At 41.9% G+C, this 108,876-nt stretch overlaps 1 protein-coding gene across 1 annotated transcript; it reads right to left on the bottom strand.

Annotated features, from left to right (window-relative positions):
* Positions 1–31,965: 31,965 nt before the first annotated feature.
* RHEB (Ras homolog, mTORC1 binding) lies at positions 31,966–107,468 on the bottom strand. Its single transcript, XM_049861886.1, has 8 exons — positions 107,062–107,468; positions 66,701–66,772; positions 51,484–51,551; positions 46,230–46,312; positions 42,316–42,372; positions 42,153–42,200; positions 41,298–41,379; positions 31,966–33,170 (listed from the first exon to the last, which is right to left on the bottom strand). Exons 1-8 carry the CDS (start codon positions 107,111–107,113, stop codon positions 33,078–33,080), a joined length of 555 nt encoding a protein of 184 aa, XP_049717843.1. The 5' UTR covers positions 107,114–107,468; the 3' UTR covers positions 31,966–33,077.
* Between the last annotated feature and the right edge of the window lie 1,408 nt (positions 107,469–108,876).

The following is a 108,876-nucleotide window of genomic DNA, read 5'->3' as shown; positions in this document are numbered from 1 at the left end:
AATGGAAAATAGAATGAGCACAGGGATGGGTGGGGGTGGGGTGGGGGGTAGGTTACAAGGTCACAGGAGAGAGAGCTCTTAAGCTGGCTGAACTGAAGTGGCTTCCCAGGGACCAGTGGATGGAAAGAGGAAGGAATAGTTAGGCTGGTCTTCTACTTTCAGGAATGTAGAGCCTATTTTCGTCACTGTTTCCCAGATGAGGCACTAAAGGCCCAGAAAGAGGAGGTCCTTCTTGGGGCAGGGGTGACCCAAACTGTGATTCTTGCCCTTGCCCTGCCCTGGGAACATGGACTGAAATCAGCATGCCATCCTAGCACCCAAGGAGCAACCACAAATCATATACCTTGGAGTGAGGTCCTTCCAGGCTGCCTCAGGTTACAGCTTCATGCCTCCAGAACCGGCCACCCCACGGCTCCCACCAGGATCTGCACCCCCAGTTTGCACATTCCAGTATGTGGCTGTGGATATAGGAGCCAGACCCAGAGCCTTCGTTGCCAGGCAACGAAGTGGGCAGAATTCAAGACAGAAGCAGCAATTTGGGGGTGTTTTCTGAAACGTATGCATGAAAATTGACCAGCCTTTTCCTCTGAATGAAAATCAGTAAAAGAGTCTCAAAATACCAGAGTCAAACTTCTGTAACTTTAACCTCCATTCCACATTTCCAATCCAGCGTCTCAATTCTCATCCAGGATTTTCATTAGCAGGGTTGTCTGCCAAGATTCATATCATTTGAGTGGTGCTTAAGAGGAACCCCTACCCCAAATAGCTACACACACTTGCAAACATCAGGTTCCCCAAGCCCTACGCTGGAGATTCGCGTCTTTGTGAAGTAATACTCGCTTAAAATGTACCCTGCCATACATAAGATCTTAAGCCACCTATGACAGCTAGTTCAGGACCAAATGCTGGGGGAATAGAATCCAGATAAAATCTTCCATCTATTTTATTTAGTAATTTCATATTAGGAAAGTCCAGTGCTTATTAAAACCATGCAAAAATGCTATGTGTTTATAGGTGAAACCATGGGACATTCTTCACTGTGCAGTGCCATCCTGCATTTTGCAGGGTATCAAAAACCCCTGAGCTCTGCTGACTACAGGGCTGCCCCTCTCTTATCACTGTGACAAAGGGAACACCCTGCCAATCTCCAAATACTCCCCCAGGGGGCGACAGTGCCCCCTTTGAGGTCCGTTAGTTGTGGGTGAACACCGAGGAGTGAAATTGCTGGGTCAAATTGTGAGCTCACGTTCAGCATCACTGGATGCAGCCCTGGCTCTCCAAAGCGGTTCTCCTGACTCACAGACCCGCCCAGCGCTCACCATCTTACATACATACACGTCTATTTGCTTTTTTTCTTCTGTAAGCTGCTTGTTCATATCCTTTGCCTGTTTTCTGTGAGTCTTTGGTGTGTGTGTGTGTGCGCGCGCGCGCGTGTGTTTTAGCCTGTTATCTACTCCTTTGCTGTTTGGGTACATTGTGGAGATCCTTTCCCAGTTTGCAACCTGGATCATTGGCCTGGGATCCATTTTTGTTAGTTTCTTGGATTGGGAGTTTCCGGAGCATTTGAAGAATATAAATTCAAACTCCAAACCTCCATTGATTCAATAGAAAATCACTTGAGTGAGTTAAATGCAGTCTTTATCAGGGAACTCTAGACGTGGATGTCAAGCTTGGGAAGAGGCCCTTTCCTGGTGGTCCTACACCTCGAGTGCCATCCTGGTGCTCTTGGGGGAGCCAGAAAAGGTCTAGGGGTGTGGGAGTGGCCATTGTTTTTAGAAGTCAAAAAAAAAAAAATTTTTTTTTTTTTCTTGGCTAAATTGAGGCTGGCTATTTCTGGCTTCTGAAAACTTGGAGTTTCCAAGTACCCTCTTCCTGGAGTGCAGCCTACTGGCCAAACATGGAATGACACTGAAATCCTGGCCCAGCTCACATGTGTCTGTTTATCAAGCAACAAGTCTTGATGGACAATAGAAGGTACTGTGGAAGTGGCCAAGATTCCTACCCTAGGGAACTTACCATCTAGCTGTGAGAACAGTTGGGAAATAATGCAAGGCCATATAGAATGAGGGTTAAGATGGAAGGTACAAGCAATAAATGCTACCCCAAATCAGACAACAGGCCTGTTTGTGAAGGCTGGACCCCTCTGAAAAGGAGATGTTTGAGCTGTAGTCTGGTGCAAGGTCAGAATTTGGGTCAGGTGTGTCAGAGGAGGAGGCAGTCACCAGAGCAGGGGGTGGGGACATGGGAAGGTGTCGCGGAGTACAGAAGGCCCTTTCATGAAGTCCTGGCAGCTTGTGGTCACTCCCACACTCTTAAAATCCCTAACTTCCACAACATCGCACTCTTGCCTTTCCTCAACCCCCCTGGCTGTTCTGTTCAGTCTTGGTCTCTTCCTCAGGCTCCTCTTTTTTGTTCATGCCATCAATGTTGAAGCTCCTAGACTTTGCCCTCTGCCCTCTCCCCACATCCTATCCACCCCATGGCTTCAGGTACCATCTGTGTGCTTGTGACACCCATGTGTCCCTCCTGACCTGCAGACCCACACAGCCCACAACACAGGCACCTCCATCTCCAACCCAACAGCTCTGAAAGGGGACTTTCCATCCTTTCCTCAAGTCTGCTCTCCCTCCTGGTCACCATCATCCTTCTCTGGCTACCTGGCTACCATCTTTGCCCACAGCCCCACCATGCAGTCACCAAGTCCTCAGTTTCCCCAGTCCTCATATTCACCCCCACCTTGAGTTCCAGCCACCATCAGCTCTCACCTGGACTGTGGCAGTGGCTACTGGCAGGTTCCCCACCAGCCCATTCTCCACTCAATGGCCAGAGTGATCTCTCTCTCTCTCTCCATTATGAGTTATTTCAGGCATACAAAAGTCAAGACCTATAAATCTACATCCCAGCTTAAGAAAGAAAACTTTACCAACAGTTGGGGCTTCTGGGTGGACTCCCTAATCATAATAATCTTTTCAATCTGATCCTGCCGCCTTCTTCCCTAAAATCCCTCAGGGGCGTCCCATGCCCTTAGGCTAAAGTAGTGCTGGCCTTGCACCCCCAGATGGAGGCCTCTGCCTCCTCACATTTTGCACCTTAAGCACCCGTTCACCTCACTGCATCATCCTGGTCCTGCAGGGTTCTCCCTCTTGCGGGGCTGCCTCTTCTCTCACCACGGTCCTCTGCAGTGGCGAGGGTCTCCAGTCCAGCCTGGAATACTCCACCATCAGCTGCCCACCACCGCAGGCCTGCAGCCCATGTATTCCCCTGGCCTCAGCGTAGGTGCCACTCCTCCGGCCACCTGGGGTCCCGCCAGTCCTTTGCACCTCTGGTCCTGTACCCAGGCTCCAAGGGCAGGGGGCATCAGCCGCTCAGCACCCAGCAGGGTGGAGCTGCTGGCTCCTAGGAGGTACTCGATGAAGTTTCAAGTGAACATGAAGGTGGAAACAGTTTGTGTACAAAAGGCCAAAGGTGGGAGCAGGCCTGACATAGGGCTGGACAGGACCTCTCCCCCTGCCCCCACCCGGCTGTTGCAGGGGTGGCTAGTTTTGCCTGATCTGTGAGTTAACTGAGGTCCTGCAGAAAAGCATGATGTGAGCACCTTTTGCTTAATGTACTGTTAGTAGCACGGAAAACTCGTGCTCTCCCAGCCCACCTTCACTCCTTAGGGAAGACCACCCAGCTCGCTCAGAGCCAAACTTTGTGCCCTCCCTGCGGCGGTCAAACAGGGAGAACACTTAGAGGTTATGCGCTTCCGCACTGGACTGGGCTCTTCCCAGGAAGGACCCACTTCCTTGTCTCAATCTGGTAGGGACTGTCTCGGCCAGCACTGGAAGGGAACTTGCTGAATGAATGAAGGCTAGCACATAAAAGGCTTCACGTTGGCCACATGCTCTTCCCTGGCGTGCAGCATCCAGGAGGCTCACTGGACCCTTGAGACAGAGCCCAAGCCCTCTGTGAGCCCTTGCCACTGGGGGACAGAGAGGAAGGGGCTACAGAAAGAGCCTCTCTGGCCAGAATCTGCAAGCTTCTAAGGAGCCAGTGTCAGCCCCACTCTGAATCAGTCCTCTTTCACGCCTGCTGTTAGGAGGTAAGAATGTGTCTCCCTCCCTACAAGAGGAATCTGAGGTCTCCAAGGGAGAAATCAAATTAGGGTGAGGAAGGAAAGAGTGGGAGGCAAAGGCTGGATGTCTGGTCCCCAGCTACCACCCTCAAATAAGTGTCAAACCAGAACAATAACAATAAGCCAGCTGGGGTCAAGTCAATTCTGACTTATGGCAACCCCATGTGTGTCAGAGTAGAACTGTGTTCCAAAAGGCTTCCAATGGCTGATTTTTCAGAAGCAGATCGCCAGTCCTTTCTTCTGAGGAAACCACCAAGCTTATGGTGTGTAGCAGAGTGCTTAACTGTTTGTGCCACCCCGAAAACCAAACCGCCTGCGATTGAGTGTGTTCCAACACGTAGTTGAGTGAAACTCTGCTAACAACCATATAGGATAGAGTAGAACTGCCCCACAGGGTTTCCAAGGCTGTACATCTTTACAGAAGGAGACTGCCACTACAGAGCAGTGGTGAATTCGAACCACAGATCTTTTGGTTAGCAGCCAAGCTCTTTAACCACTGCACCACCAGGGCCCCTTTGTGCCACCCAGAGAGCTTCAAATACAGAACAGTTTGGGTAAATCAAGGGTGCTAAGTCTGTCCCCTAGTGGTGGTTGCAATGACTGTATCTCTTGCCGCCTGCTGGGAGGACTCAGAGAGGACTTAGAATTATATTAACTCAATAACGGGGACAATAATAATAACAACCTGGACACGGAAGCTCCATAGACACATCCAAACTCCCTGAGGTACCACATTGCTGGGCTGAGGGCTGTGTGGACCATGGTCCTGGGGAACATCTAGCTCAACTGATGTAACAGAGTTTATAAAGAAAATATTCTATATTCTACTTGGTGAGTGGCGCCTGGGGACTTAAAAGCCTGTGAGTGGCCATCTAGGATACTCCACTGGTCTCACCCCTTCGGGAGGAAGGAAGAATGAAGAAAACTAAAGATACAAGGGAAAGATTAGTCCAAAAAAATAATGGGCTATATCTACCTCAGTCTCCACCAGACTGAGTCCAGCACAACTAGATGGTGCCCGGCTACCACCACTGACTGCTCTGACAGGGATCACAATAGAGGGTCCTGGGCAGAGCTGGAGAAAAATGTAGAACAAAATTCTAACTCAAAAGGAAAGAAATCTCTGGCCTGCCAGAGACTGGAGAAACCCTGAGAGTATGGCCCCCGGACACCCTTTCAGCTCAGTAATGAAGTCACTCCTGAGGTTCACCTTTCAGCCAAAGCTTGGACAGGCCCATAAAATAAAACGAGACTAAAGGGGCACACCAACCCAGGGCAAGGACTAGAAAGCAGAAGGGGACAGGAAAGCTGGTAATAAGGAACTCAAGGTTGAGAAGGGAGAGTGTTGACCTGTTGCTGGGTTGTTAACCAATGTCATAAAACAATATGTGTACTAACTGTTTAACGAGAACCTAGTTTGTTCCGTAAACCTTCATCTAAAGTACAATTAAAAAAAAAAAAAAAAAAACTAATGCCCTGGAGTCCCTTGGTGGCACAAAATGTTAAGTGATTCTACACAAAAGTGCCTCAGAAAACAGGCCTGACAATCTGCTTCTGAAAGGTAAAGGCCTTGAAAACCCTGTGGAGCAGTTCTATTTTGCACACATGGGGTTGTCATGAGTTGGAATCAACTGGATGGTTACCAACAACAACAATAATAAGGGCACTCATATAGCATTTTCTATGGCCAGGTACCATAGTAAGACAACAAATACAAAGTCATTTAATTCTCTAAACCAATCTTATGAGGTAGGTACTTTTATTATCCTCATTTTAGAGATATGGAAAGTGAGGCACAGAGTGACTAAGTAACTTGCCCAAGATCACATTGCAAGTAAGCAGGTGAGCTGGGGTTAACTCTTTAACACTGCAGTTCTAAGCTTGTCTGTTTGCATTCTTGTTTTGGACTGTGTCCATCAGTTCCCCCTCTGTCACCTAAGTCTTCAACATATCCTGACCTAATGACTCAAACTCTGAAAATACATCCGTACTTTAAAAATTCCTCAAGATGCAATTTAAAAGCACAAGGAGCCATCACCACAAATCCATCAGGATGGCAAAAATGAGAAAGACTGACAATAACAAGTGCTGGTGAGGATGTGGAGCAACTGGAAATCTCAGGCACTGCTGGTGGGAACGTAAAATGGTACAGCCACTTCAGGCAACAGCTTTTTTTATATAGTTAAAATACACTTACTATGTTGTTGTTGTTGTGTGACGCTGAGTGGATTCAGACTCATAGCGACCTTACAGGACAGAGTAGGACTGTCCCATAGGCTTTCCTAGGCTGTAAACCTTTATGGGAGAAGATCACCAGGTCTTTTCTCTTGCAGAGCTGCTGGTGAGTTCTAACCACGGATCTTTCAGTTAGCAGCTGAGCGCTATTGTGCCACCAGGGCTCCTCACCATACAATCTGGCAGTTCTACTCCTTGTTATTCAACCAAGAGAAATAAAAACATACACCCAAATGAAGACTTCTACATGAGGCTCATAGCTGTATTCGTAATAACCCCAAACTGGAAACAGCCCAGGTGCCCATCAACAGTTGAATGAGCAGTAAATTGTAGCTTATCCACACTATTCCAGCAGTAAAAAGGAACAACCTACTACCGTACACAACGACATAGATGAATCTCAAAAACATGACACGAGCAAAAGAAGCCAGACACAAAAGACTACTTATTGGATGACTCTACTTCTGTGAAACTCTAGAAAAGACATAATGAATCGTTAGTGAGAGAAAGCAGATCCATGGTGGCCTGAGTTCAAGGTGGAGCTGGCAGTGATGGGGACTGTCTAAGAAGTAGCACCAGGGAACTTTGTGGGGTAATAAAAATGTTCTATATTTTTTATTGTGATAGTGGATACATTGGTGTATAAACTTGTCAAAAGTTATCAAAATTTACACTTAAAATGGGTGCATTTTATTGTGTGTAAATTAACCAAAAAAAATGACAACAACAATATTTTTAAGGCTCCCCTCCAGCTCAACCCTGTGACGCCTTCTGGTCATCACTCTGCTTCTTGCTTGCTTTCCCCTCATGAAGGAATTGCCATTGTTAGGTACTGATTTTCGACTCATCCCGACCTCATGTAACACAGTAGAACTGCTCCATAGGGGTTCCTAGGCTGTAATCTTTATGGAAGCAGATCGCAGAGCTGCCGGGTAGGTTCAAACTGCCAGACTTTCAGTTAGCCGCCGAACGCTTAACCTTTGTGCAGCCAGGGCTCTGTGGAGGAGTGCTCTTTTTATATGTATTTTTCATATTTTCATTCCTCACCTGCCACATTAACAGTCCACTCCCTTTATCCTCAGTAATGCCTATGCCAAGGACACTGTCCTTTCCAAGGACACACCCCCGAGGGGCAGGTCCTCAACTTTCCCCTCTCCTTGCCTCGAGGGACACTCCTGACCCCATCTGCCTCTCACTGTCCTCCCTTTTCACAACCAAGTCCTTTCGGGCCCCTCTCCAGCCTCCTCTTGGCCCACCCTCAGATGTGGATGGGGCCCAGTTATCTCCTCCCTCTACAGCCTCTCCTACACAGGACAGCTGGGGCTCCGTGGCCCCCAGACGGTGGTCTGCAGTCCAGATCACTGCCTCCTGCCCCCCTCTCCACCCAGGCGGCCGTTGGCCCCTCGAAGTCAGCATGTCCAAAACGCCACCCACCTTCTCCCCTCTGAAAGCTGCTCTCCACAGCAGGGTACTTTAGTAGCGCCATGCCCCACCTGTGTTCCCAGTCACCCCAACTTCCCTTCTTCCCCATCAGCCTCACTCACTCACTGAGACCTATTGATCCTGCCTCCTCAAGGTCCCTGGTTATCCCTCCTTTCTCTGATCCCATGGTCACTGCCATGACAGACCTTCAGCCTCCTACCCTGCTGGCCTCCCTCCTCTCCAAGCACTCCCCACGCTGGCCAGAATGAGCTGCACCGGCTCCTCCTGGCCTTGCAGGTGAATCCCAGGCTATTCTAGAGCCCGGCATAGAGCAGAGGTCTGATAAGCCTAAGTTGAAAGGAACAGCCTCCCTCGGTCTGTTCTCTTGACCACAAAATGGGGCAACAGTAAAACAGGCCTCTCAAAAACATGACGATGAAATAAGGTCAAGTGTGTCCAGGGCTGTGAGTCCACAGTGGGAGAAGGGAGGGGCATGAATGTGGCGGCACGGACTCCAAATCCAACCCATGACATCCCCTGAGCTGATACAAGGACAAGAAAGGAAACAGGGCGCCTAGGATGTGGGGTTTTTTGCAAAGTGCTTTATCATCATATGTTCTCCTTAGCCCTCAGATTCCTGCATGGCAATTACATCATTTAGCCTCTCACTTCCACTTCCAGTAGCCATGTGAATTGGTTATTATTTTCATTGTAGAAATGAAGAAATGAGTTCAGAGAGGTTATGTGGCTTGATCACTCATTGCACTACCAGCAAATGGTAAAATTGTTGTCACTATCTTTCACTCTTTGGTATTAAAACACATTTTTTTCTACCCCAAGGGCAGAACTCATAACGGATGTATTGACAGATTAGACTACACAAAAATGCCAGGAAGAACATTTTAAAGGCAAACAATAAACTAAGAAAAATATCTGCGTCATGTAGGTAGTCAAACAGAGCCCTGGTGGTGCAGTGGTTAAGCGCTTGACTGCTAACTGAAAGGTTGGCAGTTAAAAGCCACCCAGTGGCTCCATGGGAGAAAAGACTTGGTGATCTGCTCCTGTAAAGATCAGAGCCTAGGAAACTCTAGGGGGCAGCTCTACTCTGCCATATAGGGTTGCTATGAGTTGGAATGAACTCAACGGCACACAACTACAGGGTAGCCAAATGTCAGAGACTTACTATATAAGAGACTTATTATATATAAAGAGAAGCCCTGGTGGTACAGTGGTTAAGAGCTAGGCTGCTAACCAAAAGGCTGGCAGTTTGAATCCACCAGCTGCTCCTTGGAAACCCTATGGGGCAGTTCTACTCTGTCCTGTAGGGTCTCTATGAGTTGGAATCAACTCGACAGTAATGGGTTAATATATAGTTTTTTCAAATAAATATTTCAAAAGATGAATATGACATGGGGAAAAATGATTTAGAGACATGACTACATAATCCACAAAATAAATAGTCAAAAACAGGAAAAAATGTTTAACTTCACCAAACAAATGCAAGCTAAAATAATGAATTATCAGTTTTCACCTGTCAAATTGGTGATTAAAAAAAAACTCATTCATTGCTAGTGAGCACGTGCATTGCGATCTTTCTGGCTGCGTCCTCCCAAACCATCTTCTTTGCCTAATTATGCCTGCATGCATACACTTAAAAAAAACAAAACCAGGATCCCATTAGTCATTAGTCATACTGCTATATAATCCCCTTTTGCATCTAACAATATATTATGAACATCTCAACACACTAATAAATAAATGCAGCTCCATTGCCTCCCCTTTTAATGGTGCACTGCAGTTAACGTAATTGCTCCCCTACTGACAGGCATTTCGCTCCAGCACAGCAGTGAAGACCACAGCCATCAAACGCTGCCCAAATTGGTAGCAAATTCTTTCACACAGCCTACGCTCTCAATGTGTCCTTTTAGGATAAATTTGCAGGAGTGGATTTTGTAGTCAATCCGCAGGCACGTTTTTAAGTTTATTGAGGTTTATCAACTTTATTGATCTTTTGGTTTCATTGGTTTTCTCCGTTTCCTGTCTTCGATTTCATTGATTTTTCTCCAATTTTTATTGTTTCTTTTCTTCTGTTTGTTTCAGGCTTATGTTGCCCTTCTTTCTCTAATTCCCTAAGATAGAAGCTTAGATTATTGGTTTTAGATTTTTCTTCATCTTTAATACATGAATTAAATGCTATAAATTTCTCCCTGAGGACTGCTTTGCTGCATCCCACAAAATTTGGTAAATTGTATTTTCGTTTCATTCAAAATATTAAAAAATTTCTCTTGAGACTCCTTCTTTGACTCATATGTTATTTAAAAATGTGTTGTTTAATACCCCAATATTTTTGGATTTTCCAGTTACCTTTCTAGTTGAATTCCGTAGTGGTCTGTAAGCATGCTTTGTAAAATTTCTACTTTTAAAAATTTTTTATGGGTTTTATGGCCCAGAATGTGGTGTGTCTTGGTGAATGTTCCATGTGTGCTTGAGAAAAATGTGTATTCTGCTGTTGTTGGATGAACTATTCTATAAATGTCAATTAGATACAGTTGATTGATGGTTATGTTCAGTGCAATTATATCTGTACTGATTTTCTGCCTGCTGGGTGTGCTCATTACTGATAGAGGTGTGTTGAAGTCTTCAAGTCTGATAGTGGATTTGTCCCTTTCTCCTTGTAGTTCTATCTATTTTTGCCTTACATATTTTGATATATTGTTAGATGGAAACACAGTGTGGCTTCTTGGAGAAGTGATCCCTTTATCATTATATAATGCTCCTTTTCCTTGTTCTGAAGTCGGCTTTGTCTAAAATTAATATAACTACTCCAGCTTTCAATTGAGTAGGGTTAGTATGGTATATCTTTCTCCATTCCTTTACTTTTAATTTATCTGTATCTTTATATTTAAAGTGAATTTCTTGTAGTCAATGTGGAGTTGGCTCTTGTTCTTCTATCTACTCTGAGAGTCTCTGTCTCTTGGTTGATAAATTTAGAGCATTAATATTTAGAGTTATTACTTTTTATGATATTTTATTGTGTTTTTGGTGAAAGTTTACACAGCAAATTATGTTCCCGTTTGACAATTTCTATACATACTGTTGAGTGACATTGGTTACATTTTTCACAGTGTGTCAACATTCTCAATATTTCTGTTGTGGTTGTTCTGTTTCCATTAATCTAGTTTCCCTGCCTCCCCTTATCTTCTTATCTTTGCTTTAGGGTAACTGTTGACTGTTTGGTCTCACAGAGATGATTTTTTTTTTTTTTTAAGAAACACTGTACTCATGGGTAATATTGTTTATTTTATGAGCCAGTCTGTTATTTAGCTGAAAGATGACCACTGGGAGTGGTTTCAGTTCGAAGTTTAAAGGGTATCTCAGAGCAATAGTCTCAATTTCCAGAAAGTCTGACCTTTTGAAGAATTTGAGTTTTTTTCTACATTTTTCTCCTATTCTATCTGGGACCATCTATTGTGTCCCTGATCAGAGTGGTAGGTAGTGGTAGCCAGGCATCATCTAGTTCTTCTGATCTCAGGGTAGATGAGGTTGTGTTGAGTGACTATTTGGTGTACACCCACTCCTCACTTATCGACATGGTTGGGTTTCAAAAGCCAGGTTGTCATGTAAAAATTGTGGTTATAGGAGCGGGGCCAAGATGGCGGACTAGGTGGACACTACCGCGGATCCCTCTTGCAACAAAGACTCGGAAAAACAAGGGAATCGATCACATACATAACAATCTATGAACTCTGAACAACAAGCACAGACTTAGAGACGGAAAACGAACAAATACGGGCAGACAGCGACCGTTTTCAGAACCAGGAGCCAGCGTACCAGCTGACTACCTGGAAAATCTAGTTTCCCAGTGATGGCTCGGAGACAGCAGTCCATATCAAACCACATAAAGAAACAGACCATGACAACTTCTCCAACCCCCCAAACAAAAGAACCAAAACCTTTCCCAAATGAAGATACAATCCTGGAATTATCAGATACAGAATATAAAAAACTAATATACAGAATGCTTAAAGATATCACAAATGAAATTAGGATAACTGCAGAAAAAGCCAAGGAACACACTGATAAAACTGTTGAAGAACTCAAAAAGATTATTCAAGAACATAGTGGAAAAATTAACAAGTTGCAAGAATCCATAGAGAGACAGCATGTAGAAACCCAAAAGATTAACAACAAAATTACAGAATTTGACAACGCAATAGAAAGTCAGAGGAGCAGACTCGAGCAATTAGAATGTAGACTGGGACTTCTGGAGGACCAGGGAAACAACACCAACATAGCTGAAAAAAAATCAGATAAAAGAATTTAAAAAAATGAAGAAACCCTAAGAATCATGTGGGACTCTATCAAGAAGGATAACTTGCGAGTGATTGGAGTCCCAGAACAGGGAGGGGGGACAGAAAACACAGAGAAAATAGTTGAAGAAATCCTGACACAAAACTTCCCTGACATCATGAAAGACGAAAGGATATCTATCCAAGATGCTCATCGAACCCCATTTAAGATTGATCCAAAAAGAAAAACACCAAGACATATTATCATCAAACTTGCCAAAACCAAAGACAAACAGAAAATTTTAAAAGCAGCCAGGGAGAAAAGAAAGGTTTCCTTCAAGGGAGAATCAATAAGAATAAGTTCAGACTACTCAGCAGAAACCATGCAGGCAAGAAGGGAATGGGACGACGTATACAGAGCACTGAACGAGAAAAACTGCCAACCAAGGATCACATATCCAGCAAAACTCTCTCTGAAATATGAAGGAGAAATTAAGATATTTACAGATAAACACAAGTTTAGAGAATTTGCAAAAACTAAACCAAGACTGCAAGAAATGCTAAAGGAGATTGTTTGGCCGGATGACCAATAATATCAGGTACCAGTACAATACAAGGTCACAAAACAGAACGTCCTGATATCAACGCAACTCAAATAGGGAAAGCACAAAAACAAACAAATTAAGACTAATTCTAAAAAATAAATAAATAAACAAAATAATACACATAACAGGAAATCATGGAAATCAATAGATAAATGATCACAATAATCAAAAAGAGGGACTAAATATAGGAGGCATTGAACTGCCAGATGGAGAGTGATACAAGGCGATATAGAAGGATACAAGTTAGGTTTTTACTTAGAAAAATAGGGGTAAATAAAAAGGTAACCACAAAAAGGAATATCAATTCCATAACTCAAGAAAAAAGCCAAGAAAAACTTAACGACTCAATAAACACAGAGTTAAACATTATGAAAATGAGTATCTCACAAGCTACTAAGAAAAACGACTCAGCACAAAAAAGCATGTGGAAAGATGAAATGGCCAACAACATACATGAAAAGGCATCAAAATGACAGCACTAAAAACTTATTTATCTATAATTACGCTGAATGTAAATGGACTAAATGCACCAATAAAGAGACAGAGAGTCACGGACTGGATAAAGAAACACGATCCATCTATATGCTGCCTACAAGAGACACACCTTAGACTTAGAGACACAAACAAACTAAAACTCAAAGGATGGAAAAAAATATATCAAGCAAATAATAAGCAAAAAAGAAGAGGAGTAGCAATATTAATTTCTGACAAAATAGACTTTAGACTTAAATCCACCACAAAGGATAAAGAAGGACACTATATAATGATAAAAGGGGCAATTGATCAGAAAGACATAACCATATTAAATATTTATGCACCCAATGACAGGGCTGCAAGATACATAAATCAAATTTTAACAGAATTGAAAAGTGAGATAGACACCTCCGCATTTATAGTAGGAGACTTCAACACACCACTTTCGGAGAAGGACAGGACATCCAGTAAGAAGCTCAACAGAGACACGGAAGACCTACTTACAACAATCAACCAACTTGACCTCATTGACTTATCCAGAACTCTCCACCCAACTGCTGCAAAATATACTTTTTTTTCTAGTGCACATGGAACATTCTCTAGAATAGACCACATATTAGGACATAAAACAAATCTTTCCAGAATCCAAAACATCGAAATATTACAAAGCATCTTCTCAGACCACAAGGCAATGAAGCTAGAAATCAATAACAGAAAAACTAGGGAAAAGAAATCAAATACTTGGAAACTGAACAATACCCTCCTGAAAAAAGACTGGGTTATAGAAGACATCAAGGAGGGAATAAGGAAATTCTTAGAAAGCAACGAGAATGAAAATACTTCCTATCAAAACCTCTGGGACACAGCGAAAGCAGTGCTCAGAGGCCAATTTATATCGATAAATGCACACATACAAAAAGAAGAGCCAATATCAGAGAACTGTCCCGACAACTTGAACAAATAGAAAGTGAGCAACAAAAGAACCCATCAGGCACCAGAAGAAAACAAATAATAAAAATTAGAGCTGAACTAAATGAATTAGACAACAGAAAAACAATTGAAAGAATTAACAAAGCCAAAAGCTGGTTCTTTGAAAAAATTAACAAAATTGATAAACCATTGGCTAGACTGACTAAAGAAAAACAGGAAAGGAAACAAATAACCCGAATAAGAAACGAGAAGGACCACATCACAACAGAACCAAATGAAATCAAAAGAATCATATCAGATTACTACATAAAATTGTACTCTAACAAATTTGAAAACCTAGAAGAAATGGATAAATTCTTGGAACAATACTACCTACCTAAACTAACACATTCAGAAGTAGAACAACTAAACAGACCCATAACAAAAAAAGAGATTGAAACGGTAATCAAAAAACTTCCAACAAAAAAAAGTCCTGGCCCAGACGGCTTCACTGCAGAGTTCTACCAAACCTTCAGAGAAGACTTAACACCATTACTATTGAAGGTATTTCAAAGCATAGAAAAAGACGGAATACTACCCAACTCATTCTATGAAGCTACCATCTCCCTGATACCAAAACCAGGTAAAGACATTACAAAAAAAGAAAATTTTAGACCTATATCCCTCATGAACATAGATGCAAAAATCCTCAACAAAATTCTAGCCAATAGAATCCAACAACACATCAAAAAAATAATACACCCTGATCAAGTGGGATTTATACCAGGTATGCAAGGCTGGTTTAATATCAGAAAAACCATTAATGTAATCCATCACATAAATAAAACAAAAGATAAAAACCACATGATCTTATCAATTGATGCAGAAAAGGCATTTGACAAAGTTCAACACCCATTTATGATAAAAACTCTTACCAAAATAGGAATTGAAGGAAAATTCCTCAACATAATAAAGGGCATCTATGCAAAGCCAACAGCCAATATCACTCTAAATGGAGAGAACCTGAAAGCATTTCCCTTGAGAACGGGAACCAGACAAGGATGCCCTTTATCACCGCTCTTATTCAACATCGTACTTGAAGTCCTAGCCAGGGCAGTTAGGCTAGACAAAGAAAGAAAGGGTATCCAGATTGGTAAGGAGGAAGTAAAGCTATCACTATTTGCAGATGACATGATCGTATACATGGAAAACCCTAAGGAATCCTCCAGAAAACTACTGAAACTAATAGAAGAGTTTGGAAGAGTCTCAGGATATAAAATAAACATACAACAATCACTTGGATTCCTCTACATCAACAAAAAGAACACCGAAGAGGAATTAACCAAATCAATACCATTCACAGTAGCCCCCAAGAAGATAAAATACTTAGGAATAAATCTTACCAAGGATGTAAAAGACCTATACAAAGAAAACTATAAAACTCTGCTACAAGAAATTCAAAAGGACATACTTAAGTGGAAAAACATACCCTGCTCATGGATAGGAAGACTTAACATAGTAAAAATGTCTATTCTACCAAAAGCCATTTATACATATAATGCACTTCCAATCCAAATACCAATGTCATACTTTAAGGGGATAGAGAAACAAATCACTAATTTCATATGGAAAGGAAAGAACCCCCGGATAAGCAAAACATTACTGAAAAAGAAGAAGAAAGTGGGAGGCCTCACCCTACCTGATTTCAGAACCTATTATATAGCTACAGTAGTCAAAACAGCCTGGTACTGGTACAACAACAGACACATAGACCAATGGAACAGAATTGAGAACCCAGATATAAATCCATCCAGGTATGAGCAGCTGATATTTGACAAAGGACCAGTGTCAGTCAATTGGGGAAATAATAGTCTTTTTAACAAATGGTGCTGGCATACCTGGATATCCATTTGCAAAAGAATGAAACAGGACCCATACCTCACACCATGCACAAAAACTAACTCCAAGTGGATCAAAGACCTAAACATAAAGACTAAAACGATAAAGATCATGGAAGAAAAAATAGGATCTACACTAGGAGCCCTAATACAGGGCATAAACAGAATACAAAACACTACCAAAAATGATGAAGAGAAACCAGATAACTGGGAGCTCCTAAAAATCAAACACCTATGCTCATCTAAAGACTTCACCAAAAGAGTAAAAAGACCACCTACAGACTGGGAAAGAATATTCAGCTATGACATCTCAGACCAGCGCCTGATCTCTAAAATCTACATGATTCTGTCAAAACTCAACCACAAAAAGACAAACAACCCAATCAAGAAGTGGGCAAAGGATATGAACACACATTTCACTAAGGAAGATATTCAGGCAGCCAACAGATACATGAGAAAATGCTCTCGATCATTAGCCATTAGAGAAATGCAAATTAAAACTACGATGAGATTCCATCTCACACCAACTAGACTGGCATTAATTCAAAAAACACAAAATAATAAATGTTGGAGAGGCTGCGGAGAGATTGGAACTCTCATACACTGCTGGTGGGAATGTAAAATGGTACAACCACTTTGGAAATCCATCTGGCGTTATCTTAAACAGTTAGAAATAGAACTACCATACAACCCAGAAATCCCACTCCTCGGAATATACCCTAAAGATACAAGAGCCTTCACACAAACAGATATATGCACACCCATGTTAACTGCAGCTCTGTTTACAATAGCAAAAAGCTGGAAGCAACGAAGATGTCCGTCAACGGACGAATGGGTAAATAAATTGTGGTATATTCACACAATGGAATACTACGCATCGATAAAGAACAGTGACGAATCTCTGAAACATTTCATAACATGGAGGAATCTGGAAGGCATTATGCTGAGCGAAATGAGTCAGTTGCAAAAGGACAAATATTGTATAAGGCCACTATTATAAGATCTTGAGAAATAGAAAAAATGGAGAAGAACACAGACTTATGTGGTTACAAAGGGGGGAGGGAGGGAGGGAGGGAGAGGGCTTTTTATTGATCAATCTGTAGATAAGAACTGCTTTGGGTGAAGGGAAAGACAACACTCAATACAAGGAAGGTCAGCCTAATTGGACTGGATTAAAACCAAAGAGGTTTCCGGGATAAAATGAAAGCTTCAAAGGTCAGCGGAGCAGGGGGCTGGGGTCTGGGGAACTTGGTTTGAGGGGACTTCTAAGTCAACGGGCAAAATAATTCTATTATGAAAATACTTTGCATCCCACTTTGAATTGTGGCGCCTGGGGTCCTAAATGCCAACAAGCGGCCATCTAAGATACATCAATTGGTCTCAACCCACCTGGAGCAAAGGCAAAGGAAGAACACCAAGGTCACACGACAACTAAGAACCCAAGAGACAGAAAGGGCCACATGAACCAGAGACCTACATTATCCTGAGACCAGAAGAACTAGTTGGTGCCCGGCCACAATCGATGTCTGCCCTGTCAGGGAGCACAACAGACAACTCCTGAGGGAGCAGGAGACCAATGGGATACAGACCCCAAATTCTCATTAAAAGACCACACCTAATGGTATGATTGCGACTAGAGGAATCCCAGAGACAATGCTCCCCAGAACTTCTGATGGCACAGGACAGGAACCATCCCCGAAGACAAATCATCAGGCATGAAAAGGACTGGTCAGTGGGGGGGAGAGAGACGCTGATAAAGAGTGAGCTAATTAAATCAGCTGGACACGGGAGAGTGTGTTGGCAACTCTTAACTGGAGGGGGATGGGAAGATAGAGAGGGAAGATGGCAAAATTGGCACGAAACGAGAGACTGTGGGGGCTGACTCAATAGAGGGAGAGCAAGTGGGAGAAGAGAGTAAGATGTATGTAAACCTACATGTGACAGAATGATTGGAATGGTAAATGTTCACTTGAAGCTTAATAAAAATTTAAAAAAAAAAATTGTGGTTATACAAAAATGGAGGATGATTACATCATTACGTAAGTGCCAAATTATCCCATTACATGACTGCCAAACCATTGAGAATCATGGCCCAGCCAAGTTGACACATAACCTTAACCATCACAGCCAGCATTACTCTTGCCTTACACCTTAATGTTTGTTACTGCCAGATGCATATCGTTAATACACAAGATAGCCAGTAGATTTTTTACTATTGTCATAAATGTGAAATGTCAGATAGTTGATAAGCGAGGAGTAGGTGCTGTTAAACAGTTTGTAACTGTTTTCTATTCATTGCACTTGTTTTTTTGTTTTAGTTTTTATCTTTGCTCTTTTGTTCTGCCTTCTCTGGTTTCAATGGAGCGTTTTGTATAATTCCATTTTCTCTCCTCTGTTAGCATTTGCTTCTTTAAAAAAATATTTAGTGGTTACCCCAGAGTTTGCAATATGCATTTACAACTAATGTAAGCCTACTTTCAAGTAACTATACCACTTCATGGGTAGTGCAGTTACCTTATGAAAGAGTATCTTCAATTCCTTGCTATTGTTCCTTATAATATTACTGTCATTCATTTTACTCATCCATAAGCTATAAACCGAAAAAAACAAACCCATTGCTGTTGAGTCGATTTCGACTCATAGCGACCCTATAGGACAGAGTAGAACTGCCCATAGAGTTTCCAAGGAGCGCCTGGTAGATTTAAACTGCAAACTTTTTGGTTAGCAGCTGAAGCACTTAACCACTATACCACCATAAGCTATCATCACCCATATATTGCTGCTATTATTACTTTGAACAGTTATCTATTAGATCAATTAATAAGAAAAATAAAAGATTTTATTTTACCTTCATTTTATTGCTTCCCTGATCTTTTTATTTCTTTACGCAGATCCAAGTTTCTGACCTATATCATTTTCCTTTTCTGAAGAACTTTTTTTTTTTTTTTCAGTATTTCTTGCAAGGCAGATCTACTGGCAATAAATTCTTTCATTTTTCGTCTGTCTGACCTTCACGTTTGAAGGATAATTTCACTGGGTACATAACTCTAGGTTGATGGAGTTTTTTCTTTCAACACTTTAAATACTTCACCAAAGACAAGTCCAATGAATTCTTATTACCTCTGCATGCATGGATTTTTTAAATGTAACTTGATATGTTGCTGCTAGGCACCTCCAGGGTGAGTATCAGGGCCTTCCATAACCCAGGACATGATGGGAATTTCAGGGTGCATTAATACTTCTGAGCCCTGAGTGAGGCACTCTCTCTCCAACACCCAAATCAATAGCTGCCTCTCAAAAAGAGTATATCTGGTAGCTGCACATGGCAGCCTTTTTGTCCAGAAGCTTAGTGGTCACCAGATTCCTGCTGATGCCTCCAATTGCCACAAAGTCCAGTCAGCATAAGTCCTGGTAGCAGATGCCTGTAACTCAAAAGGAGATTGTGGCTCCAAAGACCCTGTCTTGGTCATCCAGTGTTGCTACAACAGAAATACCACAAGTGGATGGCTTTAACAAGGAGGTATTTATTCTCTCACAGTCTAGTAGGCTAAAAGTCCAAACTCAGGGCATCAGTTCCAGGGGAAGTCTTTCTGTCTCTGGCAGGTCTGGAGGAAGGTCCTTGTAATCAATCTTCCCCTGGTCGGGGAGCTTCTCCGTGTAGGAACCTCGGGCCCAAAGGACACTCTCTGCTCCTCACACTGCTTTCTTGGTGGTATAAGGTCCCCCCTCTCTCTACTCACACTATCTCATCTTGTAGATCTCATCAATACAATTGCCACTAATCCATCTCATTACATCATAGTGATAGGATTTACAACACACAGGGAAATCACATCAGATGACAAAACGGTAGACAACTATACAATACTGGGAATCATGACCCAGCCAAGCTGACAGATATTTTGGAAGGACACAATTCAATCCATGACAGGCCCCAAGAGGTGGACCATGGAGACTGCCTCCTTTACTTCCTGGAGAGCCTGTTCTTGTCCTGGCCCCCATTGGACTGTCCTGCTTTCGTGGTGACCTGGTATAAAGGGGCCAGTAGGATACCTAAATCGAGTATGCGCTGCCACCAGTAGGCAAAAAGTCCAATAAGTTGTTGTGTCTCCTTTTTGTGGTAGAAGGCTTCAGGACTAGCAGCTTTTCCCTGACCAGTTGAGAAATTTGTAGCTGTGACTCTGCCCAGGTGCTTCCTAGGAAAGTTACTTGCTGGGTGGGGCCTTGAACTTTATCTTCACTTATGGCCCACACTGCACCATTTAGGATAGCAAAGGTGTTCTGAAGTGCTGCCAGTCCCACTCTCTGTCTTTCCCACTATCATGATGTCATCGGGATAGTGGAAGTAGCGTACTCCCTCTGGCCAGGTGATAGCAGCCAAATCCCATCCAACCCACCGATGGCACACAGTGGGGGAATTTAAGAGCCGTTTTTTTTTTTAGAGAGAGCACAATAAATGTATATTCGAGGTCTCCCCATGTGAAGGCAGAATAATTTTCATCCCTCTAAAAAAAAAAAAAAAAATTTTTTTTTTTTTCCAGAGCGGTATGGAGAAAACTGCCTCAGCCAAGTCAATCACCTCACACTACTCCCCTTCAGAAGTCATTGTGTTTTCAGTCAGTCACAGTTTCAGGAATCAAATCTGATCAGGAGGGCACAGCTTTCTGTCCTCCGGGTGGGTGTTCAATATTGCTTCTGTTGGACAGTTCTCTGGGGCTTAGGTAGCTCAGTGGGCATCTGTTCCAGACTCACCCTACCACAATCTCCAGAATGTTTCCAGCATGAAGAGAGTAACCCTGTAGTTGCTGATGCTCCCCAAAGGTGCACTGGTGCAACGGGTCTACGTCCACACGCACTCAGCAAAAGGAAACATGGCTACTAGTGCACGGGGCCCGACGGTCCTACCCACGAGTGAGCACTTACCGCCTCCCCCACATCTCCTGGCTTAAAGCCACACTTTGGAACCCTCCTCCCTCTCTCATCTAAATTACCTGGAAGAACAGCAACTTGAGTCCCAGTGTCTAACAAAGCCAAAAAGCTCTGTGCGGCTCCCCCATATTCCACCCTTAAAGGTGTGTAATGGGAGGACTTGGACCCACCCCTACGCCTGTTTAAGCTTGGACAGATATGGGTACAGGGATGGGAGACATCAGCATCAGAGTCCCCAGAACCCCACATAGGGGCTGAGGGGTGGACCAGCAGGCAAGGCTCCTCCTCACCCTCCATCAGCATGCAAGTATGTCTCAGACTGGTCTGGGAGGTGACACACGTTCCCAGTAACAGCGTGCTTCCCTCTCACCCACCTCCCAAACCTGCACATTTACCCACCATGTCAGCTCCGTGGGGTTAATGCGGATTGTTTCTGCAACGTCACTATATTCACAAGTTCTTAGTGAAGGATCATTTTGAGCAGAACACAGACCAGACCCTCGTAATGGCGTGATCAAATGGCGTTTATTATTCACAGAACAAACAGGACAGGGATGAATGGGACAGCACACCGTCATCATCAGCCGAGGTCCCCTGAAGTCAGGCTCCCATCCACAGGGTTAGATGGCATCCCAGCACACCCCAGTTAAAGTCTTGGGAGGAAAACGCCTATATTCCTCACTCCTGGGATTAAATACAGCGGTTAAGCATTGGCTGCTAACCAAAAGCTCAGATCCACCAGCCACTCCTTGGAAACCCTATGGGGCAGTTCTACTCTATCCCACAGGGTCTCTATGGCAACTTTTTTTTTTTTTTTTTTGTAACTAGAAAAGCAAATTTCCAGAAAATTTGAAGCCACGGGGTAAAGTGTATTGGCATTTACTATCTCTTCTTTCCAAATACAGATGGGAGGGGATGTGGGCTGGGGGTGGGGGGATGAAAATGGTGCTAACAATTTCTGACACCGTCTGCGCCGGGACCCCACCGGCTGGGGTGGAAACTGGCCCTGGCTTTCACCAACTGGCTACGTGCAGGAAGGTGGGAACCTTGGCTCTGCCCCTAGTGATTGGATTTCTTGATAGAATTACTATGTTTGGTTTGTTAAACAAAAAACGGTTTATTTAAACAATTACACATTAGTTCACTGAGTGTGCTTTTACATATTTTTTATTTCAATTGCGGTTAAAAGTTGAAGTTTAAGAAATCCAGGAGCTCAGCTTTTGCCCGTTTAGGAGCAACAGGCAGACACGTTAGAGCAGCAGGAACCATGATCGCCACAGTGAAACCAAGAAGCGATTGCGCCTGACCTCAGCAGCCGCTGGCGCGTGGGGCTCGGAGAGCGCGCTCACCACGCGCAGAGGAACCACCCACCGGGGCCGAGGACCGCAGTGTAACCGCCTCAGTTCTGGCGGCACCAGCGATGGCTTCCTGCCTTGCATGTTGGACTCCTCCAAGCGGAAAGAAAACTAAGACCGCTGCCATGAGGAGTACTGCTCTCGGTACTGTTTCTTCTTTATTAGGTAGATGTCACCGCGTTTCACGAAGTGCAGCCTAGAGGTTGGATGGCCTGCCCCAGGCCACGCAGACGGATCCCAGGCGGGTGGAGCAGGGAGCCTGCTGGCCTCGCCCCAGATGCGTGGTCCCCTGCATGGCTGGGGCTGTGCATTTCTCCAGCCCCAGTCCCTGGTGGAGGAGACGCTTTGTCTTACTTTCAAACACTGCTTATTTGGGACTGGATGGCCCGTTTTCAAACACAGTCTGCTCACAGGCTGCAAACAGTGAAAAGGTTAACTCCGACTGCTCAGCCACCCAGTGATGCAGGAGGAAGGCGCTGCCTGCCCGTGGATGCCTGCTGCCTGGGTGGCTTTGCAGCTTCCCTTCGGAGCCCCGGGGCGAGGCTCGCCCTCCAGGACACCTTGGTGAGCTCTGCCACCAATGCCCCCTCCCAGGCCTGTAATTTTGCGTAGGCTGCATGGTTAAATGAGCTGCACTCGCAAACCTTCCAACCAAAAGGTTGGAGGTTCGAAACCACCCAGAGGCGCCTTACAAGAAAAGTCCTGGGGATCTACTTCTGAAAAACCAGCCATTGCACCTCATGCATAGCCACTGCTCATCTGCCAGTGGAAGCTTGTGTGTTGCTGTTATGCTGAACAGGTCTCAGTGGAGCTTCCAGACCAAGACTGACTAGGAAGAAAGGCCTGGCAATCTACTTCTGAAAATCAACCAGTGAAAACCATGTGGATCACAAAGGTCTGATCCACAATCAATCATGAGGATGGTGCAGGACTGGGCAGCATTTTATTGTATTGTGCATGGGGTCACCATGAGTTGGGGCCTACTTGATGGCAGCTAACAACAACAACAAAGTCTGGGGTGGGGCCCAGGCATGTAGAAGTATCTTTTTTCAGGGGTGAAAGGATCTATCCCACCAGCACTCAGGGTTGGGCTCCTCAGTGAGTGAGCTTCAGGAGTGAGCTCCTCAGTAAGGAAGCCTTGGGACCCTAGCCTCAGACTCATGTTTGTAACCACCTCATCTGTCCATACTGGCAACCTTTGTGTTTCTCAAGGCTGTTCCCAAATCCCACCTTCCTTCAAGGCCAGATTTCCACCCCCCCACCCCCATCCCAGTAACTGAGTTCCGTGAGCCCAGCTTAATGGGCTTCTGGGAACCTGAAAACCCTAGTGCCCGACATTCCACCCCACACCCAGGTGCTTGGTGAAGCCCAGTATGGGGCAAATATGTCAGGGAGGTGGACACTAGGCCCTGGAAACAGGGCCGAGCAGGAGACACAGGATGAGCTGGAGCCAGAGTGTTCTCTTTAAACGGAGGGGTGTGAGCCCACTGGCCAGGTGCTAACGCCTCAGGAAGAAACATGGGGAGCTGCTGGTGGCCAGTCTCCCATCTGGGCTGGGGCTGGAGAGAAGGCTCTGAAGGGGCATGGAAGGCATAGGGCTAGCGCAGAGCAGTGCGCTGACTGCCTGAGGGCCCCACTCACCCTGGGCTCTGTGGAAACAGAAGGCAACGCATGGCATCAGGGCTCCAATCTCGGGTGGGGCTCCATTTCCAGGAGCCATGGGCCATGCTTGGATGCGGCTGCAGACCTCTGGTTGGCTGGGCAGCCTTAGCTGTCGTCCTGTCTTCTGTCCTACCTCCCCTGTGGTGTGGGGTAACACAACATTCCTTACAGAGAGCATCAGACTGAGCAGCAACCCCATGTCAGGTTCTCTTACCTTTTCTTGGAGGCCCTATGCCTTCAGATCTGTCTTTACCCTGAAACTGAAGAACCTGGGGAGGAAGCTAGGAAGGTGAGGGGAGAGGGAAAACCAGGTAAAACCCTTTAACAGTATAAGGAATGCAAATGGCAGCAACAGCCAGCAACTAGTGAGTGGCCTCTGAGGGCTACTATGCCATTAGGCCTGCAGCTTCATGTGCACCGACCAGGCGGAGAATGGGCGTCAGGAACCGACGTGGCCAATGGAAGCTGTAGGCAGTCAAGAAATGACAGAACAGAAATTGGCAGATACTTATGCCTTTCTCCGACTCTAGGTGGCGACAGAGAAACCCCAGACCAGTCAAAGTGGCAATGCCTTGCAATTCTTATCCCAGTTGTGGAGCAATCGCCATGCTCCTTGCAGAACAACACAAAACACTGATATAGCACTTAAAATGAGCACATCATTTTGGGTTAAGTCAGAGTGACAAGGGGCTGCAAGTGCTACCTGTCCTGGTCTTAAAATGCAAAGTCCCACATCCTCCTTCCCCTCAGGGTGAACAGGGCAGATGGTCAGCCTACTACATTCTGAAGTTCTGCAGTCATATAAAGCCCACCTGTGCTTCCTCCGTTAATTCTTAGGTGTCACTGCCCAGGGGGTTCTCCAAGTGTGGTCCTTGAACCAGCAGCATCGGCGTCCCTGGAACCTGCTAGAAATGCAAACTTGTTGAGACCTAAGGAATCAGAACACTGGGGGTAGGACCTGCCAGTCGGTTTTAAGGAGTCCTTTTTCCAGGAGCCTACTTTGCATGCCAAAGCAGGAGACCCACTGGGCAGAGGCAGCACCCTTCGGGGCCTCCTGGGGAACCCTGGAGCCGCACTGGGCAGAGGCAGCACCCTTCAGGGCCCCCTGGGGAACCCTGGACCTGCAGCAGGACTTAAAACTGTCACGATGACCTGTTAACCTCACTAATGATGCCACATCTAAAAACCAGAGCTTACTGTGTTGATTTACTTGAATTCTTTGCTAATCTGATAAGGATGGGGGCAGGAGGTGGGAATAAAATGAAGCAAAACGCTAGGAAGTCAGTGACGGATCCCTGCTGCGCGAGGCAAGCCACGCTGGGCTACGGTCTTCAACAAATCATGCAGCACAACAGCTGTCTGTGCCTTTCTTGGGCAGCAAGAACTGGGTGAAAGGTCTTGATAACTGAAGTCATATGATTTCCAGAATCCCGTGCCACTTCTTGTGAAACCACATACCTTAACAGATAAAACAAAGACTGTTTCCTACCTGGGACGGAATGTTGGAGCTGGAGCAAGCTCCGGAGCCAGGCTCTCATCCAGCACTGCACTTAGCTGTTTCGTGAGGTCACACAACCCAGGCAAGAACTTCCCCACCCAGTGCACACTCCACGGCGTGGCAGTAGAGGTTCACTGCGCAGGTGGGACCGAGCTTTTAGGATGCAGGCAGTGACTCAGGACAACAAACCCTCAGTCTATCAGATGCGCCCTCAACAGTAGACCTGCTCTGCCTTTACCACCCTGACAGTAGAGGGTATTTTTCTTGATGTATTGGCCAGGCAGTAATGAAATATTTTATTTCCAGGTTTGGTAAACTTGCTTGTAGAGGTAATTTGTGATTCTCCCAATTGCCTATTTGGTCGTGTAGCCTGGGAGTAACAGTCAACCGCCCTACAGCTGCTACTGGAGATACACATGCGTGGTACCTCAGGAAGCTTCAGAGTAAAAGACACCCTAATGAGACAGAGTCCCCACAGTGCTGTATTCTTTACCTGGTTTCCTCCCCTACAGTGTTGCATTGAAAAATCATTTCCTTTGCTGGGCTCCCCACACTCCAGCTTTGCATTTGAATCCTGCTTTTGCTTGGAGGTTATCTGGAAACCCCATTGTGCCTGTAGCATGATTAAGAATGTTGCTAATGTAACTTGTATGAACTCCCTACTTGTAAACCCCTTTAAAGATAACTTGCCTGCCTGCCCTTGGCAAGCAGTCTTGGTAGCGCAGCTCCAACCAACTCCACTTCCTTGTACAAGGAAATACAGGTGCCCTTCCTGTTCTCCCACCTCGGTCTCTCATTTATTGGCCACTAAGTCATGCTGAAAGAACCTGGGGTTTCCACCTGGTAACACTAACATCCTGGGAAAAGACCCAAAGGTGTTGTCTGTGGTCAACCTAGGTTATCCTCAGGACTATGACTTTGTATTTAAGGCTTTGTAAACACACAAGGTTTTCATACTTCTGGCCATCACAACCATCGCTGGCAAAGGGAGGTTTTATAAATGAGACCAGAGGGTATAAGGGATTTACCAAAGATACACATATTTTTTGAGCACTTCCATACCATGGACTAGTATGTCCTGAGTCTTAGCCCAGTGCTCTGTTTAACTGGGGTTCCCAAAACAGTTCTGTGTGTACCAAGGGCGTCAGGCTCAGATCTCCTTGTGTTCAAATGTTGTACAGCAGAAAGAACAATGGACTAAGAGTTGGGAGGCACAGATGCTAGTTGCCACTTGACCCCTCTGGGCTTCAGTTCTCCCCTTTGAAAACAGGATGATATATTAGATCTCGGATTCTTTCCAGTTAGGAAAGATAATCAGGATGGGTTACACAAAATTTTGCTTAATATAAACTTTTTTTCTTAAATTTTATTGTGCTTTAAGTGAAAGTTTATGTATCAAGCCAGTCTCTCATACAAAACCTTATATATACCTTGCTATATAATCCTAGTTGCTGTCCCCCTAGTGAGACAGCACATTCCTTCTCTCCACCCTGTGTTCCCGTGTCCACTCAGCCAACATCTGTCCCCTCGGCCCTCACATCTCTCCCCCTCCCCCAGACAGGAGCTGCACACATAGTCTCATGTGTCTGCTTGATCAAAGAAGCCCACTCCTCACCAGTATCATTTTCTGTCTTGTAGTACAGTCCAATCCCTGTCTGATGAGTTGGCTTCGAGAATGATTCCTGTCTTGGGTCCCTCTGGTCTCAGTTAGACCATTAAGTCCGGTATTTCTACTAAAATTTGGGGTCTGCATCTCACTGATCTGCTCCTTCAGGGATACTCTGTTGTGCTCCCTGTCATGGCGGTCATTGGTTGTAGCCGGGCAGCATCTAGTTCTTCTAGTCTCAGGCAGATGTAGTCTTGGATTTACGTGGCCCACTTTTGTTTGCTTTTTATAAACTTTTTTGTTTTTGTTTTTTAACTTAATATAAAACTTCTACCTCTTGGGGGGAGGGGAAAGGAAATAAAACGGTTGAATTTTTCTGAGAAATGCTTCAGCAGACAGCCTGGTTTCCGGGCTGGTACCAGCCTGCTGTTGCTGGTCCTTCCAGAGGTCGCACCCGTTCAGTATGCACAACAGTCCGGTCAGCGGGAGTAAGATGGCAGCTCGAGTCCTTCTGCAAGCATGCCAGCTCAGGCTGTGTCTCAGGCTGTGCTGGAGGCTCTGGGCATCGGGAGCAACGCAGCTGAGCACACACTTGTCAGACTTGGGGCTGCAGCACTCTCGCACCACAGCTTCTTGGAAGTCCAGTCCCCTACAAGAATTTTAAGACTGTTCCCATTTTGATGATAATTTAAAAATAAGCATATTCTGGGTCATCTAAAAATGACTTCCTGAAAACTGAGTTCCAGCATGTCTGCATTCACAATTGTAGAGGACTCCACTGTAGCGCTTCTTCATTGTTATAAGCCAATAAGAGAAGGCCCAAGAGGCAAAAGGCCACAAATGCACCCAGAGTGCTGTACACAGGGTGGGGATTTCATCACATAGCAACAGACACAAACCAAATGCAAAAGAACCTGTTTAGAAGGCAGTGCCATAGGAAGGTTCAGTGAACAGATGAATATTAAGTGTCAGGTCCTAGGCGCTAGAATGATGCCATCCGGGACAGAGTAGTAGGGACCTCTTAAGATTCCCTCTTCCAAAAACCTAATGAGAATACTGGCAACAATGTCAAAACCAACTATGCCACAACACGAAATGAAAGCTTACAACAATTTGGGAAACATTTAAGAAAACTGGCTGAATCTTGGTAAGAACACAAGCTTTGCAGTGTTTTAACTTGTCCTATTCCCATCCGTTGCCTCAAAACCAACAGCCTAGCAGTCACTGGAGCAGGCAGAACAGGGCAGGAGCTCCTTCAGAGTCTACGTCCCCGAGAACCGCCCTTGTCTGACCTGACTCAGAGCCCACTCACTGTGTGCAGCCTCTCCCCCCAGGGCGTCTGCCAAAAACAACGAGCAGCAGTTGTTTAACACTGCACCTGCCTGAGGCAGTGGGGCAAACAAGATAACCAAAAACTTAAAAAGCTGGGGAATAAGACATCCACAGGGAACTCTGAAAACTCCCACAGATTCCTAGGAATTCAGCACACCCAGGGCTGTGTGTCAGCTCATGAAAAATCTGGGAAGCCCTGAGTTCTCACCGCTCACTGACCTTGATACTCACTGACCTTGATGCATCGTCTGGAGAGCTGTGAACTGCCTAGCTGACTGTTGAAGGCATGCCTCAATATGTACAGCACAGAGCCCCTGGGCAGACTGGTGGACTCAGTGGTTCGAACCACTTCATGAAATCACTAACTGACCAATCCTTAACTGACCACTACGCTAAGTGAGAGGGACTTCAGTCACCACACATGGAATGATTTCTGGAAAGTCACTGAACAAAAACAACAAACAGCAACAAACAACCAAGGAGAAGCTGTGGAGAGGGGTGAAAACGTGATTTCCAGAGTTGCCACAGAGTTTAAAACATCCAGTTTTCAGCAAAAAAAATTACACGATATGTAAAAACTGGCTCACACACAGGAGAAAAAAGTCAATAAAAACTGACTCTAAGAAACCCCAGACACTGGACTTACTAGACAAAGATCTTACATCAGCTATTTTAAATATGCTCAAAGAACTAAAGTATAAGAACAATGTCTCACCAAATATAGAATATCAATGAGAAGGAAATTACAAGAACAATATAGAAAACCAACCTACCATAACCGAAGTCCTAGAGAAGGAGAGGAAAAGGGCAGAAGAGTATTTGATGAAAGGATGGCCAAAAAACTTCTTAAATTTGATGAAAAACATCAATCTACACCTAGCCATATCATAATAAAATCAATGAAAGACAAAGACAGGGATTCTGGAAAGCAGCAAGAGAAAGGTAACTCATTATGTACAAAGGATCCCTAGTAAGATTAACAGCTGATTTCTCATCAGAGACCATGGAAGCCAAAAGGCTGTGGAATGACATATTCAAAGCTCTGAAAGAAAAAAAAATGTCAAAAAAGAACTCTATCCCGCAAAACTGTTCTTCAAAATTGGAGTAATCGAGATATTCCCAGATAAAGAAACTGAGAGAATCTGTTGCCAGTAGATCTGCATTACGAGAAATGCTGAAAGGAGTCCTCTGGGTTGAAACAAAAGAACACTAGGCAGTAATTTATATCTACATGAAGAAATAAAGATCACTGATAACAACTACAAAGGTAAATACAAAAGGCAGTGCAAATGCATTTTTTGTTTGTTATCTTTTTTCTATTCGAAAGACAACTACATAAAGCAGTAATTATAAATCTGTATTGATGAGCGTACACTGTATAAAAATGTAATTTGTATGACAATAACAGCACAAAGGAGAGGGTAGGGAATGGAGCTATGTAAGAACAAAGTTTGTATAAACTCTTGAAATTAGGTTGGTATTAATCCGAATTAGGATTGTTACAAATTAAGTGCAACCACTAAGAAAATAACATTAAAAGAACTGACAAAGAAATTAAAATAGTATACTAAAAAACATGTACAACAGGCCCTGTGCTAGGAGGAGCTGCGGAATCAAAAGTGTCTAGAATGCTGTCTCAGATCTTGTCAAATTTAGTTTAGTAATATACAATATAATCCCATTGCCAGGGAGTCGACTCCAACTCATACTGGCTCTAATATACATGATAGAAGGAAAAATGATAAATTATGACATTTGCTGACTATGTGAGAAAACATGAGGGCTCTGACCAGACAGAGGACACTCCAGGTGATCTTAGAATGCCCTTGTGAGATGTGTAACTGAGGCCTCCAGGCTGAGAAGTCATGGGAAGAGATATTCTAGGCAGAGGGAAGAGCAATCACAGAGGGGTCAAGGAAGGAGAAGGCTTATTGGTTCTAGGAAAAGAGTGACTGGAGAATAATCAGGGCAGCAGATGAGGTTAAGTACTGCGAGATCATGCCAGGCCTTTAGGGTAGAAGCCTGGATTTTGGTATGACTGCTATTGAAGGATTTTAAGCAAGGGAGTGACATGATACACATTATGTCTTAAAAAAGTTTACTCTGGCTGCAGTGTAAATGGTTTGGAGGGCACATTATCGTAGTGGTCCAACAGGCACTGTGGGTGGAGCTAAGTGGGTAAGATACAGATACATACCCAAAGGCAGGGCCCTTAGAGTTTGCTGATGGATTGGATGAGGGATCCGAAGGGAAGAGCTAAGGATAGCTCTCAAATTTTTAGCTTTAGTATCTAGCGTATAATGGTGTCACTTCCTAAAACAGGAAGTCTAGAGGAGAGCCAGGTTTTTGAAGAAAATCAAGAATGCAGTTTCTGACATAATTAACACTGGAGATGCCTGAGACATCCACGTAGGGATGCCTGTCAACTATAAGCCTGGAGGCTGGAGGTCAAAGCGGGAGGCAGAAATTTTGGACTCTTGGAAACTTGGTAGTTAAACCCACGTGACCAGATAAAATCAAGGACAACGGCACAGACAGGAAAAAGGGCTGAGAGGTCTGGCAGAGGAGCCACAGAAGGAGTCTGATGCATCCACGGTGAGCAGGGAGGAAAACCAGAAGGATGTGGCGCTATGGGAAGAGAGGGGACTTGCAGAGCGATGGCCAACGCCCTGACGCTGAGAGGCTGAGTAAGAAGCCAGGAAATGGCTGTTGGATCTGGTGATGCAGAGCTGCAGGCAGTTTAGATAGGAACATTTTCAGTGAAAAGACGGTGAGACGTCAGGTGACAGTGAGTTGAGTAGATGGGCAATTAGTGCCAGGAAAATATCCACCACATTCATTTCAATCTGTAATGTAACGGCTTCCTCAGACAATCAGCTAGCACGCCTAACACTGTTTCTGCAAGTGTAAAATAGGGTACACCCATTTCACATGGTAAGTGTGAAGCAAACCAGAACACTAGCAGGGAACAGATACCGTTTACTGGCCACCTAGTATCATCATCAGGAGGTTAACGGACTCGCCAGTCACTGAAAGTCTCGAGCCTTAACAAGATGTCTGGAATGTAACAGATGTTTAACCCATCAAATAAATTAATCAAATGGCTTGTAGATGGGGTCACTGCACTGGGAAGCAGGAGTGGACTGACCCTGTGGTGTTGCTAAGGTTAACTGTGTGATGGACGTTCTACAAGGGTAGAGATTTCTCTATTGTGTCCACTGCTGTGCCCTTAGAACAGCATCTGGTACATAGTAGGTGCTCAGTTACTATTTGCATGACTGGATGAACCACAACATGCAAAGGAATGACACAATCTTACCTCCAATCAGGAGAAGTCTATGTGATCCAGTCCCTAAAGGGCCACCTGATGATGATCAGAGTTTCACCTGCATTTCTAGTATAAATATGCTGTCGAAAGTTCCTCTTTAACAGAAATAACTTTTCAGATGAAAAGGTTGACTGAATGAACTAGGCACAGACTTAATGTTGTCTGATACATTTTTAGGCCTAAGAATAAACCCTATTAACAAGTAACAATACTGTGTTCTCAAATTTCATTGAACATACTTTTTCATTAAAAATCAGTTGCAAAAGCAAAATTATATTTTATTAATAAAGCCAATGATAACATGTGCTTAAATGTTAGAAACAGACCTGTGAAATTTCAACTGGAAAGGATAGGAAAGGGTACTACTTAGAAAATATTGTTCAACTCAAAGTCTGACCTACAGATAAGGTGGTGAACAACATACAAATCAAATCCACTCTCCCTCAATGCTGTGTGTAGTCTGTCTTATGAAGCCCCAACACTGAACACTTATTGGTAACATCCCCCCTCCTTTAAACACCTGGAGGTTATCGGAAAGTAACAGGCAACTCACAGAAAGTGCCTCTTACCATTTTCTTCAAATAGCATGACAGACAAGCAAACAAATAAAAAGGATACTGTGCTCAGCAAACCACCATAGCCCTGCCTGTTGCTAAATATGGTAATCAAATTTAGGGATATGTAGGGTGAAAGGAAAGAATACAGTAATTGCTGGGCTAGTAAGCTTTAGTCCACTTGAATCCATCCCAATTCTGACACTTTTTACAAATTCTCTACTCGCCGCCGAAGTCCAGCTCCTTGCCTGTTGTCCGTTGGGGCTTACCAAGCAGCTGCGCAGCTCTTCCATCAGCAGGCGCCTATGAGGGTTTCGCAAGCCACCTTCTTCGGTCACACCCTCCACCAGTTCCTGGAGTCCAATTAGGGCCTTCCTAAAGGCCAAGGGAACTCTCAGGAGAATAAGGATTTTCATCTGTACACAAGCCATATTAAGTAGCACAAAGGATCAAGGTTTGCGGCTATTTTATTTACAAGTATACATTTAACACAATGAAATAAAACACTGATGTATCAAGCTTAGTTCAGAGTAGTGTAACAATAGGTATTTTTGATGATTACATTATTTTAAACAACAAACTACACTGAAAAATTAATGCCGGTAAAATTCTTGGTCATAATATTATTAAGAAATACAATATATAAATTGAAAATATGATTGCTTAAAATTTGAAAATGGAAGTGAAGTCATTTGGACAGAGTCAGAGTTTGACATAATCTGAAGGTGGGGGGGAGCTCTGACCCAAATGATATCTCTCAGGTTAACAGAAGAAAAATGAAACATAGTTTATCTTAGAGGAAAATGGACAGTCTGCTTCTTCAGGTAGAGTATATTCCCAGTGTCCTCAGGTTTTGCAGTAGAATTACATCACTGAGCATGAAGACTTTCCTTGTGAAGCTGCCCCGTCAATTTTTTCTGCCTCCAAAATTATCCTTCTAAAAACATCCACAGCAGTCTAAAAAGAGAAAACCAATCACAGTGTTTATCAGTTTTAAAGTGTTCTTGTTGGGTGCCGTCCAGTAAATTCCGACTCCTGGTAGCCCTATGTGTGCAGAGTAGAACTACTCCATAGGGTTTTCCAATCTGGGACCTTTTGGACACAGATCGCCAGGCCTTTATTCTGAGGTCCTCTGGGCAGGTTCGAATTGCCGGCATTTAGGTTAGTAGTCAACTGCTTATCTGTTTGTGCCACCCAGGGATTCCAAAGTAGACCCTGATAACTACTACTCCCACCAGAGGAAATGAAGAAGGCTTGCGGCTGCCCAGTCCTACAAGTGCAGGTGTGGAGGCTGAGGAGGTCACCTGGGCTCAGCAGGCTTCAGGTTAGCCCCAGGAGCCTCAGACTCACCACTCCCTCATCAGCATCTGACTTGAGACCACTAGCATTAACCTCACAGCATGCTTCTGATCCGTTTCCATCGGTCACAAGAAGCCCAAGATTCCTCATCCCCAGATTCTAACCACCACCTAACTACCTACACCCTTTCTTCCCCACTACTCCCTTCCAGACACAGCCAGCCACACAGCCTACTCACACCTCCAGAACCAGAGAACAGTGCTCTCAGCAAAAGCTAAGTACTTGCACATATTTTACTGCCCCCCGCCCCCCCAACCCCAAGCCAGCTTCAGTGGCTGTTGATTTCTCTGGGCCTGAGATAGGCCCTGTTGAGCGCCTAGAGCCATCCTCCTGGCACTGGAGAAGGAATAAACTCGCAATTGGGGGAAAAGATAATTTGCCAGCTCCACTAACCTGAGGAGCTCAGGAGAGAAGTGGCTCCTGTCCAGGTGGAAATGGTCCATGGACTTTGAATACCTTTCCCTCTGCATGGACCTGTGTGGGCCTATTTCAGGAGAATAGGCCCTTGTTGGCAGACTACAACTGTTTCAGCTGTGTGGTAGAGAGGTGGATGTTTGATGTTTGACACCGCTTTGCCTATTAAACAAGGCCCTCACCTACCCACATCAGAGACCTAAGGACTGGTAGCTCCACTCAGGTCACCCAGCCACCCACGACAGGTGTCCAAGGCTAACTGGCATCTCCCAGTCCTTACAACCAAAAACACTGGGTGCCCATGGTCTGTCTGCAGAACCCACCCACCTGTATGCTCTAGGGAAGAAGGACATGCTTTCCTCAGAGACACTTGTGGGACGATTCTCAGCTCCCTACCTTGTTCAGAGCGTGATCCCCTGCTGCAACTGGATACTGGTACCTACCAATCACCAATCACCCCTGCCCCTCTAAGACTGTAGGACAGAGCCTGTACCACACACTTGATGATCAGATACCTGGACACCTGAGCTGAATTCATACAAGAAAAGTGAATGGACTCCTAGACTGATATACCTGATAACAGCTCTAGCCATTTGGGGACAGGATGTCAGAGCTCCAAAGGCAAAAATAATCAACCTAGCTCACTGAAGTAACCCATTTGGGCATATCAAAACAAAACAAAGCAAGAAGCTACAATACAGTTAGCAAGCATAAACTAATACAATAACTTATAGATGGCTCGGAGACAACAGTCAATATCAAGTCACATAAAGAAACAGACCATGATTGCCTCAACCAACTCTCAAAACAAAGAATCAAGGGATCTTCTAGACAAAAGTGCCTTCCTGGAATTACCAGAGGCAGAATACAAAAGATGAATATACAGAACCCTTCAAGACATCAGGAAGGAAATGTGGCAATACAAAGAACAAGCCAAGGAACACACAGATAAACCAGTTGAAGAAATTAAAAAGGTTATTCAGGAACATAATGAAAAATTAAATAAGCTGGAAAAATCCATAGACAGACAGCAATCAGAAATTCATAAGATTAACAGTAAAATTACAGAAGTAGACAACTCAATAGAAAGTCAGGGGAGCAGAACCGAGCAAGTGGAAGGCAGAATTTCGGAACCTGAAGATAAAAGACTTGGCACCAACAATATTTGAAGAAAAATCAGATAAAAGAATTTTAAAAAATGAAGAAACCTTAAGAATCATGTAGGACTCTATCAAGAGAAATAATTTACGAGTGATTGGAGTACCAGAACAAGGAGGGATTAACAGAAAATACAGAGAGAATTGTTGAAGATTTGTTGGCAGAAAACTTCCCTGACACCATGAAAGATGAGAAAATATCTATCCAACATGCTCGTCGAACTCTACATAAGGTAGATTTTAAAAGAAAGTCACAAGGACATAATCAAATTTGCCAAAACCAAAGATAAAGAGAATTTTAAGAGCAGCTAGGGATAAACAAAAAGTCACCTACAAAGGAGAGTCAGTAAGAATAAGCCTGGACTACTCAGCAAAAACCATGCAGGCAAGAAGGCAACGGGATGACTTATATAAAGCATTGATGGAAAAAAATTGCCAGCCTAGCATCATATATCCAGCAAAACCGTCTCTCAAATATGAAGGTGAAATTAGGACATTTCCAGATAAACAGAACTTTAGGGAATTTGTAAAAACCAAACCCACTGTTCCCTTCCACTGTGTCCTCTGAAATTTCAAGGCTAAGGATCAAGAAAATCCTTCTTCACTGTTTTGCTCTAATGTCCCCTGAAGACACTGCTTTCCCTACAGCCCATTCAAGAGGGAACTATTTCCTTTCTTTTATTCCTGATATTATAAGACCCAAGGTATGGTCTGGGCTCTCCCTCTGACCCCTTCCAACCTCCTCCCTAAAACTCAGCTTGAATCTTATGCCAGGAGACCACATAGCTCACCCCTAGCCCTCTTCATTAGAGGCACATGCAAACTTGGGCTGCTTCCCCTCATTCCTCCTAGCGAGCCATCAGGTCTCTACCATCACTCCAGGGGTACTTCTTGGTAATTGTAATCCACAAACCATCCTTCCAATATCCTGGCCTCTCAGATGTTTGACCTCTTCTCCGAAGATCTGTCTCTGACTCTCACAGTCAAGCCCTACTAGTCCTTCACAACAAGGAGCTGTTGTCATCTGGGGCAGGAAATCCTCTCTGACACTGAAGTACGTTTAGTATTGTCAGTCTCTGCCCTTTAAATGCCAAAATCACCTGCAGTCATTGTGAGCATAAAAAAAAAATCCTCATTTGCAAAATCCCCATGGAGAAGGCAGGCAGTGCCTAGGTATCGTCACTACCAATACCCACACCTCCTCCATTATCTAAGCCTCGAGTACTCTACCGTACCTACGTTCCTCCTCCATCATCTAAACCTCGAGTGTTCTACCGTACCTAACTTCTTCCTCCATCACCTAAACCTCGAGTGTTCTACCGTACCTACCTTCTTCCTCCATCACCTAAACCTCGAGTACTCTACTGTACCTACCTTCCTCCTCCGTCATCTAAACCTCGAGTACTCTACCGTACCTACCTTCCTCCTCCGTCATCTAAACCTCGAGTACTCTACCGTACCTACCTTCCTCCTCCGTCATCTAAACCTCAAGTACTCTACTGTACCTACCTTATTTTCTCCGGATATCCTGAACTCAACAATTCTCAACCCCACAGGGACCTACCGTCCGTTGATCCTCCTACATTTTCCCTGTTCCTAAACCACTTCCTGTTCACCTTGGCCCGCTTAGATTCCACAGTCCACCATTAGAGTCATTGTACTTCAACTCCCTTCTCAGCCGACTGTCTGTTACACGGTGCCCACAACCTTATGGCAAACACAGCTGAGGAAAACTCACAATGCCAACTCTCTCCCTTTTTAAATCCCTGACCATGCATCTAAAGGGGGCCCCCTGCGCTGCCAACAAGGAAACGGGCACACTTCCCTAGTCTATTCACTCTCCAAGATGAATATTTCATGCCTTCTCCTTTCTCCTCAAGTTTCTAGCCCCCTCCCCATCATTCTCACACTCGGCTGATAACCCTGTTTTCCACCTCACTGGGAAAACAGAAGCGGCATTCTTTAGAGAACTCCACCTACTCCCTTCACCCAGCCACTCAGCCCGGGCTCAAATACTCAGGCTTCTTTCCTGTGGGATGAATGAGGTGCCTGTCTCCCTAATTAATCTAGAGCTACCCCCAAGTCCCATTCTCTCTTGCCTATCAATGTCACTGGCTTCGGCAATTCTCTCTCCTCCTTTCTGCATTATCAATTTCCTCCCTCTTTTCCACAATTATACAAACAAGTTATTTATTCTATTCTAAAAAAATGCACAGAAAAGTGCTTGGATACACAGCAAACTCTTACCAAAAAAAATAAATAAAGTATCCCTGGTATCTGATTCTTCTATATAAATCTTAGAACTAGCCTTGATTATCTGTTATCTCACTCTGTCAAATATATTCGCTTTCATCAAACTGCTCAAAGTAAACTAAAGGCTTTCCACCAGTAAATAAAGCAGAACTGAAAATACACCCCGAGTTCACTGATAGGCAAAGAGCAGGATTCTCATCAACTTCTTGACAATTCTGACTACTGTGTATTTCGTTATCAATAAAGCTGACTGAATTCTGCTTAAGATGGTTTATTTTAAAATACTGTGTTTTTGGTTAAGTAATACAAACTATAAACAGGCTACACCTGACACCTTTTTTCAATTAAAAAAGAATTGAGAATTCCAAACAAACTGATATAATCACAGGATGACGCATACATATATTTTTGTGTATCTCCCTATTAAAATGATCACTAATTTGTCTACTTAATAACTAAGGTGAATGTGATAGGCTAAAAATTAAGGGATTACAATCACTTATGTCTCTTAGGTAAGGGGTACTTATGTAAGGGATCAGAATCGCTTGATGGGGAGAAAAATTCCCTAGGATTAGGATCAGCCAATTATTGACAGTACTTTCAAAGACAAAGCGAGAAGGAGTACAAGAGACAGTAACAGGTATCTGAGAAATATCCAGACAGGCCCTTCAGGTGTTTGATCAGAACATTCCAAGGATATCACCCAATGACACCACTGTATTTCTGTAATTTGGGTACAAGACTCTTTTTGCCTTAAAGAATCCATTTCATGTCTAATAAGGTACTTATTGGTATGGTAATAATGCTAGAGCAAATAAATAGCATTTGTTTGGCTTAAGATGTTGGAGGCTGCCATACAGGATTCCTGCTTTCTTTGCTAAATCTATGAATCATAGGATCTAAGCTGGCTAAAAAAGAAAGTGAGAACAAAAAGTGCTTTTGCTAATAAATCTGCTACATCTATCAAAACCTAAAAGAATGATGAGATTTTTTTCATTTGAACTTTTAAAGTGTTCAGCACAATCCATCTTTTATCTGGGTATTCAAAAAGCAGTATACTATCTTCTAATAAAATCAAAAGATCAAAGAGTCAACCTACCTAGAGCCATATTAAAAATTGTTAAGTTACAGTGAAGTACAACATAATCTAAACAGAGAAATGGCCTGCACTCAGAGATCAAATATTTTAATAACATATTTTAAACAAACCACCACATCTCAGAAAGATTAAGTTTACCCAAGGCAATATGCCTCATTAAAAAATTCTTCTTAATTACACTGGGTAGAGCCCATACGGTACCTGTGCCTTTGAGACTGCTGGGAGGGATAACAGCTGCCAGGCAAGCACAGCAGCTCACACATTTTCTCTCTCTGACACACACACATGCACACACACGAGTTACATGAAATCTACATGATTAGTGAAACATTACTGATGATGACTATTTCGTCACGTCATCAAACAGAATAATTTGTTTTAGGACTCTCAGATTTTCATCAAAGAGAAACAAACAGGGTGAAGTTAGCAAAACAGAATCCAAAGATAGTAAGATAGTTAGAGACCACTCAACCACACTCTTCTATCCCAATTTTTTATTATGAAAATTTTCAAGAATACAGAAATATGGAAAGAACTGAACAATAAGCACATACACCCTGTAGCTGGACTCAACAACTATTAACATCTTTGCCATGCTTGTTCACCCTGTCTATCTATCATCTACCCATCTCTTTATCTATGAATTTACTATCCATCCACCCCATTTGAAAAGTAAACTGCAGAGATTTTGAGACCTGGCTCCTAAATACTTTGGTTTGTACTAAGAGTAAGGATAAACCAAAAACCATACCCATTGCCATCAAGTTGATTCTGACGCACAGCTATTCTCTTTGTAATTCCAATACCACCAGTGCACCTAAGAAAATTAATACTATTTTTCCCTAGCATATCCAGAACATATTCACAATTGTTCAAAAATATCTTTTACGCTAGTATTTTTAGAACCAGGTTCCAATTAAAGTTCACACATAGCATCTGCTATGTTTCACAGACTTTAATCCTGCAGCCTCTATCTCCTACATAGCTCCTGTTGCCCCTAAGAACAAACATTTTAGTCTCTATTACACTTCGGTTGTGCACAGGGCCCCCTTTCTCCATCAATCAGAAAAGCATGGTGTAGAGGAAAGAAAACTAGATTTGGGCTACACTTAAAGCTGAGTTCTAAAATCCTAGTTCTTATTACCATCCAAGTATAAAGTGATCTCAGAAAAGTCATTTAACCTCCTTGGGTCTTACTTTCCTCACCTCTAAAATAAGACAGTTTGACTAGATGATCTTAAGGACAGAGTACGGACCCAATAAATGTTTTATTTAATTCAATTAAAAATTATAGATATCTCTTATTTACTATATCTGAACTCTTGTTATCTGAATTCTCATTATCTACACTCAGGAACTGAACTGGTTCAGATAAATCCTTCAGCTATCTGAAACTTGAGAACCAGTTACACAGATTTAATATTCCTCACTATCTGAACAGAGGAACCCAACAGGTACGAGTTAACAAGGGCTACTTGCGTTGTTGGAGAACCTATTAACATGTTTTTGGAAATATAAAGGTAAATGATACGACCCTCGATCTCAGAATGAATTAAGGGGCATAAGTGAAGAAACTATTCTTAATTTTAGCTGATGAATCAAGAAGTCAACGAGAAGGTGACATCTTAGCTGAACCTTGAGAGCTACTGATTTCGGTAATGGGAAGAGTGGGCGAGCATAAAGAGAAGAGTACTAGGCCAACTGTTTGCTAACTCTCTGTACCGAGAATAAGGCAGTTACTTTCACTGAACTGCAGTGTCTTCACAGAAATGGGAACCAGCTCATCTTACTTAAGGATCAAACAAGATAAACATGTTGAAAACACTCTAAAAACTATAAAGCGGTGTATCAATGTAACTAGTTGATTGGAGAAAGGATTTTCATTTAGGCCAGAGAAGAGCAAGAGTAAAGGTGAGGCACTTTGAAAGTACCCACGGTGTATGCGGAAGTGGCTCTGTGTGACTGAGAAGTACAGCGGTGGCGTAAGAGAAAAAATGAGTGAAGTATAAATTATATCCTGCCCTCGATATCATGCTAAGGGTTTGGGGCCTGGTTGTACAGACAGTGGGAAAGTCACTAATAGTTTTTGATTAGAGGATGACAATCTGGTAGCTTTAGACAGCTAAGAGAAGGGTTTACTGGTGAAACAATGGAGGCAAGAGACAAGCTTGGATAATATAAGGTCTGGGTGAGAGAACACAAGTCTACATTAAAGCAATGGGAGGAAAAGGAAAACGAGCCCTGCAAACCCTTCTGAAACAGAATTTACGTCCTTTCCAAGACACGTCTCTTAAGGAACATCTACGGGGCTTAAACTGGTAATAAATGCCTGCAGGATCATTCTAAATACTTTCTACGTTAAAAACACTACACAAAACTCAGTTTTATCCTACAGAAAGGGGGGAAGAGGTGTGATTACAAAATGATTGCCAAATGATTTGAGATAATTATTTCCTATGTCTGTAGTTGTGTATCAGCCATTACTATAAAATGAAAGTAATAAAATATGTTTATGAAAAGTAGTATTTCCTCTCCATTTACTTTCTGTGTGTTCTACACATCCTATTACTTTCTGCGTGTTCTACACGTTAAGTAAGATCCTGGCAGAATTTATAAAAATACAAAGAATTTATAAAAAATAAAAATACCTTGCCAAAGGAACCCCTACAATTGGTATTACAACTGGTGGGAGGTTAGAAACGAACCAGGGGAGAGAGAGAGGGAGGTGAGACGCTGGGTGAGAGGAACACGTGATTGCGGCCGCCAGGAATGCAGTGGTAAGTTCATTTTAAAAATACATACCTGATTTTCTTTAGCAGAAGATTCCAAAAAAGCAGCATTCCAAGATTCTGCTAAAGCTTTCCCTTCTTCATAACTGATCACCCTAGAAGAAAGGAAAGTCTAATTAAAGTAACTCGTCCTTCATTATATAAAACAGGATGAAACAGGCAACACTTTTATCATTTTTTTCTTACGAAGCAGACAAGTTCTCAATATTATCATCAAATATGTAACAGAGAGGAACGTTTTAATTACGCTAGAGTAGAGGAACAGAACAGACACTGTCTTATACGGTTAACCAAGCTCCAGCAAGCACTTAGAATTCAGAGAACATGACTTTATTTTCCAATACTCCAGTATTTGTAACAATCCACTATTTTATAGCAAGGCTTTAAACACCTGGGGCCAGGGGAAATTCTGAAAGGGCTCACAGCTCAATTCTGCTGTACGAAGATGGCAGGGAATTCAGCCAGCAAATGTCTCTTCCTCTCTAGACATTAAGCTCCATGGGGATGGGGCCCTTGCCCTCCTTCATCTCAGGGACCCTAACCCCTGCTACTAAAAAAACTGGCTGAAAAAATTAATGCTACCTTTGTCTTTTCAGATTTTGCTTTATGCAAAATGGAAGAATAACCTAAAGACAATTGTTTATAAAGTCTGCTTCTTTTCTAAAGAGGAAACACTTTCAAGGCATGTGAGATTTACACCGTAGCTGCACTTCTGCTACGCAAATCGCAGCCACACCTCACACGGACAGAAACAGGTATGCTAGAACCAAAGATATCCCTACCCTTAGAACTAAAAACAGAACTTCAGTGACTAAATCATTTGACACACTTAATTTCAAAAATCACTAAGTATTTAAAAACTACATACCTTTCCATATGTAGGTCTTTCTTATTTCCCACCAACATAATAGGTATTCTGTTAATATAACGGAAAAAAAGCCAGAGTACACTAGTCAGTACCCGATTGTACTATTCAGAAGATACTACTACAGTGAGTTTATCTAACAAAACAGATGAAGACGACTACTTACTGAACTTTCCCCACCATATCCAACAATTTGCCGTGGATAACTTTAATCACTTCAAAACTATAAAACAAAAAGTATGAAATCAGACATCCCTTTTAGTCTTCAAGCACTCATGAAAATTTTTTACAAGTATACGTTATGCAGTGTTTATAGTGAGAAAATATAAAACATCCCACTCACCATTTTAATGTAAAATAAACTGAACACAAGGAACTCCTTTACTTCTCTCCTACCGATCTCTCGCTCGCCCCCCCCCGCCACACACATACATAGGATACTGAGTAACCCTCATTAAGGTAGTTCCTGGGTGGCACAAACAGTTAAGTCGCTCGCTTGGCTTCTAACAGAAAGGCTGGAGGTTAGAGTCTACCCAGAGGTGCCCAGGAAGAAAGGCCTAGAGATCTACATCCAAAAAACTCAGCCACTGAAAACCCTACATAGCACAGTTGTACTCTGACTCATACGGGGTTACCGTGAGCAAGGCCAACTTGACAGTAACTTTTTTCCCCTCCTATATTTTTTTATATCAACATATCTAATTTATAACAGGTAAAACCGAAGCACTGCTAAGTGACGTGACTTGTCCGGAATTGTAAATTGTTAGTACGGATGAACAAGAACCCGAACCATCTCTCAAATCTGAGTTCTTTTTCCATTTCTAGAAATTATGAAATTGGATGTAACTTTTGTTTTGTTTAGTCAGAAGGAACAACTCTACAGGGGCTTTATGATACAAAGGAATAATCCGAGACTTCTTTTTTTTTTTTTCTGTTTAATTTCACAAAACAATGAACAATGGTTATAATTCAACCAAAGAGCGTACACAGTTTTGATCAACAAGTTAACTTAATCAGAAAGTTTCACGAACATACAGGCAGTCGCAGGATTATGAATGAGATCTGTTCCTGTGTCTGTAAGTCGAACTTGCAGGTGAGCTGGTACAGGTGCATACGGTTCTTTATTAGCCTTACTTTAGTGCAAAAAAGGGGCCCTGGTGGCGCAGTGGTTAAGAACTCAGGCTGCTAACCAGCAGGTTGGCAGTCTGAATCCACCAGCCATCCTTGGAAAACCTATGGGGCAGTTCTATCCTGTCCTCTGAGTCGGAACTGACCACACAGCAACTTTTTTTTTTTTTAGTGTACCAAGTGAAGGTGATTGTCATGAAGGATGTCATGGATTGGTTCCACGGTTTCCAACTAATTCTACTCGCTGCCACTGAGGGCAAATTTACATAACATTAAAGGGCAAGCTGGAGTCGTCTGTAAGTCGAAAGTTAGCAGCCTGGGGACTGCCTGGATTTCTTGGTTACTCATAAATATGTGCTCAACATGTCCGTTGCTAACAAAACACCATTCTTTCCTTATTCCCTCATGTTCAAGATTTACTGAGAATGCTTGCTAAACTATGAGTGAAAGGCATCCTTAAAAAAAAAAAACAACACACTGTTTTAGTAAGGACAGACAGACAGGCTCAGAGACTGCCTGAGGTACCACACTGAGATGACACAGTAAACTGTCTCTCTGCTGTGCCATTAGGCAACAGCTTCTCAAACACGTGAAGTACTTGGTAAGCAGGTTTTCATTTTAAAATATCTTAATATATTTTACAATTTCCCCAGTGACAAACACTATCTTTTCAACTTGATTCTTGAATGTCATCATCAAGTTTGTGTGCACCAAAAAAGGGAGATGAAAAGCAATCAATGGATGCATTAAGAAAATTTTCTACCAACTATTTTAATTCCTCAGACTAACAATTTATAAAATAACCAATATTAATAATTTTCTAAAAATCACAGAATAAAATATACAATGAAACTACCTCTGAATAAGCTGTTTGTCAAGTAAATTAGTGACATAGTGCAAATTCATAAACTCATCTGACACTGCAGTATTCACCAGATTACTGGTATATTAAATTGGTCTGAACAAGGCATTACATGGCAGGCACTTAAATAGAAAAGCATGGAATTTAGTGAGCAAGTGAGGGTTAAACATGAATTATGTTGCGATAAATAAAATTTAAAAATATATAATCAAAATTAAGAAAATATTTGTAACTGACAAGAAGGACTAGTAGTTGTACAACTTTAAGGTGTTCTTGTCATGAAGAAAACTACCAAGTCCCAAAAAAATAAACAGGCAGTGGTTTTATGCATAAAATTCAAGTATTATTTTTAGTGATAAAATAGAAACACATTAGATAGGCATCCTTCTATTCTTGAACACAGAATATTAATACATCCAACTTATTGCTTTCAAAGAGTAGGTAATATAGAAAATGTATTTATATGGTAAATAAAAACAGAAAACAGCATTCTGAGAGAAAATTTAAATATGTTAAAACAATTCATGCAAAATTAAAAAGGAGACTAGAAAGAACACACCAAGATATTAACACTCATGAGACTGAGGGTGATTTCTCCTTTCTTTTCTATTTTTTACCATTCAGGTGTAAGCATTCTCAGGGGCTGGCAGTACAGTGTTTATTTGAAGACTGGCCAACAGTACTTAAACATTTTATAAAAAAAAAAAAAACATTTTATATCAAGGCTTTAAAACTGAAAAGTATGCTTCCCTGTCCTGGGGAAAAAGATTAAAGAAAACATTAACGGTGAGCGCACAGCAATTTTCACTTGCGGCACAGCCCACAGTGGAGAGCACTACGCTGTCCAGGGTGGCAGCCGCTGGCCACAATGGCTAATGAGCACCTGAAATGTGGCCAGTGTGACCAAGGAATGGAATTTTAAATTTTATTTAACTGACATTAGCTTAACCTTAAACAGCCACATGTGGCTTGTAGCCGCCATATTGTGACTGCTGACACAGAACACTTTCATCATCTCAGTTAAGTTCTGCTCAATCGCGCTGGCTTTGGCCGACATCAGAGGCCTGGATATAAATCTCAGCACTGCTGCATACTATCTATACAGCCGGACAAGTTACTGAACCCTGTGTCCCGCAGTTCCTTTCTATGTTAAGTAGGAAACAAGAATATCTCTGGCAAAGGACTGCTTAAGTTAATGATTAGATGAAATAACATATTTTATTAAAATGTAAGTAAACTGGGAAGTCCTTCGGAGCCCTGGTGGCGCAATGGTTAAGAGCTTGGCTGCTAACCAAAAGGTCGGCAGTTCAAATCCTCCAGGCTCTCCTTGGAAATCCTATGTGGGCAGTTCTACTCTGTCCTATAGGGTTGCTATGAGTTGGAATTGACTTGATGGCACCTAACAACACGACTGCAATGTAAGTAAAGAGCATAGTAAACCCGTTGACATGTCACAAACACTCAATAGAAGGTAGATATCCACAAAGCTCCCTTCCATTGGCACTGAATTTTCACGAATTCTTCCAAGATAATAAGTGTTTGCTCAGCGCTCAGAGCTCCGCTACTGCACGTGGACGGCTCTGCTGAGCCCCAGTCAGGGGCTGCGCTCTCAACTCCTCCTTGTTACAACACATGCCACGCTCTGAGAACAGCGTGAAAAGTGTGTGGTCAGAGGAACCAAAACCTATCATTACTAAAAAAACAGTAGCCCCATTTTTATGTAGTTAAGTGAGGCTGTTACCAAGGTCTTATTTCATAAATTCGAAGCATAAAATATTCAACTAACCCAAATCCCAAAATTGTATTATACAGTAAAAACACACAAAAACTAAAAGCAATTTATATACTTACCATTTCAGTTAGAAAAGTTTAAGTCAATGCAGATTTTTATTCTATCCATACACCAGAATGTCTACCCAGACAATATTTTTTTCTTAACTCACTTGCTCTACAAGACAATCACTAAAAAGTATTCGGCCTAATAAATTAAGTTCAATTGTCACTACTACATGCAGCGTAATCCCTTAAAAGAATTAACGCTGTCTCTGTGTAGCAAATAAACTCAAGCAAACATGAGGAGTAATGATTACCTTTTGATTGATGTAACAGAGTACACAAGGATATAACCATTAATATCTATAGAGTATGTCTGAGGGAAGATGGAATATTCATCCTGTGGAAGAAAAAAGAATTATATTTAGCAAACACGATATAAATATACTTAGTAAATATAGCATAAAAAGCAATCTCTACCCCAGCTTCTTCACGCATTATCTGACCAAAGAAGTCAAAGTAAACATGAAGTAGACTGCAGGCAGTTCCTGACACGCGTTGTACTGGGCTTGACAAGCCACACTCAGGACTGCCTGTTTTCTGTGTGCACCTTGGCATTAACAGGTACTACATACAACGCTGCAGCATGTAATCTGCTGCTGTTATCATTCTTAGACGTTCATTCACAGATGTTCAATGTTAGGATTCACTGTTCAAAACCTGCCCTATTAAAAAAAAAAAAAACCCCGCTACTGTAGAGTTGATTTCGACTCATAGTGATCCTATAGGACAGAGTAGAACTGCCCGACAGGGTTTCCAAGAAGCAGCTGGTGGATTCGAACTGCTGACCTCATGGCTGGCAGCCATAGCTCTCTTAACCACTATGCTACAGGTGCTCCAATTCTTCTGCACCGCTGGAATAAATTTTTATGATTTCTTTATTTTTGTACGTATGTATGTCGCAAAAAAACCTGTAAGTTTATATGTAATATTTCCAACCCCCAAAGACAAATAAAGATCAAATTTATAAAGATACTGATAATACAAGGCAGTAATAATGAAAACTTAAAAAAAAAAAAGTCTTTCGACTTACGTCAGAACCGACATAAGACAGAGGTGTCAGAACAGAACCCCCGCTGTAAGCCAGGGGCTACCTACACAATATTATTTCAGAAACACAGCAAACACTGAAGATTTTTTTAAGACAAGTTTTGGGTGATAATGTGCTTTTAAGCAAATATTCAGAAGTGACTCTAGCTGACCCAGGACTTCAGTAGGAGGTAACTTTTATAATTCCTAGGAGAAAAGAAGTCAAGGAAGGAAAAGATGACTGGGTCAGTGATCTTATATCAAGGGGAAAACATTATTAGTATGTTTCTTTCACGGATGAGAAGTTCAGAATTCCCTACATCTTGCAGAAAATTTCCAAGTTCCACTGGTTTATTCCATAAATCTGTATTTTCATGTTTGAAACTGTCATATCATCACTTAACCTACTTTACAAGCTGCACCATTTCTGTGCGTGTTAGTTCCCCCGGCCTGAGTACACGTGCCTACAATAGTGCTGGGTGCAAGCCGTATATGAGAGAGGAAGAGGAGGAGAGGGGAGAATCAGAGCACTAGACTAAATCAGTGTACTCGGACTTCTGAAATTTATGTAAAATTCCAGAACATTTTGGGGATCAAAAAATTATTTACTGAGCTACTTTAGAAATTAAAAAGAAAGATACACACCACGCAACTGTATTATTGGTCCCCAGTTTTATAAAGCAGCTTTAAGAAGGTTTGCTTTAGATAGAGAATTATTAAAGCATGTCGAAAGGTTCTGGTGTCAATGGAATCTCCATTAGTGTGTGCCACTGTCTAAATACAAACATTTCATTTGCAGGTGAAACAAAACTGTAAGCGTATCACATTTCCCAAACACCACTACAGAAAAATCAAGCCAAGCCTGACTTTGCAATTCCATAGTATGGTTACAACTAATGTTCATAAAGATCATGAATTATTGTAATATGGTAAATTCTCTTTTAAAAAGGAAAATTAAAAACAAAATTAGGCTTTGCTAACAATTATTTGATATCCTAAATAAACCCCACTGCCACTGAGTTAATTCCAACTCATAGTGACCCTGAAGGACAGAGCAGAACTGCCCCATAGGGTTTTCAAGGAGCGCCTGGTGGATTCAAACTGCTGACCTTTTGGTCAGCAGCCATAGCTCTTAATCACTACACCACCAGCGTTTCCCATATCCTGAATAGTAGCCATTAATAAGAAAACAACATTTCTACATCAGAGAGCTTACTACACATGCAAAACTTTCTTTGCCTTTATTAGTAGCACAACTTTCATTAAGTTGAATTCATTTTAGTGTTAACTTTCAAAAACAAATATTTGGAAATTCAATGAGACAGATTAAAACCCAAATCCCAAATGATTATAGTCACCAGCACAGCCAGAGTAGGTCCAAAGCCCAAATGATCTTTTCCCTGAAGGCAAGGTATGGAAATAAAACGGGAATCACATCTAAGAAGCAGTGTGCCAACAATCAGCTAGGAGGTACAGTAGAGGTGAGGCGGAGAAGACCCCCAGCTACAACTGCAGCCAAGAGAGAAAACTGCTAGGAATAAAATTAAGAAAATAAAAGCGTATGATCCAGATGAAGAAAATCTTAAACCATTTCCAAGAGTAAAGAAGATGTAAATAAATGGAACTGTGTGCGGTAATCTTCAGTAAGAGTATAGAGAATCATTAGAATACTCTTTGAGTAATCCTCAATTAATACACAAATGTAACATGATCCTCGTAGAAGTATTCTTCCCAGGAAAGATCAGCGTTGCTCTTCTACAGCGATTTCTAGGCTATATCATCACCTAAATGAAGGCTTCTATTGGTCCTCTTCAATCTTTTGAAGACTGAATAAAGACCGAAGTTGTCAGGGTTTCATTTTACTTGGATCCACAATCAACACCCATGGAAGCAGCAGTCAAGAAATCAAATGACGCACTGCATTGGGCAAATTTGCTGCAAAAGATCTCTTTAACGTGTTAAAAAGCAAAGATGTCACCTTGAAGACTAAGGTACACCTGACCCAAGCCATTGTGTTTTCAATCGTCTCATATGCATTCGAAAGCTGGACAATGAATACAGAAGACTGAAGAATTATTGACGCCTATGAATTATGGTGTTGGCAAAGAATACTGAACATACCACAGACTGCCACAAGAATGAAAAAATCTGTCTTGGAAGAAGTACAGCCAGAATGCTCCTTAGAAGCAAGAATGGTAAGACTACGTCTCACATACTTTGTACGTTTTATCAGGGGGCATCAGTCCCTGGAGAAGGATATCATGCTTGGTCAGCGAAAAAAGAGGAAGACCCTGAACGAGATGGACTGACACAGTGGCTACAACAACGGGCTTAAGCATAATGACTGTGAGCATGGCACTGCACTAGGCGGTGTTTCATTCTATTGTACACAGAGTCACTATGAGTCGGAACCAATTCAACGGCACCTAACAACAACAATTGCTCCCCTTCCTCCAAAAAGCCTAAAGTTCATATCGCCAAAGATACAGGTAAGCTTCAGAGTGAAGAGTCTAGAATTGCTCTGCTCTAACAAATAGGCCAAGGTGCCTGATGACTAATGGTATCACGTCCACGCCAGGCAGAAGTGTGTAAGATGAATGAGGACCCCGCTATACAAGCCCAAAGAGTTTAATGTCCCTCAAAGCTTCCAGAACTGAAACTTCAGGGCTCTGAAATGTTTTCTCCAGTGTTAATGCCACTCAATACAACCATTTTCTTGCTACATTGGGGCTTACACTTTCTTCCTACATTCACCTCAAAACATAAATTTCAGGAAACTCGTTCCAAACCAGTAAGACAGGTTACATTACTCTAGGTCTACCCCAACCTCCTCAGGTTTCAGGAAAAAAATCTCCATTTAACATGCCAGACCAGATTATACTACACTCAGCCTCCTGCTAGTCTGGCCCTTTGCTAATTTTAAGATGCAAGGGCAAGAAGACTTCAGGTGAGGAGTTGGAAAAACAATTCCCAGCTTCTCTGCATCCCCCATGCCCTGACGCCCCACTGAACAGCAATGCATTCAGTCTAACGGAAAGGCTTCCAGTAACAGCTACGATTGGGTATCATGTCATCATGGATTGAACTATGTCCTCCCAAAATGTGTGATAACCTGGCTAGGCCATGATTCCAGTATTGTGTGGCTGTCCTCCATTTTGTGATCCAAGTAATTTTCCTTTGTGTTGTAAATCCTCATCTTTGCCTGTGGTTAATGAGACAAGATTAGATTATGTTCAAGATCATTAGGGTGGAATGTAACACCCTTACTCAGGTCACATCCCTGGGGTGTGACCTGCATCACCTTTTATCTTACAAGAGATAAAAGGAAAGAGAAGCGAGCAGAGAAGGGGGGACCTCATACCACCAAGAAACAAGTGCTAGGAGAATAACGCGTCCTTTGGACCCGGGGTCCCTGCACTGAGAAGCTCCTTGACTGGGGAAGATTGATGACAAGGACCTTTCCCCAGAGCTGACTGACAGAGAAAGACTTCCCCTGGAGCTGGCACCCTGAATTTGGACTTCTAGCCTCCTAGGCTGTGAGAAAATAAATTTCTCTTTGTGAAAGCCATCCACTTGTGGTATTTCTGTTACAGCAGCACTAGGTAACTAAGACAATGGTAGTAGGGAAACAAAACTGTCAAAAAAGGTTTTCTTTATTACCTTCGAGTACTCTTAATTTCTTGCATCTATGCTTCCAACCAATTCTGCTGATAATCCATTCCACACATAATTTTTATAATAACCTATGACCCTATTTTGTGTCACTTCTAAACCAGCTGCTGTCAAGTCAATGCCTACTCATGGTGACTCCATGGGTTACAGGACAGAACTGTGCTCCACAGGGTTTTCAATGGCTGATTATTTGGAAGCTTTCTTCCAATTCATCTGTGGGTGGATTCGAACCTCCAAGCTTTTGGTCTGCAGCCAAGAATCTGCAGCAATTATCTGGCATCTAGCAAATCAAAGAGACACTTCTTGATCACTATCAATTTTGTCCATCACCTAATCCAATCATATACACTAAAGGCTGGATCTTCTACTCCAATCAGACTGATCTTTTTATGGCTCAAGCTCTACAAGATAAAACCAGCTCATTTTTGCCCTGTACCTTTGCTCGTGCTGTTTCCCTAGCAAAGACTTTTGCACTTCATGGAGGAAAGTATGCGTCACAAAGGGAGGAAGGCACTCTAACATGATTTTCTAACAGAAATCCAGAAGTTTACAAAATAGGAAACCACCATTCTGTAATAAACACTCACAAAGTTGTAAATATATTTAAAGCAATTCTAAAGAAGTAGAAAAACAAGTATTTAAAAAACTGCCACAAAAACACCTTAGAAAAGACAAAGTGGACAACATTTTAATATTCAACTAAACACGAGGGTTTCTGGCGTAGCTGCTGGATTTAACAGTCAATGCTCAGCTGATGTCAGGACTATCAGATTCAGTGTACAAGGTTTTGAGATGCTACAGATCACTTACCTGCCCAGCTGTGTCTACAAGTTGAAGATGATATTCTTGTCCATTTACTGTGATCAACTTTGTAAAAGCTACGGAGAAAAAGAAAATTAAGTATTAGTTAAAAATAAAAACATCTAGATTCCTTAAAGCTTGAACAAAGATAACAAATTAGGCTGAAGTCCTAATAATCTCATAAAAAGATCCCACAGAACAAAAAAGAACCACCTTTGAGTTGTTCAGATTCTCCCCTACTTCCATTATATAATGAAGAAACACTCTGGTGAACTAATTAAAAACAAGCTTGGGTAAATCTTGAAACTTTTTAAAAGAAACTGAAATTAGGGATCAATTCATATCCTAAACAAGTACCCTGGATGCACTATCTGTGGACAGTCCTTCTTGTGGAGAAAGTGAAACACATCACAAGGTTTGAGATCTAGAATGAATCAAAGCACAAACCCTCGCGTTTCATTTATAGAAGGTCTGGCATCAGAGCACAAAGAACTAACATTAACTAAAGTGCTAAGAACTTTCAGTAAGTTAAAAAATTAACAAATTTATTGAAAGATAAAATGGCAATGGAACAGATGGTCTGTGTTAAAGCAATCATGCCCACTCAGCTTATAGGTTCTACCAACTTGCCACAAGTTCTTTTCTCTATCAAAACCCAAACTCATCGCCGTTGAGTCGATTCCAACTCACCGCTGCCCACAACCCTGGACTTGGAGCCAGGGACAAGCAGAATGACTTGGAAGTCATTTCTTACCTCTAGCCTGACGAGCAGGTGTCTGACAGACAGCCATGGGCCTAGCCCATTGGCATCAAGTCGATTGCCAACTCATAGCGACCCTATAGGATAGAGCAGAAGCGCTCCACAGGGTTTCCCAGGAGAGGCTAGTGGATTTGAACTCTTGTCGATCTTTTGGTTAGCAGCTGTAGCTCTTAACCACTGCGCCAGCAGGGCTTTCTCTGTTGGGGCGGGTGAGGGAGCAGGCTCAAATAACTTCCGGAAAAGTCCATTTAGAATTCTAAGGAGACAGACTTCAAACAAACAGGCTTAAGAGTAGAGACTATTAACAGCAACGGAATACCAAAAAGTGACCATCTGAGGTCTGACAGCTAAAGGGAACACGCGGCTTCTGTACCATCATCACTCACGAAGAATCTTCAAACCTCCTGGCTGCCCGTTCCCCTTGACGACAGCCCAGCAGGAGAATCTACCCTTGTACAGTGTGAGAGAACTCTCTTTTGCCCACTTTATCCCACAGTCAAAAAGCAAAGCACAAACAGAGACATGGAAATTATGCTAAGAGAAAGAGGACAAATAGATCTCATTTGAATTACACGAGTTCTACAGGGACAGAAAGAATGAGAGAAAAGCAGTAATCAAACAGAATCAAATTAACATCATACTTTTCTGATCCAAGTAGGGGTGCTCTAAGTCAACTGAGTGAAGGTTACAGACCAGTCTACTTAAATAAAAGGAGTTGTTGTTAGGTGCTGATTCAGTGACCCTCCGCACAAACAACCCACACCACATCATCCTGAACCATGCTCGTAATCATTGCTATGTTTGAGCCCAGTGTTGCAGCCACAGTGTCAACCCATTTTGTCAAGGGGGTCTTCCTCTTTTTCTCTGACCCTCTACCTTATCAAAAGCATGATGTCCTTCTCCAGGGACTGGTTGCTCCTAATAACACGTCCAAAGTACAAGAGATGAAGTCTCACCATCCTTGCTTCCAAGGAGCACTCTGGCTATACTTCTAAGACAGACTTGTTTGTTCTTCTGGCAGTATTTGTCATGGATTGAACTGTGTTCCCCCCAAAAATATGGGTCAACTTCGTTAGACCATAATTCCCAGTATTGTGTGGTTGTCCTCCATTTTCTGACTATAATTTTATACTAAGAGGATTAGGGTGAGATTGTAACACCACCCTTACTCAGGTTACCTCCCTGGTCCAGTGTAAAGGGAGTTTCCCTGGGGTGTGGCCTGTGCCACCTTTTATCTCTCAAGAGAAGCAGGCAGAGTTGGGAACCTCTTACCACCAAGAAAGCAGCATTGGGAGCAGAGCGCGTCCTTTGGACCCGGGGTCCCTGAGCCTGAGGAACTCTTCGACCATGGCAAGATTGAGGATAAGGACCTCCTCCAGAGCCAACACAGAGAGAAAGCTTTCCTCTGGAGCTGACGCCTTGAATTTGGACTTTCAGCCTACTGTGAGGAAATAAATTTCTCTTTTGCTAAAGCCATCCACTTGTGGTATTTCTGTTACAGCAGCACTAGATAACTAAGACAGTATTCTTCACCAAAATCATAATTCGAAGGCGTCAACTCTTCTTCCATCTCCCTTATTCACTGTCCAGCTTTCATGTGCACATGAGATGACCGAAAATACCATGGCTTGGGTCAGGCGTACCTTAGTCCTCAGGTGACATGTTTGCTTTTCAGCACTTTGAGGTCTTTTGCAGATTTCCCCAATACCATACATTGTCTGATTTCCTGATTGCTGCTTCCGAGGGTGTTGATTGTGGATCCAAGTAAAATGAAATCCTTGACAGCTTCAATATTTTCTTTGTTTATCATGATGTTGCTTATTAGTTCAACTGTGAGAATTTTTGTTTTCTTTATGTTGAGTGGTAATCCACACCGAAGGCTGCAGTCTTTGATTTTCATTATTAAGTGCTTCAAGTCCTCTCCTCTTTCAGTAAGCAAGGTTGTATTATCTGCATAACGCAGGTTGTTAATGAGTCTTCCTCCAGTCCTAATGCTGAGTTCTTCTTCATACAGTCCAGCTTCTTGGATTATTTGCTCAGCATGCAGACTAAGTATGGTGAAAGGATACAACCCTGACGAACACCTTTCCTGATTTAAACCACACATTATCCCCTTGTTCTGTTCCAATGACTGCTTCTTGGTCTATGTACAGGTTTTACATGAGCACAATTAAGTGTTCTGGAATTCCCATTCTTCGCAATATTTTCCATAATTTGCTACGTTTCACATAGTCCAATGCCTTTGCACAGTCAAAAAAACACAGGCAAACATCTTTATGGTATTCTCTGCTTTCAGCCAAGATCCATCTGACACCAGAAATGGTACCTCTCATTCCACATCCTCTTCTGAATCCAGCTTGAATTTCTAGCAGTTCCCTGTCTATGAACTGTTGCAATCTTTTTTTAATTATCTTCAGCAAAATTTTACTTGCATGCAATATTAATGATATTGTTCCATAATTTCAACATTCTCCTGGATTACCTTTCTTTGGGATGGGCACAAATACAGATCTCTTCCAGTCAGCTGGCTAGGTAGGTAGTTGTATTCCAAACTTCTTGGCATAGATGAGTGAACACTTCCAGCACTGTATCCGTTTGTTTTAATATCTCAACTGGTATTCCGTCAATTCCTGAAGGCTTGTTTTTCACCGTCTTCAGTGCAGCTTGGACTTGTTCCTTCAATAATTCTTGATGATATGCTACCTCCCGAAATGTTTCAACGGCGACCAATTCCTCTTGGTACAGTGACTCTGTATTCCTGTCATCTTCTTTTCATGCTTCCTGTGTTGTTCAATATTTTGCCCACAGAATCCTTCAAAATTGCAACTCGAGGCTTGAATTTTTTCCTCAGTTCTTTTAGCTTGAGAAATGCCAAGCACGTTCTTCCTTTTGGTGTTCTAACTCCATGTCTTTGCACACTTCATTATAATACTTTGTCTTCTCGCGCTGCCCTTTGAAATCTTCTGTGCAGCTCTTTTACTTCATCATTTCTTCCATTCACTTTAGCCACTCTCTGTTCAAGTGCAAGTTTCAGAATCTCTTCTGACATCCATTCTGGTCTTTTCTCTCTTTCCTATCTTTTTAATGACCTTTTGCTTTCTCTATGTATGCTGTCCTCCTCACAGTTTGGTCTTCAGTCATTAGTGTCCACTGTGTTACATCTGTTCTCAAGAAGGTCTCCAAATTCAGGTGGGATATATCCAAGGTCATATTTTGGTTCTCATGGATTTGTTTTAGTTTTCTTCACCATGAACTTGAACTTGCAAATGAGCAATTGATGGTCTGTTCCACAGTCAGCCCCTAGCCTTGTTCTGACTGATGATATTGAGCTTTCCCACAATGCAGTCAATTTGGTTCCTGTGTTCTCCATCCGGTGAGGTCCACATGTATAGTCACTATTTATGCTATTGAAAAAAGGTATTTGCAGTGAATACGTTATTGGTCTTACAAAATTCTATCAGGCAATCTCCTGTGTTGTTTCTATCACCAAGGCCATATTTTCCTACTGATCATGGTTGCACAGTGGTTAAGAGCTATGGCTGCTAACCAAAAAGTTGGCAGTTTGAATGCACCAGGCACTTCTTGGACACCCTAGGAGGCAGCTCAACTTTTGCATTCCAATCACCAGTAATTATCAATGCATCTTGACTGCAGGGTGGATCAATTTCAGACCACAGAAGCTGGTAAAAACCCTCAATATCTTCCTCTTTGGCATTTGTGGTGAGTGAGTAAACTTGACCAACAGTCGTATTAACTGGTCTTCCTTGTAGGGGTGTGGATATTACCCTATCAATGACAATGTTGCACCTCAGGATAAATCTTTAAGTGTTCTTTTTGACAATGACTGTGACACCATTCCCCTTTGGTTTGTTATTGCCAGTATAGTAAACCATATGATTGTCTGATTCAAAATGGCCAACACCAGTCCATTTCAGCTCACTAATGCCTAAGAGATCAACTTTTACACGTTCCATTTCATTTTTGACGACTTCCAACTTTCGTAGATTCATACTTCGTATATTCCATGTTCCAATTATTAAAGGATGTTTGCAGCTGTTTCTTATTTTCAGTTGTGCCATATCAGCAAATGAAGGTCCTGGAAGCTTTATTCCATTTATGTCATTAAGGCCAACTCTACTTTGAGAAGGCGGCTCTTCATATTTTGAGTGCCTTCCAACCTGAGGGGCTCATCTTCCAGCACTACATCAGATAATGTTCTGTGGCTGTTTATAAGGTTTTCACGGGCTCACTTTTTCAGATGTAGACCACCAGGTCCTTCTTCCCAGTCTGTTTAGTCTGGAAGCTCTGCTGAAACCTGTCCACCATGGGAGACCCTGCTGGTATTTGAAACACCAGCAGCATAGATTCCAGCGTCACAGCAACACGCAAGCCCTCACGGTACGACAAACTGACAGCTGTGTTGTGGCACAAAAGGTATGTGATCCTAGAATTGTGTATACTACCCAAGTTTTTTTTTTTTAACATTTTTGTTCCCTTTCTAGAAATTATTACTTTAAGGAAATAGTTAAACCAGTTGAAAAGAGAATTAGAGTCCAAGGAAGGTGCTGGGGGTATACATTTGTGAGTCGCTAGCAAACTAATGATATTTCAAGTCAGAGGAGTGGAAGGGATGATAATGACAGAGGAGCAAATGTAGAGAAAAGTCCTGAGACTTGCAGTCTTGGGGCACCCTATATTGACAGGTCAGAAAAAAGAAGAGGATCCAGTAAAGCAGATGTGAAGTACTAGGCAGTGAGGTAAAAAAAAGGTAGGAGATATAACTGTACATAACATCTAAAGGAAATAAAATATTAAGAGACCTTTTAGCATATCTTTGTACATAAAAATAAGATGCGAATCTTTCTACACAAAGCAGTTTAACGAAACAGCAGAATTTCCATCTGTCATAGGAAAGCTGCCCCTTCTTGTTACTACAGAAAAAATGAAATGCAGTAAGAGATAGCTATATAAAATCCTCAATTCTATAGACCAGGAACAAATTCTGCTATGTCCTCTACTTTCCACCTTGTGTATAAATGGAAAACTGAGTTTATCCTGATATCAGTATTATTTTCCTTGAAATCCTCTATTTTTTTCAATGCCTGGAGAAATTAATCCATTTCCAATCTAAAACTCTGAAACTCCCCTAAGTAGACTTGAGCTACTTAATAGTAAAATCTACCAAGCAAGTTAATAGAGGTTTCTAAACTTTGTTATTCACAGACTAAGGTTTGTGTTACTAAAGTTTGTTAAGGACTCTAAATCCAGTATCCTGAGAAGTCTACCCACATGCAATGTTTGATAATGATGTAAAGCTCCTAATTAGAATTCCACAATTTTCTGAGAGTAGCTTTATCAATTAATCAACTGTATTACATTAAGATGGCATGAGTTTTAAACTGCTGCTATTCTTGCTTTTAAATTATAAACCATTAGTTTAATTTCGTCGTATCACTTTAGTTTATACTGAGTAGTTAAATTAACACCACAGTAGACGATAAACCACATTTGCATATGGGGTATTTTTTGATATGAAGAGGTTCCCCAAATTAGAAAATACGTACTTGTATTGATGTTATTCTCCTATACCCCTAAGGTTAAAGATGATACAGTCCCAGAATTTTTTTTTACAATGACGCTTTATGGAAATTATTGCCAGTGAATGTTTGCTAGAAACAATCTGTTCTACATTATAAAGGTAAACGGAAAAAAATTACAGGACTGTATCTCTTTTAAAACCATAAAGCCATCTGTTCATTTGCATTTTTAGCAACTAGTTTATGATAACCTTTACTCATTTCTGCTCTTGCCTAAAAATTTTAATAGACATACTTCGAATTCATTTTGGAGATAACAAAAATCTTTATGAAAATGTTATTTTAAAATTAAGTTAGATTACTTTCATAATCAATGCATTTTATAACTTCCTGGTTTCACAGGGATATATGGGACAATATCAACATACCAGCAGCCTTCAAGGTATTCAGTCAAAGGAAAAATGATAACACAGAAAAAAACTACAAATGAGCTGTCTTAACCATTAACTACTTATATCCAGGATATTTTCCTTACCTATTAATTAAAAACACATCCACAAAATATTTGCCTTGATATAAGTAACTGACATGAGTCGTACTTGTTTTTTTCAGCTAAAGTTTTAAAAAAAAAAAAAAAATTTTTTTTTTTGGCTCTATTTATTCTTTTGTGAACAAACAGCACTCTGTAATATTGCCCTGAGGGTAGAACTGGGAGGATATTCACTTCTCATTGGAGGCTGCTGTTGTTGTTAGATGCCACTGAGTTGCTTCCGACTCATAGCGACCCTACGTACGACACAACGGAACACTGTTTGGTCCTGCACCATCCTCACAATCGTTGCTACGTTTGAGCCCATTGCTGCAGTCACTGTGCCAATTCATCTCATTGAGGTCTTCCTCTTTTTCACTGACCCTCTACTTTACCAAGCATGGTGTCCTTCTCTAGGGACTGATCCCTCCTGATAACATGTCACCGTCCTTGCTTCTAAGGTGCATTCTGGCTGTACTTCTTCCAAGACAAATTTTTTTCGTTCTTCTGGCAGCCCACGGTATGCTCAGCATTTGTCAACACCATAATTCAAAGGTTATTAATTCTTTGGTCTTCCTGATTCATTGGCCAGCTTCTCCATGCATATGGGGTGACTGAAAATACCATGGCTTGAGTCAGGCTCACTTTAGTCCTCAAAGTGACATGTTCGTTTTTTAACACTTTAAATTGGTCTTCTGCAGTGGATTTGCCCAAAGCAATATATGTCGTTTGATTTCCTGACTGCTGCTTCCATGGGTGCTGATTGTGGATCCAAATAAAATGAAATCCTTGACAACTGCGATCTTTTCTCTGTTTATCATCATGGTGCTTATTTGTCCAGTTGTGAGGATTTCGTTTCCCTTATGCTGAGGTGTAATCCATACTGAAGGCCGCAGTTTTTGATCTCACTGCTCTTTGCTTTCAGTAAGCAAGGTGGTGTCATCTGCACACTGGAAGCTCTATGGAAAGGAATGAAGCACACTGAGCTTGTCTCAGGAGAATCACAATCAGAGGAGTTCCAGTGCCCTCGAGCTGCTCATGATGAGCCCACTCTGATTGGGCTGAGGCAGCTGGACAGGCCCTGTCAGCAGATGAGGCTAAAGCATATAATGCCTTGCTTTAAAAACAAAACAAAACTTCCGACTGCCCCTCCTGTGAGGTAAGGGACCTAGCTTTACCCTAAGTAAGGTGGCCTTTGTCCTTGACTCCAGAGAAAAATTCCTTGGAGTAATCTGGGTATCTTGGTCTGGGACTTCCAGGCCACACCTGAGAAACTATACTGGCAAGAAGGGGCTGCCAGACCAGAAAAGACTCACCTGGAAGGCCAATATCAACTAGTGTCAGGAGGCATGGTTTAGCCTATCACGCAGGACTGGGCAACAAACAGCCCTGACACTAAGGCTCAGGTAGCTTCCTGGCTGATGAGAACATCTGCTCTTGGGAGGGCAGAGCATTCCCTGGGACATGGAAGCTCTGTGTTGGGAACTCTCCCAAACCTCGCCCATGGCATCTCTTCGATTGTATCCTTTTTAGTTATAATAAATCTGTACTTTAAAGTCTGGTATATTGAGTTCTACGAGCTGCTCCAACAAATCATCAAGCCCAAAGAGGCAAAGGGAGGCAGTAGGTCAGAAACTAAGGGTGTCTCGTGGACTCCCGAGCTTGTGGCTGACATCCTGAAGAGGCAGTGGAAAACCAGGCCCTACTTGTGTCCAGCAGGTCAGAAGGTTGGGGTGTCATGTGGACTCCCCAAACTAGTGGCTGGCATCTGCCTATCTGGCAGTCTGAAGGACAGTGTCATTTTAACTTGTGAGCTCTGACCTAGATCCAGGAGGCTAGGGTCAGAGAGAGTGCCGCAGGGGGTGGTTGGTCACATGGATGGAGAGGTGGGAATGTGATGACTGGACCAATTTCCACTTCTTGAGAATGGATTCATGCTGATCTATACCACGTACTTACTCCCTGAACCCCACACCCCCCAGTAACCACTATCTTTTTTTAAGGTAAAAGCTTACAGCTCAAGTTAATTTCTCACACAAAAATTTACACACATATTATTTTGTGACATTAGTTGCAATCTCCACAATGTGACAGCACACCCCCGCCTTTCCACCCTGGGTTCCCTGTGTCCATTCGATCAGTTCCTGTCCCTTCCTGCCTTCTCATCCTGTTTTTTTTTTTTTTTTTTTTAATTATTGTACTTTACATGAAGGTTTCCTGAGCAAACTAGCTTCTCGTTAAATAACACACGTTATTGTTTTCTGACACTGGCTGCCAACCCCACAACGTGTCAACACAATCCCCTTCTTGACCTTAGGTTCCCCACTGCCAGCTTTCCTGTCCCCTCCTGTCTTCTCGTCCTTGCCCCTGGGCTGGTGTGCCCATTTAGTCTCGCTCTGTTTTATGGGCCTGTCTAATCTTTGCCTGAAGGGGGAACCGCGGAGTGACTACATTATGAGCTAAACGGGTGCCTGGGGACCATACTCTTGGGGTAATCTTCTGTCTTGACAGATTTGTCTATTCTATATATTTCATCTAAGTTGGACCATACAATATTTGCCCTTTTGCGACTGACTTTTTTCACTTAGCACAGTGTTTTCATGGTTCGTCCATTTTGTAGCATGTATCAGAACTTTATTTTTCCTTATGGTTAAGTAATATTCCATTGTATGGATATATCACATTTTGTTTATCCATTTATCTGCTGATAGACACTTGCGTTGTTTCTACCTTTTGGCTGTTGGAATTCTGCAGTGACCACTGGTGTGCACATATCTGAGTTGCTGCTGTCAAGTCTTTTCGGTATACACCTAGGAGTGGAATTGCTGGGGATCATACCCTAGCTATGTTTAGCTTTTTGAGGAACCGCCAAACTGCATAGCTGTACCATCTTACATTCCCACCAGTAATGTAAGAGTGTTGATATTTCTCCTCATCAACATTTATTTTCTTTGGTAAGAGCCATCCTAGCAAGTGCAAAGTGGTATTTCATTCTGGTTTTGATTTGTACTTCCCTCATGACTAGTGGTGCAAGTCTCTGGGTGATGCTAACGGTTAACACCTCAACTATTAAATGAAAGGTTAGATGTTCAAGTCTACTCAGAGGTGCCTTGGAAGAAAGGCCTGGCAACCCTTTCTGGTAAACCCTACGGAGCACAGTCCTCTGACGTGTACGGGGTCATCCTGAGTTGGAGGACACGTGACAGCAACTGGTTTGAATGACTAGTGACACTGAGCGTTTTCCCATGTGCTTACTGGGCATTTATGTATCTTCTCTGGAGAAATGTCTATTCACTTCCTTTGTCCATTTTTTAATTGGGCTGTTTGTCTTTTTGTTGCTGAGTTTTTGGAGTTCTTTATTTAACCCTTGTCTGATAGTTTCCAAAAACTGTTACCACATAGTTTCTCATTCTGTAGGCTGTCTTCATTTTCTTGATAATGTCTCGTTACGCAGTTTTTTAATTTTGATGAAATCTAGTTTTTTTTTCTCTTGTTGCTCACGCTTTTGGCTTCATATCTAAGAATCCATTGCCTAAGAAAAGGTCCTGAAGCTTCACTCGTATGTTTTCTTCTAATAATTTAATGGTTTTAGTGCTTATATTTAGTTCACTGATCCATCTGGAATTAATTTTTGTATGTGGTGTGAGGTATGAGTCCAACTTCATTCTTTCACATGTGGAGATCCAGCTGTCTCAGCACCATTTGTTGAAGATGGATGGACTTATTTCTGGTTTCTCAATTCCATTCCATTGGTCTGTATGTCTATCCTTACACCAGCACTACAGTTTTGATTAGTAGCCTTGTAACACATGTTAAAATCAGGAAGTGAGTCATTCTACTTTGTTCTTTTTTTTTTCTCTCAAGATTGTTTTGGCTATTTGAGACCCTCTGCAATTCCATATGAATTTGAGGATCACCTTTCCCATTTTTGATAAAAAGGCTGTTGGAGTTTTAATAGGAATTGCACTGTATCTATACACTGCTTTGAGTAGAACTGACATAATACTACTAAGTCTTCCAATTGATGAACATAAGACGTCTTTCCCATTTACTTACATCTTTAATTTCTTTCAATAGTGTTTTATAGTTTTCAAGGTAAAGTTCTGATATAAAAAAAAGTTCTGATACACGCTACAAAATGGACGAACCATGAAAACATTGTGCTAAGTGAAAAAAGTCAGTCACAAAAGGGCAAATACTGTATGGCCCAACTTAGATGAAATATATAGAATAGATAAATCCATCAAGACAGAAGATTACCCCAAGAGTATGGCCCCCAGACACCTCTTTGGTTAAATTTACTCTCAGGTATTCAACTTTTTTAGATATTATTGTAAATGAAATGCTTTTCTTAATTTCCTTTTCAGATTATTCACTGCTGATGTACAGAAACAGAACTGATTTCTGTGTGCTGACTTTGTGGCCTGCAACTTTGCTGAATTTATTTACTAGCTATAGTAGCTGCCTGTAGATTCTTTGGGATTTTCCAAATATAGCATATCATCATCTGTGAATATAGTTTTACTTCTTTTCCAATTCAGATGCCTTTTATTTCTTTTTCTTGCCTACACTGCCCCGGCTAGGGCTTCCAGTACTATGTTGAATAGGAGTGTTTAAAGTGGGTATCCTTGTCTTGTTCCTGATCTTAAAGGGAGAGCTTTCAGTCTTTCTCCACTGAGTACGAGGTTTTGCTGTGGGTTTTTCATGTTGTTGTTGTTAGGTGCCACTGAGTCAGTTTTGACTCATAGGGACCCTATGTACTAAAGAATGAAACACTGCCAAGTCCTGCGCCATCCTCAATATCGTTATGCTTAAGCCCATTGTTGCAGCCACTGTGTCAATCCATCTTATTAAGGATCGTCCTCTTTTTTGCTGACCCTGTACTTTGCCAAGCATGATGTCCTTCTCCAGGGACCCATCCCTCCTGACAACATGTCCAAAGTATGTGAGACTTAGAAGCTATCCTTGCTTCTAAGGAGCACTGTGGTTGTACTTCTTCCAAGACAAGGTTTTTCATAGACATCCTTAATCATATTGAGGAACTTCCCTTCTATTCCTAGTGTGGGGTTTAGTCAAAGGCCTTTTCTGCATCAGCTGAGATGATCACATGGGTTTTTTCCTTTGTTCTATTAATGTAATCTATTACATTGACTCATTTTTTTATGTCGACGCGCTTTTGTACTCTTGGGATAAATCCCACTTGATCATGATGCTAATGAACTTGGATAGCTAGCATTTTGTTGAGAATTTTTATATCTACATTCATAAGGAATATCAGTCTATAGTTTTCTCTTCTTGTGGTACCGTTATCAGATTTTGGTATTAGGGTAATGCTGGGCTCATAGAATGAGAAAGGAAGTGTTCCTTTTTTTTTTTTTGAGGATTATGGGAAGAATTGGTACTAATTATTTAAATGTTTGGCAGAATTCATCAGTGAAGACATCAGGTCCTGGACTTTTCTCTGTTGGGAGGTTTTTAATTACTGTTTCAATCTCCTAACTTGTTATAGGTCTGAATTTTTTTTTCTTGAGCCAATTTAAGTAGTGCGAAAGGGTAGTGGCAGCATCAGAACTTGTCTAGCTTCATGGGGGACAATGAGAATCAGTATCAGCCGAAAGCTAATTCCTATGAGGTGCAGGTCAGACATATCACCATTCTCCAACTTTTTTAACCAATTCTGACACCGTCTGTCCGTCCCTCCCATGGCACTCTCTACTTCTCTTCCGGGTGCGATAATCTGTTGCAATGGCCACAGAGAGCTCACAGATCAAACGTACAGTTAAGTGGTTTATTAAGGAAGCAACAAGGTACAACTCAGGATCAGGATCAAGAAGCATGCAGGCAAGTCTGGAAGGGTCCCCCGAAGAAGAGAGCATATCCCTTCCTTCTTCAGTGCAGGATAGCTTTCTCAGCTCCTTTCAGCTGTGCAAGCAAGTTAGCTCTTCTCTTTGTGTGCACGCCCCCTCTCAGCCATGCAGACCTCCTCTTGGCCCCCGGAGACAGGCCTCTGCATTCGGTATCCAAGCTGTCACCACCAACTGCTGCAGGGCCCCTTCTGGGCCTGTCGCTGCTGGCTCTGCAGCAGGTACCCTTTCAGGCCTCTTGCTGTCTTCAATGTTACAGCCGTTGACCTGTGTTACACTTTTAGATGGTTCCTCCCCTCTTATCTCTGCTTCTCTGTTTTTGCCTTTTCTCCTTTCTGCTTCTTTCTTTTTTCTGTCTACTAACCTCTGTGGGGTTGGCTAAATACATATAAGCAAACTCCTTGTTAATTTCAAGGCATGGCCCTCCCATGAGGGCCATGAACTGACCGATCCCTCCTCAGCAGGCCACAGACACTTCATTTGCATAGAAGGCTACAGTTACTTCATTTGTATAAACCCGTTACCGTGGAGTCAATTCCGACTCGTAGTGACCCTACAGGACAGAGCAGAACTGCCTTATCGGGTGGGTGTCCAAGGCTGTAATCTTCACAGGAGCAGACTGCCACATCTATCTTCTGCAGAGCGGCTCGTACATCCAGACCACTGACCTTTCAGTTAGCAGCTGACCATTTAACCGCTGCACCACCACCGCTCCTTCATTTGCACAGTGTATTGACCAACCCCTGCAACACGCACACCAATCACAGGGCAGGCTACAGCCCAGCGCCAAACAGAAAGTATCAAACCATCAGGCTGTTTACAACTTACCCAGGAAATGTCAAATCAACCTGGCCAGGAAGTAACAGACCCGCTGCGGTTAAAAATCAGGGCAAAGGTAATTCTCAGGGCTTAGGGAAAAATCTCCCACGCCGTTTTTTCAAAGAACTAAGGCAAAAAGGCAACATGAAGGAACTCATTTCACCACAGTTAGTTTTTATGTTTCTAGGAATTTATCTATCTCATCTACGTTATCTAGTTGGTTGGCGTAGTCTGTTCATAGTACTCTCATACTGCTCCTTCCTTAATTTCTTTAAGGCCATGAGCAGTATTTTTTTCTTTTTTAAATAAGAGTGGAGACAGAATGGTACTTTTGAATACTAAGTACTTGTATTAGATTATAAAAAATTAAAACATGATTAAAGATGATACTGACAATCTTGAAGCAGGGTTACATCATTCTGAGAGAATATCAAGCCACATAAATTGGACTTTCTTCTGATTCATTAACTCATAGCGACCCCTCTGATCCATTATTTACCTACAAAGAAAATTTATATGCAACATTCTGACTTTCCTTCCAGCTCAATTTCAAATTGCACAAGGACATGCAATTACAAAAACCATTTTTATGAGAAAAGGTTACCATAAAAACTATCCTCTATTGTTCTAGGGGAAACCCTGGTGGCACAGTGGTTAAGTGCTACGGCTGCTAACCAAAACGTCGGCAGTTCAAGTCCACCAGGGGCTGCTTGGAAACTCTACGGGGCAGTTCTACTCTGTCCTATAGGGTCGCTATGAATCGGAATCAACTCGACGGCAGTAGGTGTTTTGGTTTATTGTTCTAGGATTAAAATTCCCATATGAGCCTTATCTCTTTAAAAACAAAATCCTAACTCCTATGTATAGCAAATATTAAGACCAAGATCATGGTCAGATAATTCAGCTTGTTCACACAGCTTTCAAATTAAACTGCTCTTCACGCTGGCATACTATTCTATAAATGACTAGCTAAACAAATCAACACAGGATGTAGTCAAGAACTCCTTCTTAATATTGGAGATGTTACTTTCAAACAGGGGCATCTTCCCAGAGTTAGATTAGCAGGCAAAGGTTTCTTTCCTAGCCACCAGCATATAGGAATATAAAGGACAGCTGAATATTTTAAATCAAGGGTTGGCAAACTTTCCTGTAAATGGCTTGTTGTTAGGTGCCATCATGTTGATTTCATCTCATAGCAATCCCATGTGACACAGTAGAACTGCCCCATAGAGTTTTCTAGGCTATAATCTTTGTAGAAGCAGGTCAGGTCTTTCTCCCACAGAGCTGCTGGGTGAGTCTGAACTACCAATCTTTCTGTTAGTAGCAGAGCACTTAACTGTTGCGCCACCAGGACTCCTCTATGAAGGGCTAGGGAATAAATATTTCAAGTTTTGTGGGCTACATGGTCTTTGTTGCTGCTATTCAACTTTGCCATTGCAGCTCGAAAGCAACCACGGTCAATATGTAAACAAATAAGCATGGCTGTGTTCTAACAAAAGTGTGTATTTATGGATGCAGAAATCCGAATTTCATATCACAAAGATTATTCTTTCTTTTGAAGTTTTTCAAATATTAAAAAATTTAAAAACCATTCTCAGCTCATAAACGGTAGAAAAATGACTATTTCCTCCAATCAAAGCCTCCATAAACACACAATGGCTATTTATATGCAAAAGGAAAAGCTTCTGTTTATAAACAACTTGACAACAGTACTTACTGTTTTCTATGGTTGGATCGTAGGAATCAACAAATTGGCCTTCAACAAATTGAATTGTCAATGAGGATTTCCCTACAAAAGAGAACAACAGCTCAGTATGTACTGGTATGTTTAGGTAGAAAATCATAATTCTACTGTTCTACAGTAAGCCACTCAATCGGATGAAAAAACTGAAGGTTTTAAGATCAGAAAAATGTTCCTTAATTAATATGTGAGCAATGTCAATAAAGAAAGTAAATTGCACTAATTTGCTTTACATGGAAGGAATATAAGCAGCTAGGCTGCTATGCAGTACACACTTCTGTGACATTAACAAATATCAATGACCAACAAGCACATCGGATATTCTGTCAGAGGTAAACAAACTTTTAAATAAGACCTAAACTAAGATAATTTCCTCTGGTGCTCTTGAAATCTGCCTAATTTTAACATGGAAATTAGTCACAATGATTACTTTCACTTTTTCATATACGGTTATTATAAGTATTAATAGGTACAACTTTTAAAGAAGATAACCTGAAAATATATAACAAAAGCTTAAAAAAAAAACTCCTTTAAGGTAGAAATCTCATCTCAATCGTTCAGGATTAAATGTCTAGTTGTGCCTGGTATATCCAGTTGCCACTGAGCTGACTTTGACTCATGGTGACCCCACGTGTGTCAAAGTAGAACGTGCTCCATAGGGTTTTCAATGGCGGACTTTTTGGAGGTAGATCACCAGGCTGTTCTTCTGAGGCACCTTTGGGTGAGCTCAAACCTACAACCTTTCAGTTAGCAGAAAACCAACAAAACCCATTGCTATCGAGTCGATTCCGACTCACAGCAACCCTATAGGGCAGAGTAGAACTGCCCCATAGGGTTTCCGGGGAACTGCTGGTAGATCTGAACTGCCGGCCTTATGGTTAGCAGCCGTGGCTCTTAACAATTACGCCACCAAGGGACCCTGCGTGGTATACAGAAGACATACATACATGTTTTGAAATTCACAAAATCATCAGTAGTAACTGAGGCTGTACATAAACAAATCGATTAAGTTCTCAACCCTATTATTGTTACCTAAAATTTCTACTAGACTTTAGAACAGGACTGATACCCTGTAAAGGAACAGTACAAGAGCACAGTCCAGATTATTTTATCACCAAAATAGCAAGTAGTTCCTCCCTAATTTTATCTCCAAACCCTTCCTTCTCTCTTACATCCTCCCAGCATTATTAAACACACTCTATGCTGACTGTATGTCGCTTCACTTCTATCTCAAAAGCATCTACAATGAGGGTAAAGGCGAGAAGTGTGGTCTTAGAGCCCCAAGCCCACTTTACGTTGTGCTTTCCCCTCCTCCACACCACGGGCAGGCACAGTTCACAATGTTTTCACACCCGAAGACGTTCCACATATATGAAGAAACAAATAAAAACCTAACCTAAAAATAGAAGACTCTGGGGGACAAGGAGGAAGCCCAGAAGTTGGCGAGCCTATTGGTAATACTCCTCATCAACCTACTTCCGAAAAACCAGCCGCTGAAGGCACAGCCACGGAGCGCAATTCTGCTGACACGTAACGGGACCGCCATGAGTCAGGTTGGCTTGACGACTTATTTTTTAATAAGTTAACAAAAGTGAAAAATTAAAAAGAAGATTCTTATTTACATTGAATGCTATTGCCTGAAGCAAAAACAAGTTTAGAGAGACAGAAGCTTCTTCAGGGCTTTTGAGGGGTACTTCTAGGCACCTGGGTGGAATTTTGGCACAATTTTTTGTAGGGTAGTTTTTCCTTGAGAGTGGTAAGGTGCCCACGGCATGCTTATCATACCGGATAGTTTTTTTTTTTTGGCGGGGGGGGGGGGGGATAGTGGTCTTACAAATGAAAAAGAAGGAAGAAAGAAGGAGATATATCTTTTTCCCCTAAAGATGAATGCGTAAGAGTCAGAAAGAAAAAAGGGAAGAAGAGGATTAAAAACACAAATATTCTTGAAGTAGAACTAGATTAGAAATAGTGAAAGAGGTTAATACGACATATGTGAGAAGCTCCCCCAAAGAGGAGAAAAACTAGTAGGAAACATCGGATTAGGCCATTTCTGTATTGGCATCCAGGTGAATCTAGAAGAACAGTACTTGTAGGGGTGGGGAAGGGGAAGAGCAGCCTGGAAAGTTACTATATAAAACTCAGGAAGTTACAATCAAACAGAAAAGAAAGTTATACATATTAAACAAGATAGTACGAGACAAAGTATAAAAATGGAGTGATAGATAATAAGTGGATTGTAATTTTAAAATACAATTTTTGTTACATATCCATAGGGTTGTTTCCATTTGTATTGTACAGGATGTTTGACACGCTACAGTTAACATTAACTTGAAAATATAAGTTAATCATTCTCGTAAAAAGAGACAATGTAGTCTAACCAAATCACAATGCAGGCTGACAGCACATTGTTCTCTTCATGAGTAAACTGGAATACCAGAATAAAGAACCATAATCCTTAGAGGAAGCTGGCTTTCTCCATCAGACTGGTCCCTGGGGAAAAGGTAACAGTCATTAGCAAAAGTGGCACTGAAAAAAAGCTGGGTCTCCCTTGAGTCTCTCGTCCCTTGCCACTCCCCTAAAGGGGATCATTAAATACTGAAATTAAGCGGAAGACTACATTTGCTGACTTGACAGCTGTCTTCTGCTGTTTCCATTAAAAGGTAAAATTATTAGACAACTAGTGTTTATGTCTTTAGAAGTCAGCATGAAATGATAATCTCAGTCAATAAATCCCACTGCTCATTTAGAAATGTTCTAAGCTCTGGTTGGAAACCCTGGTGGTGTAGTGGTTAAGTGCTACGGCTGCTAACCAAAAGGTCAGCAGTTCAAATCTGCCAGGCGCTCCTTGGAAACTCTATGGGGCAGTTCTACTCTGTCCTATAGGGTCGCTATGAGTCAGAATCGACTCGACGGCACTGGGTTTGGTTTGGTTTTAACCTCTGGTTATAGAAATGTCTGACTTTAAGAGATGTCCTTTAAAGAAGCAGTTCAGCTCTTTCGGTCAAGTTTTGCTTACAGTTGCTTGCAGCTACAAAAAAGTACTGTTAGACTACAGCCAATTATGTCCTTTACCCACTCACTTTTTATATTTTTCCCTCCTAATAACTTCATACTTTACTATGGTTTTTATCCTTATCAAATTTCAGGTTCTGAAACAGTGCACGGTTATTTCCTGAAAATATTTCAGCCACGACCATGCTCTCAGAAGGCTTATAAATCTGTACAACCTCAGGAGAATTTCAAACTCTAGACCAACTCTGAACAAACATGATAAGGAGTGATCTGAAAGAAACTAAAAAGCAGCACACACACAGACCTGTGTTTAGCAATGTACAAAGAGATGTCAACAGCCTGTTTTATGACGTAACACATTATTTTAAAACGTTTGAAAATATCCCAATACCCTACAACTAACTTCCAAATACTCTTCATCTAAACAAAAAACCACCTTACTTTTCATAAAAGTATAAAAATTATTACCAAAAGGTTCTAAACTTTAAAAGGTACCATTCTTTTTCAACAATAAAATGGCACTATCGGCGCCCCGCCCCCATACTTCTACTACAGAAAACACACTCTCAAGGCTGCTGACCGTGGTACGAACTAGTGCCTGAATCTCACACTTTGTGATTATTACAAAGCAGACAGTTTACACAACATATTTCCAAAGTTTACAGATTCTGAAGTTGCTTTCATGCATTTTCTCCTACAAAAACCCTACTAAACGTATATGTCCCTCCCCCCAAACAGCATTCTCTAGAACAGTTTACATGTTACTTGATCACTGGGACATGACGGGGAGGAGTACGTTTTCAGTTTACCAACTAGCCTATCAAGTGATTCAGCAGAAGGGGGGGGTCCATGAGAACCCTTATAACATACTTTGGACACATCAGCAGGAAAGCGCCATCACTAGGAAAGAACATCACGTTTGGGAAGGCTGAGAGTCAGCAAAGATGCAGGAAACCCTCAGTGAGATGGACTGACACAAGAACTACAACGAGCTCAAACATATCAAATATCACGACGACCGTGCAGGACAAGGCAACGTTTTGTTCTGTCACACACGGGGCATCATGAGTCGGAGCAACTCAGGAGCACCTAACAGCAAATCCAGGACACAACCCATTCTGAGCACTGCTTTGAATTTCACTTCAAATTCTTCACATCACTTTGGTGACTCTGACATCCACGTGTTTAAGTTGTTTAACAGCTTAACCTCAAAGCTCTTGTCACCAATAATCTTCATCTCCACACCACTGCAGTGACCACACAGCGAAGGGATAATTACCACCCATAGCTGCTCCATCTCCAAGATCTTTATCCCCAACATTTTCTAGTTGCCCTCTAGTTGATTCTGGCTTATGGGAACCCCATGTGTTATGAGCAGAACTGTGCTCCACGGGGTTTTCAAGACTGTGACCTTTCAGAAGCCGACTGCCAGGCCTTTCTTCCCAGGCACCTCTGGGAGGGCTCAAACTGCCAACCCTCCAGTAGCCAAGTGCTTAACCGCTTGTGCCACCCAGGGACTCATCCTCAATACAGACGACCATGCGCTCTCTCACTTCTGGACTCCCACGACCTAATTCAGACTATCTCCAGAGCAATGTTTTCCAAAATAGGGGTTGTGACCCAGTAAGTCATGGCCAGTTTTTTAATACAAATACCAGAGTGGGCCGCAAATAACAATAATAAACTCTTTTTTGTGAAACTTTTTTAGTCACACATTTATGACTGGGTCACAATGTAAAACGTATTTTTTATTATGGACCAAAGTAAAATAAAATTAGAAATATACTACTTTAGACTACTACCTTGAATCTCTCACCAATCCATCAGGTTTCACTTTCTTCTCTATTCAGCTTAAATCCCAAGAGAAAGGACTTTCCACTACTCTTTTGTTAGTACCCCAATTTCTTTTCTCTTGGGTCCTCTGATAAACCCTATAATCTTATCATTTGCCTTTTGTGAACCTGTTGGGTTCAGCTGCAGAAAAATTTCACAACCACATGGGCTAGAGACCATGACCAAGCTGTGGTCTTTCCTGGGCTCCTTTACCTCCTATAGCAGTAGTTCTCAAAGTACATCATCAGCATCACAAAGTACCTTGCAACAAATGCAAATTCTTGAGCCCCAGCCCAAATCTACTGAACAGGGAAACTCAGGGGTGGGACCCTGCAACCCATGCTTTAACAAGCCCTCCAGGTGAGGGCACAATCAAGGCAAAGTAAGCACACTCAAGCTTAAGAACCATTGCCCTAAGGCAATATTTTCAAACTTGAACAACTGTCCTTAAATCATCTATCTCATCCATTCTCTAGTGTTCCCAATCTTCCTGTTTGCTCCAGCAGTTCAAGTCATAAGCACTTAAGGAACATCTACTATGGGCCATATGAATCACCATGAGTTGGAACCCACTCAGATGGCAGCTGATTACTATGGGCCAGGCACTAGGGATACAACAGTGAGTAAGATACGGCACCTAACTTCAGAGTTGAGAGCAGGTGACATCAGAGCTATCAGGTAGGCAAGACCTCCTCTATTCTCCACTCACCCAGGGTCATGCTTCTGTGCATATAAGAATGCAACCCTAGAGTTGAGCAGTCCTGTCTGCCTGGACCCATCTTTGCATTATTACCACTATCTCAAAGGAAGAGGTTACCACACCCTCTTTCCATAGAAAGCTGTTCTGTCTCCTTGTGCCCTAGATCCCATTCCCCTCTGATCTGCTCTAAAGCTTCCTCCTCCTGAAACACAGTTACATATGCTTTTCTCCTACTCCATTCCATGTAAGGCTTGTTGTAATGGGTCTCTGAAATGTTTAAATATATTTTAAAATCCAAGGCAGCACATTGATACATGTACCCATTTTGCTCTCAGTGCTATACAGAAAGAACTAGTTGGCTGCTGCAGCCGTTGGGTGCTACACGCTTGACTATGAAGGGGAACACACCATACAACCCATGATCTTAGCCACTGAAACCGCCTCTCCAAGTGAAATACACCTGTGGGTAAGCAATACCTGACAAAAGGTGTAGGCTCTGGCTTGACAAAGCAGCAAGGAAAAGGTCAGGTAAATATAGAGGCTAAAGCCATGTAGGCAATCAAGGAAGAGGAGCCTAAAGGACAGAACAATGGAAATCAACTATTGGCCAGGGGCATGCAGCAACTTCAGGATGTCCATCTCCAGAGGGACTGTGCTCTGACATCCCCACAAAGCAGCTCCTTTGTTTCTTCTCCCCTCCGATTCTTCTGGAGCTAAGTGGGTTACACGTTCACTGAAACCACTACGGGGTTCATCAATTATAGACAGAACCTCTTGACCAGTCACTTTGTAAAATAAAATTAGGTGCCCAACTTGTCCCTCCAGCTCTCTTCCTCCCAGTTCTACCTCCTCACAGCTAGCTATGTTTTTACAGTTTCAAGCTTGGTAACATTTTACTCCATTCAGAATCAGAGTCTTCACAACTTTGACTATGGATTAATTCATTTACTCAAATTATTACTAAGTGCCTATTATGTGCTGACACAGTTCTAGGCACTGGGATACATCAGTGAACAAAAAAAGACAAAAACCTCTTCCTTGGTGCATAAATTCTAATGGGGAGAATCATAAAACATAAATCTGAGAAAATCTTGAGTGTATATCTATTATACCTTATAACCAAAAGAACATGACTTAATTAATGTGCCATAATTTAACTAATAAACTAATGGATTTAAGACTATTAACATCACAAAAAAGAAAGTCAGTATTCTAAAGCACTGCTTCTCTAATATTCATCTGGGGATTTTGTTAAAAGTACAGACTTTGAACCCATTAGATCTGGGATGGGGCTTGAGATTGCCCACTTCTAACAAACTCCCTGGTAGTACTGATCTCCAGACCACACTCTGAGTAGCGCAAAGCTATGAAGTTTAGAACACGGGTTCTCAAACTTTGCTGCACCCCAGAATCACCCAGTGAGTTAAAAAAAAAAAAAAAAACTAATGCCTGGATCTCACCCCCAGTGATTCTTATTTAATTGGTACAGTTTACAGCCTGGCATCAGGATTTTTTTTTTTTTAATTAAAATATTTTATTGTGTTTTTGGTGAAAGTTAACACAGCAAGTTACCATTTAACACTTTCTACACAATTTTGTTCAGTGACATTGGTTACATTTTGCACCTAAAGTATGTCAACTTTCTTATTTTTTCCAGTTTGGTTGTTCTGTTTCCAGTAATCTAGGTTCCCTACCCTCTTGCCTTCTCATCTTTGCTTTAGGGTAAATGTTTGGTCTGACACAGACAAATTTTTTAAAGAAGCACAGTACATACAGATGATATTGTTTATTTCATGAGCTAACCTGTTATTTAGCTACGATGGCCTCATGGAATAGTTTTGGCCAAGGTTTAAGGAGTATCTCAGGGTGATAGTCTCCAGTCTCAACCAGTCCAACAGGTCTGGACTTGTCAGGAATTTGAGTTCTGCTCCACATTTTGCTTCTATTCTATCAGGATCCATCTGTTAAGTTCCTGATTAGAATGGTCAGTAGTGGCAGCTGGAAACCACCCTGTTCTTCTGGCCTCAAGGTACATGAGGTCGTGGTTTGTGCAGACGATTAGCCCTGTGGACTGGTTTCTTCTGAGTCTTTGGTTTCCTTCTTTCTCTTTTACTCTGAACGCATAGAAACCAACTGTTGTATCTTAGATGGCCACTCAAAAGCTATTAAGATGCAGAAGCTAATCACCAAGCTAGGATATAGAACATAAACATTACATACTATACTATGCCAATTGACTGAGTTGTCCCACAAGACTATGGTCTTTAGCCTTCAGACCCTGTAAACCAAACCCGCAAGGTGTTTGATTAAGTCTAAGAAGTATCTGTGTTTGTGCTCCCTATGTGCTTTATTGCATATATGAATACATACAGGTATATCAACTTATATATACAAAAAACAGCATATAGACACATCAATAGATGCCCACGTATATACATACATATATACCTATATGCTTGTATGCATACATACATACACATGAAACAACACTATTTTTTAGTCGTTATTACACAGTTGTATGTCACAGCATTTACCAAAAACATCCTTTTTCCTTGCATACTTCTTAGTGACATCGTTTACCTTGGTCAAGCTGTGTACATTCCATCCACATGTGGTGTTATATTTCCCACCACCAGAAACAGCAAGTGTCTACTATCTAGAGCAATCTCCTTCCTTCCCCACCTGTCCCTGGTAACCACCAGTGATTGCTGGTTTCAATAGGTACAACTATTATTGCCTGTCACTTTGTCGTACTGTTGTGGCTTGCATGCTGCTGTGATGCTAGAAGCTATGCCACTGGTATTTCAAATACCAGCAGGGCCACCCATGGTGGACGAGTTTCAGCAGAGCTTCCACACTAAGGGAGACTAGGAAGAACGAAGCAGCAATCTACTTTATGAAAAAACTGGCCAGTGAAAACCTTATGAACGGCAGCAGAATGTTGTCTGATACAGGGCTGGAAGATAAGCCCCTCAGGTTGGGAATCACTCAAAACATGACTGGGGAAGACCTGTCTTCTTAAGGTAGAGTCAGCCTTAATGATGAGCATGGAGTAAAGCTTTCAGGACCTTCATTTGCTGATGTGGCACAGCTCAAAATGAGAAGAAACAGCTGCAAACATCCACTAGTAATGAGAACATGAAATGTATGAAGTATGAATCTGGGAAAACTGGAAGTTGTCAAAAATGAAATGGAACACTTAAGTGATCTGAAATGAACTGTTACTGGCCATCCTGAATCAGACAATCATATGATCTACTATGTCAGGAATGGCAAATTGAAGGGGAACGGCACCACATTCATGGTCAAAAAGAACACTGCAAGATCCATCCTCAAGTACAACACTATCAATGATAGGATAATACCCCTACGCCTACAAGGAAGACCAGCTAATACTATTATTCAAATTTATACACCAACCACTAATGCCAAAGGTCAGGAAATGGAAGATTTTTGTGAACTTCTGCAGTCTGAAATTGATCAAACATGCAATCAACATGCACTAATAATTACTGTTGATTGGAATGTGAAAGTTGGAAACAAAGAAGAAGGATCCGTAGTTGGAAAACATGGCCTTGGTGACAGAAAGGATCCCTGAGATCGCACGATAGAATTTTGCAAGACCAACGACCTATTCAACGGAAACACCTTTTTTCAAAAACATAAATGGCGACGATCAAATTGACTATATCTGTGGAAAGAGACAACGGAAAAGCTCGATATCATCGTCAAAACATAACCAGGGGCCGTTGTGGAATAGACCATTAACTGCTCATACGCAAGTTTAAGATAAAGCTGAAGAAAATTAAAACAAGTCCAGGAGAGCCAAAATACAACCTTAAGTATATCCCACCTGAATCTGGAGATAATCTCAGGAACAGATTTGACACATTGAACACTAATGACCAAAGACCAGACGAGTTGTTGGATGACATCAACAAAACACATGAAGCAAAAGGACATTAAAAAAGACCAAAAGGGGTGTCAGAAGAGACTGAAACTTGCTCTTAAATGTACAGTAGCTAAAGTGAAAGAAACGATAAAGTAAAAGAACTAAACAGAAGATTGCAAAGGGCAGCTCAAGAAGACAAAGTATTATATGGGAATGTGCAAAGACCTGGAGTCAGAACACCAAAAGGGAAGAACATTTTCGGCACTTCTCAAGACGAAAGAACTGGGAAAAAAAAAAAAAATTCAAGCCCCGAATTGCAATACTGAAGGATTCTACAGACAAAATATTAATGACACTGGAAGCATCTAAAGAAGACAGAAGGTATACACATAGACACTGTACCAAAAAGAACAGATCAACATTCAACCACTTCGGAAGTAGTGTATGATCAAGAACTGATGGTACTAAAGGAAGAAGTCCAAGCTGCACTGAAGTCACTGGTGAAAAACAAGGCTCCAGAAATCGACAGAATACCAATTGAGTTGTTTCAACAAATGGATTCAGCGCTGGAGGTGCTCACTCGTCCACACCAAGAAATCTGGAAGTCAGCTACCTGGTCAATCGACTAGAAGAGACCCGTATTTGCGCCATTCCAAATAAAGTGGAAAGTATCAAACAATATCATTAATATCACATGCAAGTAAAATTTTGCTGAAGATAAATTCAAAAATGGTTGCAGCAGACATCGACAGGAAACTGCCAGAAATTCAAGGCGGGTTCAGAAAAGGCCATGGAACAAGGGACTTCATTGCTGATGTCACGCTGATCTTGGCTGAAAGCAGAGAATACCAGAAAGACGTTTACCTGTGTTTTACTGACTATGCAAAGGCATTTGACCGTGTGGATCATAACAAATCATGGATAGTGTTACAAGGAATGGGAATACCAGAACACTTTTATTGTGCTCATGTAGAACCTGTACATAGACCAAAACAATGGAATACTGCATGGCTTAAAATCAGGAAAGGTGTGCGTCATGACTGTATCCTTTCACCATACTTATTCAAACTCTGCACATCCGATTGGAAACCCTGGTGGTGTAGTGGTTAAGTGCTATGGCTGCTAACTAAAGGGTCAGCAGTTCGAGTCCACTAGGCACTCCTTGGAAATTCTATGGGCCTGTTCTACTCTGCTATGAGTTGGAATCGACTCGACGGCAACGCTTTTTTTCTTTTTGGTTATCCAAGAAGCTGGACTATATGAAGAACACAGCCATCAGGATTGGTGGAAGACTCATTTACAACCTGCAATATGTAGATTATACAACCTTGCTTGCTGAAAGTCAAGAGGACTTGAAGCACTTACTGAGGAGGATCAAAGATGACAGCCTTCAGTATGGATTACACCTCAACATAAAACAAAATCCTCACAACTGGACCAATAAGCAACATCACGATAAACGGAGAAAATAGTGAAGTTGTCAAGGATATCACTGTACTTGGACCCACAATCAATGCCCATGCAAGCAGCAGTCAAAAAAAAAATCAGACGACGTATTACATTGGGCAATTCTACTGCAAAAGACCTCTTTTAAAGTGTTCAAAAGCAAAGATGTCACTTTGAGGGCTAAGGTGTGCCTGACCCAAGCCAAGGCATTTTCAGTTGTCTCATATGAATGCGAAACCTGGACAATGAATGAGGAAGATACAGAGTTGATGCCTTTCAATTCTAGTGCTGGCGAAGAATATTGCATATACCATTGACTGTCAGAAGAAGTAACAAGTCTTGAAAGAAGTACAACCAGGATATTCCTTAGAAGGGAGAATGGCAAGACTTCATTTAGGTACTCTGGATATGTTAACAGGAAGGACGAATACCTAGAGAAGGACATCATGCTTGGGAAAGTAGAGGGTCAGAGAAAAACAAGAAGACCCTCAAGGAGATGGACTGACACAGTGGCTGCAACAATTTGGTCAAACATAGCAAGGATTATAAGAATGGTGCAGGACTCAACAGTGCTTCATTCTGTCATACACAGGGTCGCTATGAGTCAGAATCATCTCAACAGCACCGAACAATTCTTTTTTTTTTTAAATTATTATTTTAACAGTAAGATCCGACATTATTTGTCTTTTTGTGACTGACTTATTTCAATCTGCATAATATCCAGTTATGTTAGGATTTTTAAAAGCCCCCCCCAGGTGACTCTAATGTACCCAACGTTTGAAAAGCTTGCCTTAAACCAATGTCAAGGATGACAGAATAGAGAGGTGGAAACAACCTGGGTCCTTGAGTTGGCCAAGTACCCAGTCAATCTCTAGTTTTCCATTATATAAGTTAGTAAGGCCTTACTGTTTAACCCAGTATAACCTGCTGCTGTGGAGTCGATTCCGATTCATAACAGCCCCGTGTGGCAGAATAGAACTGCCCCCACAGGGCTTCCAAGGCTGTAATCTTTATGGAAGCTGGCTGCCACGTTTTTCCCATGGAGGGCTGGCAGGTTCAAACTGCCGACATTTCGGTAAGCTGCTGAGTGCTTTAATCACTGTGCCACCAGGGCTCCTTTAAGCCAGTATAAAGTTAATATGCAGTCAAAAACATCCTAATTGATTACAATATTATTAATTGCATTATTATAATAAAGCTATAACTGCCAACAGGCTGACTCCAGCTCATGGCAATCTTATGTACAAGTGAACACAAATTGCCTGTTCTACACCTTCCTTGTGATGGCCTGCATGTTCGAGTCCATCGTTGCAGCAATTGAAACAATCTCACCAAAGGTCTCCCTTGCCCTCACTGGCACTCTACTTCACCAAACATGATGTTTTCCTTCAGCAATTGATCCATTCTGATGACGAGTCCAAAGCAATTAAGTCAGACAATGCTCTGTCGCGATCCTTAAGGTTTTCACTCGCTAATTTTCTCAAGTAGATAGCTAGGCTTTTCTTCCTCGTCTGTTTCAGTCTGGAAGCACTACTGAAACCTGCACACCATGGGTGACGCTGCTGGTATTTGAAATAAATAACTGGTGGCATAGCATCCATCGTCACAGCAACACTTAAGTCACCACAGTACAACAGACAGATGGCTGCTAGATTACCATGACAGATAACCATTAAAAGTCATGATCTTCTTATGCTGATCACTCAGGTGAGTTCCTAGAAGGCATCTCTGATGCTTATTCCTTTTACGAAGACCTATGTTTTTGAGGAGCTCTTAGTGGTGCAGTGGTTAAGAGCTCAGCTGCTAACCAAAACGCCGGCAGTTCAAATCCACCAGCCACTCATTGGAAACCCTATGGGGCAGTCCTACTCTGCTCCGTAAGGTCGCTAAGAGTCAGAATCTATTTCAAAAGCAATGTTGTTTTTTTTTTAATTGATTTACAGGATTTTCCAACCAATTGGCAGAGATCCATATTCCTGCCCATTCCAAAGAAAGGCAATCAAATGGAACGCAGAAATTATCAAACAATATCATTAATATCACATACTAGCAAAATTCTGAAGATAATTTAGAAACAACTGCAGCCATACATCAACAAGAACTGTGAAGAATTCAGGCTGGATTCAGAGGAGGACATAGAACAAGGGCTATCACTACTGACGTCAGATGTATCTTGGCTGAAAGGAGAAAATACCAGAAAGATGTTTACCTGAGTTTTACTGACTGCGAAAAGCATTTGACTGTGTAGATCATGACAAATTACGGATAACACTGCAAAGAATGGGAATTTCACAACACTTAATTGTGCTCATGTGGAATCTGTACATGCATCAAAAGGGAATCATTCGAACAGAACAAGGGGATACTGCATGGTTCAAAATTGGAAAAGGTGTGCGACAGAGTTGTATTCCTACTTATTCAATCTGTATGCTAAACAAATAATCTGAGAAGCCGGACTATACGAAGAATGCAGCATCAGGGATGGAGGAAGACTCATTAACAATCTGCAATATGCAGATGATACGACCTTGCCTGCTGACAATGAAGACAACTTGAAACACTACTGATGAAGTTCAAAGACCTTCAGTATGAATTAAACCTAAATGTGAAGAAAACAAAAATCCTCCCAAGTGGACCAAAAAGCAGCATGCTAAATGGAGAGGAAATTGAAGTTGTCAGCGCTTTCATTCTACTTGGATCAAGAATCTACAGCCATGGAAACAGCAGTCAAGAAATCAAATGGCTGACTGCACTGGGCAAATCTACTGCAAAGATCTCTTTACAGTTTTGTTAAAAAGCAAAGTTGTCACACTATGATGACTAAGGTACATCTGCCCTAAGCCACGATCTTTTCAACTGCCCCACATGCATGCAAAAGTTAGATAATGAAAGAATAACTGATGCATTCAAACTGTGGTGCTGGCAAAGAAAGATGAATATATTGGGGACCACCAAAATAACAAACAAAACAGTCTTAAAAGAAATATAACCAGACTGTTCCTTAGAAGCAATGATTGGGAGATTTCGACTTGCTTACTTTGGACTCATCATCAGGACAGAATTGTTCTATACCCTGTTTGTGATTGTGATTATACAGCTCCATGTGTTTGTTAAAAGTCATTGAGAAAGATGGGGTCAAAAAGGCAGAGTAGTCAGATGCTTCCTGAAGTCCCTCTTACAACAAAGACCCGAAAAAACAAGCAGATCAATTACATATGACAAGCAAGGAGCCCTGAACATCATAACGTAAAGTTGAGGAATCTGACTGAGCAGCAAGGGGTGGTAGAAACGGTTCAGAAGCAGCGAGGAGTTGCCAGACCTGACCTGGCGGGAACCAGCACCCCGCAAGCCAATTCAGCTGACGCGAGTGCCTTCAGCCAAGCAGTGGCAATCTGGAGACGTTTTCCACATTAGGAGAGAACAAGCAGCAGAGAGTCTACTCAACCCTCCAGAACAAGTGAGCAGCGGCCCTCAATCAGCAAACAGGTAAGTACCTGCATTTAACCTACCTCGCGGATCCAAAAATACACCTTCAGAAAAAACCTCTCTCCCACTTACCTACTACCTTCCCGCTCTGCACTGAGTCCCAGCTGGCTGCATCACCTCGCCCAGAAGAAGGGCCCTGCACTCGCCCTGAGCCATTCCCTGGCCTTGGGGTGGGAACAAATTAACAAATGGGGAAAAAATAATCTGCCAGCTCCACTAAGCTGGGAACTCAGGGCACAAACAGCTCCTTCGCCTAGGCACAGGCATAAGGGGTTCATAAACTCTGAATGCCTTTCACCCCTGCATAGACCTGTGTGGGCCCATTTCAACAGTGTAGACCCTCATTAGCACAGTACAGCAGGGTATATACCTGAAGTCTAACTTCAACTGTTTCAGCTACATGCTGGAGAGGCAGGTTCGTGATATTTGACACCGCTCTGCCTATTAAGCAGGGTTCTCACCTACCCACAACAGAGGCCTGAGGACTGGTGGCGCCACCCACGATACCTACCCATCCACGACAGGTCCAAGAATAAGTGGTGCCTCCCAGTCCTTACAGCCAACAGCACTGGGTGCCCATAGCCCAGCTGCAAAACCCATCCACCTATGCACTCTAGGGAACAGGGACACACTTTCCTCACACACTCTCAGGGGTGGTTGTAAGCCCTGCTCGGTGCGTGATACCCTACTGCACCCTGATACCTGTGCCTACACCAATCACCCTTGCTCATCTAGGACTGTATGTGACAATCTGCACCACACAATTGGTGACTGACTACCTGGACCCCTTACCTGAATCCATACAAGAAAAGTGAATGAACTCCTGTGCTCACATACAGAGTGAACAGATCTAGCTACTTGGGAACAGGATGTTAGAGCTTCAAAGGTGCCAATAATCAAACTAGCTCACTCAGGCAGCCTATTTGGGCACATCAAAACAAGAAGCTAGGACACAGTAAGCAAACATAAATATAATCATGGCTCGGAGACAACACTCAATATCAAATCACATAAAGAGGCAGACCACGATAGCTTCAGCAAGCTCCTAAAACAAAAAAAATCAAGAAATCTTCCAGAGGAAGAGAACTTCCTGGATTATTGGAGGTAGAATACAAAAGATTAATAAATAGAACTCTTCAGGAGATCAGGCAAAATGCAGGACAAGCCAAGCAGCACACAGACAAAGCATGAGAGAAACTTATGCAGATTAGACAAGAGCAGTATGACAAATAAGGCTACAAGAATCCATACAGGGACAGCAAACAGAAATTCAGAAGATGAACAAAAAATTTCAGATTTAGACAACTGAATAGAAAGTCCTAAGAGCAGAACTGAGGCAAAGGAAGTCAGAATTAGTGAGACTGAAGATAAAGAACTTGGCACCAACACATTTGAGGAAAAATCAGATAAAAGAATTTAAAAAAATGAAGAAACCCTAAGAATTATGTGGGACTCTATCAAGAAGAATAACCTAGGAGTGATTGGAGTACTAGAACAAGCGGGGAGGATAACAGAAAATACTGCGAGAACTGTTGAAGTTTAGTTAGCAGGAAACTTCCCTAGTATCGTGAAAGATGAGAAGATATCTATCCAAGATGCTCGTCGAATCCTACACAAGGTAGATCCCAAAAGAAGGTCACCAAGATATATTATAATCACAGTTGCCAAAACCAAAGATAAACAGAGAATTTTAAGGGTGGCTAGGGATAAACAAAAAGTTACCTAAAAAGGACAGTCAATAAAACTAAGTTTGGACTACTCAGCAGAAACCAAGCAAGCAAGAAGACAATGGGATGACATACATAAAACCCTGAAGGAAAAAAACTGCCAGCCAAGAATGGTATTTCCAACAAACCTGTCTCTGGAATATGATGGCGAAATTAGGACATTTCCAGACAAACAGAAGTTTAGGGACTTTGCAAAAACCAAACCAAAATTACAAGAAATACTAAAGGAAGTCTTCTGGTTAGAAAATCACAGACCCAAACTTAAAAGCTAACAGCCAAAAACTAGAACACAAGACTGAGCAACCAGATATCAATCTAAATATGGAAATCACAAAAATGAATTAAAGCTAAAACGCTCAGAACAGGGAAACAGAGACATCATTAGATGACAACATTAAAACAAGAAAGCGGAACTAAAAAATGTAGTCATAGACCTTTCACATGGAGAGAAAGTCAAGGCGATATAAAGAAAAAGATTGGATTAAACTTAGAAAAATAGCGGTAAATATTAAGGTAACCACAAAGGAAATTAACAATTCTGCACATCAAAACAAAAGCAAGGAAAACATAAAGACTCAGTAAATACAAAATCAACAACAATGAAAAAGAGGAAAAGAAAACACGTGAAGAAAAACAACTCAGCACAGAAAATTAAATGGAACAAACTGTCAATACACAAAAAAAGTCATCAAAATGACAGCACCAAACTCATACCCACCCATAATTACGTTGAATGTAAATGAACTAAATGCACCAATAAAGAGGCAGGGAGTGGCAGAATGGATTAAAAAACATGATCCATCTACATGATGCCTACAAGAGACATACCTTAAAGACACAAACTAAAACTCAAAAGGATGGAAAAATATGTACCAAGCAAACAACAATCAAAAAACAGCAGGAGTGGCAATATTAATTTCTGACAAAATAGACTTTAGTCTTTACACATCCAACGACAGAGCTTCAAAATACATAAAACAAACTCTAACAGCACTGAAAAGAGAAAAAGACAGCTCCACAACGATAGTAGGAGACTTGAACACACCACTTTCTGTGAAGGACGGGACATCCAGAAAGAAGCTCAATAAAGACACAGAAGATTTAAATGCCACAATCAAACAACTTAACCTCACAGATATACACAGATCATTCCACCCAACAGCAGCCACATATACTTTATTTTCCAACACATGGAACATTCTCCAAAGAGACTATATATTAGGCCATAAAGCAAGCCTTAACAGGATCCAAAACATCAAAATACTACAAAGCATCTTTTCTGACCATAAAGCCATAAAAGTAGAAACCAATAACAGAAAAAGGAAGGAAAAAGAATCAAACACATGGAGACTGAACAACACCTTGCTAAAAAACTATTGGGTTATGGAAGAAATTAAGAATGGAATAAAGAAATTTATAGAATCAAATCAGAATGAAAATGCATCCTACCAGAACCTTTGGGACACAGCAAAAACAGCGCTCAGAGGTCCATTTATAGCAATAAAAGCACACATTCAAAAGGAAGAAAGGGCCAATATCAAAGAATTAACTCTACAACTTGAATAAACAGAAAGATAACAGCAAAAGAAGCCCTCGGGCACCAGAAGAAAGGAAATAATAAAAATTAGAGGAGAATTAAATGAAGTAGAGAATAGAAAAACAAGACCAAAGGCTAGTCCTTTTAAAAGATCAGTAAAATCGGTAAGCCACTGCCCAAACTAACAAAAACAGGAGAGGAGGCAAATAACTCAAATAAGAAATAAGATGGGCAGTATTACAACAGACTAAACAAATTAAAAGAACTGTAACAGAATACTGTGGAAAACTGTACTCTAACAAATTTGAAAACTTAGAGGAATAGACAACTTTCTAGAAACACACTACCTACCTAAATACAAAAGTAGAACAACTAAATAAACCCATAATAAATGAAGAAATTGAAAAGATAATTTAAAAACTCCCGGAAAAAAAAAAGCCCTGGCCTTGACGACTTCCCTGGAGAATTCCACCAAACTTGCAAAGAAGAGGTAACACCACCACTACTAAAGGTATTTCAGAGCAAAGAAAAGGATGGAATACTCCCAAACTCATTCTATGAAGCCAGCATAACCCTAACACCAAAACCAGGTAAAGATACCCCAAAAGAAAATTAAAGACCAACATCCCTTATGAGCTTAGACACAATCCTCAACAAAATTCTAGTCAACAGAATTCAACAACATATAAAAAAAAAAAAAAATTCATCATGACCAAGTGGGATTCATACCAGGTATGCTGGGATGGTTTGACATTGGAAAAACAATCAATGTAACCCACTACATAAACAAAACGAAAGACAAGAACCACATGATCTTATCAATTGATGCAGAAAAGGCATTTGACAAAGTCCAACACCCATTCATGATAAAAGCTCTCAGCAAACTAGGAATAGAAGGGAACTTGCGCAACATAATAAAGGGTATTTATACAAAGCCAACAGCCAACATCATCCTAAATGGAGTCTGAAAGCCTTCCCCTTGAGAACAGGAACCAGACAAGGATGCCCTTTATAATCAATCACTCTTATTCGACACTGTGCTTCAGATCATAGCCAGAGCAATTAGGCTACAAAAAGAAATAAAAGGCGTCCAAATTCGTAAGGAAAAAGTAGAAATGTCTCTACTTGGAGATGATATGATCTTATATACAGAAAATCCCAAAGAATCCACAAGAAAACTACTGGAACTAATAGAAGGTTTAAGCAAAGCATCAAACTATGATAAACACACAAAAATCAGTTGGATTCCTCTACACCAACAAAGAGAACATTGAAGAGGAAATCACCAAATCAATACCACTTACAACAGCACCCAAGAAAATAAAATACTTAGGAGTAAATCTAACCAGAGACTTAAGAGAAGTATACAAAGAAAACTACAAGACACTACTGCAAGAAACCAAGAGAGACCTACAAAAGTGAAAAACACACCTTGTTCATGGATACGAAGACTCAACATTGTGAAAAAGTCTATTCTACCCAAAGCGATCTACACATACGATGAGATCCCGATCTAAACTCCAATGGCATTCTTTAATGAGATGGAGAAACAAATCACCAACTTCATATGGAAGGGAAAGAGGCTCTGGATAAATAAAGCATTACTGGAAAAAAAAAAAAAAAAAAACAAAGTAGGAGGCCTCACACTACCTGATTTTAAAACCTATTATACCGCCACAGTAGTGAAAACAGTCTGGTACTGGTACAACAACAGATACATAGACCAATGGAACAGAATTGAGAATCCAGACATAAATCTATCCACATATGAGCAGCTGATATTTGACAAAGGCCCTAAGTCCATTAAATGGGAAAAACACAGTCTCTTTAAACAAATGGTGCTGGTATAGCTGGATATCCCTCTGCAAAGAAATGAAACAAGACCCACAGCTCACACGATGCACAAAAACTAACTCAAAATGGATCAAAGACCCAAATATAAAATCTAAAACAATAAAGATCATGGAAGAGAAAATAGGGACAATGCTAGGAGCCCTAATACATAGCATAAACAGTATACAAAACATTACTAAAAATGCACAAACACCAGAAGAGAAACTAAATAAACAGAAGCGCCTAAAAATGAAACACCTATGCTCATCCAAAGACTTCACTAGAAGTGTAAAAAGAGGACGTACAGATTGGGAAAAATTTTTTGGCTACAACAAATCCTATCAATGTCTAATCTCTAAAATCTACAAGATACTGCAAAACCTCAACAACATGAAGACAAAATAACCCAATTAAAAAATGGGTAAAGGATATGAATAGGCACTTCATCAAAGAATACATTCAGAGGGCTACCAGATTCATGAGGAAATGCTCGTGATTATTAACCATTAGAGAAATGCAAATCAAAACCACAATGAGATACCATCTCACCCCAATAAGGCTGGCACTAATCCAAAAAACACAAAATCATAAATGTTGGAAAGGTTGTGGAGAGACTGGAACACTTACACACTGCTGGTAGGAATATAAAATGGTACAACCACTTTGGAGATCAATTTGGCACTCCTTAGAAAGCTAAAAATGGAACTACCATACAATTCAGCAATCCCACTCCTTGGAATATATCTAGAGAAATAAGAACCTTCACACACAGATATATGTACACCCATGTTCACTGCAGCACTGTTTACAACAGCAGAAAGATGGAAACAACCCAGGTGCCCATCAACAGAAGAATGGATAAACAAATTATGGTATATTCACACAATGGAATACCACATAACGATGAATCCCTGAAAGATCTCATAACAGAGGAATCTGAAAGTTATTATGCTGAGCGAAATTAGTTACAAAAGCACAAATATTGGTATGAGACTACTATTATAAAAACTCAAAAGGTTTAAACACAGAAGAAAACATTCTCTGATGGTTATGAGGGTGGGGAGGAAGGGAGAGAGGGGGTATTCACTAATTAGATAGTGTACAACAATTATTTTAGGAGAAGGAAGGACAACACACAATACAGAGGAAGTCAGCATAACTGCACCAATCCAAAACCTAGTAAGTTTCCTGAATGCAACCAAATACTTTGAGGGACAGAGTAGGAGGGGCGGGGGCCTGGGGACCATGGTTTCAGGGGACATCTAAGTCAACTGACATAATAAAATCTATTAAGAAAACTTTCTGCATCCCGCTATGGTGACTGGCGTCTGGAGTCTTAAAAGCTACCAAGCAGCCATCTAAGATGCATCATCAATTGGTCTCAACCCACCTGGAGCAAAGGAGAATGAAGAATACCAAGGACACAAGGAAATTATGAGCCCAAGAAAAAGAAAGGACCACATAAACCAGAGACTTCATCAGCCTGAGGCTAGAACTAGATGGTGCCTGGCTACCATCAATGACTGCCCTGACAGGGAACACTACAGAGAATCCCTGATGGTGCAGGAGAAAAGTGGGATGCAGACTTCAAATTCTAGTTAAAAGTCTAGACTCAATGGTCTGACTGAACCTGGAGGGACCCCAGAAGTCATGGGTACCCAGAATCTCTGTTAGCCCAAAACTAAAACCACTCCCAAAGCCAACTCTTCAGACAAAGATTACACTGCACTATAAGACATAAAATGATACTGGTGAGGAGTGTGCTTCTTAGCTCAAGTAGACACATGTCTGGAGGCGAAATGAGAAGGCCGAGGAGGACAGGTGCAGGTTGAATGGACATGGGAAATACAGGGTGGAGAGAAAGAGTGTGCTGTCACATTCTAGGGAGAGCAACTAGGATCGTATTACAATGTGTATAAGTTTTTGTATGAGAAACTGACTTGAATTGTAAACTTTCACTTAAGGCATAATAAAAAATAAAAACTCGTTGAACTGTACACCAAAAGGGATAAATCTTAATATACGTAAATTGTATCTCAAGATTTGAAAAAATAACTCCTAATCCTTACCTCACACCACAAGCAAAAATTAGCTAAAAATGGATCACAGACCCAAACTTAAACGGTAAAGCTATAAAACCTCTAGGAGCATATGAGGAAATCATGATCGTTACGGGGGCAAAGGTTTCTTACATATGATACAAAATATACAAACTATACACACAAAAAAATGATAAGATGGGTGTCGTGGACTGAATTTTGTCCCCTCAAAGTATGTGCTGGAATACTAACCCCTATATATGTTGCTATAATCCCATTTTGGAACACAGTTTTGTTATGTTAACGAGACGGTATCAGTGTCTGGTGTCTTAAAGCAATCACTTTTGAGGTACAAAAGGAAATTAGGCACAGCATCGAGCAAGCACAGAAGGGGTAAGACAGATCCCACCCCACATGAAGATTGCCAAGGAACCTAGGAACTGAAGCTGAAAAGAGACAAAGACTTCCCCCCAGAACCGACAGAAAGCCTTCCCCTAGAGCTGGCACCCTGAATTCTGACTTCTAGTTTCCTGTACTGTGAGAAAATAAGTTTGTTTGTCTCAAAGCCACCTACTTGTGGTATTTCTGTTATAGCAGCACTAAGAAACTAAGACACTGGGTTTCACCAAAATTACAAATTTCTGTTCTTGGAAATACACTGTCAGGAAAATGAAAATGGAAGCCACAGACTAGGAGAAAATATTCACAACATATATATCTGAGAAAGGACTTATATTCAGAATATATAAACTCAATTAAAAAAACACAGTAACAGGCAACAGACACCAACAATTCATAAGAGAAGATATATGAATACCCAACAGATTCGTGAAAAGATAATCAAAACATAACCCAAAACCAAAGCCAAACCTGATTCACAGAAACCCTATCGGACAGCGTAGAACTGCCCCCATAGAGTTTCCAAGGAGCACCTGTTGGATTCGAACCACTGACCTCTTGATTAGCAGCTGTAGCTCTTAACTACTGCACTACCAGGGTTTCCCAACAACATAAGTCACTGGGAAAATTCCAACAAAACCATGAGATACCACATCAGAATGGCTAAAGATAAAAACGTGTAAAATGATAAATACTTTGGAAAAGTCTGGTAGTTCTTTAAAAAAAAAAAAAAAACACTTACCATATATGGGACCCACCAACTGCATTCCTTGGTATTTACCGAAATGACCGTATGTCCATAAAGACATACACAGAAGTTCGTAACAGCTTTACTCATAGTAAACAACCCAAATGTCCACCAACAGGTGAACGGATAAACAAACTATGGTATGGTACAGCCATACGATGGAATGCTCATCGGCAATTTAAAAAATTACTTACACATGCAACGACATAGATGAATCACAAAAATATTATGATTATTGAAAGAAGCCACACAAAAAGAGTACATAATTATAATTCAATTTATGTGACATTTTAGAACAGGAAAAACTAATCCACAGTGACAGAAAGCAGATCAGTGGTTGCCTGGCAGTTTGGGATGGGAGGGATGGACTTAAAAAGGGCACAAAGGAAATCTTTGGGATGATGAAAATGTTTACTTTCACTGGGGTTACACAGTTGAGTAATTTGTCAAAACTCATCTAACTCTATACTTAAAATGGATACATAAAGTTATATCCCAAAAAACCTGATTTTAACAAAAAGACAAAGTATTAAAAAAACCATAGAAGGGAAAAAAGGCATTTACTATTTTTTACTAAGCAGTACAGCACAGTGATTACTAGTCATGCGACGTTCAGCAGTTTTCTTGATCGTTTCCTCATCTGTAAAATGGGGGTAACAGTAGTAAACTACCTTACAAAATGGCTGTGAGGATTAAATGAAAACACATACATAATACCTGATATGTAGTAAATGCTCAATAAATACCATTATTGGTAGTACTACTGTTAGTAACCACTCTTTAGAAATAATACGCTCAGGAAAAGAAAAGCATTTTCATAATTATATATAACAAATCGATCTGAAATTTAAGAGGACGGCATACAATAACTACTTCAGCTAAAGCCTCAGTAACATAAAAATATCAGTAGATACAAGCACACATGCGCACACACCTCCAAAACACACAAAAAACTAGTTTCCAACGTCAAAGAGAAAAATTAGTAACAGACATCTTACTTTGATTTTAGGGTTTTTCTTACCCACAAAACCAAATACTAACCATAAAAATTTCTGACCAAATCCTGTCAGCAGCTTTTTTTTTCACCCAAAGTTGCTTATCTTTTTGTTTCCTGTTTGAAGCAAAAAAAAAACCTGTTGCTGTCAGGTCAATTCTGACTCATAGTGACCCTAAAGGACACGGGAGAACTGCCCCATAGGGTTCCAAGGAGCAGCTGGTGGATTCGACCTTTTGTTTAACGGCCAAACACCAGGGCCCCTCCGTTTGAAGCCAGGCTTACTTAATTTAAATTTCAAACTGTATCAGGACTGCAGGTGGGTGGAGGGCCAAGGCCATCTTGTGACTGGGTATCAGCTGATAGCAGTAAAAGACAGAGGCCAGGGTTCAATCAATTAAGATTAGCCAATGGTTGACCTTACTCCTATTCTCCCTCTTCTCTTTATAAGCCTCATTGTAACCAGTCTACTTTGAACCATCTGCTTTTTGGGGGAATTAGAATGGTCTCCCATATGCATACAGAATAACTGCTCAGAGTAAACCTTATGTTTCAACTTCCTTGAGTTTTCATTACCTTTTAACATCAATTATCCATCGACACGTAACAAACTACCAGAACACTTGGTGGCTTAAATCAACAACCATTTTATTTGTTCATGAATCAGGGCTGGGCTCAGCTCGGCTGGCCTGGATTGTAGTCACTCCTTATGCTCCCTTTAGCTGGTGGGTTGTCTAGGTGCTACACTCATCTGGGAAGGCCGGGCCTTCTCCCCTCCATGAGTCCTCTCCATAAGGTCTCATATCCATTTAAGTAAAAATGTATAGTTCACCTTGCGTCACCTTTTAGCCAAGCAACAGATTTGCCTATAAAATAAACAATAACATCTGTGAGGAATGTGCTCCTTTAAACAATCAACTACAAGGGAACAAATGGTCTACATTTACCCAAAAGCAAAGATGAGAAGGCAAGGAGGGAGGAGTAGGGAAACTGAATGGATGGGAATGGTGCAGGTGGGTGGAAATGGTTGATTTTCCTGACACACTGCAGGGACTGTAACCAATGTCACATAACCATCTGTGTATGAATTCTTGAATGGGAATCTAATTTGCTATGTAAACTTTCACCTAAAACATAGTATTTTTGAAAAGTGTAGTTCAGTCAGTGGTAGGATTAGTTGCTGTTGCCCTGGGGCGGGGGGATCTTTTTTGGGGGGGAAGGAAAAGCTTACTTTACCATTCTCACTTTAAAAGGGGATATATGAATAATTTCAAATACAGGAATCAGAATTAAGTCAACTCCTATGGGGCAGAGGTCAAATATATCCAAAATCTCCAAGATGCTTTACCACATCATCTCCAACACCGGCCACTTCCCCTCCCTCGGCACTCCTCCCCGGTTTAGGTTTGGCAACTCCCTACAAATCTCACAGGACTCACAAACCATACTTACAGTTAAGTGGTTTATTCATGAAGTAACAGGGCATACGGCATCAGGATCGGCAGGCTACACAGGATCAGGACGCATGTAGGCAAAGTCTGAAAGGTTCCCCTGAAGCAAAGAGCACACCTCTGGCTTCTGCAGTGCAGGACGGACAGCTCTCTCAGCTCTTCTTGGCAGCACAAGCCAAGCCAGCAGGCACTTCTTCCTGCCATGCATGCCCCCACTTGGCCCTTCAGGTTTCCCTTCAGCCACCCCAGGACAGGCCGCCTCTTGGCTTTGCACGCCCCCTCACAGTCGTGCAGGCCTCTAGGCCTTTGGCCTCCCTGCCATTAGCCTCTCTGCTGCTTAATGACCCAGCTCAAAGCCAGTGGAGCAGCTCTGTTCATTTCTCTACGTTGCACTCCTAGGAGCAGGTTTCTGCCTTTACCACTGACACTCCCACAGGGTCCCTTGAGGGCCTGTCGCAGCTGGCTCTGCCGCAGGGCCTCTTCCAGGTCTGTCATAAGCATGACAGCCTTTGATCTGTGTTACAACTCTTTTAGGAGTTTCCCGCCTCTGTTGCTTCTCACCGCTCTTGCCTGTTCTTCTTTTTGTACTCTGAAACCTCTCTGGGGTTGGCTGCATTACAAGAGCAAACTCCTTGTTAATTTCAAGGCATGACCCACCCATTGGAGCCATGAACTGACCAATCCCCTCAGTTGACCACAGTCACTTCATTTGCATAGTCTATAGTATATTGACCAATCCCTGTAAGGTGCATAAAATAGACCAGTCACAGAGCAGGCTGGCCCTGGGTTAGAGAAAAAGTATCAAACCATCAAGCTGTTCACAGCTTAACTGGGAAATGTCAAAAAGCAAAATGGACAGAAGTTAACAAATCCTCTGGGGTAGAAAACTAAGGCAAAGGTTAACTCCTTAGGACTTGGGGGGGAAAACCTGTCAAGCTGTTTTCCAAAGAACCCAGGCAAAAGACCACATAAAGGAACTCATTTCATCACAGAGGGGTATACAAGGAGTTCATGTGTGTTTTGGAAAAGCACTCACTCTGATTCTAATATGCATAAATCGTCCTCACATCCCTATCACATATTGGGTCAGATGAGGACATGGACGCAGATAATCTAAGTTTTTTTTACCAGAACTTATAAGAGACACTGTTTTACTTTACAAAATTTTCACATGCATTATCTCACTTGCTCCTTTGAGTTAAGCAGAATTGACATCATCTTATTCTTTCTCACACTCCCTCCCTAATTTTTAAAAATAGATACTGGGAGAGAAAATAAGAGGGGAAAAATTAAGGTGCAATTATTATTAAATGACAAAGACAAAATGGAGAATAAGTAAAATTGGTTCATAAAATTTCTCCTTCGTTCAAATACTTATTGAGCGGCTACAATTACCAAGCACTGTGTTACCAGATATATTCCACTGAGGAAAATAAAAGTGTAACACGAAGATTCAAGTCTATGAGCAAAAAATACTTTTTGTATCTTTGAAGAGTTGAAAAAAATCAAGACTATTTCGTGACACGTGTAAATCATATGGAATTCAAATCTTAATGTCTATAAATAAACTTTTATCAAAACACAGCCACACTCATTCTTTTATGTATTGTCTATGGCTGCTTTCATGCTACAAAAGCAGAACTGAGTGGTCACAAGAGAATGTACTGGCTTCGAAGTCTAAAATATTTACTAACTGATCTCTTACAGAAAATATTTGCCAATAGAAGTCATCTCATTTATTCAGTGATCAAATGAAGGGTTCACTTAAAACCCTTCACTGATTTCCCACTACTTCTAAGGAAAAGTCTACAACTTTCAACATGGCCTACGAGGCTGTGCTTGATAGACACCAGGCACACAGATACAGCCCAAAGTCATCTACCTCACATCTTACCCTTCTAGTCTTCACTTACTAGTTGCAGCCACATGGCCTTCTCTTTGCTCCCTGAATGTGCCAAGCTCCTTCTCGCCCCTTGGGAGCTTTGTATATGCTGTTCCCTTCTGTTATAATTCTCTCTGGCCTCCTTTCCCCATCCCCCACTCTTGCCACCCCATTAGTTGGCTAATTCCAGCTTTATTAACAGTACCTTGGAGACAATTCTTCCATTACCCAAACCATAAATTAGCTCTCCTTTTGATTATTTCTCTCAAAACACTTATCCCAACTGTATTTAAATAATTTACATAGTAAAGGATTAAAGAGTGCTGGTCTACCAGAGTCTGAATCATGGCTCTACCACTTATTAACTATTTGGCCTTGGGCAAGTCACTTGGCCTTTTTGTGCCTCAGTGTCCTTTTCTGTAATATAGGTATAACGGTACCTACCACCATAGAGTCTGAGGGTATTATAAGAGAGTTCATACATGTTGCGTATTTAAAGGTGTCTCACGCCAATAAATGCTTTTAAAACATCAACAATGACTACTATTGTTATTAGTTATCTGTTTACTGTGTCTCTCTTGCTAGACTGAAGCTCCCTGAGGGCAGGAATCACCACTGCCTTAGCCTTTGTGACTAAGTACTTAGTAGACTTAATTTCTCCAAATATTTAATGAACATTTTCTTAACTAACACATACCACTTTGAAGGAAAGCCTGGTGAAATAGCAGTTAAGTGCTACAGCTGCTAACCAAGAGGTCGGCAGTTCAAATCCGCCAGACACTCCTTGGAAACTCTATGGGGCAGTTCTACCCTGTCCTATAGAGTCGCTATGAGTCAGAATCGACTCGATAGCAGTGGGTTTTTAGTAGGTACTACTTTAAAAATCAAAGTGTCATCTTCAGCCAATAGTTTCAGTGATTCAATCTTTCAGGGGACTGAAATCCCTCTGGATACAATATAAAGGCTTGGACTCTTCCCCAGAAAAAAAGGTACACAATTTCAGGAGCTCATGAACTCTCTCTACTCTCGGCTGGAAATGCTCCTCAACACGTGACACAAAGAACCACAGACAATGCTCTATCTGTAGTTGAGAGTTCGGCTGCGCTGGTTCACAATGAAAACACACACAGACACACACAAACCAGCTGCTGTCGAGCTGATTCCAACTCATGGCAACCCATAGTCAACTAAACTCCCCAGAAAATTAATCCAGATCTCTCAACCTGTATCACACAGGTGATTTTCCTGAAATGTAAACATAAGACCTCACATTTGTAGCTTGAACTTTTGTGGTCCTCTTTTCTCTTCAGTAGTAACCTTACTTATGTTCTGGTCCAAAATCTTTGCACAGGTCTCATATACAGTAAAGCATACAAAAGCCAGAATCTGTGTAAGGCTGAAACTTGCCAGAGAAGGAAAACTCAAATATTTCCCACTAAAACCAGTGACAGAAAAGTGGCAAGACTACACCTTGTTAAATGGGGAAAACTTGCGAGACCCAGAAACACAAGGCAGTCCTGTCGCGTTTCGACTCTCAAGTTTCACTGTATTACTCTCAGGCATTCCTGCCAAGCCGGGTCAGAAATTCTGTACAGTCAGGCATCATTTAACATCCATGATACTTTCTATGAAATAGGACATAATGAGATTTGGATGTTATGGGAATGCCATATATATCTTTTGTTTTCACTTCCAAATCGATACTTCTCCTTTGCCTCTGGCCGCTGCTAGCACTAGTTCTGGTTTTGCTGTGTTTGGGAACCATGATGCACTTCATGGTGAATAATTTTGCAAGAAAATTAAACAGAGAGACAACATTACAATACTCAAGAGACACGCAATGCACGAGAGTGGATGCTGCTGCCTATAATTAAAAGCATAGACTACTTAAAAAAAAACAAAAAAAAACCATTGCTGTCGCATCGATTTCAACTCATAGCGACCCGATAGGACAAAGCAGAACTGCCCTACAGAGTTTCCAAGGAGCAGTCAGTGGATTCAAACTGCTGACTTTTTGGTTAGCAGCCCAGGCTCTTAACCACTGTGCCAGCAGGGCTCCAATATATGAGATACGCTATTATAACGTAAGCTCTTTTTAAGTAGGAAAAGTTCACAATAAGATAACAATAGAAAGTATAGTACAGTACACACATAAGCCAGTAATATAGGAATTTATGACTATCAAGACATACGTTACAGGTTATACATGCACTATACTGCTATACGCCTGGCATGGCAATCATTTTGTATACAAAAGACATGAGATACATGTTACATGCAGGAGGCTGTTGCATTTGCTATGTTTGGTCACATCCGCTATGTCCCGTTCTCCGATCAGGACTTCTGAACTCTATTATAACCTTATGGGACCACAGATGCATATGCACTCAGACGCTGCCCAAACAGACTTTATGCGGTGCATGACTGCATACTACACTGAAGGAACTTTCTACCAGAGGGGTTTGAAAATTTGTTGTTAGCTGCCCTATTTCAACTTATGGTGACCGCAAGTGTGCAGAGTATAACTGCTCCACAGGGTTTTTAAGGCTGTGACCTTTCCCAAGCAGATGGCTAAGCCTTACTTCTCAAGTATCTCTGGGTGGGTCTGAACCACCAACCTTTCGGTTAGTAATCCAGCACTACCCAGGAACTCCTTTGAAAATCTGTACAGGTTATGAAGTGTCAAATTTTATCTTGGTGTGTGTAGTCTGCCACGGTCATTTTGAACCCGTCAACTTGATGTTACCCACAGTTGAATTTTTGCCATTTATGTTTTTATTCAATCACTTGTGCAAGTTATAAAACATAAAGAGAACCTGTATTTTAAAATATTCTCTTTAAATTTCAGACATGATCCAGGTTTCAAAATATCAGCCAGATGTACTTATATCTAAGACATACACAGAGTCTTCTAAGTGTTTTCATTTCATAAAACTAAGTTAACTTAAAAAGCCAGTATTTTCATCCCATGTCACAAATTATTTACCATAGACATGTAGCTAACATTCAATTTTTAATCTTGCAAAAAGCAGGAACATAAATCTTGTTAAAATGTCAATTTCTGTTTGTAGGAAGACTGAGGGGTCTTTTTGCAAACAAGTAAGAACAAAGAAAAAGGAATGGGAGCATATGGAGAAAGGTCTGGGGGAAACCAATTATATTATGGTTAAGCTTGACAACAAAAAAGACACAAATCCAGGAAGCAGAATATCTGGGAGTTAATTCTGTCAGTATCCTTAAATCACCCTGCTTTAAACTGCCTTGGAGCTCAACAAAATGCTTCTAGCACTTCCTGTTCTAACATAACACAAATTTAGATTTCAAATTTCAATATGCTACATGAAACTTTTTTTTTTATATTTTTAATCACAAGCCCAACACACACTTAAGAATACTGAAGTACTAAAACAATCATTTCAGGGCCTTTGTGTTTGAGATACTGTTATTATTTCTAAATCAATCAATTCATGTTAAGGTATCCAGTGGTTTGCATTCTGACAGTTAACAGTTTGATTTTAAGGTAGACCGTAAGTACTATAACCATTGATTGTTAAGAATTCAGTACTTCATAATAAACTAGAACTAAATATAAAGGTTCTTACAAATTGTGATCACTAGATTTCATAATGCTTTTTACCTTGCACAATCATGTACACATCAAAACCAAAAACCAAACCCTCTGCCGTTGAGTCGATTCTGACTCATAGCGACCCTATAGGACGGAGGAGAACTGCCTCCTAGAGTTTCCAAGGAGCGCCTGGCGGATTCGAACTGCCAATCCTTTGGTTAGCAGCCGTAGCACTTAACCACTATGCCACCAGGGTTTCCACGTACACATCAAGTTCTGATTTATTCAAATAACTAAGTACCACCCACTCACAGACAATCTTCATGTTATGTACTCCTTATTCTAAACCCTACACTAAGACAAGGGTTGTACACTTAGATTTACATAATCACAGGTAAAGGCAGCTATTTCTCATTTTGTGATAAACTGCCATTTTTTACTTATGTAATCCCTCCCTCTGCTTTTCATCCTGGTACTTATATTCTAAAACTACATTATTAGTACATGGGTCCAGGTAAGCTGCCATCCTTGGGAGTCTATTAATCTTTGGGAGCCTCATCGTCACCTAGTCAAAAGCTGATTCACCCAAAACTGCACCACAATCAGAGGCCAAGTCAACAGGCAATTAGATGTTACACCTATCTCAATCCTTCAGTAACTCACTGCTTACTACCAGAATGAGTGATTTCCTTACGTTCCTGCAAGGAACTGCATAAGCCAGCTCTTGACTACTTTTCCAACTTCATTTCCTTCTCCCACCTCATGTTCTCGTCATTCCACTTCTTTCAGTTCTCAACCATGCCAAGTTCTTTCCTGCCCCATCCTCCTTGTCTCTTACAATGTTACATGGCCTCTCCTGGAAGGCCCTTTTAAGACTGCAGTAAACACATCTCCTCGGATAGTACCTAGGAGGCAGCCACCCTGGATTCAATTCTGCACACCAGTAAGAAGCAGTATAACAAGATTCTGCACGCTATAGTTTAACGGTTCTCGAAGGGTCATCTGTAGGCCAGAGGGTTCGTGAGGTCAAAACTATTTTCATAATGATACTAGGATATCAGTCTTTTTCATTATGTTCACATTTGCACTAATGTGAGTAAAACTGCCAGCACCCTTAGCATGAATCAAGAGAGTGGTTACAATCTGTACTGGTTAGTCCTTGTATTTTTCACTGCCATGGACTCAACAGTAAAAACAGACAATTCCATTTTCACTTAACAATGTCCTTGAGGACGCAGTAAAAAGCATCAATTTTATTAAATGATCCAGAGTACGTGTCTTTTGAAAGCTCTGCTTGACAAAATGGGAAGTACATGCAAAGCACTTCTTTCTCCAAGAAAAGCAGGTACCCAGCTGTCATAGGGGTGATCTCAACTAGTCACTGACACACCATTTTTACATGTAAGAATGACTGATAAACTACCATCATGTCAAATGCGGGTATCGGCTGACAATCTCTTGGACATGAAAGAAACAAGACTGTCACTGCAAATAAAACCGATAGTATGTAGCCAGTGATAAAATTCTAGCTCTTAAGAGGAAATCAGAACTTTGGAAAACTTGTACCACTCATGCTGAGTTTAACAACTTCTCAGTACTTAAGACTTTTCTGAGGAGACTGGTGGTAACATTAACAAATGTGTTTTTAAAATATCTGTATACTGAAATAGGTTAACATGCGAAGATCTGCATAACAGTGATCCAGTATTTCCCAAATGACCAATGCGTGATGTTACAAAATCGGGCATGGGTGAAAGATCCATTCAAAGTGCAAAGCAGGCTAATGGAATTTAATGTAACAGAGTAGGAAAAATTCATTGAGATGATTTCCGATTCCGTGTGGCAACTAACCTTTAAGATACCACCCTTGGGAGTTTTTGTGAGTTATCATAGAACAACATCCACAATTATCTGGAAAAAAAAAACCAACTATTAAGATTCTTCTCCTTTTCCAACAATACATCTGTTAAGGATGGATTTTCTTCATACAGTTCATCTAAAAGTCTTCTGATGGCTGAATTCAGAAGCAGATATGAGAATTAAGCTGTTTTGAACATCAGGCACTTAAAGAGACGCAAAATTGTAAAACATCCTATCAAAATTCCAGCTGTTTTTTTCTCTCCCCCTTTGGCAGAAGTTGACAAGCTAATCCTAAAATTCACATGGAGAGGCAAGGAACCCAGAATAACCAAAACAATCATGAAAAAATAAAGTTGAAGGGCTCACACTTCTGATTTCAAAACTTGATACAAAGCTACAGTAATCAAGATAATGTGCTACTGATATAAGGCTAGACACACAGATCAACAGAACTGATCAGGAAGTCCAGAAATAAACCCATACATTTACGGTCACTTGATGTCAACAAGGGTGCCAAGAGAATTCAATGAGGAAAGAATAGTCTTTTAAGCAAATGGCGCTAGGACAACTTGATATTCAAATGCAAAAGAATGAAGTTGTATCACTACCTAACTCCATAAACAAAAATTATAAAGTACATAAATACTATAGATCACAAACCAAAACCACGGCTGTCGAGTCGATTCCGACTCATAGCGACTGTGCCAAAAAAAAAAAAAAAAAGATCCTATAGGACAGAGTGAAACTGCCCCATAGAGTTTCCAAGGAGCGCCTGACAGATTCAAAATGCCAACCTTTTGGTTAGCAGTCGTAGCAGTTAACCACTATGCTTCCAGGGTTTCCATGGACCACAGACCTAAATATAAAAGCTAAAAGTATAAAGTACTTAGAGAAAAAAGAAAAACAAAAACATAGGACTAAATCTACACGACCTTGGATGGTTTCTTAGCTGTGACACTCAAAGCACAAGTGACAAAAGAAAAAAAATAAGACTTTATCAAAACTAAAAAGAACACTATTGGGAAAATAAAAAGAAAAACCCCAATGAATGGGAGAACACGCCTGCAAATCATACATCTGATAAGAGTCAAGTATCAGAATAAAGAATCCCGACAACTCAATAAAAAAATAAACTACCCAATTAAAAATGGGCAAAGGAACACCAAAAGCAAGAGTAACAGAGAATTGATGAATTGGATTCCATCAAAACATTTTTTGTGCATCAAAGGACTCTATCAAGAAAATGAAGACATAACCTACAGAATGGCAGAAAATATTCAGAAACTATGTATCTGATAAAGGTTTAATATCTAGAATACATAAAGAACTCCTACAACTCAACAACAAAAAGACAACCTAACTACAAAATGCACAAAGAGCTTGAACGAGACATTTTTCCAAAGATGCCCACATGCCCAATAAAGCGTATGAAAAAATGTTCAACATACTCAGTCATTAAACCAAAAACAAACAAACCAACCCATTGTTGTTGAGTCGATCTGACTCATGGCGAAAGAAATGCAAATAAAAACCACAAGGAGATAAATCCCACCTCACATCCACTAGAATGGTTATGATCAGAAAAACAGTAACTTCAAAGTGTTGCCAAGGGTGCAGAGAAAACTGGAACCCTCCTGCACTGCTGCTGGAAACGTACAAGGGTGCGGGGGCTGTGGAGAACAATTTGACGGTTTATCGAAAAGTTAAACACAGAATTACCATTTAAAGACCAAAACCAGCTGCTGTCAAGTTGGTTCTGACTCGTGGTGACCCCGTGTGTGTCAGAATAGAACTGTGCTCCATGGGGTTTTCTTTTTTTTATTTATTGTGGTGAAAATATATACAATAAACATGAGCCAACTCAACAATTTCTACATGTATAATTCAGTGACACAGATTACATTCTTCATGTTGTACAACTATTATCAATACCCTTTTCCAAATCATTACACCACCATTAACATAACCTCGACGCCCCCACAAGCAAAAGCTTCCTCTTTCCCCCTCCCACCCGACGCTGCTAACCACTAATAATCTTTGGTTTGTATGTACCTGCTTATTTCACGTAAGTGAGATCATAAAGTATTTGTCCGTTTGCAAAAGGATTATCTTGCTCAGCATAATGTATACAAGGCTCATCCGTGTTGTGACTTGTATCAGGACAGCACCTAACAACACCATCACACTGTATACGCTACATTTTGTTTATCCATTCATCTGTTCATGGACGTTTCAGTTGTTTCTACCTTTTGGCTACTGTGAAGAGTGCTGCAATGAACAATGACAGACAGGTTTCTGTTTTCATTCCTGCCTTCACTTCTTCTGGGTATACACCTAGGACTGGGATTGCCGGGTCATATGACAGTCCCAAGATCAACTTTTTGAGGAGCTGACAAACTATTTTCTACAGTGGCAGTACCATTTTACATTCCCACCAGTAATGGCAATTTTTTTGTTATATGTTTTAAAGTAAAATTTTTAAAAACGTGGAAAAATGGGCAAAGGAAATAAGTAGGCATTTCTTAAAAAAAGATACAATGCACATGAGAAGATGCTCAGTATCATTAGTCATCAAGGAATGTAAATTAAAACCACAATGGGGTACCACCTCACACCTACAGGCACGGTGGGAATAAAAAAGACAGACAAGTATTGGTGAGGATGTAAGAAACTGCAGCTCTCACCCACCGCTGGTAAATGTAAAATGGTGCAGCCAGTCTGGAAAACAGCTTGGCAGTTCCTTTAAACGTTAAACATAGAGTTACCATATGACCCAGAAGCCAGGGATACACCCAAAAGGACTGAAAATATGTCTACACAAAATCTTGCACATAAATGTTCATGGCAGCATTATTCACAATACCCAAAACCAAAACCAAACCCAGTGCCGGCGAGTCGATTCCAACTCAGCGACCCTATAGGACAGAGCAGAACTGCCCCACAGAGTTTCCAAGGAGCGCCTGGCAGATTCAAACTGCCAACCCTTTGGTTAGCAGCCACAGCACTTAATCACTACGCCACCAGGGTTTTCCTTATTCACAATAGCCCCCCTAAAGCACAAACAAAACCCCCAAATATCCATCAACTGATACATATATAAGTAAATGTATTTACAAACTGGGATATTATTGAGCAAAGAAAACAAAAGGGAGGAGCTACTGATACACACTACATGAATGAACCTGGAAAACATCACTCCAAGTGAAAGATGCCAGGACCCCAAAGGCCCCATGCTATATGATTCATCTGCAGGAAATGTTCAGAACAGGCAAATCCATAGGAACAGAAAGTAGACTAGTGGTTACCAGAGACTAGGGGAAGAAGAGCATGGGAAGTGGCTGCTAATGGGTGTGGGTTTCTTTTTGAGCGGGAGAAGGTAAATATGTATAGCTATAACTATGTGGACATCAAAATAACATTCAGCACCGGTGAGTCACCATTACGAATGCAACCTATGACTGTTCCCTTGTACTGAACAATGAATGAAACCGATAAAACCGAGTAACTTCCTGCTCTGATTCAAAGTGACCGCCACAGGATATCCCCACAGGCACACATCAAAACGTTATTAAGCATCTGAACACACAATTTCACTTCCTGGTAGATTTTTATACATGGCAAATGATATTTTCACCTTTCAATTTTTCAATGAAATGTGTCCAAAAAAGATAGGACAATCAAAAATCAAATCAAAACATGATTTGATTGTGTCCCATTGGGAACAACCAAATATTTAATGACATCTTTTCCGATGAAGTCTCTGAATCAAAGAATGTAGCCTCCTTACTAAAATATTTCGACAAGGTTAATAATTTGAGTCACTGCTGCTGAAATGCATTTTACCAAAAGATCTGCACGGTTGTTTTTTCTTCTGACATTTCACATTCCTTACAGGGTTGCTACGAGTTGGAATCGACCTAATAACGGCAAAGGGTTTTTTTTTTTTTTTTTTTAATGATCCCTTCCCTCTTGCTAACCTCAGAGGCTTATGTACGGCAAACAAGCTTTTGATTATAGTCTAACGGTATACTAGACCAGCAAAGTTCTCTGTACTAAGATCCCAGGAAAAGATGTACGAGATTTTATTTGAAGATAGCCACCTGACACTACAGCTTTAACTTAAGTTCAGTTACCTCCTACCATGGGACTACTTCGTTGTACTAGAAACAATGGAACGTTTGGAGGAGAGTTCATTCGGCAACCACCAAAACAATTAATACAAAGCACTCCCTGAAAAGCCAGATGGAGTTACAGGTGACGCGTCCTTAAAAGATTTTAACACTATAAATACCATGAAAAGTACTTAAGAAAAAAAAGAGTTGTATAAATTATCTGGGAATCATATATATATGTGTACACACGTACATACATATATACTTACATACATATACATACATATGGAAACCCTGTGGCATAGTGGTTAAGAGTTCAGCTGCTAACCAAAAGGTCAGCAGTTCGAATGCACCAGGCGCTTCCTGCAAACCCTACAGGGCAGTTCTACTCTGTCCTATAGGGTCACTACGGGTCAGAATTATGCTCAGAAAAGTACTAAACCCATCACAGCATTTGTTATCTGAAAGTAAACTTTTAAAATAAATTTGACATGACAAAGTCACGATGACGAGTATTCTACTAGGCAAAGTTGTATATGATATTTAATTAAAACAAAGGTATGGTTTCTAGCTGAGCCATTTTCTGACCCTTTACCCACAGTCAAGCTGACTCAACAGCTTAGGATCACAAAATATCACAGCCTAGAAAAACAAGCACTCAAAATTTCTCAAGTATATCATCATTTGCAAGCAAACATGTCAGTGAGCTTCCAGAAGTCTGCACACTGAATCTCTGAAGAATGGCTAGTGCATGGTATCAAGGAATTACCTCCTTTTTTGAAGCTGGTAAAAAAAAAAAAAAAAAAAAAATGTCCACAAATTATAACATTTCCTGGTTCATAATAAAGGTAAGTAATTTAAAAACAGAATGCAAAGATCAGGAATAATTTAACCTCTTCAAAGTATTATTTACTTTAATCATCACTACACTTAAAAATAGAGAAAATGGAGTAGGATCTAGAAAGATGAGGTACTGAGGGCATAGGAAACAGACTAAAACTTACTCTATCCCTCTTGAGATAAATTTAACACAGTCCTGTAACAAACGAGTTTAAATATGTGTGAAAAGGCTGAGAGGTGACCTGTTACATCTGGGTCTTTAAGAGGATGCAGATTAAGAGAAAGATAAAGCAGAATGGATTTCAATCAGACATAAACTTATTTACTTGACTAGGCTCACTATCCCAAAAATTTCAAGTGGTAAATAAGCAGGGATCTTCAGGCCATTCTCTTAGGTAGTTTGAATTCAGGTAGTCTAGGTAGGTGTTACCTGTAACTTGATTATCTGGGGGCAGTGGTGGTTCAGTGACAGAATTCCCACCTTCCAAGCAGGAGACTAGGGTTTGATTCTCGGCCAATGCCCCTCATGTGTAGCAACCATCCATCTGTCAGTGGAGGCTTTCCTGTTGCTATGATGCTAAATAGGTTTCAGTGGAACTTCCAGACTAAGACCGACTAGGAAGAAAGGTCTGGAAATCTACGTCTGAAAATCAGCCAGTGAAAACCCTATGGATGGCAAAGATCTGATCTGCAACCTGTTGGGTATGGTTTAGGACCGGGTATTGTTCTGTTGCGCACAGGGTCTCCATGAGTGGAAGGCTGATTTGCCGACAGCTAACAACTACCTGAATTAGTTGGTATTACATTTTTTACATAGGTAGTGTTTCGTTCTGTTGTACAGAAGGTCACTACGAGTCAGAACTAACTCGAGGGCACCTAACAATGACAACATAGGATGGGAGTCCCTGGTGGAGAAGTGGTTAAGCACTCTGCTGCTAACCGAAAAGTGGGCAGTTTGAACCCGCCAGCTGCTGGAGAAAGCTATGGCACTCTGCCTTCATAAAGATTAACATTTACAGGCTTAGAAACCCTATGGGGAAATTCTACCCTATCCTATTGGGTCACTATGAGTTGAAATCAACTTGATGGTATCAGATTTTGTTTTGGTTTGGGTGGTGAAACGGTTAAGTGCACAACTACTAGCAGAAATACTGGTGGTTCCAACCCACCCAGAGTCACCCTGGAAGACAGGACTGGAGATCTGCTCTGGAAAGGTCACAGCCTTGAAAACCCTTGAAAGCTCTATTTCCCACACATGTGGTCGCCATGAGCTGGAATCAACTCGACAGCAACTAACATAGGATATGACACAGACCCACCCTTCAAAAGGCACAGAAGGAAATAAAGAGAACAGAGAGAAAGAAGCAAGAGCTGTGTGGTTCAGGCTTCCAAAAAAGGTTGCATCCCTCTTTCCATATGGGCATTTGGGGTGTGGACTATTTGGTGACTTGAAAAGCCTCAATCTGATGCCTTTAAATTCAAACTGATAATCAATTTGAGACCTGTCATGGCTGTCACCTTATGTTCTCTTGTCCATAAGGTCTCTCTGAGTGGGAGCCTATTCGGCAGCACACAACAAGGCTGTCACCTATCTTTCCCCCATACGTACTTATGACTTGGCGCTGCATCACACAAGAGGCACCCATATCTCTACACAAGCTTCTTTCAGCCTCTGATTCTTCCCCCATTCTTGTGATCCCGCCCCCCAAACACTCTGACGTAGAGGGATGATAAAAGGATGAGTAAGCATGTCATGTTGTAGCTGATCTTGGTCAAAGAGCACAGACACTGGCAGTGGCGGTGGAAAACGGAGGCGAGGAAGCAGAACAGAAAGCGTGGCTAGCGAGTTCACCCAATGAGCGCGCAGTTACAAGCTTTACTATCGCAGTTGTTACCTCTTTCTGCAATCGCTACAGACTTCAAGCTCTCCCTTTTCTTCTACAGAAACACGAAAAGATAAACGTAATTTCTCCATGTTTCTGGTTGTCAAAAACAATACTCAATCTGATGCATGGTTAATTTCAACCATTGTTTTCTCATAACGACAGGAATCTATTCGTTTTCTGACACCCTGTCTACTCCCCACCCAACCACAGACCACCTCTATTCAGCAAAAAGGCAACTGCCAGGAACTATTTCAAATGTATGTCAGTCTTTGAAAAAAACTTTTTAATCACTTCAACAACCTGGTTATAAGTACCTGACCTTATTTTTTCCCGAAGAAATATAGGACACCAAAAGAGCAGCAATCTCTTTTTCTTTACCTCCCTATTTTGGCCGCTGACAGTATCTAGAGGGCTTCCGAAGCACTACCTATGACAGCTCTTTCAGGTTTCTTCAGTAGGAAACTGGCCCTCTGTAGCCAAACGTCCTTAAATCCCTAGCTTTCTCTAAAAGGTTTATGTTCAGCACAGATAGAACCCAAGGTGCTGTTTCCTTTGTTAACATTCCTCACTCTTTTTTATTTTTCTTAAAGACTACCAGCAATGACCAAGAGAGCTTGCAGCTAAAAGGTTCAGAGAGACAGGTGTGACTCCTTCCTTGTGGAAGCGCCCTGCAACACGGTCCGGCAGAGCAGCCAATGAACGCCCATCTCAGCCTCAGACTCGCACCAGGAAAGCCTCCCTCTCCTTCCCGCCCAGCACCCCTCCGAACCTCTCCCGCACGCCCCGCGCCCTGCACGCCCCTCCTGCTCCATGTCACCCGCTGCCCCTTCTGCCGCCCAGGCCGCCACCTGTCCGCCGCGCCCAGGCGGCGCCGCCCCGCAGTCGCCTGGCTCCCGAGCCCCCGCGGCCAGCGACGCCCGTGTCCCCGGAGGCGCCGCCGGCCGCTACCTCCGCTCAAAATGGTGGGCGCCGCGGGCCGCCTGGTTGTGAAACGCGCGGCGCGGCCCGCCCGCCCGCCCGCACATGGCGGCGCCGGCCCCAACTTGGCAGGCCCCACAGGCCCGAGGAGGCGCCCCGCCCGGCGGCACTCACCCACAGACCGGTAGCCCAGGATGGCGATCTTCCGGGACTTGGACTGCGGCATCTTCTCTGCCTCCCAGCCCGGCCCGAACCTCACCACCCGCGGCGGCGGCTCGTGCAGCTGCTGCTCTGGGCGGCGGCGGCGGCGGCGGCGGCTGGGAGCCACATACAGGGCGCGGCGGCGGCGGCGGCGGCTCTCGCGCTCTCCCCCGCCGGGCCCTCACTCCAACCGCCCGGAACCGACCGCGCGCCCCGCCCCGCCGCGCGCACACGTGACCACCCGCTGGCCCCGGCGGCTGCCGTCACGGCGCCGCTTGTCGCCCCGCCCCCCTCCTCCGGAAAAGTCAGGCGGCTGCGTGCGGGGTGCGCTTTACTTTAAAGGGAGAAAAGGGACGCAGAATTTCCCCCGGAAAAGTCACGACTTAAACTCGCTGCGTCATTACCCACCCACCGTCTTCCGCCGCTTACTAATTACGCCAGCTCTCCCCAAGCGCTGATTGGACAGCTCCGACCCCTGGACGGTGACGCGACGGAAACTCCTGCTCCTATTGGGAGCGGCGGGGAGGAGGAGCCAAAGGCAAGGCTGCGGTTTGGCCGGGAAGCCTCCCGCCTAGGAGCTAAAAATAAATGCGGGCTGCGAACGCGCTGCTGGAAGCCAGCGAGGTTGGAAGGCGTTGAAGACGAGAGATGTAGCTCCGCGGTGATTGGCCGGGAGCGGCGCGGAGGCGGGGCCTAGGGGGGCGGAGCGGCGGGAAGGCCGGCAGTTGGCCAACGAGCGCGGAGAACCCATTGAGGCGCGACGCGTGGGCCCCTACCGCACGGCCTTGTGGGTTGGGAGGTGGTCCCTGTCGCTGTTTTTTCTTTCCTCTTCGGTCAACATTAGTTTGAGGACGTAGGTGACTAAGCATCATCCAGCGTTGAAGAACCAGGAGGAATGGGATCAACGTTAGTTCAGAATGCCACGAACTTCTTTGAAAAAGTGTGTACCTCAGTCAACGATGCTGACCTCAACCCAACTGACGTTAGGGAGTCATCACTCCTTCCAGGAAATGGTAGTCCAGACTGAAAAGTCAACACAACATTTGAAGACGTGTGTGTAATACAGTGGATATATTGAAGATTGGTCATTCTGAGGCATGGAGATGCGGATCACTCCCAGAAGAGGGAAAGTGGAGCGGGCGGGCCTTAAGGCCCTGGAGGTTGGCCCCATGTGAGAAAGGAAGTGGGCTCAGCGAGGAACTCTGGACTGGCCTCCAGTCTTGGGCTGTGCAGTGGTTGTAAATTGTTCTCAACTGTTACCGGTCCTTCAGGTCTCACTCAGTGCAACAGTGAGAAATGGGTTGGGTGAAAGTGAAAGAAGAAGACTATTTGGTTGGCCAAGCGAAGGAGCACATGGGAACATGCGTTACCAAGATGGCTCCCTGATCAGCGGGCACAGGGGTTTATATGGGGAGGAAAACAGAGTGGGGGCTCTTTTTCAGGGCTTGTTCAGAAACTTGGTCCATCATGGTTGGTGGACCACTTCTATGATAATGTCATCATCTGCTGAACACAGTTACACTGGGATTCAGTGTTCTCAAGATGGCCACAGCAAAGGGAAAATGGTGACTAAGCGCCTCCCAGGCCCCCCACCTCATCAGCGACATCTCTGTAATATGTTGCCAGGAGGACAAGTTGAGGCTGTCTGCATGCGTGGGTTGTTCTGCACCTGCACAAGCGCCTCAGACTGATTCCGTCCAGCATTCTCCCCAGCCCCTTATTTTTCACTCTCTAGGTTTTAGCTTAGCCCTACCCAGCTTCTGCCCAGCAGCTACCGCTTCCAACTAC

This window comes from Elephas maximus, chromosome 20 (genome assembly GCF_024166365.1).
Source record: "Elephas maximus indicus isolate mEleMax1 chromosome 20, mEleMax1 primary haplotype, whole genome shotgun sequence".
Taxonomy (NCBI): domain Eukaryota; kingdom Metazoa; phylum Chordata; class Mammalia; order Proboscidea; family Elephantidae; genus Elephas; species Elephas maximus.
Note: the sequence above shows the minus strand (reverse complement) of the source record. Positions and strands in the feature narration are given on the sequence as shown.

What these genes read in the sequence shown, in the direction of transcription:
- RHEB (XM_049861886.1), bottom strand. Translation starts at nt 107,113, where the DNA reads ATGCCGCAGTCCAAGTCCCGGAAGATCGCCATCCTGGGCTACCGGTCT. An exon ending in CGATCCAACCATAGAAAACA is followed by an intron (nt 51,552 to 66,700) that starts GTAAGTACTGTT and finishes TTTTCTCCGTAG; the next exon opens with CTTTTACAAAGTTGATCACA. An exon ending in TTGTAGACACAGCTGGGCAG is followed by an intron (nt 46,313 to 51,483) that starts GTAAGTGATCTG and finishes TTTCTTCCACAG; the next exon opens with GATGAATATTCCATCTTCCC.